Genomic DNA, 144179 nt, shown 5'->3' on the forward strand with positions numbered 1-144179 from the left:
CGAGCGTTTGGGATCCCTATCAGGTCGGATTGAGAGAGGACATAGAAGCAATTCAGAGGCGGGCTGCTAGGTTTGTTACTGGTAGGTTTGATCATCACGCGAGTGTTACGGAAATGCTTCAGGAACTCGGGTGGGAGTCTCTGGAGGAAAGAAGGCGTTCTTTTCGTGAATCGCTACCGAGGAAATTTAGAGAACCAGCATTTGAGGCTGACTGCAGTACAGTTTTACTGCCGCCAACTTATATTTCGCGGAAAGACCACAAAGATAAGATAAGAGAGATTAGGGCTCGTGCAGAGGCATATAGGCAGTCGTTTTTCCCTCGTTCTGTTTGGGAGTGGAACAGGGAGAGAAGATGCTAGTTGTGGTACGAGGTACCCTCCGCCACGCACCGTATGGTGGATTGCGGAATATGTATCTAGATGTCGATGTACTTGTTCCAGTGTGACCAACTTGCGCTCTGCAGCGTCGTCTGGCTGTCCTGACAGTAGTGGCTGAGGCGGACGTAGCAGAAGTTGCGGCGAGTCTGAGCGCCAAAGCGGAAACTCGGCACGCGTCCACCGCGGACGCTACAGAGGACGGCCCTCTGCATGACGTTATCGGGAAGTAGCCTGGAGAGGCGTTTAACAGTGTGATTGGTGAGCGACGTTGCTGCCCCCTTTACAGTTAGTGCTCGTACTCGCTCATGCAGGAAGGCTCAGCTCTCGCTACGCCACACTTTGCCACCGGCGGCCTCCGCGCTTGTCTCCAGGGAGCTCCTGGCTACCTCGCCTGCTCCCGTCAGAGCCTCCGTCTCCGCCACCGCCACTGCAAAGTAAGTCGCGCACAAGGCAGCGACGCGCGCGCTTCTTGTGATGGTCTGAGGTCATCGCGACCCAGCAGCTGCTGATAGCACAGACGGCCGGCTGAGTTTTTCCTCTGCTGTGCGTCCTTGGCTACTGTTTTTCTGCTGCTAGTGTTACGAATACTGGTAATTATAAGGCGGCGGCACAACGACTTATTTCTTTCTTTCTGCATAACAATGTGAGACGTGACTGTCATACCTTAAAACTGGGAAACTGTATTACACATTCAAAAATTTGTGTAACGTAATCTTTTAAAATAAGCATGTATTGCGAAATTTAATTTCCACCTAAAGGGCATTTTCTAAATTTTATTGTTTAATTTCGATGGCAATAAAGTTTTTTTGTGTGCAGTGAAATATTTAGATTTGTAATATTAGTTGTACAAAGTGCCCCCTCCCCCTTCCCCTAGCCCCACAGCTCGGGACAAGATTGTGACATGAAGTCTAAAACAGGGAAAGTAGATTTAAATTAATCTGCCACATGCATGAGCTGATCTACCGATTCTTTACGACACGCATTTATGAGCTCGTTAGAAATTACCCAGTTTTATGAGTTTTGTTTCACCTACTCACAGAAAATATACGTCACAAATTTTGACAGTTTGGCGGGATTTATTTTAAAAATTTTCTGAAATCCAAATGATTATAGGCCTACCACCATTGAATCATTGATAGGAAGAAATGTCCTCAACTGCATTAAACGAGGTAAGAAAACAAAATATTACACACTGATTTAAGTATCAGTTCAGTGGAACTGCATGAAAAAAAGACACACATCATAACACATTTAATGCAATATTCCCCAAGTAACGTAATTAGTTCATACTGTGTGACACTTTCTTCCAAGTTTAGTAGTATGAGAAAATACAAACTACTGACATTTAATACAATATTTTGATCAAATGTATCTTGTATATACATTGAAAAATAAACCTTTAACTTTTCTACTAAACCATTCAAAACTTTCCCTAATTTCACTAACGAGGCTTGATGTGCTGCCACGAAGTTACCCCTATAACAAAAGGCATTTGCTTTCTTCGCTCACCAGTGGTTGAACAAATGGTTCAGATGGCTTTGAGCACTATCGGACTCAACATCTGACGTCATCAGTCCCCTAAACTGAACTAACCTAAGGACATCACACACAGCCATGCCCGAAGCAGGATTCGAACCTGCGACCGTAGCGGTCGCGTGGTTGCAGACTGAAGCGCCTAGAACCGCTCGGCAAAAGTGGCTGAACAAAATTATAGTAAAATTTAACTCTTATACAGGCTCAGTCAGCTGTTCAAAGCTATCGACAGTAGAAGGAAGTTTCCGAGAAAACCGCAAACATGTTTTTCACCTATAAACTGGGCTTGTGACCAGTCAAGTGTGTTCATGTGCTTGTAGTTACCACCTCTACTGGCGGCATTATGGAAGAACACACTGTAGCAGAGCTATCTGTTGAATGTTACGGCGACCTACAGTGCATAAGAAGATATAGATTGTCAGAAAGTAGTACCTCAGTCACGAAGTTGCCCAGTTTTATGTTAAGTTTGTCGTGCTGGGTCTGGTTTCTCTGTTTAACTATAATATTTTTTTCTTATTGAAGTTCTCACCTATTTAATATACAATTAACATTTCAGTCGGTGATAGTTTTGATGCTGTCGTGGTAATCACTGATAGGTTGAAATTGTGTCGAACTGGGGCTCAAAACTCGACCAGCGTTTTTCATTTGTTTTCCGCAGAACAGCGAGTCCAGCTCCAGGACACGGTTTTAATCCGTCAGAGAGATAGTATTAATAACTTGAAGGTATGCTAAAACGTGAATAAAATTTCATTTGCGCATTATAGTACGTTGTACACATACTGCAAGCGAGAATAGAGACCATCTTGATGGTAACGAATGTCATCTTCGGTAGCGACCTGATGATGATGATGATCGTTGGTGTGTGGTCATCGATCCCTTCGAAGACAGAATAATCAAAAACAGTCGACGATGCATAGGAAACAGATTGCTGGTAATGAATAGGAGAATAACTAGCTACAGTTACGATTTACTCGATAAGGAATAGGTCTGATGATGTCGAAATTAGTCGAGGGATATCGCTGGTCGCGCTATTCAACTCCATGGCCGAGGTTGCTCACGCATCCCCATGCGGTGGTGCTCGACACAGATGTAGCCAGTTCTAAATATGGCAGGGGAAAAACTTCCACCACCAGTGTTTAGCCTGAAACAGGAGCAGGAGGGGTGGTGGTTATGCCGACTCCGTGATCACCAGTCCGAGCGCCAATGTCCTGGATAAATTCCAGACCTCCCACAATATATCACGAAATGAGGGAGTCGGTGCTGCCGAATGGGGCTTTAAGTACAGTGGATCCCTTGAGCTGCACAAGAAGCTATGCTGAAAGTGGCTAATTAATTTTTGTTGTTGTATGGTTGTTGTTGTTGTTGTTGTTGTTGTCTACAGTCCTGAGATTGGTTTGATGCAGCTCTCCATGCTACTCTATCCTGTGGAAGCTTCCTAATCTCCCAGTACTTACTGCAACCTACATCCTTCTGAATCTGCTTAGTCTATTCATCTCTTGGTCTCCCTCTACGATTTTTACCCTCCACGCTGCCCTCCAATGCTAAATTTGTGAGCCCTTGATGCCTCAGAACATGTCCTACCAACCGATCCCTTCTTCTCGTCAAGTTCTGCCACAAACTGTTGTATGGTAATGTATAGTTATATTTACTGGTATTTTGTATGTGTAGTAATGTGAAGTTAAACTCGTGATAAAGAAACAGTTAAGTTCGTATTTAAGCTAGTAATTAATCTCGTAATTCGTGAAAAGTGATCAGCAATGCAAAAGCTAATCAGAAATGCAACAACAAATTATGTACTACAATGCTCGTGACGAGAGTACAGTCTGTTCTGTTAAATTAAACTGTCCTGTTAAAAATAACACAAGCAATCTGACTGCGAGAAAAATATGAAACATAAATAATTACCAAAAATGCCCTACCTGTAAAGTATGTCACTTTTTAAATGTTTATTGTATCACACGTAAACAATAAATGGTCTACCTGTTTGCGCAATGAATAAATGCTGTGCTGCTGCTATCTCCAAACTATTGCAGCAGCTGCTGCTATGCTAGTTAAAAAATAAAACTTCAAACTACCAGCAACGCATTATGCAATGCGTGCGTGAAACTGTAGACACATCCAAAAAACTTCTTTGCTAATAAATCTCATTACTGCAGTGATTACTGTCAATTGGAATTCTGTTACTGAGAACCTTGGGAAAGCAAATTATATATGTGAAACTTGAAATAAAGAGACGAATGCTGATTGATGGAAAAACAATAAAGTAACTGTATTAACAGAACCTTACATCACTAAGATGAGATATTTTAACACTTGAAATATTAAAAATTTAATTTACATGAATAAGGAAAAACCTGAACAAAATCTCTTTACTTTCTTACAAACACGTATGCTATCCACCTTTGAAGAACAATCAGTAAATCACACATTGTTATATTATCATAAAACTCTGCAGCTCTAAATGCCTGACCAAATTAGGTATTATGCTTTGATGTCTCGAAAAATGCGCTAATATAGTACCTTTTGAGGTCTTCTGAATGAAATTACAAGATATCTCTCCATAAATGAAAAATAATATAAAAAATTATTGCTGGCACATAGCACGGCCTAAACACATCATCACAAGATGCAACTCTAATCCTCCTATCTCTCTCTCTCTCTCTCTCTCTCTCTCTCTCTCTCTCTCTCTCTCCAACACTGCAGTCCACTCACAAGCAAAGGCTCTACTAACAGTCTCTCGCAGTGCAACCGTTACAATGTGCCAGCACTGTGTTTTTCTCCCACGTATATTAGAAACATGATACCACACTACATGCACACTCAGGGTCACCCACCGCCAACACTACTACGTAAGTCTATCTCTCTCTTTCTCTCTTTGACTGCCAGGACTAGATGAGCCCCGATAATGATTTACTCGACAGGTCGCTATTATTCGAGTAATACTAGTCACTAACAGAACATCCTTATTAGACGCCCTTCCGTAATGATCCTATCAATGAGTAATGTCACAGGATACTGCTGGTTATACAGATCATACTAGAGGAACTCCCTTAACGATTCTCTCTGCGGTGGACAGGTCTGTAGATACGTACTTATTCGAGTGATATTGCCGGTAAAGTATGCCGTATGAGATGGGTTTCCATCATGATCATTGGACAGTAGCTCTGTGATTGTGGCCGCTTTGCGAGTGGACTAGTAGTGTGTGCGATGTATTACGCTAGAGCTGTGAGTACGGGCACTGCCCAGCTTGGACATAATATCTCTGTGATGTCAAAGAGAAGACAACAGAGTGGGCCGACCGACGTACTTTGTGTATCCCGCACTGTTCATCAGGGCTGTTGCATCTTCGTAAGCTATGTCTCGCAACACTGTGATGTCTAGGACTTGTCCTGTATGTCGTTTCCTAACATACTACAAAAATTTGCGCTCCGCTAGTCGAATTTGGGCTTGGAAAGACCATAAGTGAACTCGTGGCAGAATGTTCTCCATTAGCAAAGACGAATCAGAGCTATTAGTGAATCTGTATACCGTTATAGTCCGAAATCAGGAGGACGAGCATGTAGGGGAGATGGGGAAATCCCAGTCATACAGACAATGCTATCCACTTGATATCGTAATAAAAAATTCGCTCTGAATCGCTCTGGTTGGTGCTGCCAGCTACAGAACAACAGTAGGAACTAACTCAACTCTGTGAACCATTGTCTGCTGGTGCCACTTAGAAGCAAGACAATTCTTAAAGGTTTCAGCAATTTTCATATAATTGTACCTGTGTGATTTAACTGAGGTAAGTGTGAGTGTTCTTACTAGTTTTGTAGAATACTTGTCATACATAACTCTACTACATATAGGAGATCAATGTGACAGAGTAATTTGTAATCTGAACTGCAATGTTTCGACTAATTTGTAATATATACACTCCTGGAAATGGAAAATAGAACACATTGACACCGGTGTGTCAGACCCACCATACTTGCTCCGGACACTGCGAGAGGGCTGTACAAGCAATGATCACACGCACGGCACAGCGGACACACCAGGAACCGTGTTGTTGGCCGTCGAATGGCGCTAGCTGCGCAGCATTTGTGCACCGCCGCCGTCAGTGTCAGCCAGTTTGCCGTGGCATACGGAGCTCCATCGCAGTCTTTAACACTGGTAGCATGCCGCGACAGCGTGGACGTGAACCGTATGTGCAGTTTATGGACTTTGAGCGAGGGCGTATAGTGGGCATGCGGGAGGCCGGGTGGACGTACCGCCGAATTGCTCAACACGTGGGGCGTGAGGTCTCCACAGTACATCGATGTTGTCGCCAGTGGTCGGCGGAAGGTGCACGTGCCCGTCGACCTGGGACCGGACCGCAGCGACGCACGGATGCACGCCAAGACCGTAGGATCCTACGCAGTGCCGTAGGGGACCGCACCGCCACTTCCCAGCAAATTAGGGACACTGTTGCTCCTGGGGTATCGGCGAGGACCATTCGCAACCGTCTCCATGAAGCTGGGCTACGGTCCCGCACACCGTTAGGCCGTCTTCCGCTCACGCCCCAACATCGTGCAGCCCGCCTCCAGTGGTGTCGCGACAGGCGTGAATGGAGGGACGAATGGAGACGTGTCGTCTTCAGCGATGAGAGTCGCTTCTGCCTTGGTGCCAATGATGGTCGTATGCGTGTTTGGCGCCGTGCAGGTGAGCGCCACAATCAGGACTGCATACGACCGAGGCACACAGGGCCAACACCCGGCATCATGGTGTGGGGAGCGATCTCCTACACTGGCCGTACACCACTGGTGATCGTCGAGGGGACACTGAATAGTGCACGGTACATCCAAACCGTCATCGAACCCATCGTTCTACCATTCCTAGACCGGCAAGGGAACTTGCTGTTCCAACAGGACAATGCACGTCCGCATGTATCCCGTGCCACCCAACGTGCTCTAGAAGGTGTAAGTCAACTACCCTGGCCAGCAAGATCTCCGGATCTGTCCCCCATTGAGCATGTTTGGGACTGGATGAAGCGTCGTCTCACGCGGTCTGCACGTCCAGCACGAACGCTGGTCCAACTAAGGCGCCAGGTGGAAATGGCATGGCAAGCCGTTCCACAGGACTATATCCAGCATCTCTATGATCGTCTCCATGGGAGAATAGCAGCCTGCATTGCTGCGAAAGGTGGATATACACTGTACTAGTGCCGACATAGTGCATGCTCTGTTGCCTGTGTCTATGTGCCTGTGGTTCTGTCAGTGTGATCATGTGATGTATCTGACCCCAGGAATGTGTCAATAAAGTTTCCCCTTCCTGGGACAATGAATTCACGGTGTTCTTATTTCAATTTCCAGGAGTGTATAATGACTTGTAGGCGGAGATTATGGCGGCCAACATGACCAGCATTGCCCCACATAATAATAATTTTGATTTTACTCTCAATTAGGTGGCGAGAAATTGTAAAAGAATTTCCAGTAAGGCCACGTGAACACAAGAGCAGCTGCAAGATGCACTCTCCAGGAGAGGATAAAGAAGGTAATGGAGTAGGCCCCTAGAATGGGTCGCAAATTCTCTAAATCTTAGAACAGCTGCATATGAATTTTCAGAAAGGAACATAATAATTTCAACTCGGTTGTGCGTCTGGCTGTTAGAAGTTAGTGAGAGAGTTTTCTGAAGAGGAATACCACCATTTCTGTTAGGAAATTATCGTGAGCCGGATTTGAGGAAGATTTAAGGAAGAATTAAGGAAGAAATGTCCACATTCTATGATCTTCTGGGTGAAACATCCAGCAACTCAAATAACACTCAGGATGCAACAGCTTACAGCAAAAGAAACTGATCTGCAGATATATCTCTAATTTGAGGTGCTAGCAACACCCCGAGGAATAGAAAATGACAGAAACGGCAGCACTCTCTAATCCTGAGACCTCAATGAAGAAAATATTGAAAAAAAAAGGGCAAAGTAGACGCGAAAGGTAGACAAAGAGAAATAGAAGGCTTTACAGAAGAGGAAACCAGTCGTTCACAATAAAATAGTAGGTCTTAGGAAGAATATAGCTGATGCATTTCGTGATACTGCATCGGAGGCTGACACTGACAGTCTGTGCAATGACAATTCGGACGACAACATTAAAATTGGAAGGGAAAACTGTTTAGTTTGTGTAGACTATAGAAAGGAGGACGAAATATGGTACTAGTTTACAATCTGTTGTTTATGGGAACATTCAGATGAACTAGACTACTGTAAGTGTGATTTTTTTGTATAGACAACTGCAGTGTAAGTAGGAAACAGTCACTGATTCATATTTCGCCATTCTATTATTTTTGTTAGTTTCATATTCCTTAGATTCCATAGTATTTAGTATAAATATGATTGTGCACGCATTCTTCTCGATTTGAGAGTTGGTTTCTTACATTTGTATTTTTAGATGTTTGCGACCATGTAACATTTATTCCTTAAACTTAATTCTATAAAGATTTCTCTGACCGTTACTAACCCCATCTGTGCGTATTGCCGGTCAAAGCAGTATTTTAATTTGATTCACTTTGTGCACGAGAGATGATACATAACAGTGCAGAGCAGTATTTTTACTAAATTTATATATTTAAACGAATATAAACAGGCCATTTAATAAATAAGCATTCAAGATTTTGATATTCTAATTTTGACTCGTCCTTAAGTGACTGCCCCCCCCCCCCCCCCATCTCACCTCGGATCACCTTCAGCAGTAGCAACACTTGTACACAGCAGACTCATCATGTCCATCCTGTTGGGCAGTTTTTATTTGAACGGTTTACTAACCTCCCACAGACTTGCAGTACCATCATAATGAAATGTAGCTGTCTGTCAGGATTGTGTTCGCTTTCCTCTTTGGAACGTTCACTAAGAGGGTTACACTTTTTGGGTTCAGAGTTTCCGTGCTCAGTACCTGGCTTCCACTATGCCAACAGCACGGCAACTGGCTTAATAGCCTCAACCGGTGCCCCACGCGGATAAGGCTTTTGCACACGACCGTTTTAGAGCTACGTGTTTGTCATTTCCGCTGTTGTACTTGCACCCTGAGTTTATATTTAACAATATAAGTTCAAAAGCTCAGTAATTTCAACTAAAGTTTAAGGCCAGTCTGAAGAAATGAGAAAAGTGAAAAATAAGAAGCGGTGAATTGTAGCTGTGTTACAAGAAGCTCCTAGAAGCCTGTGAGCCGTCGGCTGTCCTTAACTATGCCAGTGTGATTATATTTAGGTCTACACACATTTTTATGCGATAAGATGGAACAGTAAACATAAACTCGAATTTAGTAGTGTTTCCTTATGGCTTCTTATCGTTCTGACTCATATCTTGGGTTGCGTCATCAGACTTTGGTAATTTTGCAGTTCTGGGATGGAATCTACACAGTGGAAAAAAAACTGAGTGAAGTGTATTTCCCTAAAAGGAGACGCATCGAACAACAGTGTTTTTTTTTTACCTAAAAAGATACTGTATGCCGCTGCCAGCCCGGGTCGTGTTCTCCTTGCCCTCGCAGTTAACGCTATATTTGTAACGTGTAAGTGTTTTTAATGCTTCTTATGAACATTTCAAACGTTTCTTTGCTCTTCTTCTTAGAGAAGATGTTTTGCTATTCTGCTGATGCATTCGGAATGTTATGAAACACCTTTATACCTAGCTTAGTATTTGACCCCAACAGATTTTGTTATCTGAAGTGTGGTTGCATCAACAGATCTACTATGCTCTTTCTGGTGTTTTTAGTCTGATAGCCGCCTGTCATGTCTTTCATTAATAGCAAAATGCGATTACATCTACTACCTCTCTCCTTGTTTTTGTGTTGCGCGCTACTATCCCATCTTGTACCATCATCCATAATTTCTGTTTTTCCTTCTTTATCTTTCAGCCGAAGTCTTTCTTAATAGCAAAATGCTTTTCATGTACTACCTCTCTCCCTGCTTTGGTGTTTCACGTTACTATCCCATCCCGTACCGTCAATCATAATTTCTGTATTTCCTTCTTTATCCTTCAGTTAATGTCTTTATTAACCCGATTTACCATTCTTTTGAATTCCTTCTCTAAAGCCGGCCGAAGTGGCCGAGCGGTTCTAGGCGCTACAGTCGGGAACCTTGCGACCGCTATGGTCGCAGGTTCGAATCCTTCCTCGGGCATGGCTGTGTGATGTCCTTAGGTTAGTTAGGTTTAAGTAGTTCTAAGTTCTAGGGGACTGATGACCTCAGCTGTTAAGTCCCATAGTGCTCAGAGCCATTTTTGAACCTTCTCTAAATTTTCCTTTCTTTCAATTATATTTGCTTTAAGTTCATCAAAATTCCATAGATTTGTATTTCTGCTTTCCATTTTTATTCCTGTCCTCTCTTACTCCACCATTTTGTATAAAACTGAACAATGTGATAAGTTTTGAATATCTCTACCTTACTTTTCCCATGTTAACTATTTTTCTTTCTTAATTTTTTGTTTTATTGTAATAAACTTTTGTAGTATGCACCGTAAATTACTCATTCCTCATTAAAGTTGATTACTATTTTATCTTATTCAATTTTGCGTTCCTCACCTTTCCTGTAGATCTAAAAACAACAACGGACGAATCCAATATTTTCAAGCCACCTTTGTAACTGCATACAAAAATCTTCTTTTTCCGCTGTGAAACTAACAGTTAACCATTAACTTTTAAGTTATACTTTTTATTTTTGGATATATGATTACAGCTAACAAATAAGGAATATGATTTAAGATTGGTGATACGATGACTTTAATGTTTATCTTCTTGTTTTTCTTCTCCCATTATTTACTAGAAAAGAATTATTGATGGGAACAGTTTTCCGCATTCCACATTGAATAAACTTTTGCTTCCCACATTTCCCATGGCCGAATGTAATTCTGAAAACAAGTTTGGTCTCTCATGCCTCACTTGAATCGTTATTTGCTATTCCTACCGCACGTTTATAGAAGATGACAAGAAGAGGAAGAAAGGAAAAATGTCAAGAATTGTAGATAAATGTCATTGTATATCAGCAAATCATTGTGAAGCAGCATTCGAAATCTATTGCAGTATTCTTCTCATTTATCTTTTCTATCTTTTACTTGGACTGAAATCAAAAAACTGCATGGCCAAGATTAATGTGGAGAGTTGCATCAGACAACTTTTTGGACGACATCACAACGACAAGTTGTACAGATCGACACACTTATATATCACACGTTATTAAATACAAATATGGAATATATTCTGAGAAATATTGCGTGGCATACCTTTAAATACCATGCATGTGAATCTATAGGTGTTATTGCTTCTTTTTTAAAATTATTGTGAATCTGACATAAGGGATGATATTACAATTTTTGCATGTATGGAACACTTTCAAAACAGAAGAAGCTGGTTAATCATCACCACTAATATGATGTAGAATCTGTGAGTCTGGAGACATACCATCACATTTTCGAAAGAAACTTATTACCCTAATCCTGAAGATGGCAAGGGAGATAAGTGCGAAAACTATCGCACAATCAGCTTAACAGCTTATGCATCAAAGCTGGTAATAAAAATAATAATCAGAATAATAAAAAAGAAAACTGAAGATCTGTTATATGTAACAGCAAAGGCAAAGGCATCAGAGAGGCAGTTACGACGAAAATCAAGACGCGTTCATAGGATTGTCGACGCAGAAAAGGAGTTCGACAATGTGAAATGGCGCAGGTTGTTTCAAAATCTTAAAAAAAAGAAACAGGTGTAAAGAGAAACGGGTAGTATGCAATACGTACCAAAATCAAGAGGCAGCAGTAAGAATGGATGATCAACAACGAAATACTTGGATTAAAAGGGGTTTAAGAGAGGGAAGCAGTCTCTTGCCCCCCTCCCCCCCCCCCCCCCCCCCACTCCCGTACTGCTCACTCTGATCATCGAAGAACCAATGGCAGGAATAAAAGAAAAGTTCTGGAGTGGGACTAAGATTCGAGGTGAAAGGACATCAGTTATGAAAGGAAATGTGTGTGTGGCTAGGACCTCTCCTCAGATAGACCGCTTGCCTGGTGCAAGCCTTTGTAGTTGACGCCACGTCGGCGACTTGCCTGTCGATGAGGATGAAACGATGATGTAGACAACGCAACATACAGTCCAAGAACGGAGAAACTTTCCAATCCAGCCAGGTATCGAATCCGGGCTCCTTTGCACTTCCACGGTGGCCACTCAAGTGTGGAGGTGGACATGTCAACGATACGGCTCGTTGATGTTATTGCTATGCCCAGAGAAAGTGAAAAACAAGACTAAAAGTTTATAAGGTATTGACGGGCAATATCAACAGCAGTCCAGCACATGTGACGTCACAGGGGATAAATACAGAAACCAAATCGATTTTATACTGGTAGTACAAAGATACAGGAATTCATCTGCACATTACCAGGTGTAGATATTAACAGCGACCACAACTTACTTATGGCGGAAATAGAAATAAGCATGAAAAAACTGAAGAAAGCGACCATGGTGAAGAAGCGGGATCTTGAGAAGATAAAATCCAACAAAGAACAAATTACAGACATGCTGTCACTTGAGTTTCTAAACACATTACGAGACAAAGAACCACCTGATAATGTCAATGAGTACTGGAATGTGCTGAAAGAAGGAATCAATAAAGCAGGACAGCAAAATGTAGGACATGTAAAAGGGAAAAGGGCAAAAAAACCATGGATCGCACAAGAAATGATTTCCAAGGTGGAGGAGAGAGGAAAAGAACACTGAAGATGCAAGAAAGGTGTACCGAAGGTTAAATAATGAACTGCGAAGAGAAACAGAGTGGGCTAGGAAAAAATGGCTAAAAGAGGAATGAAGAACTGGACAGGAAGGGAAGATACGGCTTACTATACAATAGAGTAAAGACTATGACATGGGATCAAAGCAGAGCAGGAAGTACTAGTATGGAAATTTTGAGTAAAGACGGAGAGCCAGTGTACAAAGATCGTGACGATGTCCTCCAGAGATAGAAAGAATATCTAAAAGAACTATAAGACACAGATCTCAAACCAGAAACTCTGGAACTTGAATCACTCAACAGTGTAAGTGATGACGAGAAAGGACCAACCAACATAATGGAAGAAGTAAAGTCTACCATAGCTGTAATGAAAAATGGCAAAGCAGTAGGTGCAGATACGATACCGAGAGAAATATTAAAATGCTTGAACCAAGATGGAATAAGAGAAATATTGAGGTTATGCAATAAAAAATATGACACTGGTGAACGACCTGAGGACTTTCTGACAACAGTAATGATTCTATTACCGAAAAAACAAGGAACGAAGAAATGCAGCGAGCACAGGACAATCAGTATCATTTCACATGCAGCCAAAATGATGTTAAGAATAATTAATAAGAGACTTGATAAAGTAATGGAGAAGAATCTTGGCGAGGAGCAGTTTGGCTTTAGAGAGAATACGGGCACCAGAGATGCAATAGGCCTCCTACGAATCTTGGGAGAAAGGTTTATTGAAAAAGGAAGAGACCTCTACATGTGCTTCATCGATCTAGAAAAGGTATTTGACAATGTGGCTTGGGAGAAACTGGCGGCTATAATGAGGGAAAAGAGAGTGGACTGGAAACCAGAAGACTTATAAACTTATTATATCTGAATCAAAAAGCCTCAGTTAAAGTGAGAGGTGAAAGTACAAACTGGATCGGACTAGGAAAAGGAGTAAGACAAGTATTATCACCTATCCTTTCCAACCTGTACTTGGAAAATATGATTGACCAATGCTCATTAGATGACAAAGGAGTAGAAATTGGAGGAAAAAGAGCAGGGTGTTTGAGGTTTGCTGATGACATGGTCCTTCTAGCTGCAGGGGAAAAAGAGTTACGGGATCTACATCTACATCTACATGACTACTCTGCAATTCACTTTTAAGTGCTTGGCAGAGGGTTCATCGAACCACAATCATACTATCTCTCTACCATTCCACTCCCGAACAGCGCGCGGGAAAAACGAACACCTAAACCTTTCTGTTCGAGCTCTGATTTCTCTTATTTTATTTTGATGATCATTTCTACCTATGCAGGTTTGGCTCAACAAAATATTTTCGCATTCGGAAGAGAAAGTTGGTGACTGAAGTTTCGTAAATAGATCTCACCGCGACGAAAAACGTCTTTGCTTTAATGACTTCCATCCCAACTCGCGTATCATATCTGCCACTGAAGCTAACGGAAAAAATTATCGAATGAAAATTAACACAAAGAAAACAAAAGTATTGGCACTAGGAGGAAATAAAGAAATAAAAATTAAGCTGAATGGACTAAAATTAGAACAGGTGCAAAATTTTAAGTACCTTGGGAGCGGGATAGATACCGACTGGAAGTGCAGCACAGAAGTTAAAACAAGGATGGCAATTGCAAAAGGGGCATTTTATAAGAAAAGGAGAATTTTCTGCAGCAACGTGGACAGAGAATGGCTCATAAAATGTTTTGTATGGCGCGTTCTTCTGTATGGCGCTGAAACATGGACTTTGAGAAAGGAAGACAGAGAAAGGCTGGAGGCTTTTGAGATGGAGACAATGTGGAGGATGGAAAGGACAAGTGGGATGGACAGAGTAAAAAATGAAGAGGTACTGAGAAGAGTGGGGAGAAAAGATAGTTACTAGATGTAATAAAAAGAAGAAAAAGAAAGTGGATTGGGTATATATTAAAAAATAATGAGGGACTGACAAAAACAGCTTTAGAAGGCTATGTAGAAGGGAAAACGAAGCGAGGAAGGAAGAGATTTCAGATACTGGATGACGTGAAGGACGGTACAACATACAGTAGCCTTCAGAAGGCTGATGATGATGATGATGTGCTACAGAAGTAAGCCGAAAATTTTGTGGACTGATAAGATAAGAAAAGAGGGGAATTTCCGTAGAATCGGCGAGGAAAGAAACATACGGAGAACAATGACAAGAGGAAATGACAGAACGATAACACATGTGTTACGGCGCCGCGGAGTAACTTCCAAGGTACCAGAAGAAGCTGTGGGTGGTAAAAATTGTAGGGGAAGGCAGAGATTGAACTGTATCCAACAAACAGCTGAGGACATTAGGTGCAATATCCACTCTGAGATAAAGATGTTGGCCAAGGTGAGGAAGTCGCGGCGGGCCGCATTAAGCCAGTCAGAAGACTGATTAACGCACCTCTCCTCTCCTCCTCCACAAAACACGGTGTATCGTCGCTGCGAATGAACAACACTGGTTTTCAACAAAGTGACAACAATAAGATTATTGAGAACTTACAAAGGACCATTTGACCTCGCCGAAATAAGAGTTATATCAAGTTCTAGGATAATCGTGGTGGGTGTTGGCCTAGGTGCAGTACGGCCTCCAAGCGGATCTTTACCAAATTCAGCACGATTCAGGTAAGATGAGCGCCATGGTATACGAGTGTTGAGCGTGCCTTGTGCCTTGTAGTAGTGTGTCGTTGACTACCTTTACATGAGGCTTTCGTAAGAAGCAGTTTGTCGTCAGCGGCGTGAGCATACGGCAGGAGAGCAGAACATACTGTCTCTCCACGTAAGTGCCACAGAAGCACTTACAGTTACGTTACTTATTTTACGAACAATACTCTACGCACTCTAATGTGGTTTGCTACTGCGTAGCTCGGTGAACAATTCAAACAACTCCAGTCATTTAATAAGCTATCAAGTGTATAATTGTACGGTAATTTTTTGGTGATGGGTACTTGACAGTCTGCTTGGTTGTACAAGTAGCAAGGATAGGAAAAGAACGCCAAGAGTCAAAAAATGGTTCAAATGGCTCTGAGCACTGTGGGACTTAACATCTGAGGTCACCAGTCCCCTAGAACTTAGAACTACTTAACTAACCCAAGGACATCACACACATCCATGCCCGAGGCAGGATTCGAACCTGCGAACGTAGCAGTCGCGCGGTTCCGGACTGAAGCGCATAGAACCGCTCGGCCACCCGGGCCGGCCACCATGAGTCAACTTACACTATTTGATCAAAAGTATCCGGACACCAGGCTGAAAATGACTTATACGTTCGTGGTGCCCTCCATCGGTAATGCTGGAATTCAATACGGTGCTGGCCCATCCTTAGCCTTAATGACAGCTACCACTCTCGCAGGCATACGATCAGGTGCTGGAAGGTTTCTTGGGGAATGGCAGCCCATTCTTCACGGAGTGCTGCACTGAGGAGAGGTCGGTCGGTGAGGCCTGGCACGAAGTCGGCGCTCCAAAACATCCCAAACGGTTCTATAGGACTCAGGTCAGGACTCTGTGCAGGCCGGTCCATTACATGGATATTATTGTCGTGCAACCACTCCACCACAGCGCGTGCATTATGAACAGGTGCTCGATCGTGTTGAAAGATGCAATCACCATCCACGAATTGCTCTTCAACAGTGTGAAGCAAGAAGGTGCTTAAAACATGAGTATAGGCCTGTGATGTAATAGTGCCACGCAATATAACAAGGGGTGCAAGCCCCCTCCACGAAATACTCGACCACACCATAACACCATCACCTTTGAATTTTATTGTTGGCACTACACCCGCTGGCAGATAACGTTCACCGCGCATTCGCCGTACCCACACCCCGCCATCGGATCGCCACATTGTATACCGTGAATCATCACTCCACACAACTTTTTTCACTATTCAGTCGTTCTATATTTACTCTCCTTACGTCGTTTGACATTTACCGGCTTGATGTGTGGCTAATGAGCAGCCGCTCGACGTTGAAATCCAACTTTTATTACCTCCCACCGAACTGTCATAGTACGTGCAGTGGATCCTGATGCAGTTTGGAATTCCTGTGTGATGGTCTGGTTAGATATCTGTCTATTACACATTACGACTCTCTTCAGCTGTCGGCGGTCTCTGTCCGTCAACAGACGAGGTCGGCCTACGCTTTTGTGCTGTACGTGTCCCTACACGCTTCCACTTCACTATCACATGGGAAACAGTGGACCTAGGGATGTTTAGGAATGTGGAAATCTCGAGTACAAACGTATGACACAAGTGACACACAATCACCTGAACACGTTCGAGGTCCGGGAGTTCCGCGGAGCGACCCATTCTGCTTTCTCACGATGTCTAATGACTACTGAGGCCGCTGATATGGAGTACCTGGCAGTAGGTGGCAACTCAATGCACCTAATACGAAAAACGTATATTTTTGGGGATGTCCGGATACTTTTGAACGCATTGTGTACCTGTCTGGCAGCTGAGCTAGTTTCCCTGTGAATGTTTCGCTTTCTGACGATACTTGTCGTATCAGCGGAAATATTATTTGGAGAAGGAAACACAGTCGCTTTTAAGTTATTGCTTAAATTCATTGTCATACTCGAGAATAGCCCTTTCTGTTATTTCTTTTTAGTGTGTTGTCATGCATCTACTTCCACATTTCAGATTTACAAAAATTGTCAACGTTTCACTTTAACGTTTGTGTACCTGCATTATTCTAGTGGTTTCGCGTTGTTTTTATCATATCAGTTAACTGAGGGCTGTGTGTACGCTTACACTCACACACTCACACACACACACACACATACACCCGCGCGCCGCAAATGTGTGTGTGTGTGTGTGTTTGTACGTGTGTCTGGCCCAATGGTTGTTTCTCGAGAACCACACGCGAAGCACACTACATTACAAGAACAGCTCTGACAAAAACTAAGTTAGAAATAATGGGCTAAAGACTCAGGGTGCTGCAGAAAGCTAAACAATCTTTTATGACTTCAAACTTCACATACCAAAAAGTCTTACGTAAGTAGATAAAATGTAGCAGTACCCTAAAATAAAACAAAAATAATGAATGATCATGTAAAGAGATCATCGGTCAAAACGAAATTTTTGGGTGTGATATAACACGTAATAGAAAGTAGAAAAAAAAGTAGGAGAGACTAATTACGATATCTATTGCGTGTTAAGTCTATCATAGTGCTAAAGATCACATAAAACTTTAAACAAGCGAAGAGAGGAGCGATACGCATTTGTTAGTCGAAATGGTGGTCTCCTCATTGCTTATTCGGAGAGCACAAGTGATATATTGCCTGACGGCAACGGAGAGGAAGCGAGCAGTATAGCGTCATGCCGGCGTATCAGATGTTGTTTACATCCGGCAAGGCCGCGAACTGTGTCGAGATACACGGCATATATTGAATTCTCTCCTTCAGTTAGTAGTGTCTGTAGCAACGGCCCCTCAAACGGAAGACATCCAACCGTTTATATCCCATCAAGTTGATTAAAAAGTGAACATGCGTGTAGACATGGGTAGAGAAGTAGTGTGGAACACACCAAGTTGAACAAATGACTGTGAATACGAAGACTCATGTCATAGTGTGAAGCAACAACAAATAAACTCTAGGGGTTATACAATAACTTAATAATAAAATCCGTCTACTGCCTTATCAATAGCGTTTATACTAAGTCAGTGTACATTTCGAACCACAGCTTCATCATACGAGCTCCAGTTGGCACCGAACAATACAATGCCCACACAACAGAAAAGTTTGTGAGGAACAAATTAAATACAGCCAACCAGTTACAGAATAAACCATTCATTTCTGCGACTGTATGGTTGTATTTCACTTTATCCTGATTAGCGACATCCAGTCATGTTCAAGATTTAAACATAAATAAATAAATAAAAATGCATGTCTGTGGGACTTACAGTACCTCTTAATTGTAATTTGCCAGGCTGTGGCGTAAATATACAGGATGGAGAAAAATATGTATCGATTTTTCCTAACACTTATAGTATTGGTATAACTGAGGATTTTGCTGATTGTTGTACAGTATCTTATCAAAATAAACGTTAGTACGAGGTGTGTCCTTTTGCCTTTATGAGGACTTGAACGCTGCTGTGAACATTTTCAGTGACATGTCTAAATGTCTTAAGAGCCGAAACCTGAGAAGAAACTTATCCCAAAGATGTTCCATTGCGTTCAGATACGGACTCTGTGCAGGACAGTCCATTTCAGGAATATTATTATCCATAAACCATCCGTAAACCATTGACTGACAGATGTTGCTTTATGACAGGATACGCTTACATGCTGATTCAATCATCGTTTCCAAACTGTTCCTCTATTTTATGCAGTACACAATACTGCAAAAATGTTTTCATATCCTTCTACATTCAGCGTTTTCTTGAGCGCAAAAAGGAAACCACACCCCAATTACGACAAACACAAACCCAGCAAGGTGACGCAGTGGTTAGCACACTAGACTGGCAATCGGGACGACGACGGTTCAATTCCGAGTCCGGCCATCCTGATTTAGGTTTTCCTTGATTTCTCTAAATCACTCCAGGCAAATGCCGGGATGGTTCCTTTGAAAGGGCACGGCCGACTTCCTGCCCCGTCCTTCCCAAATCCAATGAGACCGATGGCCTCGCTGTTTGGTTCCCTCGACCAAAACAGCCCAACGAAAAACACGCCCATAATGCAACACTACCTCCTTTGTACTTCACTGTTGGCAGTATATATGATGGCAGGTATTGTTTTCCTGGCGCTCGTCAAATACATACTCTTCCTTCGGCTTGTCACAGGTATAGCGCGATTCATAACTCCTAATTACGCTTTTCTACACTCATGCTCTTAAATTAAGGATAATGCTGATACATGGTAAAACAACGCTCTGGTGGGCGGTTTTCGGGTTTAAATCACCTCGGGTTATGAGCGTGCGGTGCATCTGACCTGCGGTCGTCGCACGGTGGCGTTGACAGCAGTCCACATATGCAGAGGTGTTTTGCTGCGCCGGCCGGGGTGGCCGAACGGTTCTAGGCGCTACAGCCTGACACCACGCAACCGCTACGGTCACAGGTTCGAATCTTGCCTCGGGCGTGGATGTGTGTGATGTCCTTAAGTTATTTAGGTTTAAGTAGTTCTAAGTTTTAGGGGACTAATGACCTCAGAAGTTAAGTGCCATAGTGCTCAGAGCCATTTGAACCATTTTTTTTGTTTTGGTGCATGTCAGAGTACGGTGCAGCGAGTAAGTGTGCAGTCGTTTTCAGACGTGCTAATGGTGACAGTGTGTTGAAAACGGCTCAAGGAGCACATATTGAAGACGTTATGAGGGGTAGAATACTAGGGCGACTGGAGGGTGGTCAAACACAGGAGGTCGTAGCACGGGCCCTCCGTGTTCCACAAAGTGTGATATCAAGATTATGGCAACGATTCTAGCAGATAGGAAACGTGTCCAGGTACTACAGTACCGGACGTCCACAGTGTACAACACCACAAGAAGAGCGATATCTCACCATCAGTGCCCGCAGACGGCCACGGAGTACTGCAGATAGCCTTCCTCGGGACCTTACCGCAGCCACTGGGACAGTTGTCTCCAGACACATCGTCTTCAGATGACTGAACAGACATGGTTTATCCGCCCAGAGGCCTGCAAAGTGCATTTCACTGACCCCTGGTCACAGGAGAGCCCGTAAAGCCTGGTGTCAAGAACACAGTACAGGGACATTGGAACAGTGGTCCCAGGTTATGATCACTGACGAGTCCTGGTATAGTCTGAACAGTGATTCTCGCCGGGTTTTCATCTGGCGTGAACCAAGGAACCAGATATCAACTCCTTAATGTCCCTGAAAGGGACCTGTATGGAGGTCGTAGTTTGATGATGTGGGGTGGGATTATGATTGGTTCACGTTCACTCCTGCATGTTTTTGACGGAGGAACTGTAACAGGTCAGGTGTGTCGGGACTTGATTTTGCACCAGTATATCGCCTTTTCAGGGGTGCAGTGGGTCCCACCTTCCTCCTGATGGATGATAACGCACGGCTCCACCGAGCTGCCGTCATGGAGGAGTACCTTGAAACAGAAGATATCAAGCGAATGGCCTGCCTGTTCTCCAGACCTAAAACCCATCGAGCAGGTTTGGGATGCTCTTGGTCGACGTATTGCTGCACGTCTTCAAACCCCTAAGACACTTCAGGAACTCCGACATGCACTGGTGCAACAATGGGAGGCTATACCCCAGCAGCTGCTCGACCACCTGATCCAGAGTATGCCAACCCGTTGTGCGGCCTGTGGACGTGTGCATGGTGATCATATCCCATGTTGCTGTTGGGATACATGCGCAGGAAACAGTGGCGTTTTGTAGCACATGTGTTTCGGGACGGTTTTCTAAACTTATCACCAATACCGTGGACTTACAGATCTGTGCCGTGTGTGTTCCACATGTGCCTATGCTACTAGCGCCAGTTTTGTGTAGTGTCACGTTGTGTGGCACCACATTCTGCAATTATCCTTAATTTATGAGAATGAGTGTAGTTATCCTCTGTCCAGCGGCGCCCCTGTTTGCACCATGTCAAGTGTCGCATACCACTGACTGCAGAAGTGCGCATTGTTGTAACGTGCTAGGCATAATCATTTGGCTAACTTGATTGCTGGCAGCTCTCTGGAACCCTTGCACTTGCAATACTAGACGGTGCCTATCCCCTAGTATGTGAGACGTGCCTGTCTTGCTACAGCTGTGGTTGTTTCTCCACTTTTTCGCTTTACATTCGCATCACCAACAGTCGACTTGCGTAGCTTTAGAAGGATTTAAATGTCGTGAGGGATTTGTTACTGAAGTGACATGCAATGACTTGTCCACTTCGGAGTTACTGAACTCTTGCGACCGTGAGATACTTCTGGTATTGCTTCTCTAATGATAACACGGCACTCCCCGTCTCCTTTTATACTAGCGCGTCCGCCTCTCATCTAGTGGTCGAATCTGCATTACATTTGGGTGTCCAGATACGTTTGATCAGGTAGAGTACATGACATGACAATCAAGTGATTTCCACACGTCGTTTACTCCATTATGTGAAGATACCTTGTTTTCAAAGGTGACGATACACGCATGAAACAAAATCGCAAATTGCTTAGATATTGCAGTGGAACAAATAATAAATAGCGTACATGTTATACAGTTTAATATTTAAACAAATATTTCCTTACATATTCGATGAAGAAAGTGATAATGTCGTCGATTCTTCTCAGTGAGGACCGAGCGAGGTGGCGCAGTGGTTAGCACACTGGACTCACATTCGGGAGGACGACGGTTCAATCCCACGTCCGGCCATCCTGATTTAGGTTCTCTGTAATTTCCCTAAATCGCTTTAGGCAAATGCCGGAATGGTTCCTTTGACAGGGCACGGCCGACTTCCTTCCCCATCCTTCCCTAATCCTATGAGACCGATAACCTCGCTGTTTGGTCTCTTCCCCCAAATCAACCCAACCCAATCTTCTCAGTGCTTGAAACTAAACATGAAAACTACTATTACGGATCGCAAAAAATATAACGTGAATTATCCATCACAAATTGCGAAAGCCACAACGAAGATTCATTCCATGCTCGAACAAGTGTACTAAAAGAGACTGAACGCAAATTGTGTTTACGAGGTCTGAAACACTTTCGGAATCGTGAGGAAATAGTGAAGATGTGCCACGTTGGGATCGACAGTCAACAGATATAAGAACGTACAGCATCGAGCAAGTGAGAAAGATGATAAGATAAAATCATCGACTATCCAAGAGACTGATAAAGAAAGGGTTGGAAAATGTGATAGCAATGTCCGATTTGTATTCCACAAATTAGCAAACGATCGGTACGCAATACGAGTGAAAATTGATAATGATGTAATTGATACTGAGATCCATCTTTTCTGCAAATCATCACTTCAGACAAGAGATGAACAAGGTAGGCAATATCAAAAGGGTCCGAAAAGTGTTCGGTATTTCCTTACAACGAAATCTAAACTGCAGAGAGATTATTCGATATTGTAACAGACACCATTGGATTTGAGAGCCGTAACAGAGACGAGTTGTTAGTGTAGAGCTGTAAAGGTGGTCAGTGGCAGCAGAGGGTGGTTCCGGGCCCGCTTCACTTCGACTACCAGGTAGGAGATGCAGTGACAGAGCTGATGCCGCCAGATTGATTCAGAGCCTGACAATTAGTGGAATAGTGTTCACTGGCTTCCTCGAATCTGTAAAAGAGTGGCCTCCAAATGTCCACGATCCAAAGAAAGCGATAACGTGATACAATGGGAATTAGAGCTAGAAAGTACTTCAGCTACCCGTGCCGGACACCTCTACGACGCTGCTTTTAAACTGGCCGTCGTTGTAAACGACAGCTAAGTGGGTCTCCTGCACGACAAAACCCGACCGCATCCTGGCACCTGTGGGCTTGGCTTCTTGGCTAAGTGCCATTTCTGGAACGTTGACCATGACCCCCATGTATGGTAACGGCAGACTTCTTTCGGTTCTCCTAAAAAAAGGAAGCATGGAAAGAACACATGTTTGAAACACAAAATGGTTCAAATGGCTCTGAGCACTATGGGATTTAACATCAGTGGTCATCAGTCCCCTAGAACTTAGAACTACTTAAACCTAACTAACCTAAGGACATCACACACATCCATGCCCGAGGCAGGATTCGAACCTGCGACCGTAGCGGTCATGCGGTTCCAAACTGAAGCGCTTAGAACCGCGCGGCCACACCGGCCGGCTTTGAAACACATTGCACCTCCAAAGAATCGAGCGAAGTGGCGCAGTGGTTGGCACTAGTCTCGTGTGTGGGAGGACGGCATTTAAAATCCCATGTAGCCAGCTTGACCCTGGTTTTCCGTTCTTTCTCTAAATCGATAAAGACAAATATTGGAATGGTTCCTTAGAATATGACACGGATGACCTCCTTCCCTGTCCGTCATCAGTCCAAGTTTGTGCTGTATCTGTAATGATCTCATCGTCGACTGATGTTACTCCCTAATCCACATTCTTTCACATCCAGTCATGTATTACGTCGATGCCTCGATCGACTACACAAGAAGGCCTTCGCTGACACTTTTATAAACGTTAAGGAAGCGTGTTGTTGCAAGTGGAATTAATCATTTTAAGATATTATAACACTCCAACAGCGTATTTACGTAGCTTATGAATTCAAATACCAAATTTGGTTTACTACTTATTATGCCCCAACAGAACAGATAGTCCTGTCACGGAAAAGCCACGTATAACACTTCTGTCTGCTACTACTGTACCATAACCTTAAAGCTGGAAACAGGTTTTGAAATAAATCTATTTTGTTTTAGCAATTATGGTATAAAGCAACAGAGCAGTGTTACCCTCTGAGAGGAATTTTGTTATGTTGACCGTGTTGTTCCTAACGGAGGTGGCTTATCGGAAATGAAAGTAAGAATTACGTAAATATATAAACAGTGACAAACAAAATATTGCCTATCTGCACTGTTTAACGGATAACGAAGCCGGTCGCCAGCCTAACTAGGCAAGAGAATGATTAACATTCTTGTTCAAGAAATAGTTATTAGTAACTTTAATGCATAAACACACCCTATACTTTGTCACACGCGAGTGCAGTGAACTCTGACACATACATATGTTTACGATAAGATTGGAACTAACAGTTAGAGCAGCACAAACTATTTGCAAATTTATAACAGGTACAGAAAAACACTATCACTTTCAGGGCTTACACAAACTGAGTGGTCTTTATAACACTACCATTAACATTCCCTCTAGGATCATAAATTGGACATAGGTTTAGGTTAAGTCTCTCCCAGTTAAATACTTTACTATTTAAAATGAAAGTTAGTTGAAATTCACTGACAGGTAACTTATCGCTGTCTTTCTAATAAATAGATTATGGTTTTCATAAATAGAGATCTTTCTGTTGTTTGTTACCTAGGATTAGCACACTAGACAAACTGTGGATGCTGTTATACTGTTAATATGCACTTGTAATACACAAGAGAGACAAACACTTAGTAATCATGAACATATAATTTCTTACTATGCAGTTTTCCACTTTTACTACCGTGAGACATAAAATTAACATTTATGTAAGATACTGACTCACTTTCTGCGATTAACAACAGGCAGTAATGTGATCATTTACTAAGCAAAACTTTATAAGTCTCAGTCTTGAGAAATTTTAATTTGAAGTTGGCAACAACACATTAATAAGCAGTTATACTAGGAAAATTATTTCAGCAAGCATCATTAACATTAACTCACTCTATTGCCACATTAACATTACCTTTCTCTTTACCATGTTCAAGAGGCATTAATTAGAAAACTGGGTTTTAATGTACTTTCAGTAAGAACACTCGGTAATCACTTTAGTTCAAACGGAGAGGACCCTGAGAGGTGTTATGATGAGGAGAAAAATCAAGGTAGGTACATAAATTCAGATATAAATTACCTTGTATTTCAGCACATGAGCACATCCATTAAGCTGACCCTTCACTGTACATCATTATAGTATTACGTTGCAATGATTGCGCAATGTGGTGGCAACTGCATGTTGGTAGGTGGAATTGCAGGCAGAATTGCTGGACTCGGTCATTTCTTGGTGACGATGATAGATACAAATTCCAGAATATTTCCAGCTATTTATCCATCCATCCGAGGCCTTGGAAAGAAGCAGGAAAAGCCTCTCTCGGAATCTGCACAATATGCATCTTTTACATGGCAGTGTACGGACTCGTAGCTCATCCCCGACTGCTGGCTCGTCCCCGACTGACTATCAGTTCCACCTTTTCCACCTAGGCCAACCACAATTTGCGCGCGCTACACAGTTCCGTTCCCGAGGGGAACCACTACACCTTTTACATACAAACTAACTAAGAACCCTAAGTGAGGATCAGCAGTTTACATAACAGTAACCAAATACACTAAATAAAACAGTACATTTGCACATATTGACATTTCTAAAAAAAATTATTCACACAGAAATTACAATTACATACAGTAAGTTTCGTTCCCTCCAATGGGACAAAGAATTTAAATGAAAGATATGCTGCACAGCATAGAACCAAACCATGACATCAAAGTTTGTATAAAGAAAGCAGTATACAATTTTATGTTGTCGATTCAATCACACACATTTACAGAAGCTCAGCGATGTAACATTAAAGGAAACAAAAGCGAAATAAATCAGAACAACATTAGAGCTATGGTGTTACAATATCACCGACAGAATTTTTCAAATTTGAACTGCGTGTAAAATACTTTCCTCATGAAGCAAACTACTAATTTAATGTAATAATTTTAGAAAGAAATTTGTAACTTCCTGGCAGATCAAAATTATGCATCGGACTGGGGCTCGAAACTGGGACCTTTCCTTCCACAGGCTAGTGCTCTACCTATTCAACTATCCAAGTACGACTCACGACCCGCCCTTCCAGCTATAAGGCCAAAGTATTAAATCCCTCACAGCTGTTAGGCAAAGTATTAAATAAGGGTGAGTAGTGACTGGATAGCCCGGTCGGTGGAGCACTTGCTCGCAAAGGCAGAGGCCCAGGTTCGAATCCCGGTCCGCCACATAGTTTTCATCTTCCAAGAAGTTTCTAATCAGCGCACACACTGCTGCATAGCAAAAATCAATTCTGGAAAGAAATTTGTTTTGACAGGACGCTTTTGGTCTGGGCAAAAAGCTTGATATGAATTTCTGGAATCTGTAAAACATCATTCAACACTTAACTACATGCTTCTTCTATACAAATCTTTCCTAAGTTTATTTGTACAGAACATAAAAGAGTTCTTGTTTTGTAAATAAAACTGATTTTTCCTGCTGCTAGTTAATTTATTTATCCCACACGCGTTTCCTTTCTTCTGTTCTAAGGCATCATTAGTGGGACCTACAATGATACAGTTTTGTTAGTTTTAGATTATTAAACAGTTCACGTCGCCATTTTTTTGTAACAATGTAATTACTTACGATTTTCTGATCTGTGTTTCCTCACGTCTGGTCTGGAGGTCGCACTACCACTTTTATTACTGCCATATAATCACAATTTTGTGTTCTGGCCTTCCTCACACTGTTCACCATGTTTCTAACTCTTTTTTGAGGTGTACTATTGTCCTTTTGTCACTTGGTACAGCTATTTCGCCGGACACTGCTTTTAACACGTAAATATTGCGACTCCATTACGTGTTTCCTCTTCTTTGGCACGTTTACTTATTTGTTGCCAACCTAACGAAGTATATGATCGAGACTAACTTCTGTTCGTGAAGTGTATATAGTGTGTGTGTGTGTGTGTGTGTGTGTATGTGAGAGAGAGATGCGATATAAAATTCATTTTGAGTCTGGGACAAAGCTACTGATGTTTAAAAAACCTTATCTAGATGGCACAAAAACTGGCCGGCGGAAATCGCAGTCAGAGTTAAAGTCCGGTACAGCAGTGATATGAATCAAACTCAGTATGCCACAATTTTTTATTTTCTTCAGGGACATCGATATGAGGAAATGTTACTCCAAAAATTACAGGAAACCGATCTTGTCAGTATTCCAGGTCTGTTCCGAGAAGGCCTAAAATATTTCCTACAGATAAAATATGGTGGTATGGAAGTCTGGCTATAAACCAAAGAGAGTCGCTTTATGAACTCCCTCTGTGTGATTGTATTGGTATTACACGTAACAGACTGATAGTCTACAAGCGCAGACATTCATTCTATAATTACCAGTGACAGTACACGAGGGACGACAAATGCCTCTACCTCATCGTTTTCAGACAGTTCATATTATTCACGCACCATGCCTCATCGTCAACAGGCTATTCGTGGCTGCGTCATTTCTCCTGCAGAGGAAGGGCATCGCACGCCGGGTCCTGAGTGCACAGCCTGAGGATGGGTAAAACGTTATCGAGATACTAGAGTATCCAGCAGGCGTGTGAGAACTAGACTTTGGCGCATAATAACATCTTTCCACCATTAAGACCTTGTCAACGCATCACGGCAAAATCCGTTTTTAAACGTGGTGCAACTGAAACAAACTGGCAGAAAGCGACATTTTCCGACGGCTCAGTGCCGGCCGGTGTGGCCGTGCGGTTCTAGGTGCTTCAGTACGGAACCGCGTGACCGCTACGGTCGCAGGTTCGAATCGTGCCTCGGGCATGGATGTGTGTGATGTCCTTAGGTTAGTTAGGTTTAAGTAGTTCTAGGGGACTGATGACCTCAGATGTTAAGTCCCATAGTGCTCAGAGCCATTTGAACCATTTCGACGACTCACAAGGGAACATCCCCATCGCACCCCCCTCAGATTTAGTTATAAGTTGGCACAGTGGATAGGCCTTGAAAAACTGAACACGCTAACCACGGTACCACGGCGCTCTTCGCCTCACATTCCCCTTAATGTTGCCTATCTTACGCATGGACGACCCAGTTTGTATATTTTGCTTATTTTTTCATAGTTCCACACAACTTCTTCCTGTTTTCTCGATTGATCTGTATTCAGTTTTTCAAGGCCTATCCACTGTGCCAACTTATAACTAAATCTGAGGGGGGTGCGATGGGGATGTTCCCTTGTCAGTATTGTCCTCAGCGAATGATGGTCCCGTACGGGTATACAGACCGAGAGGTGGCTGTTTCGACCCCGAACACATCCAAGAGGCATCTCGCAGAGGCCGTATATCTGTGGCAGGGACTGATATGTTTCTGTGGAGTTGGAGTGGTTCTTGACTCCATATCACGAATTTAACTGCCCTTACTGGATTTGCAATGCTACAAATGACTCGGCGCAGTTTTCTTCCCTATCTTTAGAGGTACGTCCTTAGGTTAAGTGTGAAACAGTTGTTAATCCTTCTACCACACACCCACCCACCCACCCACCTACCCACACACAAACACACACACACACACACACACACACACACACACACACACACACACACACACACAGAGTTACAAATGTTATTTACTTTTATGAGCATATATGTACACCCGGACGTGACTGGCACCGTCATAACATGACGGGTAATTTAAATTTCAGATATTTTTTTGTGCTGTTAGTCGTATATCCTGTAACGACCTCTTCAGCTTGTGTGTTGCTTGATTAAGAGCTTGCCAAATCCGTTACACAAATTTGCTAAGAGGTTGACATTTGGGTTCTGCAAAGTTGTTTATAAAGTATGCGGATCATGATACAGCAACCACATCTTGACAATTGCTCCCATTACAAGATGAATAAATCTTATACAGTTGTCGACTATACTATACTTTTCGTAACTTCCTTTGCAGTACCTTAACGTACTGAAAACAAGTCACAGTCCTCTTCATCAGAAGCTGTCACGACTCCCCTTATCACCTCGGCACCATCTCCCGGCTTCACTCTTCCTCGTATTTACATATATTTGTACACAACGTAAAGAAAGAAAACTCAGAGTTCAACGTGCCGTCGATGGCATGATCATTAGAGTTAGACAGCCGAATCTATTGTCTAAGTTGCATGTGTCTCTTTTCTCATGATAACTATTTATGTTTGCACCCGAGTTACAAATTTGTTTCTCTGCTTATATCAGCAAAATTTACAACACTTTTCCATAAGCCTTTCTGGGCTACAGAGCAACTCATTCTGTAAAATAGAGTAATATTTCCCTTCAGTTTCATTACTTTCGTCATGAACTTCATGTCTGCAATCTACACGCGAGGTTCTGTGAGTACCAGGGCCTTTTGTACATGCTTCCTGCCTTAACCTTATTATGGTGTATGTAGAAAAATATTTAATGACATGTTACAAGCGAATTTTATCTTGTTGCAGGAACTATGGTGGTGATGTTGAAGAGATGCTGTTGCCAGGGGTGTTCTCTCAAGACAGGTGCAATCATCATCGGTGTGTCTGGCATTGTACGTAACTTTGCGTTATTACATTTCTTGCACCGTTAACTAACTGATATTGGCTGCCAGGCTATTGGCCTTCACATCTTTTCTTTACCATGTTGAAGTTCATAGGGAGGTCCTCACAATGAGTGTGATCAGGAAGCCGAAATATTTTCGGTATTGCCCAAAGTGACAGCCAAAGACAGCTAGAATATGTTTATAGTACGATATCGCATCCACGTTCTGAGGAAGGCCGCTGAAACACGACCGAAACGTCGGTTGTATTTTACCATTGGAAGATTTTCATAAGATGGAGGCCAACATATCCTGAAGAATTTTAATTAAACTGTTATTGGTGGCAGAGATATACGAGCTTATAACAGTGTATATACTCTCAAATAACTTCCGGAATTCAGCCAAGTAACACTTTCAGCGACCGCCGATATTTCGGCGGGAGAACACCCCGCCATTTTCAAGGTAAACTGCAACGGACAGGTGGCGTACATGCAAATTTAATACCTCGGTTCTCGGACTGAAGCAGGAAAGATAACACACACACACACTGAACACTAGTGCCACCAAAGATGACCAAAGTCAGAGCTATCGATAGTGTGACTATGAATTCGCAGGTGAGGTAGCATTGACTCTGTCGCTCTGTTTTTTGACAGGGGAGAGAGCCGGATTCCAAACAGAGTTTAAACAAAAACCTCCATCCCTGTTAACGAGGTTGCTCGCTAATTTAATCTCAACTGCCTCTCTAATAACACTGTCCCAATAGCTGGACGTGCATGCCAATATCTCGGTGTTATTATACAACATGGGGTGGCCAGTATCCAAGCAATGTCCGGCAATAGCAGATCTATTTGGCTGCTGTAATCGTGTGTGCCGTTTATGCTCAGTACATCGGTCCTCCATGGTCCTGATACTTTGACCAATATATGCCATGCCGCAGCTACAAGGAATACGATATACACCCGCCTTACGCAGTCCAAGATCATCCTTAACGGAACTCAAAAGTGCTCTAATTTTAGATGGAGGTCGGAAAACGCATTTCGCATCGTAATTACGTAAAATACGACCGATCTTGTTGGACGTGTTTCCTACGAAGGCAAAAGGGCAGTTGACTCAGAATAATCATCAATCACCCGATGTACAGTTGGTCGATAGCGCAACGCACGTTCAATCTGTCTATCACTATAACCATTTTGACCAAATGTAACTTCAAGATGGGACAGTTCAGCTGGCAAAGTCTCAGCGTCAGAAACGACATGTGCCCTGTGTACCAAGGTACGAAGTACCCCTTCACGCTGAGCCGGATGGTGACAACTATTAGCCTGTAAGTACAAATCGGTGTGAGTACGTTTCCTGTAGACTGCATGTCCCAATGATCCATTATCCTTCCTCCTAACCAACACGTCAAGAAAGGGAAGGCAACCATCCTCTTCCACCTCCATCGTAAAACGAATGTTCGAGTGGATCGAGTTCAGATGTTCTAGAAAGACATTCAAATTCTCCCTACCATGAGGCCAAACAACGAAGGTATCGTCAACGTATCTAAAGAAACAGGCGGGTTTCAAAGGCGCCGACTCCAATGCACGTTCCTCGATCACAGGAGACAACGGACTACCCATCGCAACTCCATCTGTCTGCTCGTAATACTGGTCATTAAATAAAAAGTAAGTGGATGTCAACACATGCCGAAAGAGGTTAGTTAATTCAGCACCAAACCTGACCTCAATTAACCGCAACGAATCAGACAGAGGAACACGAGTGAAGAGAGAGACCACATCGAAACTTACTAAAATATCTGAGTCATTCAACCTCAGTCCCTCTAAACGACGTAAAAAATCAGCTGAGTTCCTGATATGATGTTCACACCGACCTACTTGTGGACTCAACAGAGAAGCAAGGTGTTTGGCTACACGATATGTCGGAGCGTCGATGTTACTCACTATAGGACGAAAAGGAACCCCTTCCTTGTGAACCTTCGGACGGCCATATAACCTAGGGGGAACGGCATTATAGGTGTTAAGGCTCCTGATAGTGTCCTGCGACAAACCACTTTGCTTCAGGAGGCTGTTGGTCTTTCTCTCAACACTTCTTGTGGGGTCAGCATCGATTCTGCGATACGCTGAATCAGATAGTAAATGTTGCATCTTTTGTACATAGGGAGGCAGTTGAGATTAAATTAGCGAGCAATCTCGTTAACAGAGATGGAGGTTTCTGTTTAAACTCTGTTTGGATTCCGGCTCTCTCCCCTGTCAAAAAACAGGGACAGAGTCAATGCTACCTCACCTGCGAATTCATAGTCTCACTATCGATAGCTCTGACTTTGGTCATCTTTGGTGGCATTAGTGTTCAGTGTGTGTGTGTTATCTTTCCTGCTTCAGTCCGAGAACCGAGGTATTAAATTTGCATGTACGCCACCTGTCCGTTGCAGTTTGCCTTGAAAATGGCGGTAGCTGAAAGTGTTACCTGGCTGAATTCCCGGAAGTTCTTTGAGAGTTGTATACGCCAGGAGAAACTCAGGTCTCACAGCGTATATACTAGTTAACAGCCGGCCGATGTGGCCGAGCGGTTCTAGGCGCTTCAGTATGGATCCGCGCGACCGCTGCGGTCGCTGGTTCGAGTCCTGCCTCGGGCATGGATGTGTGTGATGTCCTTAGGTTAGTTAGGTTTAAGTAGTTCTAAGTTCTAGGGGACTGATGACCTCAGATGTTAAGTCCCATAGTGCTCAGAGCCATTTGAACCATTTGAACTCCACGTTTAACGACAGGAGGCACCCTTAATACTATTATAGTTACTTCTATCCTACCTTCTTACAATAAACATAATCGTTTGGTATTTATAGTCCAAGTTAGAGCAGCGGCGATTTCCATATGATGATTAAGTTTGCTGTTATTGAAAAGAGTCAGCTGGTACTAAATTTTGCGTCTCATGCAGTATTTGTTGCTTTTGGACTAGAATACATTAGTACACACAACTGCAGCTTGCAAGAGTACTTGGAACTGTTGATTCGACGTAGCCCTAATGATTATGATATCACGCTGAGGCACGCAACGTGCGCCACATTAGGGTGAGCTTTTGTCTATAATGAGTCCAGAAACAAAAATGGAGTTTCTGACTAAGGAGAGAGGGGCAGAGGAAAAGGGGAAGGGGGAAAAGGAGGGGGAGGAACCTGGAAATGCTATACACTACCCTGCAGAAGCTGAAAATCTGCTATAGGAAAATATGCGAGCAGTTTCTGCAGATCGTCACATAAATGGAATACCACACCGTGGCCGTGATGTGACACGAAGCTAGTATTCATTTTTGATGCTCTATAGCTGAGTGGTCAGCTTAGGTGGCTGCCATGCAGAGGACCCAGGTTCGATTCCCGGCATTGCCAAGGGTTTTTTTCTTGGCGAGAGGACTTGTAGGTTGTGTATTCAGACTTGTGATGCCAAGAGAGGAGGAGCTACGGCTCCACGGTCTGGAAAGTCTGTAAAACGGCCGGTAGAGCGGTGTGCTGACCACGCACCCGTCCATGCCGCATCCGCAAGATGCTGCAAGGCAGAGGACGACATGGCGGCTGGCCGACGTCCCATGGGCCTTCACGGCCTGACGGTGAGCTCATTTATACAATACTTGGTCGTGAAATGTTGGAAACGCTGCATGAGAAGACTTTAGATATATGATCGGGGAGACGTAGAAAACACCGGTAAATCACCTTCTGGGCGGACCTGAGAATTGTCTGACGAACTCTGGGCAGGTCCAGCAGTTCATACTCTGTCTGAAAGAGTAGTTGTCTCAAAAACGGTCCTCCGACCCCTTGCCCTCCCAGAAATAGTAAACAAAAAATCATAAAAAGGAAACTTTTTACTGACAAAAACCACAATAAAATTCAAAATCATTCTTAAGATATTATTTGTTTAATTATATGCTATTCATTACAAAAAAATCACTTGCACCACGCAAAAAGTGAGCTCCCCTTTGAGTGGCGTGAAATAAATATATTTAACAAATCGACTACATCTATTTTATTGGTAATGCCACAGCAAACATGCAAAATATCGATATGACTGAGTCGATCTCGCAACATTGCCGATCTGAAATAAGTTCAAAATCGACCCAAAAAAAAAAAATCTTAGTTCGTTAGAATATGATGATCAAGGAATCGAAATAAACAAATGAACAAAGCTCTGAACTCAGGAGGTGGTCGTCTTGTCCATTCACATTTTTTTAAAAACTCCACAACTGTCGTAAAGTATTGTGCCTACTCATTTTGTCTCTTCAGAAGTTGTAACACACGTCTCTGTTGCTTATCAGTCTCTCTCCCCATCAAATACCTTTTCTGTAACATTTTACAATTTCATCAAGTTCTGTTGGTTGTTAAAGAATAGATCTTTCCAGAGATTTAAGGTTCTTTGATGAACCAACTCCTGGGTGACGCAGTCAGCTGCTCGTAAACTTCAAAATACGATTTTCTGAAAAATTCTTGAAGTTTTAATTCTTTCTATTTATTACGTTTATTTTTCAGACCCAGTAGCATATTTCTTACTTTATAACTAATTTTCATACTCCGGGACCGTCGTCAGATATATGTAGGTGCGTCGGGAACCAGTCGTATCTTTATCGGAACTACACAGCCGAATTTTGATGCGCCAAGAGACGAGTAACCGGAGCTTAAACACTGTTGGACGAAAAATAATTTCACTCATTCTTTTTACATTGCAAAACTGGTAAGCAATGTGTCAGCTTATAAGCGCTTAATAGTCCAAAAAACGGCTGTTACTGCTCCTCTACGGTAAGCGCTCACAATAAGCACGCGATTTCCGTGAAATTAAAAAAAAATGCAAAAAGAACTTAATGCGCTTCTCTGCGACACTTCCCTTCTTTCCTTTTTTTAGGTCAGTTATTTCGAATATATATTTTCATAAATGTGAAAGTCAAGGACAGTCTACTAGAAGAGGTCAGTGAATATGTCTACCTTAGCCAGATTATAAATATGAAGGGAGACATAAGGCCAGAAATCTATCGACGCATCAAGCTTGGCTGGCAAGCATTTGGGAAGAATTCAAAAGTATTCAGATCAAAAATGCCAGTAAATATGAAGAAAGCAGTATTTGATCAATGCATTCTTCCTGTGATAACGTATGGCTGCGAGACATGGACACTGAACTCATTCACAAAAGAGAAACTTAGGACAGCACAGAGAGCCATGGAGAGATCAATACTGGGCTATACAAGAAAGGACAGGAAAAGGGCAGATGACATCCGGTCTGTGACGAAGGTTAATGACATCTTAGAGAGAGTAGGTTCCTTGAAATGGCAGTGGGCTGGCCACGTCGCAAGAAGAAAAGACAACAGATGGACGAAGCTAGTACTGGAGTGGAGTCCGAGAGAGCACCGGAGGCCTAGAGGAAGACCATCAGACAGATGGGACAAAGACATCAAGAAGATCGCTGGTAACACCTGGCAGAGAACTGCCCAAGACCGTTCCACTTGGAGAAGACTTCTGAAAGCCTACCTGAATCCACGACTCGAAGAGGCCACATCATCTAATAATTGAATTGGCTGATGATGATGATGATGATGATGATGAAATGTGATCGAGCAGAACGTTTGCTGTGCTGCAGTCCTATTCAGAACGGCTGCTGTATGTACTTCACGATGATTACCAGCGGTCTTACAGTTTGAGCTGATGTTCCCTTTGGGACCGCAGCGTTCCCAAAAGCGCAGCAGCAGCTACGCCAGTACATTGTGTTAGGAACGCCATCACACGCTCTTGATGCACCTACCACAATTTGGAGTGGCTTCATTAGCGCTTAGGAGAGTATCTCTCCTGAAAGTAGGAGAGAACTCGCGCTGAGACGTAAATGCGTCACTGTAACTGCAGTTAGCGCAGCTGCTCCGCGAAGGTTCTCTTAGTATACACGTATTCCCTGAAATCTAGAGTGGGTATTTTACCCGTTCTGAATTGTTTGAGTGGGTACACCTACCCTCTATATCCTTAATAATCACCCGCCCTGACTGTAAGTGGGGCATCTCATCCACAAGATTGGCTGAAACCTCCCCGTGTCTATCTGCACAACTGCCAAATTTCTCTTTGGCGAGGGATTGTCTCTGTGAAGTCTCCGCCGGCCGAGGTGGCCGAGCGGTTCTAGGTGCTTCAGTCCGGAACCGCGCGACTGCTACGGTCGCAGGTTCGAATCCTGCCTCGGACATGGATGTGTGTGATGTCCTTAGGTTAGTTAGGTTTCAGTAGTTCTAAGTTCCAGGGGACTGATGACCTCCGATGTTAAGTCCCACAGCGCTCAGAGCCATTTGAACCACTTTTTTGTGAAGTCTCCATCGTGGCTGACGATGCCGCATCATCGAGCATGGCCATGCGATTTGTGTGATAAGGCAAGCGACATGTGATATGACGTCGAAAGTACGAAGTTAACTATGGTACTCTTTGTAGGTAAGGTGCAGCATGGCGTTTCACTGCAGAGATTTATTAAGCAAATGAAGCAACTTTTCGATGGCTCGCTCCATTATCAAGAAGATAACGCTTGGACTCTCACATCAACCAAATCAAAGATATGCCTGCAACCCAAAAATCCAATTCCTGATCTATCTCACAGGACAAGGGGCAATAATAAAGTTTTAAATATCACAACCAAAAATTAAAGTTTCGTAATATCTATGAGCCCATTGGTAAAGTGGATTATCGTGCTGTAATTAATTTCCTGCATTTAAAGGGAAACTACGCTACGAGAATCCATGCTGAGCTGTTGGAGGCATACGGCAGCGAATGCACCATTATATGACAAAATGAAGACGCGCACTTCTACAACCACGGTCTCCGGCAAGTCATCTATCATTGTGAAAAATGTGTCGTATCTGTACGGCTGTCAGGATGCTAAAGAAGCCATATGGATTGGTGTGAAACAGCTGAAACATTTACGTTGCTGCCTCGCTTCGATGAGCTCTTTGAAAGAGTGCGAGAAGTCGCTGAAATCAAATGGTGACGACTTTTGTCACATGCAAAATGTCGTGCAAGATGCTCAAAACTGATCCATGAATGGTTTCCAACATTGTTTCGGTTGTGAGACTTCGGCGTTCGAGTGCCAATGTTTCCAAGTCTTTTGCGGCTTCCGAATTTCCTCAGAGAGATGTTGTGGCTTTTCGTTCTGCGCCATCCAGGTTTTTTTGACTACCAAGCAGGCGTCTGTGCCACGTAACCACTGAGTCAATGATGGTGTATTGTTGCCATACATTTTCTCCAAATCAGCATGGATAGTTGCAGCGCTGTTCCTCTCCAAATGTGGAAAATTAAAATCACCGCACGGCAGTCCCTCTCTATCAAGCCGGCCGCTGTGGCCGTGCGGTTCTAAGCGCTTCAGATTGGAACCGCGTGACCGCTACGGTCGCAGGTTCGAATCCTGCCTCGGGCATGGATGTGTGTGATGTCCTTAGGTTAGTTAGGTTTAAGTAGTTCTAAGTTCTAGGGGACTAACGACCTCAGAAGTTAGGTCCCATAGTGCTCAGAGCCATTTGAACCATTTTGAACCTCTCTATCAACGACTTGCGACATTTTCTTTTGGCTCCGCTGTTGGTGTGAAACGGTTGTGTGCGTAATGATTTCTGTGTGTACTTGCAAAAAAACAAAAATTAATTACGTAACTTTATGTTTTGGAGGTGATAATTAAAACTAAATATGCTAGTCACATAACAATAATGTCATTTTCTCTTTATTTCTTTCCAAATGTACTTCTTTTGTGATGACATCTACTATCGCCCATCTCTAATTACTACATTTATAGATTGCTAAATACTCTTACCTATCAATCAGCATTAAAATAAGGTAAAAAAGTTCTAGAACCTTGTTCCTTTTTCTTCGTTTGTACGTTAATAAAAGTGATGTACGGGGGTAATCCTGAAAGTAATGTCTCTTATTTTTTATGAGTACGTAGACCTGTTTATTTCTATAATGGTTTACATCAGTTTACAGCTTGAACATTTAGCTATTTTTCGACATAATCACCATTTCTGTCGATGCATTTTTGTAGACGCTGTGGCAGTTTTTGTATGCCCATGTCATACCAGCTCGCTGCCATGCTATTCAGTTATGAACCCCTTCTTTCACCTTGTCGTCGGAGCTGAATCGCTTTCCGGCCAAATGTTCTTTTAACTTAGGGAACAAGTGATAGTCACTGGGCGCCAAGTCAGGACTATAGGGAGGGTGGGTGTTTTTAAGTTCCACTGAAACTGCTGCAGGAGAGCAACGGTTTGCCGAGTGATGTGTGGGCTAGCGTTGTCATGGAGAATGTGTACGCCCTTGCTCAACATTCCCTTTCACCGGTTCTGTATTGCCCGTTTGAGTTTTTTCAGAGTCTCACAGTACCTGTCAGCGTTAATTGTGGTCCCAGTGGGCATAAAGTCGACCAACAATAACCCCTTTCCGATCCCAAAAAACGGTTGTCATCACTTTACCGGCAGACTGTGTTTGTTTGAATTTCCGCGGCTTTGGCGAAGAACGATGCCGCCACTGGCGTGAATGTTGTTTGGTCTCAGATGTCCAGGTTTCGTCACCCGTGGCAATTGAGTCCAGAAAATAGTCCTACTCAGCTGCAAGGCGGTGAAGAAATGCGCGGGAAGCATCAACTCGTTGCCGCACGTGGTCCTCAGCCAGCATGCGGGTCACCCATCTTGCACACACATTCCGGTAGTTCAACGTTTCCGTTAAAATTCTGTGAGCGGTGCTACGGGAAACCTCAGGAACCAACGAGCAGAGATCATCCAGGGTGATCCGCCGATCTTCACGCATGCTTTGCTCAACCTTCAACACTGTCTCCTCAGGAATTGACGGTCTCCCGCTCCTTTGCTCGTCGTGAATTTCTGTCCGACCAGCTGCAAACTCTCTACACCACTTACGAACATATTTGACATCCATGCACGACTCACCATACACTTCCGTCAATTGGCGATGGATTTCAATCAGCGCAGTGCCCTTTGCGTTTAAAAACCGAATAACTGTGAGCAATTCCCTCTTGGCGGTAACATCCAACGGGAGCTCCATTCTCAACGGCTGCCAAGCCAAGACTGAGCGCCTCAGCGCGGCGTGCGCATATTTACACAAAGCGCGTGAAGCACTCTTCATAACAGTGTGACCAACTGCCACACAAACGGAGTTCTGTACTTATAAAAAATATAGGAGATCTTACTTTTGGGACTGCCCTCGTATTTCTTTTCCTGAAAGTCTGTTTCTAATTCTTCCAGCAATTGGAGCTTTCTTCCTATCTTTCCCATGTTCAAGATTTCTGCCATCTATTCCTTCTACAGCGTGGCCTTGGCCTGTTTTGTGCACGTGGCAGCTACTTCTAATTTGTATTTCCTAACCCTGAAAGCGTCTTTACGTTCCTTGTATCTGATCGAAAATGGGCTCCCCGTGGGTCCCACATACCTTGTATCGCAGAATGGGACGTATTTTATATACTCTCGACTTTTGAAATTTTCTTTAATCGCTACCGACAACAAGCCTGAGGCAATGTCTTACTAAAGTATTAGTCTGAAACGACTCTATGATGTCATGAGGCTTAAAAGTGTTTACTGACTTTTGCTAGACGACATAGTGACCACCATCATTTTTTCTCCAGAAAAGTATCAACCTCCTAACGACGCTAGGATTGCCTCTCAAAATGCGTTGTTATATTGCGCGAAGTATATTTTTTAAATGTACTGAATGGTACTACTTATTATGTTTAGATTATAGCAATCCTACCTCACATCCACACAATTGGAAAATATTAACTTGTTACTCAGTTGGACCAGATGAGAGTGTATTCTCAGTCCAGAGACTTTGTAGGCATAGCTGGAATTAAACTGGATGCGATAGACAACAATTTGTTTTCAGAAAATCATTTTTTCCTCTCCTTCAGTAGCTGTCATTATGGTAATGCAAATCCACGAGTCTCAATTTGAGGTTCTTACACTTCCATTATCACCTACGCGAGACTTGGGCTTTTTGCCTGATCTGTCTCTTCGTAATTCCTCTCTCCATCTCTTCCTAGATCTTCCCGAATGGTCGTCATTCTTTTGGTACGTACTGGATTCTTGTTCTCGTACTTTCCAGACCCCTATTTTGGGCAAAACCAATCTGATTCAGTCTCCATCACTTACGTTATATTCCTAGTCATTGTTACGAAGGCTTCTTGCTAATCAGTATCCCCCATTTTGATCCATGTGTTCTTTCCGACAACTTCTGCATATCTGTGATATTCTTATTCTATGCAATTTTTTAAAAATGTTACTGGGTGAACGAAAAGGATATTGTGAGATCTTAGCTTCTCCTGGCCTATACATTGTTCAAATAACTTACGGGAAAGTAGCCGGCTGGTGTCGTCCCCAACCACCGATACTTCGCCAGCAGCACGCCCTGCCATTTTCGAGACAAAACTGCAGTAAGTAAACGCCGTGCAAGCTCAATTAAAACCTCGGTTTTCAGATAAACTCCATAAAGAGAAGACACACACACACACACACACACACACGCACACACACACACACACACACACACACACACACACATTGTAAACACTAGCGCTGTCACAAATCAACGATGATAACTTCGGAAGTTATCGATAGTGAAACTACCGGCCCAGAAAGTAATACACCGCATTTTTTTCCTTCGACCTTTATTGAACATAATGAGGACTACACACACGAAAGAGTGGTTTTTTATCTAGACACCCTATTTTTTCACGTAATCTCAATCCCGTTCTATGACCTTCCTCCAGTGCGAAACAAGGGCATGTATGCCTTGTCGGTACCAATCCTTTTGAATATCCAAGAGTGCGGATAAATGTATCCACACTTCCTCTGCTGATTGACAGATGCAACGCCAAATTCAGAGTCGAAATGCGTCTGTCCTCACGAATTACATCAGCTCGCTGCAACATGTCAGGTGTGGCAGCCGTGGATGGTCTCCACGACCGCTGCAATTCGTGGAGCTCCGCCGAACCGCCTTCTGATGACCTCACCCTCTGTGCCCAGCGACTGACTGTACTTCTGTCAACAGCAGATGCTCCATAGACTTTGCACAAGCGTTTGCGAATATTCCCACAGTTTCTTTCTCTGAAGTGAGAAATTCGATTGCAGCACATTGCTTGTAACGTACATCACCTACAGACGCCATTTTGAAACTGACCTGCAGCTACGCTATCTGTTGGAAGTGAGGTGAACTTGGAGAGCTCACTTAGGAGACTTCAAATAATACGTACGTAACGTTTCACATTCGTAGCATTGTTTTCGGATGAGAAAAAAAAATGCGGTGCATTACTTTCTAGGCAACCCTCGTAATAACCGACGGGTAAGGTAATATGAACTCTGTCCCTCTGTTTTTTTGTCAAGTGAGAGAGCAGGATTCCATGCAGAACTTAAACAAAAACCGTCATCTCTGTTTCCAAGGTTACTAGCTAATTTAATTTCAACAGATTCGTTAGTGACACCATCCCAATAGCTGGAAGTGTACGCAAAAATTTCTGTGTGGTATTTCATAGGATAGCTGGCGCCAAGACAGTGTTCTACAATGGCGGATTTGCCCAGCTGTTGTAAGCGTTTGTGCCTCTTATAAACTCAGTCATATATTGCACAGACTATCAGAGCAGTGGAGGATCGGTATACAAGATGGAAGTTACGTAAAAATATACAACGGTATTCTTCAAAACTGAAACAAACAGTAGGTTCAAAATGGCTCTGAGCACTATGGGACTTAACTTCTGAGGTCATCAGTCCCCTAGAACTTAGAACTACTTAAACCTAACTAACCTAAGGACAGCACACACATCCATGCCCGAGGCAGGATTCGAACCTGCGACCGTAGCGGTTGCGCGGTTCCAGACTGTATCGCCTAGAACCGCTCGGCCACCCCGGACGGCTACAGTAGGCAAGGAGAGCAGAATTATCGACTAAATTCCTGTCTTCATACATACAACTGTTGGTTTATCACTACAAACAATATCTACTGAAAATGAAGGTCCATGAACCACGGACCTTGCCATTGGTGGGGAGGCTTGTATGCGTCAGCGATACAGATAACCGTACCGTAGGTGCAACCACTACGGAGAGGTATCTGTCGAGAGGCCAGACAAACGTGTGATTCCTGAAGAGGGGCAGCAGCCTTTTCAGTAGTTGTATGTGCAAGTCTGGATGACTGACTGAGCTGGCCTTGTAACACTAACCACAACGGCCTTGCTGTGTTGGTATTGCGAACGGCTGAAAGCAAGGGGAAACTGCAACCGTAATGTTTACCGAGGGCGTACGGCTTTAATGTATGATTAAATGAAGATGGCCTCCTCTTAGGTAAAATATTCCGGAGGTAAAATAGTCCCCCATTCGGATCTCCGGGCGGGGACTACTCAGGAGGACGTCGTTATCAGGAGAAAGAAAACTGGCGCTCTACGGATCGGAGCGTGGAATATCAGATCCCTTATCGGGCAGGTAGGGTAGAAAATTTAAAAAGGGAAATGCATAGGTTGAAGTTAGATATAGTGGGAATTAGTGAAGTTCGGTGGCAGGAGGAGTAAGACTTCTGGTCAGGTGAATACAGGGTTAAAAACACAAAATCAAATAGGGGTAATGCAGGAGTAGGTTTAATAATGAATAAAAAACAGGAGTGCGGGTAAGCTACTACAAACAGCATAGTGAACACATTATAGTGGCCAAGATAGACACGAAGCCCACACCTACCACAGTAGTACAAGTTTATATCCCAACTAGCTCCTCAGATGACGAAGAGAGTCATGAAATGTATGATCAGCTAAAGGAAATTATTCAGATATTGAAGGGAGACGAAAATTTAATAGTCATAGGTGACAAGAATTCGATAGTAGGAAAAATAAGAGAAGGAAACGTAGCTAGGTGAATATGGAATTGGGGTAAGAAATGAAAGAGGAAGCCGCCTGGTAGAGTTTTGCACAGAGCAGAACTTAATCATAGCTAACACTTGGTTCCAGATACATGAATGTACGTTGTATACATGATAGAGGCCTGGAGATACTGGAAGGTTTCAGATAGATTATATTATGGTAAGACAGAGATTTAGGAACCAGGTTTTAAATTGTAAGACATTTCCAGGGGCAGATGTGGACTCTGACCACAATCTATTGGTTATGAACTGTAGATTAAAACTGAAGAAACTGCAAAAAGGTGGGAATTTAAGGACCTGGATAAACTGAAAGAACCAGAGGTTGTACAGAGTTTCAGGGAGAGCATAAGGGAACAAATGACAGGAATGGGGGAAAGAAGTACAGTAGAAGAACAATGGGTAGCTTTGAGGGATGAAATAGTGAAGGCAGCAAAGGATCAAGTAGATAAAAAGACGAGGGCTAGCAGAAATCCTTGGGTAACAGAAGATATATTGGATTTAATTGATGGAAGGAGAAAATGTAAAAATGCAGTAAATGAAGCAGGCAGAAAGGAATACAAACATCTCAAAAATGAGATCGACAGGAGGTGCAAAATGGCTAAGCGTGGATGGCTAGAGGCCAAATGTCAGGATGTAGAGGCATATCTCACTAGGTGTAAGATGATACTGCCTACAGGAAAATTAAAGAGACCTTTGGAGAAAAGAGAACCACTTATATGAATATTAAGAGCTCAGATGGAAACCCAGAAATAAGCAAAGAAGGGAAAGCAGAAATGTGGAAGGAGTATATAGAGGGTCTATACAAGGGCGATGTACTTGAGGACAATATTATGGAAATGGAAGAGGATGTAGATGAAGATGAAATGGGAGATATGATACTGCGTGAAGAGTTTGACAGCGCACTGAAAGGCCTAATCGAAACAAGGCCCCGGGAGTAGATAGCATACCATTAGAACTTCAGACAGCCTTGGGAGAGTCAGCCCTGACAAAACTCCACCATCTGGTGAGCAAGATGTATGAGACAGGCGAAATACTCTCAGACCTCAAGAAGAATATGATAATTGCAATCCCAAAGAAAGCAGGTGTTGAGAGACGTGAAAATTACCGAACTGTCAGTTTAATAAGTCAGCGCCACAAAATTCTAACGCGAATTCTTTACATACGAATGGAAAGAGTGGGAGAAGCCGACCTCGGGGAAGATCAGTTTGTATTCCGTAAAAATGTTAGAACACGTGAGGCAGTACTGTCCCTACGACTTATCTTAGATATCAGACTAAGGAAAAGAGAGGATGTAAAATGTAGACTGGCAATGGCAAGGAAATCGTTTCTGAAGAAGAGAAATTTGTTAACATCGAGTATAGATTTAAGTGTCAGGAAGTCGTTCCTGAAAGAATTTGTATGGAGTGCAGCCATGCATGGAAGTGAAACATGAGGATAAATAGTTTGGATAAGAAGAGAATAGAAGCTTTCGAGATGTGGTGCTACAGAAGAATGCTGAAGATTAGATGGGTAGATCACATAACTAATGAGAAGTTATTGAACAGAATTGGGCAGAAGAGAAACTTGCAGCTCAACTTGGCTACAAGAAGGGATCGGTTAATAGGATACGTTCTGAAGCGTCCAGGGATCACCAATTTAGTATTGGAGGGCAGCGTGGAGGGTAAAAATCGTAGAGGGAGACCAAGGGATGAATACACTAAGCAGATTCAGAAGGATGTAGGTTGCAGTAGGTACTGGGAGATGAAGAGGCTTGCATAGGATAGCATGGAGGGCTGCATCAAATCAGTCTCTAGACTGAAGACCAGAACAACAACAGAAAATTTTGTTAAGTGATATGGCTATAGAGAGGGCTAATTATGATAACGAGACTTTCGAAAGTTTCGATATGATGGAACAAGCAGTTATAGGTGATGGGTATCACTCATATTATGTAAAAGATACTACCAAGTGTAGTGTGACGATATAACATTTTTATTTAAGTAACTGTACGACACCCAAGCTGGAACAAAGTCGTGAGGACTTTGTATCAACATTCATGGCTGTGTGTGAGAGAACTGACCCGTGATTGCTGACATAGTGCCTAGTTGCGAAGACAACAGGAGACGAGCTAAGCTTTGAAATCATTCCTACCATTCCATAGCCGGTTTTCCTGTTCCTAACCTCAAAACACGGCTTGGTGGTGGAGGGAGGGGGATTATTCCCAGTTTTGTTAATATAATGGAAATATGGTTCAAATGGCTCTGAGCACTATGCGACTTAACTTCTGAGGTCATCAGTCGCCTAGAACTTAGAACTAATTAAACCTAAGGACATCACACACATCCATGCCCGAGGCAGGATTCGAACCTGCGACCGTAGCGGTCACGCGGTTCCAGACTGAAGCGCCTTTAACCGCAAGGCCACACCGGCCGGCATAATGGAAATAATTTCTGTTTCGAGAGAATAAATAAAAGTAAGCTCAATGGATCAAGTACATTAAAGTCAATGGAAAATATCATGAGAAATATGATTTTACCTTTAATTTTGTACCAACCTCGTTATCTTATCCTCGTAATTCTCCAATTATGAAATGAAATTATGTGTGATGGACATTTGAGATGTTAATTATGTTATTCTTTTGTCTTTATCCGACATTGTGAAGTAATCGTTGACGACGTTGAACTGATAATACTTCCGTTTCTTTTCAGGTGTACGGCATTGCAATGATAATCGAATACCTCTATGGTAAGTCTAATTTTGATTCAAAAGCGCATCAGTTTACAGCAAAGAATATTTAAGACGATAGTAGTTTTTGAATGCTTTCATTAATTACAAAATTAATTTGTGGGAAAACAGTGTCTTTTAATTTATTAGTTCTCGGGACGTGCTCACACAGCCAACTGAACGCAGGAAATGTTATATTACAGATTACAGTTTTCTCTGACAATTCAAAGTAGACATTAGTGTAAGCCGTACCCTGGTACGAAGTTACATTGCTTTACAAAGGACTAACAGCGACATAAAACAAGTTTTACAATCACAGTATACTGAAGCGAGTGAACAAGACGAAAATGTAACAATGGATACACAGAGGTAGTATGTTATAAAACTCCTTATGGGAACAAAATAAGAAAAGATAAAATGCCATTGGTACGCTTTTGAGATATTCTCAATTCAATCCATGTTGATGACTATTTATCTAAACTAACAGTAAAATGTTCTTTTGTAAGTCCTGCAATAATTGTATTAAAAACTGCGAATAGAGAACTGAATATTTGTGTAGGTGTGTGAGTACCATCTAGACAGATTAGGAGTATAGTTTACAAGAACCTGGTTTGGGCACTACAGCCATTCGATTAGTTACACCAGTATTCAGGCAAATGCATATAGGAGGTACATAATACGTACATTTAGAGCTTGAGCGTTCCATATTCTGCTGCATACCACGTGGGAAGATGGTCAGTTAGTTGAGCTTTAGATTTCCCCTGGCAGTCTGATTGCTAAGAGCATTAGATTAGCAGCCCAGGGAGCTATTTCGGGGTGTTGGCACTGTTGACGAACACGTACTGCAGTTCATACTTTGCTATATTGTTGGATGCTAACCCTATGTGAAGGCTGCTTGGAAGATGATGTCCAGGGAGCCGGAGATTGCTTGCAAATACGTTAATATGTGTGTGTGTGTGTGTGTGTGTGTGTGTATGTGTGCGTGCGTGTGTGTATCTTCTTCCTCTCCGCAAAGATGTAGAGGGGTGGCGCTTAGGTTAAGTCGATAATGGTATTTCTTGAACTTCCAATGATTAAATTTCAGCCGTGCTATAATTGTCGTGAAGCTACTTGATGTGTGCTCTTGTATTCACCTAAAGTAGTAGTTTTACAATATACTATAGCTTCTTTGTCATAATTATTGATTTACTAATGTTCATAAGATTACGTCTTTCATCAGAACAAGGCATGTTTGGCTCTAGACAAACAATTACTTAATATTTCGCACGTTCTATTATGAAAACTTTTCTTTATTATTGTTATTATTATTATTGCTGTATACAAATACTTTTCTTTTCCAGTTATGCCATCGACATACTCGGAGTTGAAGTACAAGTGGAGCTTTGGTAAGCAAGAGACGAAATGCCCTTCACATTCCGTGGAAAAACTGATGAACTTTCTTTTGTGGAAAACATACATGGTTCCATGTAATGTTTCTGCATCTTGATAAAATCTGAATGTATATCTTAAACTATCAGAAGTAGAAAGGTCATCCTTAGATATAATAATACTGTAAAGCAAAGAGGTTTTAGATGGTTCAGAGTGAATATACTTTTGCTGTTTTTAATAAACTGTAAACAATATCATGTTACCTTGCTTGCCACACTATATATATATATATATATATATATATATATATATATATATATATATATATATATATATATAGGGTGAGTCACCTAACATTATCGCTGGATATATTTCGTAAACCACATCAAATACTGACGAATCGATTCCACAGACCGAACGTGAGGAGAGGGGCTAGTGTAATTGGTTAATACAAACCATAAAAAATGCACGGAAGTATGTTTTTTAACACAAACCTACGTTTTTTTAAATGCAACCCCGTTAGTTTTGTTAGCACATCTGAACATATAAACAAAAACGTAATCAGTGCCGTTTGTTGCATAGTAAAATGTTAATTGCATCCGGAGATATTGTAACCTAAAGTTGACGCTTGAGTACCACTCCTCCGCTGTTCGATCATGTGTATCGGAGAGCACCGAATTACGTAGGGATCCAAAGGGAACGGTGATGGTCCTTAGGTACAGAAGAGACTGGAACAACACATTGCGTCCACATGCTAACACCTTTTTATTGGTCTTTTTCACTGATGCACATGTACATTACCATGAGGGGTGAGGTACACGTACACACGTGGTTTCCGTTTTCAATTACGGAGTGGAATAGAGTGTGTCCCGACATGTCATGCCAATAGATGTTCAATGTGGTGGCCATCATTTGCTGCACACAGTTGCAATCTCTGGCGTAATGAATGTCGTACACGCCGCAGTATATCTGGTGTAATGTCGCCGCAGGCTGCCACAATACGTTGTCCCATATCCTCTGGGGTTGTAGGCACATCACGGTACACATTCTCCTTTAACGTACCCCACAGAAAGAAGTCCAGAGGTGTAAGACCAGGAGAATGGGCTGGCCAATTTATGCGTCCTCCACGTCCTACGAAACGCCCGTCGAACATCCTGTCAAGGGTCAGCCTAGTGCTAATTGCGGAATGTGCAGGTGCACCATCATGCTGATATCTCATACGTCGACGCGTTTCCAGTGGGACATTTTCGAGCAACGTTGGCAGATCATTCTGTAGAAACGCGATGAATGTTGCAGCTGTTTGGGCCCCTGCAATGAAGTGAGGACCAATGAGGTGGTCGCCAATGATTCCGCACCATACATTTACAGTCCACGGTCGCTGTCGCTCTACCTGTCTGAGCCAGCGAGGATTGTCCACGGACCAGTAATGCATGTTCCGTAGATTCACTGCCCCGTGGTTTGTGAAACCCGCTTCATCGGTAAACAGGTAGAGCTGCAACGCATTCTCTGTTAATGTCCATTGACAGAATTGCACTCGATGATTAAAGTCATCACCATGTAATTGCTGATGTAGCGACAAAAAAATGGGTCTGAGCACTATGGGACTTAACTTCTGAGGTCATCAGCCCCTAGAACGTAGAACTACTTAAACCTAACTAACCTAAGGACATCACACACATCCATGCCCGAGGCAGGATTCGAACCTGCGACCGTAGCGGTCACGCAGTTCCAGACTGTAGCGCCTAGAACCGCTCGGTCACCCCGGCCGGCGATGTAGCGACACATGAAACGGGTGAAAACGGTGACGATGCAGTATGCGCATGACACTACTTTGACTCAGTCCACCGGCTCTCGCAATGTCCCGTGTACTCACGTGTGGGTTCATGGCAACAGCAGCTAACACACCAACTGCACCCGCTTCTCCTGTGACGGGCCTGTTACGGACCCGTTTGCGTGCTACGACCGTACCTGTTGCAAACAGTTGGCGGTAGATGTTTTGCAATGTGCGGCACGTTGGATGCTCTCTGTCCGGGTACCGTTCTGCATACACCCTGCAGGCTTCATCTGCATTTCGTCGACACTCACCATAGACGGGTATCATCTCCGCCTTTTCAGAGTTCGAATACACCATGGTCACAGTTCCTACAACACTACACCATGACAGACGTCTGGTAACACGGTGTACTACAGTTGGTCTGCGTGCGGAGACGAATGCAGAATAACAATAGCAGCAAGCGCTACATGCGGACACTGCGACAGCTAGACCAAACCACAACAGTGCACTACAGCCACACTGGTAAACACGGTCCTCATCGTAAACATGTCCCTGCAGATGCTGCTCGCCGACCGTGGCCCGTGTTTGTTACAACACGCAACTGAACGTCGGAGGTTTCAAGCGTCAACTTTAGGTTACAATATCTCCGGATGTAATTAACATTTTACAATGCAACAAATGGCACTGATTACGTATTTGTTTATATGTTCAGATGTGCTAACAAAACTAACGTGGTTCCATTTAAAAAACGTAGGTTTGTGTTGAAAAACATACTTCCGTGCTTTTTTTAATGGTTTGTATTAACCAATTACACTAGCCCCTCTCCTCACGTTCGGTCTGTGGAATCGATTCGTCAGTATTTGATGTGGTTTACGAAATATATCCAGCGGTAATGTTAGGTGACTCACCCTATATATATATATATATATATATATATATATATATATATATATATATATATATATATATATATATAGTGGCAAGCAAGGTAACATGATATTGTTTACAGTTTATTAAAAACAGCAAAAGTGTATTCACTCTGAACCATCTAAAACCTCTTTGCTTTACAGTATTATTACACCTAATGATAAGAAGACATGTGGACCAGGCGAGGTTCGAACCTCACTAACACGTTTTTTTTAAATTTATATTTCTTTTACCACTAGTCACATTATTTAATTTATATGCCATTTGAGGAGGTAATATAACAAAAAAAAAAAAAAAAACCACGTGCATTTTCATGAAGTTGTAGTGAACTTCATATGTCGTTTGACTATTTACTATTTTTAATTTTCAACGTGGGCGCTGCAGTCTGGAACCGCGAGACCGCTGCGGTCGCAGGTTCGAATCCTGCCTCGGGCATGGATGTGTGTGATGTCCTTAGGTTAGTTAGGTTTAACTAGTTCTAAGTTCTAGGGGGCTAATGACCTCAGAAGTTGAGTCCCATAGTGCTCAGAGCCATTTGAACCATTTGACAGGGGCAGGCTAGGAAAACACAAGTCGGAACTCGAAATATAATGATGCGACTGATATTATTCACAATCAGCAGTACAGGCTTCAAGACTCTGCAACTAAAAGTCTAAGAAGCCGACCTTGCCTGGGGTACTGGACAGGTCACAGGTGGCGCATAGTGAATCTTCCATCAGATATGGTGGACAGCTGCAAATACAGAATAAGCTTTCCCGGAGCAAGGCAAAATAAAACCAAATCCACTTTGGGTCTCTCTTATAGCAAGCGGCAAAGAGGTCAGCGTCTGTTCACCAGTGGTGGGGCTCTTATTCATATTCTGGAAATAAACCTTCCGGTCGTAACAATCTGAGTTCATTCGATGAGTCTGCTCAGCTCCACCTGATTCCGGGTACAATCATCACGGAGAATTTTGATAATCACAATATTACCCCAGGTGGTCAATCCACTGGCGCAACCGCTCTTTCGGATTCTGGGGCGGCCAGGTTAAATGGCTCTGAGCGCTATGGGGCTTAACTTCTGAGGTCATCAGGCCCCTAGAACTTAGAACTACTTAAACCTAACTAACCGTAGCGGTCGCGCGGTTCAAGACTGTAGCTCCTAGAACCGCTCAGCCACTCCGGCCGGCGGCCAGGTTAAAATGCAATGTTATTCAATAGAGGAAGTCGGAATCCTCTGGCTAACTTAAAATCAAAACAAATACTTTTTTTGTGCAGCACTTAACATACACTTTTGCAACCAAATAAACTTCATATCTTGGGAGATACATTAAAAGATCAGATGATTCAGATTTTGGCACTTCAAGAAACATGAGTGACGGAGAATAACACCATGGATTTCGGCAAATTATCGTCTTTTTAAAAGCAAAACTGAAATAATACACCACATCTGCGAGTTTCTTTTGCAGTCTATAAAAATATTTTAAATTCAATAACGAAGGTAAAACCTTTTAATAATAGACTAACGACAATTTCTCTTAAATGCGCAAATAGAGCAAACACTTTAATTAATGCTCATATGCCAGTCAATGAGAATAACGGCAAAAAACCTCAAGAAGTTAATGAAGCTTGGGATACGTTAGAAGGCATCATCTCGAAAATTCTCTCAAACCATGTTGAAATTTTAATGGGTGATTTTAATACTCAGTTAGGTAAAGAGAAAAAAATGTAAGAAAACGGTGGGTAGATTTCCTGTGCGAAAATGGACAAACCAAAATGGCCAAAGACTTGTTGAAGCGCGCAAAAATTTTAACCTTAAAATCATGTCAATGCATTTTAAAAAGAACCCTTCTTAACAAAAAACTTGGTGGCACCCAATACGTTTATCAGGGAATTTCAAATCGATCATGTAGCGATTTTATACTCTATCTACAACGAAATTTTAAACGTCCAAGTTAGGAAAAGGCCTAATACTGATTCTGGCCATTATCTAACACGAATAAAAGTAAAACTTCAACCTCAAAAACTCTTCAAAACAAAAAATTTTATCCCAAAATTTGACACTGCTAAAATAACCCCAACTCTAACAAGCGAACTAGACAAAAAACAATCCAACAATTGCCAAACCCTAAAAGAAACGTTAATCAAAACAGCACAAAATTTAATTCCGCTTCGAAAGAAACAAAAGCATCCTTGGTGGAACACGGATTGTGAAACAGCAGTTAAGTCTAGGCATGAGGCATTTAAAAGTTCTAATAGTAACAAAACTGAAAATACATAGTGCCCAAATTTTAGAAATCGAAAAAGACTTCCAAAAGAACAATACAAGAAACTTTTATAAAACATTCAAAACAAAAGTAAGAGTTTACCAATCTCAAAGGGTTTGCTTCAATAATGCAAATGGCAACTGGGCTCTACAACCAGGAAAATTGTAAGGTATTTGCTAATTATTTTGAAAAACCGTTAAAATGTCAAGAACCAGCGAATAAATTTCAACCACAGCAAACTAATAACACCAGCCGTAACTCTAAAGAACCTGATGGAATCGAAATAACTAAAGAAATTAAGGGACTTAAAAATTTTAAAGCATCCGGAGAAGACGGTATAATTGCATAACTACTAAAATAAGCTGGCCCTAACACTATGAAAGAGATAACTCAACTAATATGACATAGTTGGGAACTGAAAAAATACCTGAGGACTGGAAAACTGCCATAATTCATCCATTGCATAAAAAAGAGGATAGAACCGATGTTAATAATTACGGGGGAATCTCTCTTCTCCCAGTCACATAAAAAATTCTCTCGCTATGTCTACTTTATCGAGCCCAGGAACAGTTAGAACCTAAAGTTGGTGAATACCAAGCAGGCTTTAGACAAAACAGATCCTGTCCGGAACAAATTCTTTATTTAAAACTAATCGTTAGGCACCAAAGAATTTCTAGTAACAATATTGCTTGTACATTTGTGGATTTTAGAAACGCCTACGACTCAGTTGATCATGAATCTCTTTTCTAAATTTTAAAGGAAGAAGGGCTCGATAAAAAAAACTCGAACAGTGATTAAGGAAACTTTCAGAGGCACTGGCTCTAAAGTTAAATTCACAGGTGAAATTTCTGAACCATTTGATATAAAGTCTTGTGCTCTCCACAATACTGTTTAACTGTGTTTTGGAAAAAGTAATTGCAGAATGGTGAGAGCAAAATTCTATTCAAAATATTGATCAATCAATCAAGTCAGGTGGAACTAATATTAGAGTAGATTGTCTCGCCTTTGCAGTCTATCTGGCAATTTTAACTAGGGTATTATCACAGCTCAAAACAAATAGAAATTTTTAAAGAAGTAGTGGAAAAAATAGGACTACAAATATCATTTGAAAAATGAAATATATGACATGCAACAAAGAAGTACCAAAATTTTTGAGCACGAAATATGGAAAAATAAAAAGGGTTTCTCAGTTTAAATACTTTGGGGGAAATCGTACAAGAAAACGCCCTGGAAAAAGATGCAAAAGGAGTTCGTTGTCAATAACTGGAAACTGCATTCAGATTGACACAAAATATTTATAATAAAAAACACTTTCTAAATTCAGTAAACATAGGCATTGCAGCACTGTAATCAAACCTGAAGATCTTTATGGAACTGAAAAGTTAATTGTAAATAGAAAGAGGGATATTCAAGAAATTCAGAAGAAAGAAAGAAAGATTACTAGGAAAATATTAGGCCCCAAAATTACTGATGGAGGAACTTATAGCATTAGATGTAATATGGAAATAGAAGAAAACACAGACATACATGGTGACATGAGAAAACAAAGATATAAATTTTATGGGCACATAAAAGGAATGACGCCCACTAGGTTGAAAAAGCAAATAGTGGAATTGTACAAAAACAGAAGCCATGCCAAAACTGAGCCACTTAAATGGATCACTGCGATTAAGGAGGATCTTAAAGTAGCCGACATAACTCAGGCAGATGTTATAGATAGAATAACATTCACGCCAAAGATATTTGACTGGAAAGCTGGTGAGAGGGAAATCAGAAAACGAACTGGAACACCGCGGGCTGATGACAGAAAGAGATATCATTCTCAAAGTATGAAACAAATTTGGACACAAAGGAAGGCCAATAATCACAAATGACATTGATTGATGGTACCTCGTGTGGTCCCATTGAGTCCATACGTGAATAACAATGAAAATAATACAGTAAGTCATAATGAGTCAGACCATAAGGGTAATGATGTACAATTTACTCGTCGGATGTGCTCTCGACATCACACGTTGCGGGATGGTATTTATCATACAGACAAGGAAAACATCAATTGAAACCGCAACTACCGCATAGAATAATGCAGTTTTCCCACATTTACAGGTATTGTCCAGAGTTTCTAAAGGAAAGCACACCTCATTGGCATTTTGAAAAATTTCTTTTTCTTCTGATAGCTTGGATGCAAACCATGAGTAATCCAAGATTTTGTCAGATGTAAGTGCAGACAGTTGTGATGTACGATGGAATGGATTTTAATAGCATATTCACGAGAAGCCATATCTCGTTCGTCGTCAATCAGAAATGAACAGTTCTGAAGGTTTTCGACAATTTTTTTTACTTGTCGATAGAAATAAACGCTGCATGGTTGGCAAATCAGAGTACATTTTGGTGTATGACTAACTGTGCAAGTTGGGAAACCTGCGTCATCGGTAAAGATGTCATCGTATAAATGAGGATGCGTTTCTTCGTTTACTAATCGACCGCTAGATACGTGTTTTTTATACTAATTATATTTAATTTAAAAAAAGAAGTCAAATATCACGAAATTCACTTAAACTTCACGCAAATACACTTGTTTTTAATTATATTACCTCAAAAATGTCATGTAAATTAATTAATATGGTCAGTAATAAAAAAAACGTAGATTAATAATTAAGTTTGATCGGGAGTCGAACTGCCGCCTCACACGCGTTCGTCTTACGTAGCTCGAACACTAAAGCACTTCGTTTTCATTTTGTTCGTTATTGTTCGTTGGATTTGGTCGTGGCGGACTACACATGACACCTGTTGAAGTTTATCCCTTCACTCTTGTTTTATTTGCAGAGAGCAGTCACTCATGTGACGGAGCACACCCAGCTACCATGCCGACCGACGTGATCACCACATGAACTCTAAATCTGTGATCCCAACGTCGTGGTCCGTCCTTGCAGATATTGAAGTAACTACTTTCATTTAAAAAACGGAACGGTATACTTTTTATAACTGCATTCGATAGCTCTTGAAAAGACAAGAACAATGATACAGCGTCTGTTAATGTTGACGTTGAAACCTGTCGTACAAAAATTCGAGAACATTGTAGAATGTGAAACTTCCTGGCACACAGTTTCAATCTGCCAGGAAGTTTCATATCAGCGCACACTCCGCTGCAGAGTGAAAACCTCATTCTGGATTGTAGAATGTGACAGCTCGGTGGCCGGAAACTGCATTTGCTGTGCAAATATTGCCAAGTAGGTGTCTCGGACCACGCTGCGTAGTAGTATGCCGTAAGGTAGGCTCAAAATGATTCAAATGGCTCTGAGCACTATGGGAATTAACATCTGAGGTCATCAGTCCCCTAGAACGTAGAACTACGTAAACATTACTAACCTAAGGACGTCACACACATCCATGCCCGAGGCAGGATTCGAACCTGCGACTGTAGCGGTCACGCGGCTCCAGACTGAAGTGCCTATAAACGATCGGTCACACCGGCCGGCCGGTAAGGTAGACCTGCCCTACGAGAATAAAACTCTATTTCTACTACCTGGATGCAGATTCATTTACGAGTGTTGTGTATGGAAATACGGCATACGCTAGAACCTAGGGTATCACGAAGGGCTTCGGAAAACTATTAACATTTGTGTATTCTCCCAGGTTTACGTGGGCTTAAACAGATAAACCAACCGGTTATTCGTCAAAAATAAGGGATCTTATACGCTGCAAAAAAGCAACTAAATATCTAAATTTCAGAAGGAAGATCTATATATTTTCCTGTACGTGGCTCTGTGCTTCTTTGTTGACATTGCAGTGCAACTTCGTACACACGCAAATGAAATAAACAATTAACAAAAAATGATTTCATAACCAGGCAAATCACATAACATAAGTTTTGTCGTAAAAAAAAAAATTAAAAAAAACTTTATCCTTAATTTAACCATGTGTTCAAACTGTTGACCATGGACTGAAAGACACATTTACAGTCTTCTTTAGAAATAATGATAAACAGATGCAATTACAGTGGATGATATGGTAGAGCAAACACAGGCGCTTCGAGTTGGGTCTTCGTCATAGACAATATCTTTGAGTGGTCCCCAAAAAAGAAATCAAGAGGAGTCAAATGGGGCGGTGTGTCAGGCCATTTGACAATAGAATTTCGTGCTATCAAACGTCCAGGAAAGTTCTCATTCAGTATTTGCGTTGCAACACGGGATGAGTGAGCTGCACATTCATCGTGTTGCAGCCACATACACTCTCGAACATCCAGTGGCGCCTCTTCTAGAAGAACTGGCAGGGTGCTCGTCAGAAAGTGTGCGTACGAAGTCAATTTAGAAGGCCTGAGTTCAAGTAAGGTCCTAAAATGTAATTTCCAATGAGGCCGCACCACATGTTTTCGCCGCACGACCGTTAATGTTGCACCTGAAAAAGCCTTTGTGGATTCTCGGCTGCCCAGTAGTGCAGGTTATGCAAATTTACATTAGCGTGGTTAGTAAACGTTGCTTCATCGATAAAGAGCACACGCTGGAAAGACGTAGGGTCGTCTTTCAGTTGATGAAGTGAAAACCTACAAAATTCGGTACGAGATTCGAAATCACAGTCTTCGAGTGCCTGATGTAGTGACAGATGTTAGGGATGGAAATTCTGTGGATGCAGGATGCGAATGACACTCGTTTGGTTGATTCCAGATTCCTTGGCAACATTTCTCGTACTATTGTGCGGTGGGACTCGAACCTGTGACCTTAGTGTTTCGGGGGCAAGTGCTGTACCAACTTAGCTATCCAAGCATGATTCACGGCCCCACGCCTCTTCTCCCTCACAGCTTTATTTCCGCTGGTAGCTGATCTCCTACCTTTCAGGAGAGCTAGTTGTGCGAAGTATGGGGAACTTCCGCGAAGTTTGGACGTTAGGTCGTATTTGTTTTCGTTCCGTTCCAACATCTGACGAAAACTGAGGACAATATGGAGAATGTTATGACCCAGTAAAAAGAATATTTCGTAACACTGATACAGCTTAGAGCGACGTGCAACTTTAAAGTGGCATTCTTGCTGTTCCTACAGAATAATACTGAAAGGTAGACACGACAATGTTTCAGCAAACCTACAGAATGAAGCACAACATAAATCATGACTAATGAGATCTCTATTTGTTCATATCAGAGTTAGAAAATTTAAAAAAGTCTTGAATGATGGATTCCTTACTTTCTAGTAGTTTAAACATAGATATCAAAAAAGTTATTAATTGTAGAGCGACCTGCATTTGTATATAAGATGTGTAACGTAGCATGGCAACGTGGAACGGTATGCGCCATTAAAGCAAAATTCTCAGTTAGGTGCCAAAGAAAATGACAAACAGAGGCTATATTGTTTCCCAATAACATACCAAATGGAATCAACAAATAAATTTATAATATGAAACAACATAACATGGAATGTGAATTGTAAGAATAAGGGGGAAATTTTTCAATTACTAAGACCTCTTCTTACATACAAAACTATTCGTAGTTTTGGCTTAATAAGCCGTTTTCAACTGATTACCCAGAAGAAGGTGCGATACGCTTAAAAATGGCAGCCAGTTTACACGACGTGCTTGGTGTTGTTGTTGTTGTGGTCTTCAGTCCTGAGACTGGTTTGATGCTACATCCTTCTGAATCTGCTTAGTGTATTCATCTCTTGGTCTTCCTCTACGATTTTTACGCTCCACGCTGCCCTCCAGTACTAAATTGGTGATCCCTTGATGCCTCAGAACATATGCTACCAACCGATCCCTTCTTCTACTCAAGTTGTGCCACAAACTCCTCTTCTCCCCAATCCTTTTCAGTACCTACTAATTAGTTATGTGATCTTCCCATCTAATCTTCAGCATTCTTCTGTAGCAGCACATTTCGAAAGCTTCTATTCTGTTCTTGTCTAAACTATTTATCGTCCATGTTTCACTTCCATACATGGCTACACTCCATACAAACACTTTCAGAAACTACTTCCTGACACTTAAATCAATACTCGATGTTAACAAATTTCTCTTCTTCAGAAATGCTTTCCTTGCCATTGCCAGTCTACATTTTATATCCTCTCTACTTCGACCGTCATCAGTTATTTTGCTCCCCAAATAGCAAAACTCCTTCACTACTTTAAGTGTCTCATTTCCTAATCTAATTCCCTCATCATCACCCCACTTAATTCGACTACATTCCATAATCCTCGTTATGATTTTATTGATGTTCATCTTATATCCTCCTTTCAAGACACTGTCCATTCCATTCAACTGCTCTTCCAAGTCCTTTGACCGCCTCTGACAGAATTACAATGTCATCGGCGAACCTTAAAGTTTTTATTTCTTCTCCATGGATTTTAATGCCTACTCCGAACTTTTCTTTTGTTTCCTATATTGCTTGCTCAATATACAGATTGAATAGCATCGGGGAGAGGCTACAACCCTGACTCACTCCCTACCCAACCACTACTTCCCTTTCATGTCCCTCGACTCTTATAACTGCCATCTGCTTTCTATACAAATTGTAAATAGCCTTTCGCTCCCTGTATTTTACCCCTGCCACCTTCAGAATTTGAAAGAGAGTATTCCAGTCAACATTGTCAAAAGCTTTCTCTAAGTCTACAAATGCTAGAAACATAGGTTCACCTTCCCTTAATCTTTCTTCTAAGATAAGTCGTGGGGTCAGTATTGCCTCACGTGTTCCAACATTTCTACGGAATCCAAACTGATCTTCTCCGAGGTCGGCTTCTACCAGTTTTTCCATTCGTCTGTAAAGAATTCGCGTTAGTATTTTGCAGCTGTGACTTATTGAACTGATAGTTCGGTAATTTTCACATCTGCCAACACCTGCTTTCTTAGGGATTGGAATTATTATATTCTTCTTGAAGTCTGAGGGTATTTCGCGTCTCATACATCTTGCTCACCAGATGGTAGAGTTTTGTCAGGACTGGCTCTCCCAAGGCCGTCAGTAGTTCTAATGGAATGTTGTCTATTCCCGGGGCCTTGTTTCGACTCAGGTCTTTCAGCGCTCTGTCAAACTCTTCACGCAGTACCGTATCTCCCATTTCATCTTCATCTACAACCTCTTCCATTTCCATTGTATTGCCCTCAAGAACATCGCCCTTGTATAGACCCTCTATATACTCCTTCCACCTTTCTGATTTTCCCTCTTTGCTTAGAACTGGGTTTCTATCTGAGCTCTTGATATTCATGCAAGTGGTTCTCTTTTCTCCAAAGGACTCTTTAATTTTCCTGTTAGCAGTATCTATCTTACCCCTCGTGAGATAAGCCTCTACATCCTTACATTTGTCCTCTAGCCATCCCTGCTTAGCCATTTTGCACTTTCTGTCGATCTCATTTTTGAGACGTTTGTATTCCTTTTTGCCAGCCTCACTTACTGCATTTTTGTATTTTCTCCTTTCATCAATTAAATTATCTCTTCTGTTACCCAAGGATTTCTACTAGCCCTCGTCTTTTTACCTACTTGATCGTCTGCTGTCTTCACTATCTCATACCTCAAAGCTACCCATTCTTCTTCTACTGTATTTGTTTCCCCCATTCCTGTCAATTGTTCCCTTACGCTCTTCCTGGAACTCTCTACAACCTCTGGTTCTTTCAGTTTATCCAGGTCCCATCTCCTTAAATTCCCACCTTTTTGCAGTTTCTTCAGTTTTAATCTACAGTTCATAACCAATAGATTGTGGTCAGAGTCCACATCTGCCCCTGGAAATGTCTTACAATTTAAAATATGGTTCCCAAACCTCTGTCTTACCATTATATAATCTATCTGATACCTTTTAGTATCTCCAGGGTTCTTCCATGTATACAACCTTCTTTCATGATTCCTGAACAAGTGTTCTGCTCTGTGCAAAATTCTACCAGGCGTCTTCCTCTTTCATTTCTTAGCCCTAATCCATATTCACCTACTACGTTTCCTTCTCTTCCTTTTCCTACTGTCGAATTCCAGGCACCCATGACTATTAAATTTTCGTCTCCCTTCACTACCTGAATAATTTCTTTTATCTCATCATACATTTCATCAATTTTTTCATCATCCGCAGAGCTAGTTGGCATATAAACTTGTACTACTGTAGGAGGCGTGGGTTTCGTGTCTATCTTGGCCACAATAATGCGTTCACTATGCTGTTTGTAGTAGCTTACCCGCACTCCTATTTTTTTATTCATTATTAAACCTACTCCTGCATTACTTCTATTTGATTTTGTATTTATAACCCTGTATTCACCTGACCAGAAGTCTTGCTCCTCCTGCCACCGAACTTCACCAATTGCCACTATATCTAACTTTAACCTATCCATTCCCCTTTTTAAATTTTCTAACCTACCTGCCCGATTAAGGGATCTGACATTCCACGCTCCGATCCGTAGAACGCCAGTTTTCTTTTTCCTGATAACGACGTCCTCTTGAGTAGTCCCCTCGCGGAGATCCGAATGGGGGACTATTTTACCTCCGGAATATTTTACCCAAGAGGATGTCATCATCATTTAATCATACAGTAAAGCTGCGTGCCCTCGGGAAAAATTACGGCTTTAGTTTCCCCTTGCTTTCAGCCGTTCGCAGTACCACAGCAGCAAGGCCGTTTTGGTTAGCGTTACAAGGCCAGATCAGTCAATCATCCAGACTGTTGCCCCTGCAAATACTGAAAAGGCTGCTGCCCCTCTTCAGGAACCACACGTTTGTCTGGCCTCTCAACAGATACCCCTCCGTTGTGGTTTCACCTACGGTACGGCTATCTGTATCGTTGAGGCACGCAAGCCTCCCCACCGACGGCAAGGGCCATGGTTCATAGGGGGAGAACGATGTGCTAGCGTTATTAATGGTCTACAAATCGTTTTGTTTGTAAACAGTTACGAATTGTAGCATATTGTGAGAATATACACTGCTAGAAAAAAAATCGTACACACTTTTAGAGGTTTTCAGTTCACTCAAGATTTATTGTTGCAACAATGCTTATGGAGTACAACAAATGATTACATTTATAGATCATCAGCTCAAGAGGTTCTGAGGTATCAGATATCGACCCATGCTGAAACACCCATATTAGTACGTGTTGTAGCCTCCACGGGCCCCAATGCAGGCGCAGACTCTGGCATCCAGTCGATCGTGCAGACGGCGAATACTGTCCTGGGATACGTTATGCCACTCGTGTTCGATCCGTTCACGTAGTTCGGTAAGAGCTGTTGACAAGTCGCACGGGTCACTTCTTTTTCCATCACACACCACAAGCGCTCGATTTGAGAGAAGTCGGGAGATCATGCCTTCCAGGAAATTTGCTGCACATCTTGCAGAACACGTTGAGTATCACGGAGAGTGTATGGACGAGCATTATCCTGTTAGAATAACACATCACCTTCCTATTGTTAGTTGGACAAAAGAACGGGTCTAACAACATTCTGCACGTACCGAGTGCTGGTCAGCGTACCCTCAAAAAACACCAAAGGTGAACGAGAGCTGTAGCTTATCTCAACCCAGACCATGAGGCGTGGGATGGGAGGGGTGTGTCTTGGACGAATGGGCTCTCTGGGGGCAGCGCTCACCAGGTCTACGTCGTACGCGCAAACTACTATCACTCTCATTATGGCACAACCCGCTTCCATCGCTGAAGACCACGGCGCGGCATTCCATCTTCCAAGTGATCATCAAATGGCACCCGTCGAGGGGTGTAAGTCGATGCAGTGGCGTGAATGAAAGATGGGCTAGAGGTGTGCGTGCCCGTAGTCCCACAGCTAATGAGCAGCTTGCAGCAGTTCGTGTTGACACATTTGGGCTCACATGCCCTCTTATCTGTGCTGTGGTACCTATGCAACATGCCAGTGCTCCCCTTTCAAGATGACGATTTTGGTAGACGCATATGTAGCATTGATGTTCAGAATCTCATCTGAGAGTGTGGAAATGTTTACGTGACCACTGATACTAAAATTTTTATCACTGACGCAGCATGTAGAACTTGTGTGGCAGTGCTCCGAAAGGAGCACCCCGCCACCCCAAAGGCCACAATTTGACCTATTTCAAACTCGATCACATGGCTGTAGGAAGCACGAATAAGTCTCCCTGGCATGGCTGCCTGCTTGCTTCACACGTTTGTACCACACTGAGCCTTCCGGCTGTGTGTATTCCCTATTAAAGGGTAGACACAGATGGCGCTCTGGTTACTATGCCACTCCACTATCTGTTCACGGACGACTTTGAAACCATTATCAGTACATCTACTACCCCTAAAGTGGCATATGTCGACATCCATGAAAATCGACATCGTCTTTCCAAGTGTATTAATTTTTTGGTTCCGGCATTGTATATTCAGCATACTCTTTACCAACAATGTACACTCATAAATTAAGGATAATGCTGATACATTGTGAAACAACGCTCTGGTGGGCGGTTTTCGGGTTTAAATCACTTCAGGGTATGACCTGCGGTCTTCGCACGGTGGCGTTGGCAGCAGCCCACATACGCAGAGGTGTGTTGGTACATGTTAGAGTACGGTGCAGCGAATAAGTGTGCAGACGTTTTCGGACGTGCTAATGGTGTCTGTGTGTTGAAAATGGCTCAAAGAACACATATTGATGACGTTACGAGGGGTAGAATACTGGGGCGACTGAAGGCTGGTAAAACACAGCAGGTCGTAGCACGGGCCCTCCGTGTGCCACAAAGTGTGATCTCAAGATTATGGCAACGATTCCAGCAGATAGGAAATGTGTCCAGGCGCTACAGTACGGGACGTCCACAGTGTACACCACCACAAGAAGACCGATATCTCACCACAGTGCCCTCAGACGGCCACAGAGTACTGCAGGTAGTTTTGCTCGGGGCCTCACTGCAGCCATTGGAACAGTTGTCTCCACATAGTCTACAGACGACTGAACAGACATGGTTTATTCGTCCGCAGACCTTCAATGTGCATTCCACTGACCCCTGGTCACTGGAGAGCCCTTAAAACCTGGTGTCAAGAACACAGTACATGGTTATTGGAACAGTGGTCCCACGTTATGTTCACAGACGAGTCCAGGTATGGTCTGAACAGTGATTCTCGCCGGGTTTTTTCATCTGGCGTGAACCAGGAATCAGGCACCAACCCCTTAATGTCCTTGAAAGGGACCTGTATGGAGGTCGTGGTTTGATGGTGTGGGGTGATATTATGATTGGTGCACGTACACCCCTGCGTGTCTTTGACAGAGGAAGTATAACAGAAGAGGTGTATCGGGACGTCATTTTGCACCAGTATATCCGCCTTTTCAGGGGTGCAGCGGGTCCCATCTTCCTCTTGAAGAATGATAACGCAGGGCTCCACCGAGCTGCCATCGTGGAGGAGTACCTTGAAACAAAAGATATCAGGCGAATGGAGTGGCCTGCCTGTTCTCCAGACCTAAACCCCATCGAGCACGTCTGGGATGCTCTCGGTCGACGTATCGCTGCACGTCTTCAAACCCCTATGACACTTCAGGAGCTCCGACAGTCACTGGTGCAAGAATGGGAGGCTATACCCCAGCAGCTGCTGATCCAGAGTATGTAACCCGTTGTACGGCCTGTGTAAATGTGCATGTTGATCATATCCCATATTGACGTCTGGGTACATGCGCAGGAAACAGTGGCGTTTTGTAGCAAATGTGTTTAGGGACGGTTTTTTCAACTTAACACCAATACTGTGGACTTAGTGTCGTGTGTGTTCCCTATGTGCCCATTCTATTAGCGCCAGTTTTGTGTAGTGCCACGTTGTGAGGCACCACATTCTGCAATTATCCTTAATTTACGAGCATGAGTGTAGTTTGTAAACTATTAAACACGGTAGCACGTCGTGTGTATTCGTTGCTGCAATATTTTCATTCATGTGACACCTAGGTATGTGTTAACACCAGAAAATGGCTTCTTAAGCCGAAACAAGTTCTGTAATGAAGAAGAGGTCTTAATGAACACGCGGCCAAAGTGCAAAAATGTCGCCTTCATTCCAGAAAAAAGAAAATATACATTTCAAGCACGAGATTCCCTGGGTGAGGATTGGATGTGACACGTGACCAGCAATTGGAATTACTTGGTGAGTCGCCAGCGTGTACGTTTGTTCTGTTGCAGACGTGCAGTTGATGTCGTACATCACCCTGTGCCTGGGCCTGCTCACACTGCTGATCAACTGTATCCTGATAGTGGGCGTCTGTACGGTAAGCAGTTTCGCGTTACTGGAACGGTGATCACCCACTTTCAGTACTTCTCTCATGACACACTTTTCCTCAACTACATTTTCATATCAGCATCTTAATTGCTGAGACTTCAGCCAATGACAAGAAACTGTTTTTTTTTTTTTTATTTTTTTTTTTTTTTTTTTAAGAATGTTACACAAGCGAACTGAACATTACAATTGCGAACCATAATTATAAAACATTTTACAAATATCACCGCACTGCGCAGTTAATGAAAAATATGAATTGTGTCGGAAGTAGGCGTAGATGTCACAGAGGCCGCCCGAGAGTTCTCCTGGCCTCACGGTGGCATGTGTTGTTAAGGGAAAAACAGTACACCAGTTCTAGATCGACTCCTGATTATGCCATCGCCTGCTGGTTCAGGCATAGTGGTACTCATGAAAGTGAACGATTTGTGAATTGACAGCGTGCTGGTGGAATTAAAAAAGCAAATTAGCCTTGCTAGTGCGGAAAGTCTTGCTGTATCGGACACAGTGGATGTCGGAGGCAGATTCTGGCTATGGGGAGCACCAAGTTGTACAGCAGAGTATCGATTATCCACAACAACAGTAGACGCCGGTTATTTGGATATCCTACTTTTCGGATAATAGTTAGTGAAGAAGTGTTCATAGGAATGTAAAACAAAGACACACAGATTTAGAAGCAAAACTGCACATACATATTTTGCATCACGCATCTCACAAATACGTCGTAATACAGAAAACTGATTACCTTACCTATTCTGGGAAGTCAAAGTAGCTATTAAAATAGGTCTTCATTTTAGGAAAATAAGTCCAAAATACTTGCTTTAAAGTTCAGACTTTCCGCTAAAAATCGTAAAGAATTTATAGAGAATTGTAAAACATCATATTCTTCCTCTTATAACAATTTCATATTCGTTTCGAATGGTTCAAATGGCACTGAGCATTATGTTGCTTGACGTCTGAGGTCATCAGTCCCCTAGAACTTAGAACTACTTAAACTTAACGAACCTAAGGACATCACACACATCCATGCCCGAGACAGGAATCGAGCCTGCGACCGTAGCGGTCGCGCGGCTCCAGACAAGCGTCTAGAACCGCTCGGCCACAACGGCCGGCTAATATTCGTTTCGAGGTAGTGAAGTATTTCTCACTGGATGGTCCTTCTTCAGCACAGTCGTTGTCCTTGCAGTGAAAATTGACTCACCGTCCGTCAGTACTAAAATGATTAGTCCATCAGCATCTCATCCGAGGCAGTTTCAGCCAGTTCTGATACGAATTTTCTGTCTGGTAGCTTTTCAAGGTGCACTGTTATACTCATACGCTATGTGCAGCGTCTAGATCTCGGTTTTCTGTCGTATCCAAAATTTTTGCTGGCAGGCTTCCATGTTCACTGAAAAGTGCACACACAAATTTTGCAATACCATTCTTGTCCTCCCTAATGTCAAATATTGTTGCTCTGGTAACGCGATATGGAAGAGCTAAGCTTAACCACTAGCACCTTTTTTTCAACTGGCCCATTATTTCTAGTGTACCGGAAACACTAAGAACAAGGTGTCTACATTGACTATTCATTGCGACCGGTGCAAGAACAGCATGATTTTCTGACGTGAAAACAGAACTGCGACAATGACAGTTGGCAAGGAGGACGAAACCGCTGAACTGGCCCACCCAGCGACAGCAGGGCTTTTACGTGGCACACACGCAAATTTCAACTTTCGGACTGGAAGTCTTTCGGTTAATTATTGTTTCATTTGGTCAGTATTCGGATAAATGACACTCTGTTGTACTCAGTAAGTGCTTACAAAATGAAATTTTGTTGGCGTTATGATTGGCTTTCGATGTTACATTGGTGTTCACTTTTACAGAATAACCCGGGCTAATGCTTTCATTTTTTTTTTTTTTTTTTTTTTTTTTTTTTTTTTTTTTTTTTTTTTTTTAAGACTGATACTGGCCAGGGAAGTCTGCACTCCTACAGTTCATATCTTTCACCTGGTTTTCAACCTTATTATCTAAGAGTTCTGTGTTTCTAGCTCAACTGGTTCTGTACTTGTTTGTGACATTTTTGTGTGGTTTCTGATACACCTTCATTGCGTACGATGACTACGCAAGAACTGCCTACAACTCGTAGAAGGCATTTTGGTGAGATACGATATATATCTCTCTGTTTTACTATCACAGATGCATGGTATGAAGTCTGTGTGTCTTGGGTGGACTCTGTGACCTCCTTTCTTTGGTCGTATCCTCCACCACATTGTGTCAGGTGAGATGCTAGTATTTGAAAAAATGCAATTATTCGTACTTATGTAATTAGTGTTACAGTACTAACAAATAGTGATAACAGCAAAAACCTTTTCGAAATATTTACGAATTTACAGTACGCCGGAATAGCTTGGGTCAGCAACTTCTGTTACTCAGTAGAACTAACAACCAGTAAGTTGCAAATTCCTACTTTTTATGCATTCGATGACTAGTTTCGGGCCAAGACTCATTTTCAAATCATCATAACAAAGTCGAAAATGGCATTTCTGAAGGTGTCAAAAGCGTGCAACGAACATTTACGAGGGGTGTTTGAAAAGTCCGTGCAAAAATAAAAGCTACTTACGTGTTTGGGGTAAACCTTTTTATTTTTAGACATAGTCTCCTTTCAGACTCATACACTTCGTCCATCGCTGTTCTAATTTGTTGATCCCTTCCGAATAATAAGAATTGCCCAAGTCTGCAAAATAGCTATCAGTTGCTGCAATCACCTCCTCGTTTGAATAAAATCTTTGTCCCGCCAGCCATTTCTTCAAATTGGGGAACAAATAGTAGTCCGAGGGAACGAAGTCTGGAGAACAGGGGGCATGTGAAACGAGTTGGAATCCTGTTTCCATTAATTTTGCGCCCACAACTGCTGAGGTATGTGCTGGTGCACTGTCGTGACGGAAAAGAACTTTTTTGCGGTCCAATAGCCGGCGTTTTTCTTGCAGCTCGGTTTTCAAATGGTCCAATAACGATGAATAATATGTACCTGTAATAGTGTTACTCTTTTCCAGACAGTCGATGAGGATTATTCCTTGCGAATCTCGAGAGACAGTCGCCATAACCTTTCCGACCGAAGGAATGATCTTCGCCTTTTTTGGTGCAGGTTCTACCTTGGTAACCCATTGTTTAGATTGTTCTTTGGTCTCAGGAGTATAGTAATGTATCCATGTTTCATCCACCGTGACGAAACGACACTTAAAGTTGTGTGGATTCTTCCTGAACAGCTGCAAACCATCCTTGCAACACTTAACACGATTCAGGTTTTGGTAAAGCGTAAGCAATCGCGGAACCCATCTTGCGTGTAGCTTTGTCATGTCCAAATGTTTATGCAAAATATTATGCACCCATTCATTCGAGATGCCCACAGCACTAGCAATCTCACGCACCTTAACTCTTGTGTCATTCATCACCATATCATGGATTTTACCAATGATTTCTGGAGTCATAACCTCCACAGGGCGTCCAGAACGTTCAGCATCACTTGTGCCCATATGGCCACTCCGAAAATTTTGAAATACTTATAAACTGTTCTAATCGAAGGTGCAGAGTCACCGTAATGTTTATCAAGCTTCTCTTTAGTCTGCTGAGGCGTTTTTCCTTTCCTTAAATAACGTTTAATCACCACACAAAATTCTTTTTAGTCCATTTTTTGACAATCACTCGACGTCCTTGATCCACACGAATGCCAAGCACAAAGAAATAGACCAATATGGTTGAAACTTGGTGCGCGTTCTTTCCAAAGATGCTACCAACTAAACACGACCTCGATATGCGCCGGTGGTGCCGTCTTTCGGACTTTGCACGGACTTTTCAAACGCCCCTCGTATAGTGCATACAGATAACTAATCATCGAGTGAATAAAAGGTGAAAATTTGCATCTTGGACTGGTTTATCGTACTACTTTTCAAAATAAAGTTAGTTTTGTGAGCGAAACACAATTGAACGATTCGGTTTTAATCTCCTCCCCCCTCGCACTCCCCCCTCCCCACGCAGAGAAATCAATTTAATCTCTCAGGGGGTAATTCCAAAATGTTCAAATGTGCGTGAAATCTTATGGGACTTAACTGCTTAGGTCACCAGTCCCTAAGCTTACATACTACTTAACCTAAATTATCCTAAGGACAAACACACACACACCCACACACACACACACACACACACACACACACACATACACCCATACCCGAGGGAGGACTCGAACCTCCGCCGGGACCAGCCGCACAGTTCATGACTGCAGCGCCTCAGACCGCTCGGCTAATCCCGCGCGGCAGGGGTAATTCCATCCAGCTTGGGAACCACTGCTGTAGTACAATGCAAGTCACTTCTTGATGTGTAACACGTATCCCATCACCCAGACCCTCTTACTTTTCAATATTCTCCATTTGTTCTTCGCCGATTCTGCAGACCTCCCCTGTTCATTCAAGATGTTATCAGTCCACCTAATATGAACGTTGTTCTGTGTCATCACATCTCAAAAGTTTCGGCTCCCTTCTTTTCCGGTTTTTCCACAATCAGTATTTAATACCATGCAAAAATCTGCTCCAAACGTACATTCTCACAAATTTCTACTTCAAATTAATGCCTCTGTTTAATACTAGTAAACTTCTTTTGACTAGGAATGCCCTCTGTGATTGTACTAATCTGTTTTCATGTCGTCCATGCTCAGTCCGTCATGTGTCACTTTCCTTCCAGGATAGCAGTATTCGTGGTCAATAAGTTCGGTATTAACGTCATTTCTCCTATTCCTGATTACTTTTGTCTTTTTTCGGTTTACTCTCAGTCCAAATTCTGTACTTGTTACACTGTTCATTTTATTAAACAGTTCCTGTAATTCTCCTCCGCTTTGCCTGAGGGTAGTAAGGTCCTGAGATAATCTTATAACTGATGTTGTTTCACTCTGAATTATAATCCCACTCCAGAATCTTACTTTCCGCCACTGCTTCTTCGATGCATAGCTTTAACAGTAAGAACGAGAAACTGCATTCCCGTCTTACAAGCTTTTTAATCAGATTGCTTCGTTTTTGGTCTTCCTTTCGTATTATACTCCAGACTCCTCTTGGTTCTTGTACATATGCGTACTACCCGTCATTCCCTATAGCTTGTTCCAGTTTTTCTCAGAATTTCGAAGATCTCACAGGATTTTACATAGTCGAACGCTTTGCCGACAAATCCTATGATAAGTCTTGATTTTTGAGTGTTATAAGGAGCAATATTTATTTGGCAGTATAGATCTGCATTTAAGGGATTTGTTATCATAATTTCTGCGCGGAGTGGCCGTGCGGTTTAAAGCGCTATGTCATGGATTGTGCGGCTCCTCCCGCCGGAGGTTTGAGTACTCCCTCGGGCATTGGTGTGAGTGTGTGTGTGTTTGTGTTGTTGTACTTGTTAGCTTAAGTTACTTTAAATAGTGTCTAGTTCTAGGGACCGATGACCTCAGCAGTTTTGTCTCTTAGGAATTCAACATGTTTGAACGATTTTACACTACTGGCCATTAAAATTACTACAACAAGAAGAAATGCAGATGATAAACGGGCATTCATTGGACACAGATATTATACTAGAACTGACATGTGATTACATTTTTACGTAATATGGGTGCATACATCCTCTGAAATCAGTACCCACAACAACCACCTCTGTCGGTAATAACGACCTTGATACGCCTGGGCGTTGAGTCAAACAGAGCTTGGATGGCGTGTACAGGTACAGCTGCCCATGCAGCTTCAACACGATACCACAGTTCATCAAGAGTAGTGACTGGCGTATTGTGACGAGCCAGTTGCTCGGCCACCATTGATCAGACGTTTTCAATTGGTGAGAGATCTGGAGAATGTGCTGACCAGGGCAGCAGTCGAACATTTTCTGTATCCAGAAAGGCCCGTACAGGATCTGCAACATGCAGTCGTGCATTATCTTGCTGAAATGTAGGGTTTCGCAGGGATCGAATGAAGGGTAGAGCCACGGGTCGTAACACATCTGAAATGTAACGTCCACTGTTCAAAGTGCCGTCAGTGTGAACAAGAGGTGACCGATGCGTGTAACCAATGGCAAACCATACCATCACGCCGGGTGATACGCCAGTGTGTCGATGAAAAATACACGCTTCCAATGTGCGTTCACCGTGATGTCGCCAAACACAGATGCGACCATCATGATGCTATAAACAGAACCTGGATTCATCCGAAAAAATGACGTTTTGCCATTCGTGCACCCAGGTTTGTCGTTGAGTGCACCATCGCAAGCGCCCCTGTCTGTGACGCAGCGTCAAGGGTAACCGCAACCATGGTCTCCGAGCTGATAGTCCATGCCACTGCAAACGTCGTCGAACTGTTCGTGCAGATGTTTTTTGTCTTGCAAACGTCCCCATCTGTTGGCTCAGGGATCAAGACGTGGCAGCACGAACTGTTACAGCCATACGGATAAGTTGTCTGTCATCTAGACTGCTAGTGATACGAGGCCGTTGGGATCCAGCACAGCGTTCCGTATTACCCTCCTGAACCCACCGATTCCATATTCTGCTAACAGTCTTTGGATCGCCACCAACGCGAGCAGCAATGTCGCGATACGATAAACCGCAATCGCGATAGGCTGCAATCCGACCTTTATCAAAGTCGGAAATGTGATGGTACGCATTTCTCCTCCTTACACGAGGCATCACAACAACGTTTCACCAGGAAACGCCGGTCAGCTGCTGTTATTGTATGAGAAATCGGTTGGAAACTTTCCTCATGTCAGCACGTTGTAGGTGTCGCCACCGGTGCCAACCTTGTGTGAATGCTCTGAAAAGCTAATCATTTGCCTATCACAGCATCTTCTTCCTGTCGGTTAAATTTCGCGTCTGTAGCACGTTATCTTCGTGGTGTAGCAATTTTAATGGCCAGCAGTGTATTATCATGATTATCATATGTATTTGCATTGACTGACAAGCGAAGTGGATGTTACGAATTCTTTCAATCCTTTGCCGGCCGTGGTGGCCGAGCGGTTCTAGGCGCTACAGCCTGGAACCGAGCTACCGCTACGGTCGCAGGTTCGAATCCTGCCTCGGGCATGGAAGTGCGTAGTGTCCTTAGGTTAGTTAGGTTTAAGTAGCTCTAAGTTTTAGGGGACTGATGACCTCAGAAGTTAAGTCGCATAGTGCTCAGAGCCATTTGAACCTTTTAATCCTTTGGTATTCGGTGGGACGTTGTTAGAAATTTAATTTGAAAAATTTAATCCGAACCAGCAGAAAAAGACACTTCTGAGTTGTGTTTGTCTGGTATATCTCTAGAACGGCCTTAATCAGGTGTCTACAAAGATACCCAGCTTTTTAAAAGATAGTATGAACCTAACGTTGTTTCAAGACAGTTTACGCGGTGCTTTTACAAATTTAGTGGTAAAATTCTTGTTAGTAGAAATGCTTCTGTAAGGTATGACTATTTAAAAATTAATGCTTTCAGCATCTTTAAAAATTTAAGGAGAACTCGAAGCTCACGCTGTATGCTCAAATGCTGTTTCAGGAATCCAAGGGTCCTTTGCTGGCATGGACGATTTTCACAGCCGTAGTAACAGTACTGGGAATGGCCCTTTGTCCCTTGACTGTGGAAATATACTTCTGGGACAATAATGTCAACCTAGCCATCATCATACTGTGCAGCGGTTTCACAAATGTAGGTGGGTGCCAATGTCATATACATTTTAATCCTTTCCAATTCTCTATTCAGTCACATAATTCTTAATTTGGCTTTACAAAACCACGGTAATCGAGTGGTGCGCGGATATGTAAACTCGTCTCAGTACATCGAAGGTAATATGAATTTAAAATTTCTGATCACACATCGACGGCCATGATTTCGTAATAATGCGTTTTTATTGTTAATGCAGCTTACCTCTGCGTATTTCTCAAAGAGATAGTTGTCTTAGTTTCAGAATTTTCGTAATGATTGAGATTAAGAAAGCATGTGTGGAACTGTTTGGGGGCATAGCCGCGTTGACGATTTTGTTTTGCATGCAGTTTTAAAACGGCAGAGCCATTCTTATTGAAATGGTCCGAGCTGTAATCTCGATCTCAAACTGTGACGCACTGTTGATGTTGCTCTCTTTCACCTGTAACTGAGCCCGATTCCTGCTACCCGGTAATCCAACCCCCCCCCCCCCCCCTCCACCACCACACCCACAAGGAAACAAGGACCTACTTGATCTTTGATCTCAGGTGAATACCTGTCTGCAATGTTTCCCGTCACCTTTATTTTGAGAGTCCTTCATTAAGCCGATTCATAACCTTGGAGTCGGCATCAATTGTGCAAAAAACGCTCGGCGCCGTAAAATGGGAAGCGCAGTGTGCTGGCCTGAAGACTGGGAAGTGTTCCAGACCTGCATCGGATATGTGCAGCATATAAATCACTGATGGTTCGGTGCACCAGCTAGCCGGAGTCTAATTTCTTGCCAGTTTTCCACTCTCGTTTATGCCAATGCTGGGGTGGTACCCCCTCTCCACCTCAAAAATAGAATACACAAACAGTTAAAATACACAGAACCAAGTTTTTGCGATTCACTACATATTGGTGCATAAAACTCACTTCCCCCTTAGGTTAAATGACGACTGTATCGAGAGTAAGGGTACTTGGCTACAAATTTAAAATAAAACAAATTTGCCAAATTATGACAAAAAGAGACCCCGGGCAACGGATAAACATTAGGAAAGAGAGGATGCACAGAGACAGAAATATAGCATTAATGTTTTATTGAAATGTTTTAATTGCAGATGTTAATACTGAGATTGGCCAGTTTCAAATGATAAGCAGCCAACATCACAACTAATGAAAAGAAGAGACAGAATGGAAAGAGATAAAAAAAAATGTAAAAAATAAAAAACTGCAACAAAATCCAGTAGGTTTGTCGCAATTGACATGTCACAGTAATGGTCTCAGAAATTACAAACTAATCTTCTTGCTTTTGCGTCACGCTTAAAACGGCGGAATAAACTATATCAGTAGAAATTCGCAATAGAATAGGAAGAGAAATCGAAAAGAACCAAATAAAATACAGGAAGAAGATTTCAATATTGCACAAAGTCCCGGAAAACAGGATTAATGGGCTGATGAAAAATGGGTGACACGGTATTTAATCTTTCTACAATTGTAGTTAACAGTGATGCTTACCATACAAAGGGCTTCAGTACAGAATTACCCCACACTTCAAGGCAGAGAAATTTAAGGAACTGCTAGATGAAATGAAAGTAAATGTTGAAATAGCTAAAATAAATGGGTTCATTGGGACAGACAGATATTACATCAAAATACAGTCAACAAAAAAGTAATAATCTGCAGATCAAAATGGCTCTGAGCACTACGGGACTTAACATCTGAGGTCATCAGTCCACAAGAACTTAGAACTACTTAAACCTAACTAACCTAAGGACATCACACACATTCATGCCAGAGGCAGGATTCGAAACTGCGACTGTAGCGGTCGCGCGGTTCCAGACTGAAGCGCCTAGAGCCGCTCGGCCACACCGCCTGGCATCAGCAGATCCTTAATGATCCAGAGTACTGGAGTCTGGTGATCTCTCTGGTGGATGGTGGAGGAGCTATTTTTCAGGTATCAAAAAAGATAGTTCAAATGGCTCTAGCACTATGTGACTTAACATCTGAGGTCATCAGTCCCCTAGAACTTAGAACTACTTAAACCTAACTAACCTAAGGACATCACACACATTCATGCCAGAGGCAGGATTCGAAACTACGACTGTAGCGGTCGCGCGGTTCCAGACTGAAGCGCCTAGAACCGCTCGGCCACACCGGCTGGCATCAGCAGATCCTTAATGATCCAGAGTACTGGAGTCTGGTGATCTCTCCGGTGGATGGTGGAGGAGCTATTTTTCAGGTATCAAAAAAGATAGTTCAAATGGCTCTAGCACTATGTGACTTAACATCTGAGGTCATCAGTCCCCTAGAACTTAGAATTACTTAAACCTAACTAACCTAAGGACATCACACTCATCCATGCCCGATGCAGTGCAGGATTCGAACCTGCGACCGTAGCGGTCACGCGGATCCAGACTGTAGCGCCTAGAACCGCTCGGCCACACTGGCTGGCTTTTTCAGGTATCACTGCATTTACTATTCTACAGAAGCGAAGCGCAGTACTTAAAAAAAAAAAATGCCTCGCAATACAACCACTAGAACCACCCCAAAGGGTGACATACGTGTATACACTTTAAAACAAAAACTTTAGAGCAAATTCAAAGGAACAATACAACACCCTGCACTGACAGGACGTTGTGACCACACAACACATCACACAGCCGTCTCAACATTCCACAGTCCAAGTTTCAGTTTTTTAAAAACACAACGTACCAGCCACGCGACAACGTGACAGACCACCAGTACCTCCCCATTTTGGGTTACATCAATAGCAACAACCAGATACCGATGATCCAGAATCGCCAACCCTTGCGATTAATGAGATTTTTGCCGCCAACGTTGCCAGCCGAAGCAATTCTTACATTTCACAACGACTTCCTCACACACGACAAGACAAGGAGCATCAAACAAACCATCTCTAGAATGGTGGCAGGTACCTTGGAACCATCGTTTCCATCACTTTTCTACGGTAGACATGCTTTCGTAGTTCTCCTTAGCAATAAGAAGATAATAAAGCACAGCTGTTGTCGGAGTCAGTCCTTGCAATAACTCACAACGGCCGCACCACAAAACAGGACAAAGAAATAAACACATCGCACACAGTTCAAGAATAACGCTAACAATTCGCAGTCGGTACCGGCTCTTTAATACTATAGAGAACAATGTCAAGAAGCTAAGGAACCAACACTCTCGTATTCAGCTGCCATTGCAACACCACACAGCTTCTTATGGTGGGCGTGGTCTATCGGCATTGTCTTTTTAAAATAGAAATAAACCTTACAATGACCCTATTCACCACTTAACCAAACACGACTGGCAACGTTGAAGAAAGACAACGGGATCGATCTGCCGAGCCTAACCACAGATCTTTGCTACTCTCTCCAGTATCTTGACTGAATCCAACTAATAATCAAAACGATGAACAGCAACTTCGAACTAAACCACTACGGACGCATTTCAACATTTTCGCAGAGCTTAAAGCCAACCGATACGCTCGCTGTCGGCAGCACAACTATGCCTTGTCTCTGGGACTGCAAACACTGGCAGTCAAGAAAGGAGCTCCAGGCCTGCCTTGCACTTCTACTTGCTGTCACCTTTGACGCCCCTACCGCCACCGCACCGTCACTCGCTCACCTAGGTTTAATCAACCGTCCGTGGAATACAGAGGAACTGTGGTAGAAACATAATGGCGCCAAATATAAACTGCGACAGGAGGAAGATAAGTGACACAGCACAAAATCAGTAAATATCCTCCTCCTCTTCTTTTTCCTCCTCCTGTTTCCTGTCCAAGGAGTGGTGAGTGTATGCCAGTTTTGAAATCAAAGGAATGTAACAGAAATATTGTCACCATATCTTCATTGGCCTCCTACCAGCTCTAACCCTCCCTCCCTCTTCCCCCCCCCCTAATTTCCACCTGGCCTCCCTCTCTCCTCCCCACCTTCCTTTCTCCCCCCTCCTCTCCTTTGTCTCCCTCTTCCTCCCCTTCTCCTCCCCAGGCTTCCAACCCCTACCCTCTCCCCTCCCCACTCCCTTCTTTCTCCCACTTGCATCTTCCCACCCCCTCCTTCCCCCTGCCTTTGCCCACCACTCAGTGGCAGCCCCCCTCTCCACTTCATTGGTGTGTTGGTGTCCTCCTTCGCCAATGATCGTCGCCACAGTGGTTCAGTGCGCCAACAATAAACAGTGTTTTTCGGTGTCCTATGTTTGTGTCTCCAACTGATTGTCTACTTTTGTTTTAACTGTTGAACTCATTTGTGTGTACCATGCTCACAGTCGAACGACTTCATTTCTATCATGTTACGTTTTGTCATCATGTTTTTCCCTACATATTTTTTCCATTGTCTTCTATTGTATCTAATGTTGTACCATTTGGCTGAAGAGCGGCGTATGTAGGCCACTGCTGGCCCACCTCATATGAGGAATAAAAGTACAATAAAGGAAAAAAAAATTCATTGGCTAGGCTGCATAGTGGCATATTAAGCTGCTGCCAGCCCGATTGGGGGGGGGGATAGAAATTCAATACAGAAAAAGAAAAACTTAATTGGCCTTCATCTACAGGGTGATTATACGAGGGTTCACTGAAAAGTGATGCTTCCACCTTTCTAACTCTTCAGCAGTTGGCAGCATTGGTATGCGGCAGGTACTGGCTTGTTCCGTAGTCTCTTCCCTATAGCTCCAGTTGGCGCAAAGCCTTAGCACTGAACAGTTGTGTTGTTACATTGTAAAGTATGGAACCTGGACCAGACTGTCGGTCAATGCGATTTAAGAAACTTGGAGTTGTTGGACGAGTCGTTGGGCGAGTAAGTTTAGAGATGTTGAGGTGGGAACATCTGACCTCACAAAGAGCTGGACTTCCTGTGACAGCAACCACCGAGTTTCAAAAGCAAAATGTTGACACATTGATTAAGGACGATCGTCGTATCACTCAGAGAGAAATTGCAAGCACAATCAGCATTTCACAAAAACATGTCGGTCACATTATTGCTTTGCTTGGCTATCAGAAGATCTGTGCACGACAGGTGCCCTGGATGCTGACTCCTGAAATGAAAGCACACAGACTTGAAATTTGCCAGGAACTCCTCTCGCATTACGAGAATGAAGGCCCATATTCGACAATTCTGTGTATTGACTTGCCCTGTCAGATGGAAGTGGGCTTTGTCTTTCCACAAAATCTTCCACAGCCAATTATTGTCCACTTCCATGCGAAATTCTAAAGCAAAGGTCTCTCTTGCTGGCAGGTCAACAGAAAGAAACTTGTGCACATGGGTTATTTTGAATGGATAACAAAGAAGCATGTTTCGTAGGATTTTACGCACCATGCTCATGGGTATGTCCAATCTACGGGTAATTCTCCATGCACTACACCTCTGCACACCACCACTCGTCTCCTCCTGCATTACTATGGCCACTGCTTCCACTGACGTCGAATCAATTCGTCTCCTCCCTCCACCAGGCTGCACACCAAAAGAACCCATCTTTTCGAATTTCCGAATCACTTTCTCCAGACCCCCAGCAGTCATCAGACCAACGCCTTTTTTCAAACCCTTCAGTGTCCGGAACTTCTGCAGAGTGAAGTGTGCACAGTCATTATTTTCATAATACAGCTTTACAAGCAGAGCGAGTCCTGCATTGAGACAGTCATGACGAATATACTTGTAAGGATATGATGACCTGCAGCTGTCTAGAAAGAAATTAGAATTATGGTAATACGTTCAGCTGCTGACAGGGGTTGATATATATAAATGGGGACAGGTGAAAAATCTGCGCCCTGACTGGGACTCGAACCCGGGATCACCTGCTTACATGGCAGACGCTCTGTCCATCTGAGCCACAGAGGGCACAGAGGATAGTGCGACTGCAGGGACTATCTTGCGCATGCCTCCCGTGAGATGCACATTCTCACCTTATATATCTCTTCAGCCAAGAGTCATAAGCAGACAGGAAGACATTTAAAACAACATAAAGAGGAGAACCCTGGCGGAATATAGAAACAATAAAGTCTGAAACATAAGAAAAGAAAGCATGCAAAGTGGTGACTGTAAAATGGAGGTAAAAATCTAAAAAAGTATTTTACACAAAAAATACACACTGAATTAAAATGCACCAGGCAAAGTAGGGCAGGAGCATAAAAAGTCGCAGGGCGATTGAAACATCCATGTGACGGATGGTGTAACATGGAACAATCATAGACGATAAACAGGCCGAGCACACAATTAGAATCACATCACTAGATGACGCAGTATAACGGCACCAAAACACAACGCAACACTAATGCAGCACACTGATGATGAATAAAAACCTGCGAGGATCTGCTGGGGGAGGGGACAAGGGAGAAGGGAAAAGGAGGAGAAGAGGAGGGGAGAGGAAGGGGATGAGGTGGAGGCGTGTGAAGGAGTGCCGGGGAGGGAAGAGACAGGAAAGGAAAACAGCGGAGGAGGGGGTGCAGGGACTGAGGGAGGGAAGGAGGAAAATCTGCTCTGGGGAAAGGAGGGGGGAGGAGAAAGGAGCCCTGGGGCGGGGGGGGGGGGGAGGACAAGGCCAGGTTATAGTTGGAAGGAAGCGTAGATGTTACAGAGAAGTTCAACATCTGGGAGGGGGAGGTGCTGGAAATAGCCCTGATGAAAGATATGGAGGGTGTGGAGGTAGAGAGAGGGAGGGATACAGCGATAGAGGCAGCAAAAGCCGTGTATCAGGCGTGTTTTACCAATTTCAATGGTCCATGCACATGACAGGTGTTTTCATTTACTATTCTGACACATATAGCGCCATCTATTGATCAATTTTTACACTTCTTTCCTTCTACCATACGTTTTTCCCCTTCTCCGATAATATTCCGTTGCAATTTGACGTCATTCTGACAAGTGGTATTATTTCTAATCGTCTTGAAAGTTTAATTTTAATTATAATCACACTGTATATCCCGTCTTCCAATTTCCTTAAAATATAATGCTTGCCATGGCAGATGCTCAGGTGGTATCCGTTCGATGTGGCCATAGCGTTTTTGGGTAGCGCCCAGTATCCTTTACCAGTGTCGTTTTCATGTCTCATTGCTGTCTTATGTCTTTACTTAGCGCTCTGTTTTATAATGTCCGCGAAGTGACCCCAGAAAACGTAACTCAGCTCCTCCAATTCTTTGTTCTCTCCTTTTCTTTAAATCAATTTCTCACAAACAAACACAAGAGCAGACCTAGCCACCCTTTGTGCCATGTTAGTGTTATGTCATTCTTTATAGTTCTACCAAGGTAGCTCATTAAACAACGATTTCTAGCGTTATATTTCAGTATATTTTATACCATATCTAGGTTATTTTTGTATCGATTCCGATATATTTAAACGAATTTACCTTTTCAGTTATCTTATTGTTTAGGACTGGTATTGTGCTTCTTACATTTTTCCTTTCCTTTTCTATTACTTTTGTTTTATTTGCAGCTACAGACAGTTGATAAATATCTAATACATTATTCACTTGAAGCACATTTTATTGTAAAGCACTTTCAATGTCTGCTGGAAGAACTGATCGTCCATAGTGTTAAGGAATTAACACTGTAAACAGAAGTGGTGAATGCTGTTTAAGACACTGTCTCTCTGTAGAGGATAGTAATCCCTAAGAAAAATGCACGACCATGAATATACATGCAATCCCTCGATACAAGGGGAAAAAGACTGAAAATTCATACACTGTCTTAAAACTATGCAATGAAATTCGGAAACAGCAGTAATATCATGAAATCGGAACAATTTACCTTCTACCATTTACGCAATAACTTGACGGACGGTCTCCTACAAGAATGTCAGCCTACATAGGATCAGAAATAAACTCAACACGGCATGTAATATTCCGCAGCAGATGTGTCTGTAAAGTCTGCTAATTTCACTCCAAATCATCTTCACTTCGAAATGGCAAAAGCTGACGTCCCGTCCGAAGGAACAAATGTTCAAACGACAAAGGCTAGTCCCTCGAAACGACCGAAACACAATGGTACCTACACATAATAAACAGTGCATGAGCAAGAGAACTTCTCGGAGACATGTCTCTGAGATGCAGAACTAGCAAATGTAGCTCATTAGATCGTAAGGCGTTTTCTTATTGACTTATGACCATCGCCATGTCACCATCCATTGATATAAATAATAAAATTCTTCCACATATTATTCTAAACTATTAATTAATTGCTCCAGTGAAACTATGGAAACTTGGATGGCCAGACGCAGATTTGACTCACTATCCATCCGAATGATATCCAGTGTCTTTACCGCTTGGCCACCCTGGTCAGTACGGGCATGTTTAGTGATCAGCTGAGTGGGTGATTTACATTGATGTGCGATGGATTTCCACACCGCCAAACCAACAATGGGGCAAATAATTTGTTCGTTTTGCTGATTTGCAGATTTATTGATCACGAGCCACGTCTGCCAACTACCACTCTCATTATAATGATTTCTGTGTCCTGGATATTTCTTTTTGCAATTTATTAATTTATAGCTTCGTCTTTCTTCACGTCACCTATTCTACTTCTACTTTGCACAACAAAATTAAAGAACCACTATTTCGAAACCACATAATTGTCTTCCATTACAGCACGTGAGCTTGTAATTTGGCCTAATGGTGCCTACAAGATTCCTTTGAAATAGTGAAAAACTATAGCGCTCTGCGACGTCACCCTCGAGCTTGGCAACGCTTCGAACGGAAGATGTCGACAAAGGCGAAAAATAGGCCACTGCTGGAAAGTTCATGTGCGCTGTACGGTCGTTTATTGATGTCATACTGGCACCAGATTTCAACATAATTCTACCCAAAACAACGACGATAAAGTCATCACAGCCGCTCTTCCCCACGTTCCACCCCCTCTTTTGACGTCTCTGCGATGGAGTTCAGAACAACGACACCAAACGTTGAAATCATGGTCCCGGCGGAGGTTCGAGTCCTCCCTCTGGCATGGGTGTGTGTGTTTGTCCTTAGGATAATTTAGGTTAAGTAGTGTGTAAGCTTAGGGACTGATGACCTTAGCAGTTAAGTCCCATAAGATTTCACACACATTTGAACATTTTTTTTGAAATCACGCGGTTTTCTTATGAGTGGCCGAGGAAAACATTTGAGACAATCGCCGCTTCGAGTCGATACGAAAAGGCCTCAGGGGATGGCATAAAGTGCCACAATGAAACTGCCCCTTCCTTGGGGCGTTGATTCCCACACATTTCGCGGTCGAAAACGACAGTTCACAATGCGATGAGCAACGGGAAGATGTTATTGGTGTCCTTCGCCACTGCTGACACCCTCGGGCATTTCATCCCTTCTCTTAGGACATTGTGGGGCTGCATCCCCATTGAATGTGATCACACCCTCTCGGAGTGCAGCGTGACCGCAATTTTTACTATCCTGCACAGGTTGGATTACAGGGACCGTTCAAAACATGTGGACGTTATCCAAAGCATCAAAGGGCAGTTATACTTTATCAGCCCTCCCATTTTCCGGCCTCCTATGGCGCTATCACGTGGGAGTTCAACGTTATCATGTGCGTGAACGAAACGACAAAGGGTTCCTCTATGAGCCCCCAGTTGAGCAACACCCTCGGTGGCCCTATTCACCTTTTTTGAGCATGTTGGGAATGTACGTTTAGAAATTTCGACATTAAATCAGCTTGACAGCTACTCTAATGCCTGAGGGTTAGGCAAAACCTTCGACAACCCCTTGGTGCGGTTCACCTGCCCTCAGGGTCAAGAGCAGTCGCCATGCTGATTCGGTGCCGATATTTCTAAATGTACATTTCTGACGTGCTCAACAAAGTTGCGTGGGTGGCACAGAGGATGTCGTCGAACCGGGATGGTCTTAGAGGGACCCTTTTCCGTTTTATTTATACACATGTTAATGTTGCACTCTCACTTGATCACGCCCTAACAGTGCGGAAAACAGGAGCACCATTTCCTACTTCGGATCACGTTAAAATTTCATCGGACGGTTTTGAACGATCCGTAGTGGTTCCAACCTGTACACGAGAGCAAAAACTGCAGTCGCGCTACACACCAAGTGGGTGCGATCACGTCCAATGGGGATGCAGCCCCACAATATCCTTACAGAAGGGCTGATCTCTAAGAAATTTTCCTATTGATTCTGAGCGGCGATGTGTCTGAAATATTTTTCACGGACACCCATATGAAAACTGCACTGTTTCAGTGCTAGGTGTCGTGGTTATGACTTTCGTCGCAAAGACTTCAAAGAAAATGTGGGTAAGAGGGGCTGTGACGACCTTATCATTGCGTCACGCGTCCACGTTGGCATTGGGCAGAATTGTGGTGAAATTTGGTGCCAATGTGACATCATTAACCCATCTTACGGCTCATATGAGCTTTTGAACTGCGGTCTTTTTTTCGTATGTGACGACACCTTGTTGTCTGATGCGTCGTCGAACCCGAGAGTCACGTCGCAGGGGCCATATTTTCGCACCGCTATAGAGGAAGATTGCAGGCACCTTTGAGCCAAATTTCAAACTTCTGTGTCGAAATGGGAGCCAATTACTGGATTTCGAAAAAGTGATCCTGTAATTGTGTTGTGCAGTGTACTTCAGTACTACAGCTGATCTGCTAATGTTCAACAGCGGTATTATTATTCGAAATGAAGAAAGTAAAGTTGCCTGTAAATTATTTTCACTTTTCATCTATATTTTGGTCTTAGACTCTCCGTCCATGATCGGACTATTATCTGAAACAAAATAAAAATCCTGTTCTTATGAAGTGAAAGCAATTTATATTCCATCAACAGCAAAGTATTTTCTTTGTGATAAGCAGATTCGGCAGTGCGTGGATATTTTCAGATCAGTTCAGAGTTACAAGGTAACTCGTCACAGATGTAAAGCGCCAAAGGTAAATGCTCCGTCTCTGCAACGTCTTCGGTGGGCATGGCGTGTGTGAAAGATATTACGAAGTGAAAGTTGCGTAGTTCTGTAGCAACTGCATGACGATGGGAGAGAACATTCCTCTTTACATGATGCTACCGCTTAATCAGCATTCCGTCCTTCTATTCTTCACCATACCGTGGCAGGAATTCGACTGACCGATAAAGAATATGTGTTGCGAAGTAACTCCCATCGGTGTACCTGGACCTTACTTTTCGACACTTCCGCAATAATCTAGTCATGAATCTGCGGATACTGCAGCAATTTACGATTAATCCTGTTCCGTTCGAGATCAGATTTCCAACCAAAAATACCGCTACTTCAATATGCCCGTACTGTCCTTGCCAAGTTTAACCGCACACCATCACGGCTTCATTTATTATAAGACCAACCTTTTGCTGCTTTCCATAATATTCACGTTTAACGTCTCAAGATTTTATCGTAACGACTATTGTGACGGAGATCCTCTACAGACGTACGGTTTATGATCTCGGGCTTTGACTATCAGAGATGCATGCTGATTTTCGTACGTGGTACATAATGAATTGGTTGGAATCGACCATAAAAGTAACTGGAGCAAATAATGTATGTTGTGTCATTGAGTTAGTTACGTGTTTCTCTCATTAAAATCCTAACATAATGTTGGATACCTGATATAGTCTTGTGCTCTAGACATACCATCCCAGAAATGAATATTTAGTAGTAATCTTTCGGAGAGAAAAACTTTGTTTGCTGCCTAGACTAGTGTGCAGAGTGTTATTTTACACTAGTGCTTCCCAAACTGGTAGTATTGACCCCTGAGGGGTAGTTAAATTATCTGAGAGGTAAAAACAAAGTGTTTTAATTGTATTTCCGTCACTAAACTAATTTTTTAAAGATCATTACTATTAACACTATTTTGTCAGAACTGTAAGCAATATTGATTACGTAAATTGCCAATAATTCGTTTTGTTTTCAAATGCTAACATTAACATGGGAGTAATTTGGTGGAATTTAAGCTTGTTAGCGATTATATGAACATTAGATTGCTCACATTGTTCACCTGTTACAAGCATACTTTGTACTTCGGACTACGCATGTATTAAAGCAAACCTGAGACATATACATCATATATGCTTAAATATCTCATGAAAATTCTCGCAGTAGTCCAGAAATCACGTTGCTATTCACTTCACGACGATAACTGAAATAGCTGGCAGTTCAACTTGACAGTAACTACGCATTGGGTACTATATTGCTGTATAGAATACACAGTATTGTTATGTATTATTATTATTATTATTATTATTTATTATTTGTTATTATTATTATTATTATTATTATTATTAGTAGTAGTAGTAGTAGTAGTAGTAACAGTCATCAGACACAAAGTATTGGCAGCGTGACGTGTTTCAATTTCTGCCAGTTTAGTAATAAGGAGTCCGGTAATCAAGTGATTTATAGACAGTAAGTGTAGCATCTATTTTAATTTTGTTGATTTTAAATGGGAGAGCACAGTATGGGTAGGAGCAATTGTCACCAGAGAGAGAAATGATGTATGTTTTGTCCCCCGAATGAAATTTCCACCCTGCAGCGGAGTGTGCGCCGATATGAAACTTCCTGGCAGATTAAAACTGTGTGTCGCACCGAGACGTGACTCGGGTTTGGAAGGTAGGAGACGAGGTACTGGCGGAATTAAAGCTGTGAGCCTGCACGGTAGCTCAGCGTGTTCGGTCAGAGGGTTAGCTGCCCTCTGTAATTAAAAAAAAAAAAAAAGAAAAGACTGGGTGAATGGATCAATAACGAACTTCAACGGGCGTCAGGGGACGTCCGTCACGAACAAAATGAGATTTAAAAAAAAAAAAAATATGGTGGAGCACTTGCCCGCGAAAGGCAAACGTCCCGAGTTCGAGTCTCGGTCCGGCCCACAGTTTTAATCTGTCAGGAAGTTTCAAGTATGTTTTGTCTTCCCTCAATATGGACAGTATTTTCTGAGAAGGAGTTACGGGTATCACCCGCAAAGCATTGAGAATTTCTGGAAATAAGCTGTTAGAAATCACCCGCAATGCATTGAGAATTGCTACAAATAATCACTACCAATTGTGTCATTGATCCATTAACTCATGGTTTAATAAAACGCCTACAAAAACAAAACATAATTCATCTTTCGTCATTTTGAAAATAAAAGTATTCAAAGAAAATCCGTTTTCTTTCCAAAGGGTAATTAATCGCTGATGTTGATGACTGAGAGAGACGGGTGGGGTACTTGCTGATATCAGATTTCACTCAGGGGTAATGGTCACACAAAGACCGGGAATCACTGTCTTACGTCCTCAGCACTAAAGGTTCGTCCACCTCCTTTCTCAATTTGGATGTTAGCTGATTCAGATAAATTTCAGATGCACCTAGAAACTTTTATTGTGGAGAGTTATGTTGTGTATAAATCCAAAATCTCAGTTGTTTGAATTTAAATGTTTCTGGGATGAGGTAATATTTCCTATAATATTGCTTCTGTATTTACTTACCACACTTTTTATACTTGGTACTTTTTGAAAGAGACAGTATCAAACAACATCTTTATTGGTCATGATACAAAAAGATGTTTTGGTAAATAGTGAAGGGAAGAAATTAATTGCTTTTACAGGTGATAGAACTTGAAGACTATCACCAAACTTTCATTTTAACGATAGTATTTTATAATGTACTTTGTATTTCTTTTTCAGCTCTCAATATATACTACCTATTGGTGGTGTACAGCTTCTACCGCACGATTGGAAATTCGTCAGTGGATGATGTCGAAATTGTATGACCGTGGAATTTCTTATCCATTATTGCAACAAACCATAGGTTGATATCACTGCGTAACACGGTACATTTTTAACAAGCACGATCTACTAGAAACATCGAATATTGTTAACGCTAGTAAAATAATTTCATTCAGACATATGGAAACTACGAGTAACAGACAAAACATATTCGGTCACAGACTGCTTCGACGTCCTTCAACCACGCCCTATCGAAAGCCCCTTGCGCTGTTCCATTTAGCCTCTGTTATCATGTGATCCCAAAAGTGAAGTATAACTAAGCCTTCTTCTAAACCTCACTTTTAGTTTTCTTGCTTTCCAGTCAGTTAACTTTTATATCTAGCTTGTTAGGATAAGTGTACATATTTACTTTATTATAAGAATATCACGTAAGTAATAAGAGAACGTTAATAGCAAACTCGATTTGTAAGCTACAGCAAATAAAGTGAGACGTAAAGGTAATTTCTTATGACATGTTGTGCTTCCCTTTTTATGCGTATGTTGTAGTGACCTCGTTATGTCTATACTGTGTATGATTATTGAAGAAATCATATTCTTTAATATTTTTGTTGTTGTGAGGCAATTGAAATATCTGCAGCAATAAAAAGAGCTGTAAATGTCTGTTTTGTTGCGACAGTGTTGCTAGATTTATTGCACGTAACCATCTCCTAAATTTCAGTTCCATCTGCAGAGAAAGTAACATCAGTTTCGTGTCATCGATTGTCGTCACCTGGGTAAAAATGTTTTTGTCCTGGTGTTGAACAGAAATTATTATGTCCATTTGACTGAAGAAATGTAGGTGTGATTTAAACAGAAAATTTCAATATATATCAGTTGGGTTTAGGAAACTGGAACATTTTCAAGAGGAATAATAAGTATTTTAAGCGTTACCTACTCAGTATTCACAATTCATTGATTATGTAGCAGCAGTTGAAAATTGCTCTTCACGTACAAATGAAGTATTCATATCTACATATGTAGAACAGTTGAGCTGCAAATGAGAAAACAGAAACAAAACGAAGGTGTAATACTAAATTAAAACGATATTTAACTTACCAGATAATTCTCTATGAAAATCCAGGCAGAAACAGGAGACACATTTTTAAATTTGGTACGCATATCATCAGCAAAGAGTGATAAGATAAATACCAAAAGTATCTGCTGATTTTATTCAGAGCTCTTTTGGACAGCACTGCGTCCTTGATGTTGAAAATTTTAAATGGTTTTAATAACATTAGATCTTTATCAGGCGCTTTGACATCTGCACTACATACAAGTGCCATAGTTTAACATTGATCGTAACTACGAACATTGAAGCAGCTTTTAAACTATTCTCATTTTGATGCATGGTTTTAATTTCGGTGTCAGTAAGAACATATTGGACAGTAAATTTCTCTTGCTAACCAGCTTGCATGATGCAGTCCACCGGGAGAACTTATTTTTAATCTCTTTTCAGCATCTCCTTCAAGAAATGTAAAAACAGTTCTGTGGATTCATGGCAAACACTTGTCAGTAAAACTTCATGTACTTCATTACTATAAAATTCGACTATGTATTCAGTTTCCGAAACATTAATTTTTTTCCGTATACTTATTGCCACAATGAATGGTTTAGCAAGGATATTTTACTACGTTTCTCTCAACTATTTGTATGCAAAGTTAATTCATCAATGTAATAATGGTAAGTAAAACAGATTTCTATGAATTTTTTGGAAATGGGTAAACATCTACCATTAAGGCGACCAGTGTTCGCACCGATTGCGAAGTTGAAAATAATTTTAACATTGTATTTTAGTCATCCCTTTGAAAATGTAGTTCAAACAGCTTGTGCTTGCTCTTTACCGGAAGAATTCTCTAATTTTTGACGGTCATAGAGCTTCTCTTTGTACCCAAGGGAAGCCACAACTGGAAGCTTTTCTTCGTTTGATTCCTTAAAATTTAATGCGGACAACAATTTGCCACCCATTGAACAGTCATAATGGTAGGAACATAATTACCAAATGCCTATTTAACAGTTTTAGCATGTTTCTTTTTTACTTTCATCTGGATTTGATGAATAAATAATTTACTGATAGAATGATCATCAGTAGTTTTACTGCATCCTGCAGGATATAAAGGGGCCATAACACTCAGTCAACATCTGTCTATAGTTTTGGAGCCATAAAATCCGTTGAACCTTGTTTCGTAGCACCCTGACGTCAAGTAGGAAGTTACGACAGGAACTAATAAGTCATCAAACGATGAATTGTATGTTGCAGCTGAAGAGGCTTACGGTTGCATGTGACTGTTCTTTTATTGTTTCTGTCCTTCTGTACTTCTCGTCCTCCTCCTCTTAGAACAATCTATTTTTCCTTATTATGTACCTGTTTGACAGTTCGTAAACCATTAACGTTGTGAATTTAACGTCGGTTCACTGATACAGTTATCATAACTTTCGCTTTGACTGAAAGTGTCCAGTACATGGGAAAGTACATTACATTTGGAGTAAGAATGCGATTTGCCTGAATGAAGTTTAACAGACGACATAAAATCTGGAGTACGTCGTTTCGTAGCACCCTGACACCGGCAGAATATGTCAGGACTTTGCAATCTGAAGTATCATGCTTTCTAAGGCACACTGACTTTCGTTGATTAGTGTTTACAGCCTTATAAAGACTGCCGCCAGAAATCAGTTATACCCTATGAAGCATGTTCTGGAAGAAGATGTAGCCGAAACCCATCCATATGAGCACACTAATCGTTTCCTTGATATCGATAGTGTTGAATTAGTTAAGAGACTCATGGGTATTGTCTGTCGTGAGGAACCAGTTGCAGCAACGGTGTGCTTAAGGATACTAGTACCTATATGTACCCATGATTTACAATCTACTGCCCGGTGAATAAGGTATTGGCCTTTATTCCGTTCCACAGAATGTGCAAGAATTTCACGTTCACATTCGTGGATGTACTACGTTAAATCCTGTTCCTGGACCGCAAAAATTTTTTTCGAATGACCACAGAAATGGAATACATCATCTTCAGAGATCAGTCGATTGGTATTAAACATGATGATCTTGGTGACCAACTGACAGGGATTTCTCTTCCAATACATCTTTCACAAAGATAGTCTTGAAAAGTATTATTAAAGTGGGCTGGTGCACCGTCGTGATAACAGCCCTTCAGTGACGTCTGTGTAAATTTCTGGAAGCTACTTACGCAAGATCTACAGTCCTTGAGAAATAAAAAACGCACAAATTCTTTTTAAGGTTCAATAACAAGTACACTGTTCTGTTCTATTGACTTTTTTATTTCAAACTAGTTTTCGGCTTATTAGGCCACCTTCAGGAAACAAGTGACTAGCGACTGAAAGGGACTCTAGCTGTTAGGTAACCATATATCCTGTAATACTATAAGACTGTGTATTTTAATTATTGTGTGTGGTGCTGTTCATTGCCTAAAGTTTAGTTTACAATGTCAAAAAAAAAAAAAAACATTTTGTTGAATATAAATATAGAGTGCTCAGTTTAACGGTTTCTCAGCCAATGTCAAGACCTCACAAAAGCTGCAATATTGTGTCGCTTAATTATTTATTATACTTAATATTGTCCATGGTGTAAGTTGCAATTTCAAAGTTAAGAAACAAGTTTGCTGCTCAACACTCTACATAAGTAGAATGTATCTTTGCTTATAACGTTTGATTACCTAATAACTAGTGTCCTTTTCAGACGTTAGTCAGTTGTTTCCTGAAGATGACCTAATAAGACGAAAACGAAACTGAAATAAACAAAAATCAGTAGAACAAAAACGGCGTACTTGTTATTCAGTCTGAAATATGGAGGAACTGTTCTGCCAAGAAGTAACGGAAGAATTCAGATATAAAATCATAATTTCTTGTATGAAGTTGTTTGCTATCAAGTACTTTCCCTAACTACAGCGCATAACAGGATATATCGATAAATACGTATATGTTTGGTTTGCGAAACGCCTGACACCGTAAATTCAGCTGATTACTCTGTAAACGAACATTCTGTGCGCAGAGGCAGTAACTTCAAGAGTACGTCTACGGCGCGTGTTATGACGCAATAAATGTCGCAGAAAGCAGGGCCTCTAGTACTCTCGTAATTGCAACCAGGCGTTTTCATATTAGCCTTACCATGAAATACGATGCGACGGTAATGAAAATGCCCGTCGCTGTAATTAACGGGGCAACCTTTCACTGTAGTTGCAGCTGTTTGATTGATTTAGCGCGTGGGTGGGAATACTCAAATACCAGATGTGTTGTAGAGTAGAAAGTCGATAGAATTTAATCAGAGAAAAATACAAGTGATGTTTTTTCCTATGTTGTAACGAGAGTAGGTTCGTACTGTAGCTTATTACAAAGCAGTTGCTCGTTAGGTAACGATTCCTAACTGCTCTATCGTGTAACAGTAACGCTTAGCGTTCTATTTTCTAAATTTGCGCCCACATCTTTACGCAACAAGCCGCCATACGCTGTGTGGCGGAGGGTACTTCGTGTACCGCTGCCACTGGAAAAGGAAAAGGGAGAATCTTTTCCTTTTCCAGTTGTAACATTACGAGTCAAGATAGCTGTAGCTGAACTTGAATAGCGTAAAGTTATCGTTAAAAACGCACGCCGCGCGATTTGTTACGATTTGGTCGGTCATAATAATAGTAACATGCTTTTGAATACAATTAAAATATAACTGCAATACCTGTTTAGTGTTATTGGAAATAATATGTAGTAAATTAATGAGTAAGGTAGCCGGTAGAGGTAAAATTGGTATATTAAGGTGTTTTGCTTTATATCGACTAAGCCGATGATACGGCGTCTTTTTTTTCCATTTACTCTTAGAAAAAAAAAAAACAAGTAAAGAAGTGCTAATTGTGCGTTGTGAAAAATATAGGGGCGGATTTTAAATAGCTACAGTGTATAATCAGACTAACAAATGGACATTCAGTTACGCGAAATAGCGGATAGTGAAGTGTGGTCATTAAACTGAGTACATCTACAGGGCGGTCAATTCCGGGATAAGTCTATTCGCATCTCACGAGGGACGCGGTATTGAGACCGTTTTTTTTAAATTATATCGCGGAGAGCGGGCTTCAATTTATAAAAAGGAGAAAAGCTGTATCATTATCATTGACTGTTGGTGTCAAGCAACCAAAACTGTTCATCAAAGGATTTCGGTGAATGAGTGGTGAATGCGAAATGAAACTGTGAACGAAGTTATGTTAAATAAAGCAGAAGAGACAAGACAGTTTGGTCGTATCTGTTATTATTTAATAAACTGTAACATTTCTTCTCGTTGAACGAAGCCTTTATAGACGATCGTTATGACAATTTGCTTTGAAGGGATCTCGTTACGAGTTAAGTTTTGGGGACCTGGTACAGAGGGGATAGTTCGTAGATCCTAACTACTGCAACGATTCTGGAATCAGGTGCTACCGTGACCGTTGTGTGTTGTCAATGGCTTAAAGTCATCATATCTCATGCTCTAAGATCGCCGCGCCTTTCCTCTTGGTGTAACGGTGTCTCACGGTAACAACGACAACGCCGACGGCGAAGGAAGATACGGCAGACAGGAGCAAAGTATTCGTGGGAAGAATGATTGCTGCAGAACCTCGGTGTTGCCTCAGATTTCTCTGATTTTATCTTCATGGTCTTTCCTCGTATATCAGTAGGAGGAAGCACTACATTGGGTGACTCTTCCAGGAAGGCACTCTATCGAAATTTTAACATCAGACCATTCCTTGATGCAGAGCACCTCTGTTGCAGCGTCTGCCGCTGTGTTTGGCTGAGCGTCTCGAAGACGCCTTTGCATTTACTAAATGAAAACCTGTAACGGAATGTGCTGCTTTTTTTATCTTCTCTATTTCCACTATCAACTGTAATTGGTGTGGGTCCCAACTGGTCAGCAGTATTCAGGTATTAGCCGAACAATTGTTTTGTAAGGTACTGTCTTTGTTAATGGACTACATTTTCTGAGGATTGTTACAATGATTCTCAGTCTGACTCCTCTCTAATCCACGATTAATTTTGTATGGTCGTTCTACTTCAAAAGACTCCGAACCCGTGCCCCTAGATTTGCTTTGGAAGTCGCTGTAGCGAGGCTTAACGCCTCCACTGTCAGTAACTAACATCACATTAGTACTTCAGATATGCATAACACACATGGGACAATTTTCTAGAAGACGGACGGCCATGCTCCTACTAGCCACCAGGAGATGGCCTAAGGGCTGCTAGGGGCTGCAGGTCGCGCAGACCTTTTCCCCTCTGAAAGGCATACTACTGAAAATCGGCCCGACTCTCTCCTATCACCGAGTGGTGTTTAGGGCAGCAGCCAGGTCAAACTAGACCAGTTCGCTCCGATTACACAAGGATTGAATCATCAGTCAGGATGCTCCAGTGAGAGCGCCTACGCGACGCCGCTGCCATTTACGTCTGACTCCACAACCACGGGAGCCACCACTGTAGACTTATGGTGTTCTTGGCCTCCTCGCTGAAGAAGACGTTGTTGTATGCGCATGGATGTGAAAAATGAGCTGCTAAATAGAAAACCTTCAGTTGTATTTTATTTTGCACAGTGCTACTAGATTCGGTCACAGAGCATTTACAAGATTAACAGACATAAATGGCAGGTAAGGTTGCACTATGATGTGAACGATTAAAAGCTGCTGTTGCAGGCCAACCATAGCGAATAAAATTGTCAGAAATATAAAAATTGTGCAGAGCAGCTATCACCAAAAGGCTTATTCAGGTCGAAAGTCAAAAATGTGTGTGTCTAGTGCACATAGGTTCAGTGACAATCTAACTGGCCATCAGCCGCCTGAAGTACATTGTTCTATTTCAAGCGTGGACTTATGTTTTGTTTCAGTCCACGTTGAAGTAGATGCACTATTAATCTTTAATAAATAAACATGTTCAATCAGTGCTACGTTGGTACTTTTTGAGTGCTTCCAGTGATCGTTATGCAAACATGTAAGCTTACAATAAAAGGGCCTACATTTGTTTATGTTGAGGGTCGATTCGTACTCCCTACAACATCGATCCTCTGCATTTACCTAAAATTTACTAGTACTGCTACTTCTCTGTACATAACAGTACGACCCACGAAAAGTCTCATGGAAACTACGACTTTACCTACGAATACTATGTAAGTTCTGTACCTTGTGAAAATTAATCATCCTACAACATTCCCTTGGGGCACGCGCGAGGTCCTAAGAATTCCCTGCGTTCAGAATGACATGCTGTGTTCTGTTTGCTAGAAACTCTTCGGTCCAGTCACACAGTTGGTCTGATACTCCGTTAGCTCGTGTTTTGTTCATTAAGTTTCAGTGCGGAACTGTACTGGGCGCCTTCATCCACTGCTTTCTAGGTCTCCTGGACGAACAATGTAAGCGGGGCTTCACACGATGATGGTATTCGGATCCCATGTTGATTCCCACAGAGACGATTTTCGGCCTCCACAAATGTCAAATACGCTATCACAAAAAAGCATACGCCAGAATTCTACAACAGATCGACGTCAGAGATATAGGTGCATAGTTATGTGCCTCTGTTCGACGGCGGCTCTTGAGAACGGGAATGGCGTGTGCTTTTTTACAGTCATTAGCAACGCTTCTCTACCCTAGTGACCTATGGCACATTGCTGCTAAAAGAGGAGAAAGTTTTTTCTCATACTCTATGCGGAATCGAACTGTTAGCCCGGCGGGTCCAGTAGCTTTTCCTATGTTTCGCAGTTTCAGTTGATTTTCTATCCCTTGGTCAGTTATTTCGATATCTGTCATTTTGGCGTTTGTGCGAAGATTTAGAGGAGGAACTAGAGTGAGATCCTCCTCTGTGAACAGTTTTAGAAAAATATATTTAGTTTTCACCCCTTTCTGTCATCTTCTCAATGTCATTATGATCACTTGCTGTCTGGATAGAAGGCTCCGATTCGTTTACTGATATAACATATTACTAATACTTAGAATATTTTGTCAAGACGGTAGATAGAATTTAACTTCAGAAATCGCTGAACGCTTCACGCATAACTCTGATTACGCTAATATTGGCTTCGTTTCGTTTTTGTTTGTCTGTGAGACTTTGTCAATGCTTAAATTTGGAGTAAAGACCTCTTTGCTTTCATAGTAGATTTCTGACGCGATTGTCGAGCCTCGGTGGGTCTTTTCCGTCACTCACAATTTTGCTCTGCAGATACTTGTGTAAAGCGTGTTGGACAATGCTCTTGAACTTTGTCCATTGATGCTCAATAGTGTCAGCCTTGGAGATGAAAGTTTCGTGCTGACATGTCAGGTAATCTGTTGTCTCTTGTCGTTCTTGCTAAACAGAAATATCTTTCTACTTTTATTTGTATTCCTATTTACAGCAGCATCCAGTGATGCTGTAACTGTTCTACGCTGAGGCTAAGGTTCATCGCAGCAGGTCTAAGATTTTATCTTCACCATTCTATTCTACGATTACCGCTCAAGATCACTTTGAGGAAAAACACATCGAACAATTTCAGTCGATTATCTGTACCTAGTATCCGTCCTAATCACTTGAGTATCCCAGTCTATAGCTAGTAAGTTAAAATATCCATCCAAAATTAAAACATCACCAGGAAATCTACGCGAAATTATCTTAAAGTTAACACTCAGATATTCCACCATTACTGCTGTTTAGCTTATATAGCACTGGATGACAATGTCTGTTTCTCTGACTACACACTTGTCTCTCACGATATCACATATTAAAATAAATGATAAAAAAGTTATTATCGACTATAAAATAGGGGCGTGCATGCCATAGTCATTAGCGAATGTTATCATTGATGTTCATTCACCTTGAATTTTAGTTCCACTCCTGAACCTTTGTTTTATTTCCGTAGTTGCTTCTCGATATATCGACTGATCTGTAGCGGCGAATGACTACATCCCTTACTTTCTCCCTTTTTAATCCTAGCACTTCAATCATCGTCTCTCACTCGTATTGTTTCATCTTGGCTCTTGTACATATTGTATATTACCCATCTTTCCCTCTGGCTTTCCCCTACTTTTCTCAGAATTTAGAACCGGTTGCACCATTTTACACTGTCGTACGCTTTACTGAGATCGACAAATCCTATGAAAGCGCCTTGATTTTTTTTCAGTCTTGCTTCCATTATCAACCGCAAAGTCAGATTGCCTCTCTGGTGTTGTTCCTTCCCTAAATCCAAACTGATCGTCATCGAAGACATACTCAATTTTCTTTTCCATTCTTCTCTATATTATTCTTGTCAGCAGTTTGTATGCATGAGCTGTTAAGCTGATTGTGCGATAATTCTCGCACTTGTCGGGTCTTGCAGCCTTCAGAATTGTGTGAATGATGTTTTTTGCTAGCGTCACATGGTATATCGCTAGACTCATACATTTTACACACCAACGTTAATAGAAGTTTAGCTAGCATTTTCCCCGGTGATTTTAAAAATAGTGATGGATTTTTATTTATGCCTCCTGCCTTATTCAGTCTTAAGTCTTCCAAAGCGCTTTTAAATCCTGGTTCTAATACTGGATCCTCTACCTCTTCCCTATCGACTGCTGTTTCTTCTTCCATCACATCAGATGGGTCCTCACGCTCATAGAAACCTTCAGTGTACTGTTTCCACCCTATCTGCACTCTTCTTTACATTTGTCGGTGGAATTCCCATTGCTCTCCTAATGTTACCACCCTTGCTTTTAATTTCATCGAAGGTTGTTTTGACTTTTCAATGTGTTGAGTCAATCCTTCCAACAATAATATCTTTTTCGATTTCTTCGCATTTTTCCTGTAGCCATTTCGCTTTAACTTCGCAACACTTCCTGTTTATTTCATTCCTAAGTGACTTGTATTTTCGTATTATGGAATTTCCCTGAACATTTTTGTACTTCTTACTTTCATCGATCAGCTGAAGTATTTCTTCTGTTGCCCTTGATTTCTTCGCAGTTTGCTTCGTTGTACTTATGTTTTTCTTTCCAACTTCTGTGATTTCCCTTTTTAGAGACGTCCATTCGTCTTCAATTGAGCTGCCTACAGAGATATTTCTAATCAGAGTATCTACAGCCTCAGAGAACTCCAAGCATATTTCTTCATTGCCTAGTGCTTCCGTATCCCACCTCTTTGGCACTAATTTTTCCCGACTAGTTTCTTGAACTACAGCCTATTCTTTATCACTGCTAAATTATTGTCTGAGTCTGTCTGCTCCTGGGTACGCTTTACAACACAGCATCTGATTTCGGACATGATTTAATCTGACTGAAACCTTCCTGTATTTCCAGTTCTTTTCCAAGGATACCGCCTCCTCCTGCGATTCTCGAACAGAATATTCGCTATTACCATCTGAAATTTATTGCAGAACTCAATTAATCATTCTCTTCTCTCATTCCTACCATCAAGCCCATACTCTCCCGTAACTCTCCCTTATACTCTTTCCCTTTCAACTGCATTCCAATATCCCATGACTATTGGATTTTCATCTCCCTTTACATACTGTGTTATTCGTTTAGTATCCTCATATACTTTCTCTATCTCTTGATCTTCGACTTGCAATGTCGGCATGTATACCTGAACTCCCACTGCCGGTGTTGGTCTTCTGTCGATTCTGATGCGAATAAACCTACCACGGAACTATTCACAGTAACTCACTCTCTCCCCTTCTTACCTGTTCATAACGAATCCTACTCCTATTATACCGTTTTCTGCTACCCCATACTCATCTGACCACAAATCTCTGTGTTCATTCAGTTTCACCTCACTGACCACTATATGTAAATTGAGATTTGACATATCCATTTTCAAATTTTCTAGTTCCCCTGCTACGTTCAAGCTTCTGACATTCCACGCCCCAAATCGTAGAAAGTTACGCTTTCGTTGGTTATCCCGTTTGCTCTCGTGAACACAGCCCCGTTGGTAGTTCACTCCCGGAGATCCGAATGGGTGACTAGTCCGGAAGCTGCAGCGTATGGAGAGATCATCATGACAGTTTTTGAGTTATAGGCCATATGTCGTGTGGATACACGTTATCTGTCTTTAATGCAGTGGTTTAATTTGCCTTTTGCATTCTCATCTCCTTGATCATTGCTGGTTCTTCTGCCTTTAGGGGCAGTTTCCAAACCCAAGGGCATGAGAGTGCCCTGAACCTCTGTCCGCTCCTTCGTCCTCTTTGACAAGACTGTTGGCAGAATGAGGATGACTTCTTATCCAAAAAGTCTTTGTCCACCAATTCTGGTGATTTTACTCAAAATTGAGCCAGTGGCTTTTTTTTTCCATGGAGCTGCCCACGTGTCGAATTTCGGCGTAGTTTTCTGGGATAAGGCTCTGCTCACACCAGCTGCTTGCAACACTGCATCACTGAATGAACAAAAAGTGCTTGAGTAATCAGTAGGTTAAAGATGTACTATTGCGAGTAGTTACAAACCTACAGAACTTGTAGAGGGGAGTGAGTACATAATACACTCCTGGAAATTGAAATAAGAACACCGTGAATTCATTGTCCCAGGAAGGGGAAACTTTATTGACACATTCCTGGGGTCAGATACATCACATGATCACACTGACAGAACCACAGGCACGTAGACACAGGCAACAGAGCTTGCACAATGTCAGCACTAGCACAGTGTATATCCACCTTTAGCAGCAATGCAGGCTGCTATTCTCCCATGGAGACGATCGTAGAGATGCTGGATGTAGTCCTGTGGAACGGCTTGCCATGCCATTTCCACCTGGCGCCTCAGTTGGACCAGCGTTCGTGCTGGACGTGCAGACCGCGTGAGATGACGCTTCATCCAGTCCCAAACATGCTCAATGGGGGACAGATCCGGAGATCTTGCTGGCCAGGGTAGTTGACTTACACCTTCTAGAGCACGTTGGGTGGCACGGGATACATGCGGACGTGCATTGTCCTGTTGGAACAGCAAGTTCCCTTGCCGGTCTAGGAATGGTAGAACGATGGGTTCGATGACGGTTTGGATGTACCGTGCACTATTCAGTGTCCCCTCGACGATCACCAGTGGTGTACGGCCAGTGTAGGAGATCGCTCCCCACACCATGATGCCGGGTGTTGGCCCTGTGTGCCTCGGTCGTATGCAGTCCTGATTGTGGCGCTCACCTGCACGGCGCCAAACACGCATACGACCATCATTGGCACCAAGGCAGAAGCGACTCTCATCGCTGAAGACGACACGTCTCCATTCGTCCCTCCATTCACGCCTGTCGCGACACCACTGGAGGCGGGCTGCACGATGTTGGGGCGTGAGCGGAAGACGGCCTAATGGTGTGCGGGACCGTAGCCCAGCTTCATGGAGACGGTTGCGAATGGTCCTCGCCGATACCCCAGGAGCAACAGTGTCCCTAATTTGCTGGGAAGTGGCGGTGCGGTCCCCTACGGCACTGCGTAGGATCCTACGGTCTTGGCGTGCATCCGTGCGTCGCTGCGGTCCAGTGCCAGGTCGACGGGCACGTGCACCTTCCGCCGACCACTGGCGACAACATCGATGTACTGTGGAGACCTCACGCCCCACGTGTTGAGCAATTCGGCGGTACGTCAACCCGGCCTCCCGCATGCCCACTATACGCCCTCGCTCAAAGTCCGTCAACTGCACATACGGTTCACGTCCACGCTGTCGCGGCATGCTACGAGTGTTAAAGACTGCGATGGAGCTCCGTATGCCACGGCAAACTGGCTGACACTGACGGCGGCGGTGCACAAATGCTGCGCAGCTAGCGCCATTCGACGGCCAACACCGCGGTTCCTGGTGTGTCCGCTGTACCGTGCGTGTGATCATTGCTTGTACAGCCCTCTCGCAGTGTCCGGAGCAAGCATGGTGGGTCTGACACACCGGTGTCAATGTGTTCTTTTTTCCATTTCCAGGAGTGTATTTTGAGTAGGCACCGCTTTTGTGCTACAGCCGGTAGTGATGCGGAGTGTCGTTTGATATCCATCCTACCTCTCCGACCTTGTTCGATTCTCATTCACGTATCTGTAAGTGTTAGGGCAACATGGTTGAGTACATATTTGCAGAACACACCACCGTGAACCTTCCGAATGGGGAAGCTCAGGGTAACGGAAGAGCTGCTTGTCGGCTTTATCAAGATCGTTCTCCACAACGTCAGACTTCATCGCATATCCTTTTCGCCAGTATTCCATAACGGCTTCCAGAAAGGGCACGTTCACGGTCAGCAGGAGTGACTTCGGTGCTCGAAGGAGACGCCGCACACCCGAATTTGGAGAGACCATACGGCAACACAGTGCAGAGAACCCGTCTATGAGTGCACGAGCAATTTATTTAGCTATTAATGAGTGGAATTGTCAGCCAAGTAATGTTCTAGGTCACGCCTAATCAATTATTTGGAAAAGCGGTTACCAATATGTTTGCAAAAGATCGTAGCATGGAATGGGTTCCACCTCAAAAGGTTATCTACTCACTCCCCTCTAAAAGTCCAGAAAGTTGGAATTTCTGAACATCCTGTATATTTTTCACACCTACACTTTTTATGGTTGCACACTGTCTCATGATATTGACAGCTGGAATGATGTGACATTAGGGTACTCTGCAAAATGGCACTGTTTTTATACACCAACCTCCCAGATGAATAGCTCCAAATACTTCCCAGTAGTTCTGAACCTCCCTCTTGGGTAACAAGTGGTGGGAAGCGGATTACTCACAATTTCTAGTGTTATGTCAATTTTTGCCGAATCAGCAGTTTGTTACAGTTTCACTGTAACATGAGGGACCATAACATGGAAGGCTATTTCTTATAATTTTGCTGTAACGCGGACAGTTTGTTACAATTTCATAGTAACATGGAGGGCCGTTTGTTATAATTGTGCCATAATGTAGACAATTCGTTACAATTTTGCTGTGACGTGGTTGACAATTTGCTGCAGTTTTGTTGTAACATGCGTCAGTTTGTTACAATATTGCTTTAACATGCAGGGCAATTTGTTACAGTTTTGCTGTAACATGGACAATTTGTTACAATTTCGCTGTAACACGGAGCGTCATTTGTTAAAATATCACTGCACAAGGGAAGAGGGGGATTTGTTACAGTTTTGCTATAACATGGAAACGAGTTACAATTTCTTTTGTTGCTTATCTGTAAGTGCATGTAAGAAGGAACATATTGTTATATATTGTTATGTTGCCTTTTCTTTGTAAAGGCAACATGGACAACTATAGAAAGAAGGCGAACAGAGGTCCAACACCAAGAGGTAAAAAAAGTGGTAAAAAAGTAAATGCTGGTTCATCTCTAAGGAAGGCTACTAATGAATAAGGAATAAATTTTGTGACACTAAAATTATCCTGTCGAAAAATGAAAACAGGTTCTGTTGGGAATGGTATTTATAGGCACACATAATTCTATAGGTAAGGAAACATAATTTTATGTAAAGTAGATGTGTGAATATTTTAAACTGAATTAATTTTCAAGTATCCACAAGAAACACAGTCAATCAATATGGAAAATGCAATATTCATTTAGTCTTACCATCACGTAATGGTTATATTACAGTATTCTCAGTTGCAGTTCCTAATCCAACTTCCTGTAATGTTGGATACAAAAAATCTTGGCAGCGTTTGTCAGAGGGGAAGATGGGATTCTAGAAACAGCACGTCAACGTCCCATCAAATTCATTTTTCATCCGCCACATAGACTGAGACAGATATTCTGAACATATGAAATTACAATGATATCCAGACGATTAGCTACTTACACGCGTCGATAAATATAAAAGGGGACAGTTGAAAATGTTTGCCCCGACCGGGACGCGGACCCGGGATCTCCTGCTTACATGGCAGACGTTCTATCCGACTGAGCCAACGAGGACACAGAGGTTAGTGCGACTGCAGGGACTCATCTCTGGTACGCTCCCCTTGAGACCCACATTTCCAACTTACTGTCCGCACACTACATTTGTAGTGTTCCTGCCCACTATACTCTTTACTCGCGGCAGTCAGTCTACCGATTCCCTTAAGAGTTCGAGCAATGTGAGTGCATCCTCACTGAAGAAAATCATTGGCCAGTAAGCCTTATCTATATGAATATGGTATCTGCTCTTTCGACATGTCCGAAGGAGCAGATACCGTCTTCATATGTTCTGAACATAGGTACACCGTGGAGGAGATGTCAAAGTCAAAGGAAGCAATGTATTGCAACTTCAGCGGTGTCAAGTGAGAGCTCAGTGGAGGATAGGGAGGAGCCTTGTTGCGATTTCAGTTGAAAGCTGGATGGTCGTGTGTCTGTTACAAAGAAGCCAGTTGGTGACCTTCACAAAACCTATTTGCGTCCTAGACCTACACCTGGAGCTATGTTCTGGCGTGCTATTTCGTATGACAACAGGAACACTCTCGTGGTTATCCTATGCAAAACTGCGTGTCAGTCAGATGATTCGACCTGTTGTGCTTACTTTTACGAACAGAATTACGGATATGGAAAGCGAGGTGGAGCACAGAGCGTTCATGGATTTGGAGGGCTTTATAGAATTTAGGAGGGTAGAAATCCAGGCTACACTGGAGTACCAAAGAACATACAGCAGGATACTGCTCGCACATCTACCTCTGGTGCAACCCAGCATGCTCTACAGACTGTCGATACGTTGACTTGGCCTGCTTGATCACCAGAACTGTCTCCAGTAGAGCACGTATTGGACTTCATGGCACGATACCTCGATCATCATTCACAAACAGCATTAACCGTCCCTGTATTGAGAGAACAAGTGCAAGTGGCTTGGAACTCTATCCCACAAACTGACATCCAGCACCTGTAAAACACAAAGGATGCATGTTTGCGTGCTTGTAGTCAACATTCTGGTGATTACACCAGTTATTAATGTACCAGCATTTCACATTTGGAATGGCTTAAATCGCTCTTACATTAACCAGTAATCTTGCAGCGTTAATCAGTTGAATCTGTTACCTAGACAAATGTATCCATGACACTTCATTACTCTACATTAAATATTTTCTGGTGTTGCTTTTTTTCTGTCAGTATATAGCAGGCCCAGGTCACACAAAATGTATAACTGCTTTCGATCCCTTAGGAAGTCATCATCAGGTATGCTACATGATAGAAAGTAATAGTGAGGAGATGCATTTTCCTGCCTTGTTAAGATGTAGTATGAAGAATTACTGTACATCACATACAAATCACTTGATTTTTTTTATAGAACCATGATTATGTTTTCGTAAGGTTGTTTGGATAGCCGGTGAAAATAACATCCGTCGCTATGTAATTTGAGTTGGTCCAAAAGCAACAGACCACGAGAATGAATGATCATGTCGCTAAGAATGGTGTAAAGAAGTTTTTATTGACGTGAAGAAAGAAACTTTAGAAGAGTGATGCGTCATTTCACATGTCAGCTTGCGTGTACGAATTGAGTTTTATTCTCTAAAATGTGGGCTGGTAGCGGCACAATTCGCTGCTCTTGAGCGGAGAGGCTGCATAAAACAACACAGGAGAACGGCACTTACATAAAATATGGCGATAAAAGATGAACTTTACTCCTGATTATGGGGAAACAATAGGTGTTAAAATATACCAGAGAAGGGGAAGTTTCATGAGGCACGTTTACATAAAATCCACATACAAATCAAATGACACTTGACGAAGACATAGCACATAAACACTGACAGCGAAAAGAGCACAATTATAAATGGCGTTCATGGTAACGAGAGCCACACAGGACAATGACACTGAACACACACTGCATTGATGTTACATACTTGATGAGCACAAAAACAGCAAAAGTAACTGAAGTAACTGGATTTAAATTGGAAGGACATTCCAAGGGAGGGGAGGTCAGAGGAGGGAGAGAAAAAAGAAGAGAGATCGACAGAGGAGGGGGGCAGGAAGGGGCGGAAGGGGGGGGGAGCCTGTAGCACACAAAGTGGCAGGAGACAGGGAGGGTGGGGAAGGGAGCACCCCAGGAGGAAGTGCAAGGACTGCAAAAGGGGGGTAGGAGGGTGGAGACAGCAGAGGAAGAGGCAAAGGAGTGTGAGAATGGTTCAAATGGCTCTGAGCACTATGGGACTTAACAGCTGTGGTCATCAGTCCCCTAGAACTTAGAACTACTTAAACCTAACTAACCTAAGGACATCACACACATCCATGCCCGAGGCAGGATTCGAACCTGCGACCGTAGCAATCGTGCGGTTCCGGACTGCGCGCCTAGAACCGCGAGACCACCGCGGCCGGCAGGAGTGTGAGCCCAAGGAAGGAGTGGAGGGGAAGAGGAAGGTCAGAATTGGAAGGAAGGGTAAATATCGAGATGAACCACATGTATCCAGGATGGGGAACATCAGAAGTTCCAATGGGAGAGGAGATGGAGGGTGTGGAGATGGAGACAAAGTGGGAAACATCACTAAAGGCGCAGCAGCAGGTGAAGAGTGGAGAGGAAAGGAGACACCAGGGGGTGAGGGGGATCAAGGTGGCCATTGGTGTAGAGGATATCGATGTGTTCAAGGAAAACGAAGAGTTGTGTGAAGGGGGTGAAGTCATAGTGGACCCTCATGTGGGACGGGAGATGAATATGGAAAATGAGACGGAGCACACGGTGTTCAAGGATTTGGAGGACTTTATAGAATTTAGGAATGCAGAAATCCAGATAAGGTGTATAGGACGACCATAAACGGTGAGGTAAAAATTGTGGAGCCAGAAGGAGCGGCTGGTATTACCTATGATGATTGCCTGGGTTTTGGAAGGGTTGATGCGAAGGAGCAGTGCACCTATTTTTTTTCCATTATCGTGATTTAATTCCCCTGCTCCATATGGGCAGGGGAGGCCTGGCAGCAGCACAATCGGCCGCTCTTCAGCCGAGTGGTACAGTTAATTAAATTTCAATTCCCCAACAGGGCAGGTTGGCAGCAGCATATGGGGCTGTTCTTCAGCCAAAAGACTCTAATGATACAATAGAAGACATTTAAAATTACAAAGGAGAAAATATGGCGGCCAAAAATATAAAAAGGGGGGAACATAATGGATGAGAACAGACACAAGGGGGGCGACTCTAAAATGGAGAGACTGGGTGTTGTGTGATGTCCGTAGGATAGTTAGGTTTAAGTAGTTCTAAGTTCTAGGGGACTGATGACCATAGATGTTAAGTCCCATAGTGCTCAGAGCCATTTGAACCATTTTTCTAAAATGGAGAAAAAAACCTCAAAAAGTATTGAGCACAAAAAACCAAACACTGGGACAATTAAAAGAACACAAGGCAAAGTATGGCTTCAGCATAAAGTATCGATGGGCAGCGTAGCACATAATAATCACTGACAGTAACACTATGTACAAGTCCAGTACACAATTAAAATCACAGCTCTCGTCACACAGGAGAACAGCACCAAACACAACAGTGACGTAGCACACTGATGATGATGAGCAAACAGAGGATCTGGCAGGTGCATGGAGATGAGGGAGAAGGGAAGAAGGGAGGGAGAGGAGGAGAGGTGGGAGACAGGTGCGCCAAAGAGGGCCAGAGAGGGAAGGATGTGGGAGAGGAAGAGTTGAGGATGGGGTGCAGGGACTCGGGGGGGGTGGGGGAAGAGAGGAAAATTCACTCTGCTAGAAGGAGGGGAAAGGAAAAGGGGGGCTCTGGGGGCGGGGAGTACAAAGCCAGGTTACATTTGGAAGGAAGGGTATATGTCATGGTGAAGTTCATCATCTGGGAGGGGGAAGGTGCTGGAAATTGCCCTGATGAAGGAGATGGAGGGTGTGGAAGTGGAGAGAGGGAGTGATACAGTGATAGAGGTGCAGCAAAGGGCGGGGGGATGGAGAGGAGGGACGAAACCAGGGGATGAGGGGGATCAAGTCTGTAAACAATGTAAAGGATGCAGAGATGTTGGAGGGAAAGGAGGAGGTGAGGGACGGGGATGAGGTTGTACAGGAGCTGTGTGGGGGAAGGAATGCGGATATAGAAAGCAAGGTGGAGGACATGGCGTTTGAGGATTTGGAGGGCCTTTTAAAAGTGGGCGGGGGGGGGGGGGGGCAGGATGCGGAGATCCAGGCAATGTTGTCATAACAGAGGATAGGACGGATGATGGATTTGTAGGTGTGGAGGATGGTGGAAGGATGCAATCCCCATGTCTGGTCAGACAGGAGTTTCAGGAGGCGGGAATGGGCTTTCTGCTGGATGGTCAGGAGGTGAGGGGTCCAGGTGAGGTGACGGTCGAAGGTGAGGCCAAGGTATCTCAGGGTGGGGGTGAGCTAGATGGGACAACCATAAAGGGTGAGGTAGAAATCATGGAGACGGAAGGAGCAGATGGTGTGGCCTTTGATGATTGCCTAGGTTTTGTTGATTAAGGTGTTGATGGATACAATGGGAGAGGATTGATTCAAAGACCTTACTGAAGATGGAGGTGAGGCAAATGGGACGATAGGAAGAGGCGACGGAAGGGGGTTTGTTGGGTTTGAGGAATAAGAGGACATGTGAAGTCTTCCACAGGTTGGGGTAGAAGCTGGTAGAGAGGATGGCATTATAAAGATGGGCAAGGACAGTCAGGAAGGACAAGGGGCTTTCTCTAAGGTGGCGGTAGGTGACACAGTCATGACTAGAGGCTGAGTTGTTTTTGAACCAGAGGGTAAGTATAATGTCTTGTGCTGTGATTGGAGTGTTGAGGTCAGAGGGGGGCAACTGCCCCAAGTACTGGAGAATAGGAGCAAGTGAAGCGAGCGAGGTATCGGTCTGTTCCATGACGGTTGGGAAAAGAGAATAATGAAAGTGGGGATCATCAGGGATGGAGAAGACCTCGGAAAGGTGGGAAGCGGTTGTCCTTACTGAGGTTGTCAGGAAGTGGGCAGTCGTTATGGAGAAGGGGGTAGTGGGGTGCGGAATGGGAACCAGTAGGGTACCCATGGTCTAGTGGTAGCGTCTTTGATTCATAATCAAAACGTCTTCAGTCCCAGGTTCGATCCCCGCCACTGCCTAAATTTTGATAAATAATCACCATTGGCGGCCAAAGACTTCCGACATAAGAAGTCAGCCTCATTCTGCCAACGGCCTTGTCAAAGAGGGTGGAGGAGCGGATAGAGGTTCAGGGCACTCTCTTGTCCTAGGGGTGGGAAATTGCCCCTAAAGGCCAAAGAATCAGCAATGATCAACGACATGAGGATGCAGAAGGCAATGGAAACCACTGCATTAAAGACACGTAACGTGTATCCACAGGACATGAGGCCTGTAATTGAAGAAGTGTCATGATGATCTCTCCATTGGCAAAAGATTCCGGAATAGTCCCCCATTCGGATCTCCGGGAGGGGACTGCCAAGGGGGAGGTTACCATGAGAAAAAGATTGAATAATCAACGAAAGGATAACATTCTACGAGTCGGGGCGTGGAATGTCAGAAGCTTGAACGTGGTAGGGAAACTAGAAAATCTGAAAATGGAAATGCAAATGCTGTATCTAGATATAGTAGGGGTCAGTGAAGTGAAGTGGAAGGAAGACAAGGATTTCTGGTCAGACGAGTATCGGGTAATATCAACAGCAGCAGAAAATGGTATAACAGGTGTAGGATTCGTTATGAATAGAAAGGCAGGTCAGAGGGTGTGTTACTGTGAATAGTTCAGTGACCGGGTTGTTCTAATCAGAATCGACAGCAGACCAACACCAACAACGATAGTTCAGGTATACATGCCGACGTCGCCAGCTGAAAATGAACAGATAGAGAAAGTGTATGAGGATATTGAAAGGGTAATGCAATATGTAAAGGGGGACGAAAATCCAATAGTCATGGGCGACTGGAATGCAGTTGTAGGGGAAGGAGTAGAAGAAAAGGTTACAGGAGAATATGGGCTTGGGACTAGGAATGAAAGAGGAGAATGACTAATTGAGTTCTGTAACACGTTTCAGCTAGTAATAGCGAATACCCTGTTCAAGAATCACAAGAGGAGGAGGTATACTTGGAAAAGGCCGGGAGATACGGGAAGATTTCAATTAGATTATATCATGGTCAGATAGAGATTCCGAAATCAGATATTCGATTGTAAGGCGTACCCAGGAGCAGATATAGACTCAGATCACAATACAGTAGTGATGAAGAGTAGGCTGAAGTTCAAGGCATTAGTCAGGAAGAATCAAGTACCCAGGATGTACCCAGGAGCAGATATAGACTCAGATCACAATATAGTAGTGATGAAGAGTAGGCTGAAGTTCAAGGCATTAGTCAGGAAGAATCAATACGCAAAGAAGTGGGATGCGGAAGTACTAAGGAATGACGAGATTCGTTTGAAGTTCTCTAACGATATAGATACAGCAATAACGAATAGCGCAGTAGGTAGTACAGTTGAAGAGGAATGGACATCTCTAAAAAGGGCCATCACAGAAGTTGGGAAGGAAAACATAGGTACAAAGAAGGTAGCTGCGAAGAAACCATGGGTAACAGGAGAAATACTTCAGTTGATTGATGAAAGGAGGAAGTACAAACATGTTCCGGGAAAATCGGGAATACAGAAATACAAGTCGCTGAGGAATGAAATAAATAGGAAGTGCAGGCAAGATGTGATAGAAGAAGAAACAGGAGTAGATTTAGAAGAGATAGGGGATCCAGTATTAGAATCGGAATTTAAAAGAGCTTTGGAGGACTTACGGTCAATTAAGGCAGAAGGGATAGATAACATTCCATCAGAATTTCTAAAATCATTGGGGGAACTGCCAACAAAACGACGATTCACGTTGGTGTGTAGAATATATGAGTCTGGCGATATGCCATCTGACTTTCGGAAAAGCATCATCCACACAATTCCGAAGACGGTAAGAGCTGACAAGTGCGAGAATTATCGCACAGTCAGCTTAACAGCTCATGCATCGAAGCTGCTTACAAAAATAATATACAGAAGAATGGAAAAGAAAATTGAGAATGCGCTAGGTGACGATCAGTTTGGCTTTAGGAAAAGTAAAGGGACGAGAGAGGCAATTCTGACGTTACGGCTAATAATGGAAGCAAGGCTAAAGAAAAATCAAGACACTTTCATAGGATTTGTCGACATGGAAAAAGCGTTCGACAATATAAAATGGTGCAAGCTGTTTGAGATTCTGAAAAAAGTAGGGGTAAGCTATAGGGAGAGACGGGTCATATACAATATGTACAAAACCAAGAGGGAATAATAAGAGTGGACGATCAAGAACGAAGTGCTCGTATTAAGAAGTGTGTAGGACAAGGCTGTAGCTTTTCGCCCCTACTCTTCAATCTGTACATCGAGGAAGCAATGATGGAAATAAAAGAAAGGTACAGGAGTGGAATTAAAATACAAGGTGAAAGGATATCAATGATACGATTCGCTGATGACATTGCTATCCTGAGTGAAAGTGAAGAAGAATTAAATGATCTGCTGAACGGAATGAACAGTCTAATGAGTATACAGTATGGTTTGAGAGTAAATCGGAGAAAGACGAAGGTAATGAGAAGTAGTAGAAATGAGAACAGCGAGAAACTTAGCATCAGGATTGATGGTCACGAAGTCAATGAAGTTAAGGAATCCTGCTACCTAGGCAGTAAAATAACCAATGACGGACGGAGGAAGGAGGACATCAAAAGCAGACTCGCTATGGAAAAAAAAGGCATTTCTGGCCGAGAGAAGTCTACTAATATCAAATACCGGCCTTAATTTGAGGAAGAAATTTCTGAGGATGTACGTCTGGAGTACAGCATTGTATGGTAGTGAAACATGGACTGTGGGAAAACCGGAACAGAAGAGAATCGAAGCATTTGAGATGTGGTGCTATAGACGAATGTTGAAAATTAGGTGGACTGATAAGGTAAGGGATGAGGAGGTTGTACGCAGAATCGGAGAGGAAAGGAATATGATAACACTGATAAGGAGAAGGGACAGGATGATAGGACATCTGCTAAGACATGAGGGAATGACTTCCATGGTACTAGAGGGAGCTGTAGAGGGCAAAAACTGTAGAGGAAGATTGGAATACGTCAAGCAAATAATTGAGGACGTAGGTTGCAAGTGCTACTCTGAGATGAAGAGGTTAGCACAGGAAAGGAATTCGTGGTGGGCCGCATCAAACCAGTCAGTAGACTGATGACAAAAAAAAAAAAAAAAAAAAAAAAATAGAAGGTGGCTCCAGGTACATGTATTTGCCGGTAGCGTTGGAGTGTATCCCTGTCATGAGTGCGCAGGAAGGAGCGATAGAGGAGGCGGGATTGACGGAGGGGGAGGACAGCCCACGGAGGGAGAGTGGAACGATGGGGGTGGATGTTTCTAGTAGGAGCACGGGTCTCCACGGCGTCAGTAATTACCATCTGAAGGAAGGATGAGGCGTGGATGATGTTGTCAGGATGGTGATACGTAAGAGGGTGGGTTTCGACCTTGGTGGCGATGGGTTCCTGGTAGGCTTCCCAGTTGGCCTGACGGTAGTTGTGGACGACCTTGGAACGGGGTGCAGCGTGGGAAGCCAGAGGGGGGTGGTGAGCAGACATGACGGTGAGAAGGACAGGGAGGTGGTCGCTACCTGTGGGATCGAGGATGCTGACGGCAGTACTCGCAAGGAGGCTGGCGGAGCGGTGACATCGGGGGTGGTGTCGCTTTCGGGACAGGTGTCCTGGGAAGGGGAACAAGGTCACCTTGGATCGTGGAGAGGAACTGATGCCATTGCCGATGTGTGGCAGGGGAGCGGCTATGGATATTGATGTCTGCACCAATCACATAGGCAGAGAAGGTGAGGTCAATGTGGGAGATCAATTCATAAGAAAGAGGAGCAGTGGAGCGGATATGGATGGTGGCGCAGGTAATGGTGAGGGAGGGGAAAGTGCTGCGATAAATCCATACTCCCTAAACACAGGAGTCATATTCCGACAGCATTGGGGAATGAAACATACTTACACCTATTTACGAGTCGCAATTCACAATCTAGCCAACACAAACGTGGAAAATACATCGTACGATTTTTTGTAATTCTCATTATCTTACTTGATCACGAAGTCTCAAGAAAAGAAAAGAGAAGAAAGAAAAAAAAGAACCTGGCTAGTCACATCCAGTCTAGTCCAGCGCCATCTACTGAGTGTATTGTGTCCCTGAAGAGCTGACAGTCTGAAACCTTTCTTTATACCTGTCGGTCGCAACAGGTTAAGTCGCAGCTTCCACTCGATCGAGCCCTCATGACCGCGCCTACTGGTCCCTAGTGTTGCTAACGCCTAGCATGCTATGAGACAAGCAGGCACGGCTTGGGTGTAGAGTTCTAACTGCTATCCACCCCCACCCCCCTCCCCCCATAGGCAACCTAGTTTAAAAATCCATTTTACCGGATCCGAGACGGGGGGTTAGTGGCCATAAACTTCGAATTTGTCAAGCGAAAATAGATTCCTCCCTTTTATGCGCGTTATATTCGAAGAGAGAAGAAATCAGAGCCTGCATGCGTTTCCACATCGCTAAAGTATTGTTGATAGTGTGAAAATCCTGTACAACAGTGTGGCGTATGCACATTTCTTCTAAGTATCCTCTCATCCGGTAAAAGATCTATTTTTATCAGCTTAATATCTGTTACGTCTTGCATCACACGGCTAGAATATTAGACTCACTTTTTGGCTCATAATGGAGAGCTAAGAGCATGCAGTGCCTCTGTCACATGATGCCTCGTCACTTTCTACCTCCCTTAAGATGTCTAAAAGCCTTGTCATCGCCGAAGTCTCTTAAGGTAGCGGCACAGTTGAGCTGTAAACATCAAGTTGTTACGTCGGTGCTATTTGTTACGTTATATATAAAAGAAATTATATATATACATATATATTATATATTTTTATTTTTAATTTATCAGCATGAATTTCTCTTTTGTTAGAGCATGATTCTTTCTCTCAGGGATATTGTCTTTTCTTATCACTTTTACTTACGTGCTTAAGTAAATACGAGACGGGTTCTTGAAGGTTCGCTGTTATTCATGTACCAACTTTAGATTTTGAACGTGGTGACTAAAATATAGTTGCTGTTAACTGAATTGAATGTAATTTTGTAAACCCAGTAGCTACAAACGTCGTACATCGAGAGCCAATTAGCCGACAAATACAAGCTAGAGCAAATCAGTGTCGATGCGTACTCCAGCAGCAGCAGCAGTCATTTTAGTATCTCTCACACCTCGAACTGAATTGTAGTGCCACAGCTTCTAGGTGACATACAGAAGGAATTTACGGGCACTCGCCTTCTACACTGTCATTTCTTAGTGGGTGAACTGCACCCACCCTCCCCACACCACAACCATTAAAAATTCATGCAAATGAATTTGAGCCTGACATCATTTCTGCTTTAGCTCACCGACTTATCAGTTCATAGAGTTTGGGTTGCTTCCCTTAAGATTCCAACAAATGAATCAGAAACCGACATATGCAATATACTTCAGCTCGCTCCAGATGTTTATTGCTAGGTATTTTACTGTAGTTAACGCTCCCGATAACAGTGTATTGGATGTATAGTCCTATTAACGTGGAATACATTTCGTTCCGTTCAGGTCACATGCCAAACTCACCATAGATCTTAACGCCTGCTTGGAGAGAAGAAACATTCTACATAATACAAAACAAATACGCCGCAAGCCGTTGTACAGTGTTTGAAGGAGGTAATATCGCTCTAGGATTATCGATTTCCCACTCATCCCATTTTCACGTTGTGACTGAGTAAAAAAATGGTTGTCTCTGTACTTCATAAATACCACTAACCGGCCTTGTGTTTCCGGGAGAAATAAGTCGTTTTTCCCCTAAATGTTTTTTCCGTTACATATTGAGATGGAGTCCGCCATCCTACACGGCCGGTCCCAGCACATCCACACGATACTTTTGTTTCGTGGATGAGCACCATAACACGAACAGATGTGGGCTCACATGATTGGTGGGCAGCGACTATGTAGTTTTGAGCTGTCGAATCCATGATACTGTTCACCGATACTTAACCACAAATGTCGGTTCTAAATTTCTCAATAGTGTTCCTCAAAAAGAGCATCGCCTTCGCTCCAGGAGTTCTCATTTGAGTTTTTGAAGCATCCTCCCACTAATTTGATGGGGCCCAATAGGTACACTTCTACAAGACTGTATTGTGCTGGAAACTCAGATCTGAGGGCTCATACACGTTTGGGACGGGATGGTTAGCAGACAGGTATTTTGCCATTGTTCGCTAGGTCAGTCTTTCTGGCATATCTTGAAATCGAAACCCAGAATGTTTCTGTTTGCTTGTGGGCGGAGGTGATGTTTAACATTCTGGTATTTTCCCCAGGGACGTTTAAGTGCATAGTCCCTCTGAGAAGGATAGGACATTTTCTACGAGCCTGGAATCATTTGCAGCTGTCTGGCATGGTGAGTGGTGGGTTGTCGGTCGGGAGCAGTAAAGTCCTGACGTGCAGTGGAGGTTTGCGATCCGGTTTGCATACCACCGGTGGTGATGGCAGGCACAGGGGCAGAGGAATTCTAGGGGTGGCGGCAGTGGCAGCAGTTTGCATGCGACCCAGTGGTGGTGGTGGGGATGGAGGTGGAGGAATTCCGCGTGTGGAGAGGAGAGTGAGGCATCCTACTACCCCCACAGATAAATGGGTCCCAGCAGGCTTAGTAGCAGGAGCAGTAACATCCTACCGCCCCCACAGGCCGTCAGGTCTCAGCAGGATTAGTGGCAGGAGCAGTATACCAGAATTGTAATTGGCTTACTTCCACCAGCATGACAAGGAGGTATCTGACGATGGTTTCCAGCCATTTTCGTATTGGAGGAGGTGACTACCTAGCCTATGGGAAACCCCTAGAGATGTCATAGAAGCGTCTGTAATGGTTGCCAGGTGACTGTGTTGTATCCATGGACCAAACCAACCAACCAACCAACTCTCGCACGCGCGCCCTGACCGTGACATCGCTGGCCATAGTTCCTGTCGCGGCCGTCGGCGTCTCAGGGCGTTACCGCAGACGGAAGAGGTCGCGCCATGGCTGAGCTCGGGTCCGCAGCGCCCTCTGCCTTTTGCATGTAAGGAGGAGCGCTGGCCCCGAGACGGACAGTCTATTTTCGGTTGTCTATTGGTAGCCTTTCGTGGAGTTTATAGCGGAGCCATTGCAATGTGATATTTTCTATTGTATTCGACTAGCTTCAGTACACGGATTACTCTTGGATATTACTTGAACTTGTATTGCTGGTGCACGTTTCGTCAGAAATAAAGATAAATTATCTCTTCATTCTAGCTGGCGCAATTCTTGTCATTAATTATTTTTCGGCCAATAGACATAGCTACATCCTGGTCACTACCTACGCTTTATACAATTTGTGGTCGCTGCCCCAAAAGTACCTCCGAGGACCTTGGATTTGGGAGCCGTCACAAAAGACTGTAATCCGAATGCAGGAGAAAAGTTATCACCACACATAGAGACTCTCGCGATGATTTTAGTTAATTAGAAAATCAATTTGATGTCAATGACATGTTTTTGGACTGGTGGAAGCGAGGGCGAAAGTCCCACAGATTTGATTCGTGACTTGGGGCGGCGTTTCTTCGTTGCCTCAATATACTTTAACGAAATTTCAAGCACTCAACTACACAAGGAAAGATGCCCATCGTAAAAAAAATCTATATAGCCGAATTTATGATATGATATGTAGTATTAATTCCTATGTGCTGCTATTTAGCAACCTTAATATACTTGGTAGATGTTGAGGGTTTTGACCACCTCAAGAGGGTTTGAAAGTGAGGAGGTATTCTATGACATAGAGTATGCTCTTAGCACTTCGCCTTTAGCCAAAAATGAGTCTAATATTCTAGTTATGTGATGCAAGACGCAACAGATATTAAGTTGATTAGAATAGATTTTTTTTTACTGGATGAGAGAATACTTAGAGGAAATTCAGAATATGTTGTGCAGAATTTTCACACTAAGAAAATTTGTTTAACGATGCGTAAATTCATGTATTCCCCGATTTCTTCTGTCTTCGGAAATGATGTGCATAAAAGGAATGAATCTACATTTTGCGTGACAAAATTGAGGTGTATGTACACAAACATGCTCATTCATAATGGGTAATGTGGATTTTTTAAACTTAGGGGTGGAATTGCGGTTAGAATACATACAAGCCACGCCGGCTTGTCTTGCAGTGAGCTAGCAGTCAGTGACGCTGGCCAGTGGTAGGCGTGGTTGTGCTGGCATACGCTGGCGCCAGCACACCATGCAGCATAGTTACGAGATTATCGATAGGGGCTAACGACAAGACTCGCTGGAAACTCGCCGACAACCCCCTTTCATCCGCCAATATTTAGGATCGCTGCCACGGACCGAAGAGCCAGATAACTAGTGAATGTTAGCCAGGTAGTTCGAGTCTGTACGCCATGCAGCTCCACTGTGTCACCGAGACGGCACCGCAGACTTAGCCTCTACAACACAGACAGGCAGCACATAGTAACCTTATAGTGAACGTAGAGGACTTTTGCTTCAACAGCATTAGGGCTACGTGGACTATACAGAAGACAGTTTGTACCAGAGCACATAGAAACTTAAATAAGATAGCTCTTTCTTTATGAATAAAGAACCCAATTATTAATTGCACGCAGTTTGTGTTATAGAACGAGGATACCGGCAACAAACCAACATCCTCTCCTTGTTTCCCATGGTATAGCACTACAGAGACAACGAGACGACATAAAAGTGGCTCAATCGATCAGGTACTGCGGCTTAGTCTGTTGCGAGCAGTAGGTACAAAGAATGGTTCTGGATGGTTGGCTCTTCATGTACACAATACAACTGGTAGATGGCGCTGGAATACACTGGAGGTCACTGGCCAGTTTTTTAGTCTTGAGATGTCGTGTTCAAGCGAGCTAATGAAGATAACACTCACAATAAATAAATAAATAAACCGTACGATGTATTTCCCTTGTTTCTGCTGGCTAGGCTGCGACTTGTAACACGTAAATAGGTGTAATTGTGTTTCGTTCCCCAATGCTGTTCATGTATGACTCTTTTATACAGATATCATGGATTTATAGCATAACTTTCCTAGGTCTTCTCCGTCCCTGATGATCCGCACTTTGATTATTCTATTTTCCCCACCGTCATGGAACGCGCTGATACCTTGATCGCTCCACTTGCTCCTGGTCTCCAGTACTTGGGGCAGTTGTCCCCCTCTGACATTAACACTCCAATCACAGCACAAGACATTACACTTATCCTCTGGTCCAAATGCAACACGGCCCCTGGTCACGACTGTATCACCTACTGCCACCTTAGAGAAAGCCCCTTCTCCTTCCTGTTTCTCATTTTCACTCTCTATAACGTCATCCTCTCTACCGGCTTCTACCCCGACCTGTGGAAGACTTCCCGCGCCCTCTTATTCCTAAAACCCCCTTCCGCTACCTCTTCCTATCCTCCCATCTGCCTCACCTCCGTCTTCAGCAAGGTCTTCGAATCTATCCTCTCCTTCTTATCCATCAGCACCTTAATCAACACCACCTCCTCCCCCTTACCCAGTGTGGCTTCCGACCCTCCTTCTCTGCCAAAGACCAACTACTTAACCTCATCCACCTTTTCTCCCTCCAGCTTAACTCCCGTCACTCCACCATTTTTGTTTCCCTCGACCTCCAAAATGCCTATGACCACGTATGGCATCCTGATCTCCTCTTTAAACTCCAAACATACGCCCTGCCTGTCAATTTTGTCTGTTGGTCGCTTCCTTCCTCTGAAGCCATCATCCCTATGTCACCCTCCTCAACACCAACTCCTGTATCTTTTATCCTACTGCTGGCATCGCCAAGGGCTCCGTCCTCTCCACCCTCCTCTATCTTCTTTACACCACCAATGTGCCCAAGCCACCCCCACCTGTCCACCTTCTCCTATATGCTGATCACATTGCCTTCCTGACTCTCTATTGTACCGTTCAGTGGTCCAAATGCACCCTCGAAACTCACCTTGACCAGTTCACCACTTGGTGTAACCAGTGATTCCTTTGTCTCAACACCTCCAAAACCCAGGCGATCATCGTAGGCCACACCACCCACTCCTTCCATCTCTATGATTTCTACCTCACGATTTATGCTCGTCCCATCCAGCTCACCCCCACACTGAGATACCTTGACCTCATCCTCGACCATCACCTCACCTGGACCCCTCACCACCTCACCATCCAGCAGGAAGCCCATTCCCGCCACCTGAAACTCCTGTCTGGCCGGAGGTGGAGATTGCATCCTTCCACTATCCACCACACCTAGAAATCCCTTATCCATCCTGACCTCTGTTATGTCACCATTGCCTGGATCTCCACACCCACCCACTTTTATAAGGCCCTCCAAATTCTCAAACGGCATGTGCTGCGCCTTGCCTTCTGTATCCGCCTTCCTTCCCAAATGGTTCAAATGGCTCTGAGCACTACGAGACTTAACATCTGAGGTCATCAGTCCCCTAGAACTTAGAACTACTTAAACCTAAGTAACCTAAGGACATCACGCACATCCATGCCCGAGGCAGGATTCGAACCTGCGACCGTAGCGGTCGTGCGGTTCTAGACTGAAGTGCCTAGAACCGCTTGGCCACACTGGCCAGCCCTTCCTTCCCCCACATGGTTCCTGTATGACCTCATCCCCTTCCGCCACCTCCTCCTATCCCTCCAACATCTCTGCATCCTTTACACTGTTTGCAGACTTCATCCACCCCACCCCCTGGTTTCCTCCTTCTTCGCCACTCTCTCAGTGTATCCATCCCTCTCTCCACCTCCACACCCTCCATCTCCTTCATCAGGTCAATTTGCAGCATCTTCCCCTCCAAGATGTTGAACTTCACCATGACATCTACCCTTCCTTCCAACTGTAACCTTGTCTTGTACCCTCCCCTCCTTCTCCTGGAGAGGATTTTCCTCCTTCCCCCTCCCCTGAGTCCCTGTACCCCCTCCTAAACTGTGTCCCTCCCACGTCCTTACCTCCCCAGCTCTCTTCGATGCACCCCGCCATTCTACCCCCTCTCCACCCCCCTCCATTTCTTCTCTTCTCCCTCATCTCCATGGCTGTGGCAGATCCTGTGTTTGCTCATCGTCATCAGTGTGCTACGTCAGTGTTGTGTTTGATGCTGTTCTCCTGTGCATCTAGAGCTGTGATTTTAATTGTGTGCTGGACTTGTACATAGCGTTACTGTCAGTGATCGTTACGTGTTACGCCGCCCATCACTACTTTTATGCTCAAGCCTTGTGTTCTTTTAATTGTCCCAGTGCGAGATTTTTCGTGTGCAATACTTTTTTAAGGTTTTTATCTCCATTTTACAGACGCCCCATTTTTGTATGTTCTCTTCCATTATGTTCCTCCTTTTTGTATTTATGTACACCATATTTTCTTCATTGTTATTTTAAATGTCTTCCATTGTATAATTAATGTCTTTCCGCTGAAGAGCAGCCTACATGCTACTGCCGGCCCGCCCCAGATGGGGAATTGAATTACAACAAATAAAAAAAAATTATAGCATAACAGCGTCAGGCAGGTTGGGGCCCTGACAATGTTTACTTGCAAGTACGTGCACGTCATTTGTTTCGATGACAAGTGTTGTTCAGCGCTGTTTAATCGTCGTCTCTGAGTCAACAGTGGTTTGTCATTTGCCTTCTAAGGCAGTGGTGTTGTTTTTGAGTAAGTGTCTCTGTTGTAATGAGCATTTATAGGCGACAGGCGTTAGCGTATCTGATCTGTTAGCGGCGTGACTACGTCATTCGGGCCGAGGTAAACCGTGAATATGGTCAAGTCCAGGAATCAGCAGCTAGACGACTCTTCGCCGCCCCTTCACGCGGCAATATGACACCGACCGCTCAACGGCCGTCCTGGTAAAGTGTCGGAAGCGCCGACACTAACACCACCCAACAGGCTAAGAGCCGAGCACGTAGCGCCTCCCGTCATGAGTCCTCGATAAGCACTGACAATGATACCGATTCACATGGCCCTGTCCACAGGCTCGCGTGAGAGGCCGGCCTTCCTCTGCGTCGTCCAATGACTCCCATGGCCTCCTGGTGATAGACCTCTCACCCAGTGATGGTCAAGAAATGTGAGCCCTCAGCATTTATGCAACCTACCTCCATGTTGACGTTCTGTCAGCTGCTATTTCGACTATACCATTTCGTCGGCCCACGGGCCTTCTGGAGATTGTGACCCTGTCGGTTCCCCCTGTGGTCTAAAATCTAAGTGGTCTTCTGCTCACGCCCATCGCAGCGGCCTTGATTCGGTTTCAGATGCCCCACACCTGCAGCTCGAGCATCAGCACCTGTAGGTGCCATTGACCAGACTTGGGTCCCCCTTCCGACCTCACTTCTCAGAATCCACCGCCACCACCACCAAAGGAGTAGAAGATCCCTCTTATCGTTGTTTACAATTCCACAAACTACATTAAATTGAATACTGAACTGCAACGCCTTGTTGCAGGCCAGTTGCGAGCAGTTTACCAGAAAGAGAATGATGAGTACCTGCTTGACACAAACGGCGATTATCTCCAACTCCTCAATGTAGTGAAATCATAGGCTGTGGACTTCTAAACTGATCAGGCTTCCGGTAATGGAAGAACAAAAATCATCATCAAGGACCTTCCCTGCAATGTTACAGAAACAAACGTCAGCGATAATTACTCCGTCTCAAGTTCCTGGGCCCTTTGGTCCACCAATACAACAAGAGGGACGCCGAGACCCAGAAATTAATCCCTATGCCCACCCATGTTGTCTCATTAGGAGAGATGACATCAAATGCATCTACCAACACACGTATCTCCTGATTATATGAAGGCGCAATGGCCCCTCCATCTGTCGTGGGTGTCAACGTTTGTGACACACTGGTAATCACTGCTCATTGCCATTTCAGTGTGTCAAGTGTGCTGGCTCACATGCGTCAGAGGACTGCAAACTCCAAGCCTCAGAAAAAACCCAATGTGCCTGCTGTTTGGGCACCTCTTATGATCTCCACCATCTGACTTCCTGGGTGGGTTGCCCTGTACACCAGAACGCTATGATGTCTTCCCAGCCTCCAGTAAGGAAACGAAGGAGGAATTCATCACAACCACCATCGTGGGACTGCACCCATTTCCCCATCTTGTGGGTTAACCCGACGTCCATCTCACCACTGATGCTCAGGCGCCTGAGGCATTTGTGACACAGGAGCCCCACCTGGCTGCATCCCCTATGACCACATTCACTGCTACAGCTGAGTCTCCTCCTGCTCATCTATCTTCTGTGATGAATCCCAATGCCCACGAAACTGAAAGACTGTCTGGAGTCTCCTCATGCCCACCTGTTGAAGCGCCACAGCCCTCAATTGTGCACCTTCTTCACCAGTCACCACGCCCACCCATACCCACCATAAGGTCAAGCAGCCCACCCAGTATATTCCCCCAGTTTTGGATACAGATGATTCTTTCTGGAATGACATGAGAGAGATCCTCCACGTCATCTCTCTGTTCACGCAGCCCCAAATCAGGGCTGTCACTCGTGAAACATTTGAAAAGGTCTATTGGTCAGAGGATAAGCTCACCAAGGTCGTCTGACTTGTTAGTGGGCTCAGCCAGACTTTGTTATAAAGGCAAATTGCCCACAGCACAACCATCAGCCCTCTCGGGATCTAATTGTCCGTATTTTTAATGCTACTGGCATTAAATGTGTGAAGACTGAATTGAGCACCTTCCTCTGTGACCACCATATGGACATTTTACTTGTCTCAGAAACCCACCAGAAACCCACCGACGATATTCGCCTCCACAACGTGGTGTTGCTATTACATTGACAGACTCCATCACTGACGTGGGGGCATGGCAGTGTTCCTATATAAGACACTCGTCCATAATCGCGAGGTTCTCCAACCACTAGAACATACAGAGGCTACGGTGGTCACTGTTTCTACCTGCCTGGGTTTTATTACTTTTGCTGCAGCGTATTTGAGCCGAGCCATAACCGAATACTTCTTGCAATGGACCTCTGTACCTTGACATCATTTGATAAATTCATTTTTGGGGCAAATCTGAGTGCTAAGCATTCAGTTGGCATTCTCGCATTGCTAATCCCAAGGGCAGCCTCCTCTTTGACCTGGATGATCTTCTGGCGCTGTTGGTCTATGGCCCACTCACTCCCACCCATATACCTGTCTGCTCCGACTGTCTGTCGGATGTTCTGGATGAGCTCATTTTCAAGAACATTGTGGTACAGTTTTCGTTGTAAACACTCCACGAACTGGCTTCTGACCACGATCCTATGCTCCTGCACCTTTCCGATGTCACTCTGTCTTTAGAATTCCGTTCTACCTTGACCATCATGGATTAGAACAAATTTTCCAAGACTCTCAACAACATCACTTGGCAACACCTCGATCTGACAACGCCTTCCAATCTGTTTAGTGCTGTTGATTACCTAACTACGAAAATCCAGAAGACGATGAAGGTATCTACTTCCATTGTACCAAGGGCTTTAACCCCACTGGATGACTTTCCTTCCCTATTGCGCGAACTGAAAATTCAGAAGAACTGCTACTGTAGACAGTGGAAACAGTTTCACAATTCTTAGGATAAGCATCACACGAAGTGTCTCCAATGTGAATTCTGCCACTGCCTCGCCAATTGGAAAGCAGAGCAATGGGAGGACAGGATGTCCTTTCTTCTCCAATACAGAATGGGCTGTTGACTGAGCGTCATGGCACTCCACAGTGAAGACCAACCATGCCATCGGCACAATGGATGGCTTAACTTATTATACTCTCCATGTGGTAGAAACTCTGGCCGATGCGTTTGAGGTCCAGAACCAGTTGTTCATCCAGCACCTTACGCCTGATGAACTCCGAGATGAATGTGATATTTTGGTGGGCATTGCCGCTTTCGGACAAAGACCACCTCTGACTGCCTCTCGCCTTACATCCCTGGCGGAAGTCTAACGGAGCTTCCGGTGGAAACGTGGGCAGTCAGCTCCAGATTTGGATGGCATCTTAATGAACACCTCCACAGGCCAAACTGATTGTAACCCCCAAGCTCTTGAAGTATCCTACAGTCCCTAATAATAACAGACACATTAGCCTCCACTGATCTTCCATTGCATTTCCAAGCCTCTGGCAGCGTCTGGAGGCCAGAACAATTCGGATTCGTTTCCCACCTGTCAGCCAAACTCCAAGTTTTTAGGATCACAGAACATGTCAGCAAGGGCTTTGACTCCACCATGTCGACGCAAGTGGTTTTCCTTTACCTGCAAAACGCGTATGGCAAGATTTGGCAGGACTACCTTATGTACAAAACGCTGACACAGATGACCATACCCAACATCATTGTCAAGATCGTGGTTACTCAGCAAGGAAAACGCTGAAGCTTACGTCACATCTCGATTGGTACCCCTCAAGGCCCTTTGTTCCCTCTCATCCTCTTTAACATTTATGCTAATGATATGCTAGTCATCCGACGCTGCCAACAAGCGCAATACGTCGATGATAAGGCACTCTGTGAGACCAGCTGCAACACGGACCAGCTTATTGCTTGTCTCCAGAGGCAGGTGGGCGCGACAGTGACCTGGTGTCATTCAAAGACGATTACCCTCAATGCTGCCAAAACTACGGCTGTCTACTTCAACAAACTGTGCCCAATCCTCCACCACATCAATACTGCATGCGTCCAGGTCCCATGGTCCCCTGGTACCAAATATCTAGATGTGTGGGTGGATAAAAGGCTGCTCTTCCATCGACATGTAGACTACGTCACCGAAAAAGGACAGAAGCTGATAAAAGCATTTTACACAATGTTCAACAGCAGGGAAATGAACCTTGAAACCAAGCTCTGACTGTAACGGATGGTTGTCCACTCGTCCTTCACCTATTGCTGCACTGTTTAGGCCACAATTAGTGCCTCCCGGATGCAGACCCTCCAGTGCCTCCAGAATAAGGTGCTTTGGTGGAGTCTGCATGTTCCTCCCCTCACGGGGGTAGCTATCCTCCATGTGGAAACAAACATGGTGACTCTGAAGACGTCCATTCGAGAGAAGGCAAGCTATCCCTATGAAAAAGTGGGTGTCCTGTGCAACACAGTCGCTAGCTTACAGAATTCGCATCACAACTCCTTGGCACTGCCACCGCCACCTTGTTCCTCTAACCATCTGTGAGGAATCAAATTCAGACAACGGCTAAAGATAGCCCTGTTGTGGCCACTAATGAAGTGTCAGTGTTGATACGACCACTGGATGTGTGTCGACCACCATACCGCCTCTAATGTCAGTACCTAGTGTAGTTGTGCTACTTATTGCCTGCACCTTGAGCTGCCACCGCCAGAGTTTGATATGGGACTTTGGAATGACGTCATTGTAAGTTATAACAATTTTACCTCTCCGCCAAGACAGTAAGACTGAGACCCACCGGTGACGCTGCACTTCAACGTACCACAAAAAAAGCAGCACAGGATCATTGTTACGACTCGAGGTTTTTGATTGTATTGAAGTGTTCTTAATGAAGCGTACATCGTTAGTCAGTTATAGTATTTTTCGTGTGCTCGCGGACGTATTTACGGAAGTATCTGTGCAATTTTTCACGGAGGCGTCGACGGGAGTGTGAAGGCGACTGCAGGCTGCGGGTTCCCCATCTGATGACGACATGGCTCACGCCTAGGACATCGCATTGGACACTACGTTGAGTGACACTGTACCGCAACTATACTAAGACACGGTGAAACAAAGCCTGAAGGCTAGGTCTGTATCGGACACAAAGGCTAATGATTGGGAGTGCTGGTCGGGCACTGGAACGAGCTGCACAAGCTACCCTTGTCACAACAAACAGATATGAAGCCCTCCCTGAAGCGTCGGTGCTCGAGCCTACGGCTGCCGACCCGCCACACGCACCTCCTTCCGTGCCAAAGGCGCCGTAGGCACCACCCGTAGTGATTTACAACTGTGAGAACCGTGTTAAGCTGTGCCGAGACCTTAAGGAATAGATATATTGTGTTTTACGAGCTGTACACAGGAAGATGACGTAAAATTCTACGTTGACACCCTCGAGAATTACCAGAAGAAGATGTTCAAATTTTGCAAGAATCAATAGTTACCATTTCACACATAGCAGGAAGTCACCAGCAGGTCTACGAAGGTGGTGGTAAAAGATTTTCCACCTTCGATTACTGTGGAGGAAGTGCACGAAGACCTACAAGAGCAAGGCTTTACCATAAAGGATGTACACCAGTTCAGGCATAAGAGGCAGGGAAAGCTCCGCCCATTGCCGGTGTACGCTGTGACACTACCAAAGGGGGATAAACCTGATACCATCTATGAAGTTCGCTATGTGCTATCAACAAAAATGCAGGTGGAGGATTACCGCTCTCGCAATGAACCGTCCTAGTGTAAACGTTGTCAGCGTTGGACACACATGTTTTATTATTGTTGGCTACCGGCAAGCTATGCACCCCAGTACTGAATGCACATTGTCTCCAGGTTCACCTCCTAAGTGCGTGGGTTGCCACGGCCCGCATGCAGCTTCTTGGAAGGGTTGTAGCGAATTTCAGAAAGCTTTCAAGAAGTTCTTCACATCAACCTCTCGTCATGCATAATCACAGAGGGAACGTCCAACTGTTCGCGTTGGTGAGAAACTTGTAATGGTTGACATGGGTAGCCTGGCTGCTCAAAAAGCCCCCCTCAACTACCACAGGACTAGGTGTGGACTGCAACTACAACATGGTAAGGATGAGCATTTGCTTCAACAGTGCAGGGTCTACTGTGTGACACTGGTCGTTCAACATAGAGGATGTCTCGGACAAAGAGCGGTTGCTGTGCTTAAGGAGGTGACAACTCAAATTTCTTAGCAGCGCAGCTCATAGCACAAGATTTACATCATATCTTAGCACCAAACAGTAAGACGTTTATTGGTGGCGACTGGAATGCGAAGCATCCTACCTGGAATTCCCGTAACACCAACCCTAGGGGACTGGTGCTGCACCACGTGGAACAGTACTTTGTCCTGGAGGTCTTGAGACCTTTTGAGCCGACTCACACTCCCTCCCCCAGCCATCAACGTACAGATATCTTTGACGTTGTTATCACCCAAGGACTTGGGATTGACCCCCGTCTTTTTACCATCGATGAGTTATCGTCGAAACATGACCCTGTTCTGGTGTCTCTACCACTTACGAATCACCCACCGAACCAGCGAGTGCACCAGAAAAATAACTGGCCCCAGTTCGAGAGGTACTTAAATGACAAAATCGTGCCTACACTGGAGGTTCAGACGATGACCCAAATCGATTGCGCCATCGATTACTTAATGCGGAAGCTCCAGAAGGCCCGCAAACTGTCGTCTGTAACGGCTCTTGAGCACTTCCAGACCTACTTCCCGTTGCTTCCGTACTTGAAGAACTACGGCTACAGAAGAACTTGTACCTGAAGTTACGGCAACGGTGTCGCAACCCAGCTTACCACCGATGGTGCATCGCCCGGGAAGGCAGCTTCGACGGCGATTATTTGATTGGCGAGTAGAAACGTAGGATGACAAGATGTCCTCCTTCCTCTTACAAACCAGAAAAGAATGGCGGTTAGTGAAAAATTTGAGGGCTGACTCGATGCCCAAACGATCGCTTTAGATTCCTCAGGAATTAACAGAAGACTCACTCACAAAAGTGGAAACATTCGCGATGCCGTTTCAGCGACAAATGACACTTCTAGGGAGCCCGTGAACAGAGCTCAGAGAGACCACGAGTATGCGACCATACAACTCGTCTATCGGATCATCACTGCTCCTGACCAGTTCCGTCCCCGTCTAATTACACCTAGCAACGTTAGAACCATACTCAGGAAGCTAAATGGGAACAAAGCACCTGGTGTTGACAAGATCAGCAAGTTATACCTTAAGAACTTTCCACGTAAACCATTGGTTCACTTGACAAGTATTTTCAATGGCTGTTCTCTTGACAAAGTACTTCCCCATTGCGTGGAAGATCGCCAAGGTAGTTCCTGTTCCCAAACCACAGAAGGAAGTTACCCTGGCCACAAATTACCGCCCCATTAATGTTCTTAGTGGTTCGAGCCAAATCTTCGTGCCAGCCACTATACCCGCATTCTTGACTTGCACGCGCCTCTCCATATGGATATGATGTTAGTAGCAGTTCGCAAACGGACGATGACCTTGCACAACAAAATAGACACTTTGCGTTACTCGGTGTATCAAATAAGAGGTCTGGGCAGGACAATACCCTTCCCATGGCATCGGTATAAGATACCACGTTCCTTGGTTCTATGCCATCCTAACCCATTTCACTGGCGGTATCTTATGGAGCGATATACAGGCCCCAAGAAGTTGACCCCAAACATTCATTCGTAATAAGGTGAACCCAAGCACCGAATTCCTTCCACCATGAAGTCTGGATTGTTGTCGACGATGACACTTAGATTTAAAGCGTGCCAAAAATAAATAAATAAATAAATAAGAAAAAATAAAAAAATATCAGCACTGGGACAGTGGATCACTATTGTAATATTGTTACCCACCCTTATGTTCCTCCTAGCAGCTGTTCACTTGTAGATCGGCAGGAGGCTACTTCCCTGCACTCCAGTGACAGTGTGCTCTCTTATTATTGCCATCCATTTCTCCCACATAGAACTAATAACGAAAATACCCTCTCTACATCTAGCAGTCTTGGGCCACTTAAGTGCCACGTAAGTGCTGTTGACCAATTGAAACACTGACAAAGAACGATGCACTTTCGGTCTCTCTCACAAATGCTGCAAGCGTATTTTCCAGAACGAAATGGATGACGGCCTCTGGCTTGCGGAAATCTGTAGAGGGTGGAACAAACACATTCTATCTTCCAGAAAGGAATGGTGAACACCTGGGGGATTTAAATGCCGCCAACCACCTGAAACATCGACGAAAGGACGGTGCGTTCTCGACTATTTTTAGGTGGGGGAAGGGAGGTTTCTGTTCCCAGCGCCCTTTGGTGGGGGTAATGTGATGTAGGCTAGTCAGTCTCCAAATGTGAAGATGAGCATTGCCATAAGACAAAATTTTAGGAAACATTTTATAACACGATAACACCCCAAAATGAAACCATCCTATTTCCTTGTACACCAACGGCTCAACACAGACAGAGCAATTTTTTCGACTAATTTTCAGGTGGAGGAGGGGTGTGGTGAAGCCCTAGCTTCCACAAGCTGATTAAATAAAGAATATGAAATTTGAATTTTAAAAATAAACAATATATCCTGCGTTTTCCCCCAAAATTTTGAGGATGATCCGAATTTTAACCCCAGAAATAACGAAATGAATAACATTTTCCAATAAACACCCAAAATAAAGTGAAAACCATCCTGTGTCCTTACAGTCAAACAGCTCAGCACAGACTGACGTTTCCCCCTCCAGTTTCCAAGTGGGAAGGAGAGAGAGGATGGTAAGTGTGAGAAGGGAATATAAGTGTAGAAGGAGAAGTGGAGGAGGGGGAAAAACACATAATGTCATGAGTGTGATGTTGACACATCTACACCAGGGGGCAGGGGTGAGGGAAGAGTCCGCCATCTCCAATAATGTACCGGTAGCGGTTCTTATTGCATGTTTCTGTTACCGACATACACAAGTATTGAATCCATTGAATTCTGCGCAGTCTTCTTCCGAAATATAGGCATGAGATAACCGGTAATCCAGTTGCTGTGTTCTGCAAAAATATATATTTTCCATTTCCAGTATCTGTTGGCAAAACCCCGTTCTTACAGCTTCAGTTGTGGCATCGGAGGTTTCTTATTGCCACAATATATCTAAACTTCGACATCAGGAATAACAGGAATTTGAAGCTCTTCCTTTGTTGTACGAGGAATAATTTTTCTGACATTGTAACGGTATTATTCATAGTGGAAGTTTGGCTTGCATAAAGTGCCATGCAGTGAGTTGATGGTAGACCGTCTAGTGACAAAAACCATCAGCCGAAATTTTCTGCTGCTGCCTTTATGAAAGCTTCATTATTACTAGCGAAGTATCCTCGGACATTCACCGTAGCCGCGGAAATGGCCGCTGATGATCTGAAAGAGTGAAATTCGTCATAAGAACAGCACACTAGAAAGTCATATACTTTCCCAATCAGTTCTTTCAGTAGCAAAATGAAACCACCTGCAACCTATAATGTGGTCAGCTAATGTACTGTGTTGCCTGTAATCATACTTGCGGCCATGACAACAGGCGAGGCGCCACGAAGCCACTTCTCACTCATTTCGTTGCATTTATCAAGTATAGTCTGTTTGAAAGCCTTTTTACCTTGATCACTGTTGTGTACATAGTTTCACGTAGTCAGCGCGTACACAACTTTCCCAATAGAGCGCGCCCCGCTAAGCACAACAGCGCAGGCGCAGCGCTCGTCCGTCTCCGCTCTACGAGATGGTGCTGCCATAAAGACGGACCAAATTCGGCTTGCGCCGAACCGCGTATTAATATGTAACGCAGCCAATGAGATTGCTGCTAACGTAGAACCTTTTCTCCTCGCGGATCACACTCGCGCAGTGATACATGAACGCGCGAGGTATTATAACGAATGTACAGACCTCCGATTAGTCATCCTGCATTAGTCAAGTTTCAGTCTGCGCCTAGTAAGATTATCATATTCCTGTACATAGCCATGAAGATAAATGTATAGACACTTTTGTCAAGTATTAGAGATACGTAAGAATAAGATTAACGTACCAAGACCAAAGGAACTTCAGATTTTCAATTGTAAATAGCATCCAGAACCAAGTTATTTCTATGCTTTTTATTATTTTAATAAATGTGTGCGAAACTTAATCAAGTTCTGTTTAAAGCTGGTCACCGTCAATCTGCTACTCTAAGCGTGCAAGTGGCATTTCTATCGCCTGACCTAACGGCAGAAGATAAACACGCCACGATAAGACCACGAGACATATTGCTGACACTCGCCCACTTCATTAGAGCGACAAGTCAAATAATCTGATGGTGTGTGTACCGAAGGTCTTACAGTACGCACACCACAATCACGATCAACTGTCCTGCATCAGTTAACCCCACCCATGGGGATTTATGCTGATTCTTTCCATCAAGCACTGCATACCACAGATTATACAATGCTGAAGAGATCCCAAGCCGGAAGTTTGGAACGGCTACGTTTCTCATGTGTTTCACTCCCAGATTATCTCACAGTTTTGTGTTTTCTACAAACTCTGTGATACGCTTTTTCCACGTATACATTGACAAATGGTTCAAGTGGCTCTGAGCACTATGGGACATAACTTCTGAGGTCATCAGTACCCTAGAACTTAGAACTACTTAAACCTAACTAACCTAAGGACATCACACACATCCATACCCGAGTCAGGATTCGAACCTGCGACCGTAGCAGTCGCGCGGTTCCAGGCTGTAGCGCCTAGAACCGCTCGGCCACTTCGGCCGGCGTGTACATTGACACACAACCCTTATGACAAAGAATTGTCATATTTGAATCAGCCTGCAATTACTCATGGAGGCCAGTATGTACTGCTCCGTCCCCCCCCCCCCTCTTCAACCCCCAGCCACCCTCCCCCACCCACTCGTCTTACTTGCAGTGACGATCGACTGAATTCTCTTGGCGGTTGTAGTAACCAACAGTTCTCATTCTCTGAGTGGCACAGGGTTTCCGGAATGTTTTTGTAATAGCACTTAGACATCTTCACAATTCTTCACAATCTCCAATGTGAAAAAAAACGAAAGGAATTACTTAAGTGACTTGAGGAAATCATCATATTTCTATTGTAAGCAAAAGTGAAAGTCTTTAAAAAATACGTTAATGGTATCCTACTGTCTAGCTACAATTGCCCAGCAGTGTCATAGTTGCACCCCCACCCCCCCCGCATCCGCCCCCCTCCCCAGACTGTTTACTTGCATACGTGTTGAGCAGATTCAGTGATAAAACTCTGGGTGTAACTCATTTCCACTTCATTGGTTACTACCACCAGACTACATGAAAGAAAGGCGCTAGAAGTCCTCTGCGTTAATATTGAGCGACGCTGCCTCTACAGCTGTCCGTAAGTGCGGAAGTGTTGCCGATTCAGGATATTGTGCACGAACTAACCTCTCGACTATGGCCATTAAATGTTCGATGGGATTCATGTCGAGAGATCTGGGTTACCAAATCTTTCGCTCGAATTCTTCTGAATGTTCTTGAAACCAGTTGCGAACAACTGTTGCCGGGCGACATGGAGCATCGTCATTCATAAAAATACCATCGTTGTTTGGGAACACAAAGCCCATGAATGGATGCAAATGGTCTCCAAGTAGTCAAACATAACTATTTCCAGTCAACGATCGCTTCAGTTGGCTCAGAGGAGCCACTCCATTGCACGTAAACACAGCCCATACCATGCCACCAACATGTCTTGGCCACATTCGAATCTTATCATCAGCTCTTACTAACTGTAATCGGGGCTCATCCGACCAGGCCTCAGTTTTACAGTCGTCTGGGGTCAAACCGATACGGTCACGAGCCCAGGAGATGCACTGCAAGCGACGTCGTGCTGTTAGCAAAGGAACACGTCGGTCGTATTCTGTCATAGACCATTAATGACAAATCTCGCTGGACTGCCATAAAAAAATACTTTCAACGGGCGTCCAGCATTGATTTGTGCCGTTATTTCACGCAGTGTTGCTTGTCTGTTAGCACTGACAACTCTACGCAAACACTTCTGCTCTCGGTCGTTAAGTGATGGCCGTAAGCCACTGCGTTGTCTGTGGTAAGAGGCATTGCCTGAAATTTGGTATTCTGGGCTGGGGATGGTGGTTATCGCTTACACAACTGGATTTTGGTTATACCAGAATGAGATTTTCACTCTGCAGCGGAGTGTGCGCTGATATGAAACTTCCTGGCAGATTAAAACTGTGTGCCCGACCGAGACTCGAGGAGAGCTTCTGTAAAGTTTGGAAGGTAGGAGACGAGATACTGGCAGAAGTAAAGCTGTGAGTACCAGGCGTGAGTCGTGCTTCGGTTGCTCAGATGTTAGAGCACTTGCCCGCGAAAGGCAAAGGTCCCGAGTTCGAGTCTCGGTCGGGCACACAGTTTTAATCTGCCAGGAAGTTTTGGTTATACCAGTTTTTTTCCATGTAGTTTAAACTGACTGCTAAAACTTCTAAGAAACAGGTTTCATAAATAACCGATTTTCAGTTTTTATTCCTTTAATAAACGTAGAAATCGAATAAAGATTGAAAAATTTTGCCTCTTTCCATTTCAAGATACGTGGAATCAAAACATTAAATTAAATTGGCAAATAAAAGGAAATTTAGTTCGTCCAATGTTCGCTGCTTTTCTTGAAAAGTTGTAAGTGCCTGAATACTACAAAAATGGTTGAATACTACAAAAATCACCAATATGCTCCCACTGTTTTTAACTTTTTGAAACTCTGCTAAAAATCATATTGCAATCGGGTTCGTAACACTGAACATTACAGATAGGCAGTGCTAAAGGGCAAAAACTGAGGTTTAAGAACTTCCATTCGTGTTAATTTGTTTCTTTTCAAGGACTGCGAGCAGATAAAGGCGTGTGGCGGGGCACAGGCACCAGATCAGCTACTTTCTGTTATCAGTATATACTATAAATGAATTGTTTATAAATTTTTAATTTATTACAGTTACCGTAATTTCCTTACTCTTTCATTATTTCATAGAAACTGCAGACAAATCTTTAATCTTTTGAAGCAATTGAAGCATTGTACAGTACTTAATTGCTATGTAGCTTCGTAAAAATACTTCCAGACTAGGGTTGGTGCCATTCTGCAATACAACGTACGTCCGGCGACGACAGCGAGAAACTACCGTATGGCCAAGTGGATCCATCTCTTGCACCCTGCAAGTACAAGCGCACCTCAGGTCACGACACAGGCCTATAGGGACATTATTGAAGAGAAGACATTTTAACATGGAAGCTGCTTTTTATTTACCGGCTGACTAATTTTGGACTTTGCCCATTTTCACTAGCGATCTTTTACATGGAACTACACTTGATGTGATTAGGTGTATAGAATGTGGATAGTAAAGATATCAGTGATTAAATGATTCTGTGGTAACTATGGTAATTACAGTACTTACGCTTTTGTATTTTAGGTATGGTTGGTGTGGACAGTTCTGTTTATGCCATCACACGTTAATGTATCTCACATCCTGCATTGAAAGATCTCACAGATTAGTTCCACCTTACAGTATTACGTTACAGTAAGGAGGAATATATATATATATATATACTTTTCATAATTGTGGTACCTTTGTTATCCAACATGACGTGAGACATATGACAACAGTATTGTATACTACACGGAAAATTTGTTCTTATTGGATTACACTGAGTATCGCGCTGTCTTATTTATCGTACGAGGGTGAGTTAAATGAAGACCTTAAATCTGTAACAACAAATCGAAATTTTGCGCCGTTATCCTGTAAGTTCCTAAGCGTGCTACAAACAGAGTGCAGAATGGCCTGTACGTGACAGCATAGTGCAGATGCACACATACCGTCGCAGTATCAGTATAAAGATAGCCGCTCCACTTTCGACTTGCACCAGTCAACAACAGCGTTCTGTAATTAGGTTTCTGCGTAGTGAAGGTGTGACACCTACTGAAATTTATCAATGAATAAAGGTTCAGTCGGTGATGCATGTTTGTCACAGCAGCAAGTCTACGAATGGAGTAGGAAGTTCGCAAATGGTGTGACTTCAGTGGAAGATGCTCCTCGTCCAGGTCAGGCACAACGAGTTGTGACTCCACAGAACATTGCAGCAGTTGAAGACATAGTGAAGGAAAACCGCCGAGTGACACTGAATGACACTGCAGCATGTTTACAGATTAGTCATGGGTCAGCTCACGACATTGTCCATGATGTGCTCCAGTTTCACACAGTGTCTGCAAGATGGGTACCACGGCAGCTGACTCCTGAAATGGGAGAACGACGTGTTGATGCTTCCTTGCAACTGGGGACGAGATCTGGGTTCACTTCCACCAACTGGAAACGAAGAGAGCAAGCAAGGAATGGCGCTAGTCCTCATCACCAAAACCAAAGACGCATCGAACAGAACTATCAGCAGGGAAGGTTATGCTCTTTTGGGACGAAATAGGCGTCATTTTGGAGCATTACATGCCTAGAGGGACCACTGCCACCAGTGCATCATACACAGATGTCCTAAAAAATCATCTGCGGCCTGCAATCAAATCAAAGCGACGTGGATTGCTGTGAGCAGGTGTCCTTTTGCAAAATGACAATGCAAGGTCCCACACTGCCCGTACAACAGTTGCAACAATCACAGACCTGCATTTTGAGCGTCTTCCTCATCCACCATATTCACCAGACCATGCCCTAAGTGATTTCCATATGTTTGGACCACTCAAAGACGCAATGGGAGGAAAGAAGTTCTGTTCTGATGAAGAGGTACGCCACGCGGTGCAGGAGTGGTTGCGCGGACTACCAAAAGAATTTTTTTCTAAGGGAATTGATGCACTTTGTAAGCGCTGGAGGGCTTGCATTGAGCGTGGGGGAGATTATTTTGAAAAGTGATACAGTTTTGTACCACTTCTGCACATTAAATAATATTTAAAAAATATTTAAGGTTTTCATTTGACACACCCTCGTAAGAATTTTATTGTGAGGTCTTATATAATCCCTGATATTTTCAGTACATGGCGATTGTATTAATATCACTGACTACATCCAGGGTGACAAAGTTTTCCCATCCCATATAGTTGTTCAATAAATTTTCGTTCCCCTTCAGTATTACTTAGGAGGAAGCGCATTATCTCATTCGTATTTCAATGGAATCCGTATACATTACAACAGCATCACAATATATAACGATATTGTAACAGTATAACAATATTATCGTATGTGGAGTTCATTGGAAAAGCACTAATCACAATACATCAAACGAATGCTAATTTTACGAATAAGAATTACTACTTTTTTTAAAAAGGGTTATTAAAAAATGAAAAATTTTAGCTCTACTGCTATGCCCAACTGATATTTCGGTTTTTATTCGGTTATCAGTAAAAAATAAAAATATTTGTTATTACCGAGACCAAAGAAATACCGAAAAATACCGGTTAATCAGAAATAGAATACTGATCGGTTTTTCCCATCTCTACTCTCGGCTTAATCTTGATACTGTGGATCTCAGAATATCGAATTTCCTAACGATTTACGAAATAGAATGTCCCATGCGTCTAGCTTCAGCAACCAGTCCACGTTCAAAGTCTGTTAACACCTTTCGTGCGGCCATTATGACGTCGGACACCTTTTCACATGAGTCACCTGAATACAAATGACAGCTTCGTCAATGCACTGCCCTTTTATACATTGTATGCGCGATACAACTGCCATCTGTATATGTGCATATCGCTACCTCATGATGGTTGTCGCTTCAGTGTATGTTAGTCCCACCACGTGGCTTCAAACGGGGAATGTCAAAATTATTTTGCCCCTCCATCTGGTGAACCTCTAGACAATATCTCGGTAATGTCTGCGAATGTGGGAAAATTGATTTATTAGTATTAACAGAGTGATTAAGACTGACGGCTTGTTAATTATTAATCGGCCTGTCTTTTTTATCAATCACTCGGAATTTTATTAGGAGTTAGAATCTGTGATCGGAATTAAAGGATTAATTTTATTTCTCTCTCTACCTTGTGGTAGGGACTGGTCTGGACAAACGCTGTTTCTTCGCGACGTGCGTTATGTGCTCAACAAAATCACTGCGTCACAATTTCAACGAAATCCGTATAGAAATGCAAAACACGAAATGTAATGGATATGCCGTTACTAATCAATATTGGTGCCGGAGGAGTAAGACATATTTCAAACAATGTAGGCACTGCTTTTCTAACGTGACTGCATTCTGGGGCATTTCATTGATCATCACAGTTCGCGGCACGTATTTCATTTCACTAAATTCTTATTCAGTTGGTTTGTACAGTACGCCTACGGCTGTGTGCATCCGCAGTTTTCCGCTAAATCCATTTCCTCTGTGGTGGTTTCCCAAATACCAAGTGAGAGAACCTCTCGTTATAGCGCTCAGATCTAATGGAAGCAAACATCATTAATGTGAAACAACGGAGTAAGATGGTCTAATGGGTGAAGGCAACTGCCTTTGCAAAGTATAAGATCAGGGTAAAAGTGCCGGCCTAAGGCAAATTTCCGTTTTTCACGACAGATTCATTACTCTAGAGTATTCTGGAAACAGTCGAATTCTGTAGAGGTGACGCATTGCGTTGAAGTTTGTAACGTTATTTTTTAATTTTTCTTAGTAACTCCCCCAAATTCAATAACGCAAGAGAGTTTCATTTTGTCGACTTGGTACGACGAAAAGTATAGGCAGAGCCAATAAAAGGTTCAGAGAGGTCTAAGAACAATGCTTTTATAAGTAGTAGTAAATAAAGAAAATCTCTGTATTTTTTTGTAGATAAAAAAAAGGAATGATGTCTATTTGATCTTATTATTTTGTTGGATCTCACCTAGATTAAACGTGAGCTATGTGTAACGTTCTGTTAATTAATAATCCATATCAGCATTGAAGTGTCATGATAATGATCAAAAATTACGTTTCAAAATATATTAACGAGAAAGTAAATTGAATAATGTTAAATGTGGCTGCCATTAAAACGGAATCGCTTATTTTCACATTAAAAATTGTAAGCATCATTTGGTTCCAGTTTATTCCCTACAATTTTTAAAATTGAACCTGTAGAATTAAGAGACGAAATCCGAGTATTGCACTAAATGAGATTTTCATATAGTGAATAGCGTTTAATAATCACACGGGGTCGCGCAGTTATTAAACGGATCGATTCCATATAAATAATGAGCCTAGCTGATTTTCTAATTTCTTAAAAGATGAATAATATATATTCAGTTTAATGTTATAGATAGATGTAATTTGGGTCTTGCATTACTGTGTTTTCAAAAACTTTTGTGTCTTTTTCATATCTTGCAACTGAATGGAGAGAGAGATTATACGGAAAACGAAACTATTGACCGAATCCATTGAGAAGATAACATGAAAATTTTTCAAATTTATTTGAAATAAAAGAAAAAATTGCAAAACAACACCCTCTTGTTTGTGGCACTAGCAACGAAAGGTACGGCTCTTACATTTCTGTCACTTATCTTCGCGTGTTTCATGTGACAGGACATGATATGTGATTAAATGTACCCAAAATTAGCGTATAATATTTTTCATACATTTTTTATATACGAAGGATTTAGGAATTTTCAGTTGAGAGTACGGTCGACAAGATGGCCGAAATATAGTGCAGAACTTTCATTAGCATTATTAGATTATTTTATTGTAGGTCATGCGTTACTGCTTATTTCAGTGAAATAACACAACTGACTTTAGCGTAGTAGCTAATATTTTAGCAAGTTTCAAAACTATCCCAGAATTATTTTAATTAATTAAATGTGGGGAAAGTCGGAAGGCCTAAAGACAGGTCTTCCGCTGAGGATAGCGACGTGGAGTCGGAAGCTGACGAACAAGAAATACCACGCACCTCAATCGAAAAGGTGGGGTGTGTGACATACGAAACTGAACAGCTTTCAGAATCAACAGAAGCGACAACTTCATGAAACCCATTACCTGGACCGTTTGCTGATCTTCGTAAGACTTTTGGAAAGATATTAAACTCGAATTGGGAACATATGAACACGAATTTGGACTTGTAGCATCTGAAGTACATAATAAAGGAACTGTACAGTTGCGTTTGGATAAAAATACGAACACTGAATGTATAGCATCTGAAATGCGTACTAAAGTAACTGCACAGATAAGTTCAAATATGAATACGAATTTTGAACGTGTAGCATTTGAACTAGAAACAAGAATTAATTTTCAGTTAAAAGAAAACTGCGGGCCGGAGTGACCGTGCGGTTCTAGGCGCTGCATTCTGGAACCGAGCGACCGCTACGGTCGCAGGTTCGAATCCTGCTGCGGGCATGGATGTGTGTGATGTCCTTAGGTTAGTTAGGTTTAATTAGTTCTAAGTTCTAGGCGGCTGATGACCTCAGAAGTTAAGTCCCATACTGCTCAGAGCCATTTGAACCAAAAGAAAACTTTTAGAGTATGAGGACGGAAATTTTCGAACTTAACGAAAGCGTATAAAGATTTGCTGGAACTGTGAGTTACCTGTCTCAGTCAAGTTAATCAGATAAAAGCAGACCACGCAACTTTAGAAGGAACCGTTCAGCAGCTCACTGGACAAGTACGGGAGATTACTCTTGAACAAGAAGAACAAATGCAGGAAACGTTTAAGGAAAAGAGCAATAATAACACACTAGATTACGTTAGCTGGTTAAAAAAAGGGACGACCAGTTTAGAGAGTGCTTACAGAAAGAATTACTAGTAATAGTACAGCAAACTACTAACGAGACTCTGTCAGGACGGACAGAATCTAACGAAGTGAACGGCACTAAATCGTCACAATGGGATGATGACATGACTAAAGAAGTAAATTAAATTAAAAGGCAACTTACTCTGGTAAAATAAGTTTGTCAAGATGCAACGCCTATTGCTGTTCGAACGTACATTGTTCCGCCGCGAGGTGCGGATGTAAACAGGTGTGACACAGAAAATGTCAGACCGGTAGGAAGTCACTTATCTAGTGACATGAGGCCGCTGGTAGACTGTACCCTACACTTAACTAGGAGAGTCTTATGAAATACAGGCTATTTCAGATATTCATCCCCGAAAGCAAATCCCTCACCCAGTTATTTTCATCAAAAGTTTTCGTGGCGTGATGTCAAAAACGTGGAGGGATGATCAAATTGTCCATTTTGTGTATACATACATTCAAGGAGGTGGCGCCTTGTTGGCCAGTGAAACAGCAGATAGTTATAAAACTTACGCATAATGCAAGAGGACGTTCCTAAAGAAATATTAATTTACTAAAATTCAGGGGCGCCTTCGAAGAGAAGCATATAACCCTCAGCCTCATAATTGTGCTCAAGACAACCTCTGGAGGCAGTTTGAGAAATACTGGGTTGAATGCATGTCACAAGAGGTGATATGACTGTTAAAATCTAAATTCCGTGTACTTATCAAGGAAAAGCTGATACATGTACCCGACACTAACGCAGTTATTTTCATGTCAATCCTTAATTCCATTGACCTCTTACATGGAGAGACTAAGTTAAATAACGGCAACGGTAGTAGTGTATCTGTTACGAACGATGATATTCATTGTTGTTGTTGTTGTTGTCGTCTTCGGTCCGAAGAGTGGTCTGACGCAGCCCTCCATGCAACACTATCTTGTTCGAGCCTCTTCGCCTCCGAATAACTACTGCAAGCTACATCCTTCTGAATCTGCTTACTGCATTCATCTCTTGGTCCCCCTCAACAATTTTTACCCACCACACTTCCCTTTAGTACTAAATTGGTGATCCCCTGATGTCCTAGAATGTGTCATAACAACCGATACTTTCTTTTAGTCAAGCTGTTCCACCAATTCGTTGTCTGCCCATTTTATTGAGAACCTCCTCATTAGTTACATGATCTACCTTCCTAATCTTCAGGATTCTTCTGCAGCACTACATTTCAAAATCTTCTATTCTTTCTTTTCTAAACTCTTTATCATCCATGTTTCATTTCCATACATGGATACATTCCGGACGAATACTTTCAGAAAATACTTCCAAACACTTAAGTCTATATTCGAAATCAACAAATGTCTATTCTTCAGGAACGCTTTTTTTGCCATTGCCAGACTGCATTTTATATCCTCTCTACTTCGACCATCATCAGTTGTTTTGCTGCCCAAATTGCGAAACACTCCTAGTACTTTAAGTGTCTCATTTCTTAATTTAATTCAGTCAGAATCATCTGATTTAATTCTGCTATATTCCATTATCTTTGTTTTGCTTTTGTTGACATTAATATTACATCCTCCTACTAAGACACCGTCCATCCAATTCAACTGCTCTTCCAAGCTCTTTGCTGTCTCTGACAGAGTCACAATGTTGTCAGCAAGCCTAAAAGTTTTAACTTCTTCTCCCTGAACTTTAATTTCTGCTCAGAATTTTTCTTTGGATTCCTTTACTGCTTGCTCACTGTACAGATTGAATAACATCGGCGATAGGCTATAGCTCATTTCACTTCCTTCTCAACTATTGCTTGCCTTTCCTGTCCCTCGACTTTTTAGCTGCCGTCTGGTTTCTGTACAAGCTGCAAATAGCACTTTACTCCGTGTATTTTACCCATGCTACCTTCAGAATTTCAAGGAGAGTGTTCCAATCAACGCTGTCAAAAACTTCCTTTAAGTCTACAAATGCTATAAACATAGGTTTGCCTTTCCGTATCCTATCTTCTAAGGTAACTCGTAGAATCAGTACTGCCTTGCGTGTTCCTACGTATCTCCAGAATCCAATCCTATCTTCCTCAAGGTCGGCTTCTACCGGTTTTTCCATTCTTCTGCCAGGAATTCGTCTTAGTATTTTGCAACCATGATTCATTAAACTCATAGTTCGGTAATACATCTTCCAGTAACTGATTTCTTTGGAATTGGAATTGTTCTATTCTTCTTGAAGTATGATGGTATTTCACCTGTCTCATACATCTTACACACTAGATGGAAGAATTTTATCATTGGCTGGCTCACCCAAGGCTATCAATAGTTCTGATAGAATGTCATCTAGTCACGAGGTCTTGTTTCGACTTAGGTCTTTCAGTGTTCTATCAAATTCTTCTCACGTTATTATATCTCCCATCTCATATTCATATACGTCCTCTCCCACTTATGTAACATTTCATTGAGGTTCATCTCCCTTTTGCAGACCCTCCATATACCCTTCCGTCTTTCAAGTATCCCTATGATAATTATAACAGGAACGGCAATGGAAGAAATTATGGCGCGTCAACGACGGGTCAAAATGGTACAAATTAGCTGTCAGTTGATGGTGTAAAATCGCCAAACTCAAGTATCGGCGAAATGATGCGAGGTATACTCCTGCGTATTTTCAAGTCGGGAATATCGGAAATAATTCGCAGCCTCACTGGAATAATAGTCGGCCTAGTAACTAGCATGCAAACACTGCAAATAATATCCAGTCAACTGGTAAAACAAACCAGCGCTCCTGCATCTGAAAATGTGGCAGCACAAAACTAGCGACAATACCTGTCTGTAAGACTATCTGAAGTCATAGATGAGAATCGACCTGGTACCTCAGGTTCGTCTGACTAAGTACGATATGGCCGCGACTGAAATAGGGAGTACGTCGAGCAAGGATTGATAATCGACACAGGGGAAGCCATGAATGTAACGTCTCTCGAATTGCCTAAGAAGATTTGTGAATTATTTACACCTCGTACCCCACCTCCCCCTGTTAAGAAACTTAGAACATCGGGTGCTATTTGTGCTAAATCAAAGAATATCCACATGGAAGTTGATACAGCAAATGGAGCGGTAATAAGCACCTTTCTTGTCGTATAAAGTTTATTAGTGAGCTGCATTTGAGGAATAGGATTCCTAAAGGAAAAAACTCATTTCTCTAACTATCTTGTGTTAAATGTTCGTTTCATGTACACGGGAAAGAGTTAGGATTACCCTTCATAAAAAGTAAAGCAGGGCACAGTAAGTTTGGACAAGGTGTTAGTATTAGGTTTGTGGGTGTAGAGGTATTGGTATATGGACAGAAGCTTCACCTTTTTCTCAGAGGACATAAATTTAAAAAATACAATAATGTGCAGGCCTGTAAAGCTCACATTACAGAAAGAACAGCAGAATCTATGTATCTAGATAATCGTCGACATGAAAAAGCCGGTTTTCTCAAAGGTTATGAATACAAAATGGAATTGATCCCACGAGAGACGTATTTCCACTCAACCTACTCCATTCCGTGGGCACTACGAGACAGTTGCTAAAGAGATAACATGTATGCTATGTTTTTATTTTTGTATGATCAGTTACGTAAGTCTTTTGATTTTTATATATGGGTGTTATTATCAAACAAATGTCAAATCACAGTAATGCTACAGGTCATAGTAATGCTGAAGAAGTAATTTCAAAAAGGAGAAAGTTTGTATTTGTACATAGTGAAATGGATGTCACTTATTAGATTTCTATGCAGAAGCATCTCTTTTGTATGAGTCAAAGTAACAAGAATCTTTGGAAACACTAAGAGTCAATGCTCTGTATCTTTTAAGGAAGTCATGTAAATATAAACTGCTTCTAACTCATTTCATTGTTAGTGTTCTATGTAAATGATACAGGAATGGCATGAGTCGTTTGTATATAATTATAGGTGTACGTAGTAGTAATAAGTCAGTCTTCATTTCATGTTAAAATAACATTTTACTTTTTCAGCTGAAATGAAATGAAGATTACATCATCAGCTCTGTAATATGGTAATAGCTATTCACCCTGCTTCAGAGACAATGGAAACAAATTGCATCGCCAGTGTTGTAGAAAATCTTGCAAACCCTTTGCGGCAGGGCGGGGTCGGTCGGCTGTGTTGTTGTTAAAGCTATCGTTCAGTCCATCTACCTCGATAGGATTCTTGCCGATGTCCCTTCACTCTGTAGTAACAGATACGTGCTAGGCAGTGTAAAGCAGCGTTGATGAAACCACTACCTAACACCTACCATACAGAGGCCGCGTAGCTCTGGTTTAAAGTCGGTTCCTGAAAGTTCATGATTAAAAAATCGGACGTTCGGGATATTCAGTCTACTTGCAGAAAAGCTTTTAAAATTAGATTAACTCTGTTTTTTATTTATATTGAAACACATGAAATAGCTATCAAGTCCGTATTTAATATGGTGAAACGTTATCATTGAAAGTTCACTGTCTGTATAACAAAAATTCACTCGAAAAGCAGCCAGAATTTTAGCAAGTCCGACCCGACTAATTTTCGCGTTCTACCAGTCACAGACCCACAACTATTCGCGAGTTAAACATTCGGCCGTTACAGTGGTCTTCTTCGTAAGAAGTGCTCGCCAAAATATTCCGTACAGAGCACAAAACACGCCACGTGGAGTTGTTACTACGACCAGAAAGTTCACACTCTCATACCTGTCAAAATATTTAACTTAGAAACACCAAACTGTCATTAAAGTGTTCGCAACGAAATGTTCAAATGTGTGTGAAATCTTATGGGACTTAACTGCTAAGGTTATCAGTCCCTAAGCTTACACACTATTTAACCTAAATTATCCTCAGGACAAACACACACGCCCATGCCCGAGGGAGGACTCGAACCTCCGCAGCGACCAGCCGCACAGTCCATGACTGAAGCGCCTTAGAACGCTCGGCTGGTCCAGCGCGGCTGTTCGTAACTCCAGTCGCTTCAGTCACGATATGTTCGGACCGAAATTAGCTCACTATTTCCTCACCTTATAGAGTATTTTTAAGGAGCGATCTAACATCGTGTTATCCGTAGGCCGGCTGGCAAGCGGCTCTCTCAAGGTAGTCTCCTTTCTGGCCACTCCTCTATTCGTTCGGGAACAGCTTAATGCGGGTTGGCTGTTGATCTAAACGACCAATCAGGACGTTCCTTCCTGATCATTCTCTCGGCAAATCTTGCCTTATCCAATCGCTAATTTGAGAGTAATTAATTTAGCAACACAATTTTTTGTTATGTTTAATCAACATAAGCAAAGTGCGAAACATTCTTCAAATTGCTAAATGAACTTATTCCGCCTCTAAGTTCCATTCTGGCTGCTTTTATAAAAAGCATGCTCACACAGACATACGTCACCTGAATCGTGGTTGCAACATAACTTTCCCACGTTTCGTTTGTGCAAGGTTTTACGTAAAATGAAATACTAAATTTTAACGTATGTTCCACATACACTCTCTCAATCATTCTCATGCACTCACACAACAAAATATAATCAAATAATTTTGACCGATTTTTGTATTACGTAACGTAAAGTGGCTAAAATTTTAAAAAGAAAATTCTAATTAATTGATTTTTATGCACTAACAACTTTGTAATGGCTTCAAATGATAATGAAAGTCAATCTGTTATTGTTCCTATCTTGGTTTTTAAAAAACAAGCGCAGGTTTTAGGGCTTTTAGGTAATTCTATTTATCTTCGGAACTATAATAAATAAAAATCTGACAGCACAATTCCATTAATAACGAAAAGCTGCGTATCAAATTAGAACAAAATCGGATAATAATTAATATGGATTATTTAGATTCGCAGAGGATATGAATCTTCGTATCGACTGAACGTTACGCTATGCAGTTCTCACGGCAGCTGTGCTATGAGCAAAGCGGAAAGAAAAAAAAAAAAAAGAAAAAAACATAGCCATCCTGAAGCCACCATACTAGACGACTGTATGCCTTACTGCAACGGATGTTATCTCGTAATAACGTGCTGCGTTACACCTTTCTCTAATGTTAACGCTGTAATCGAAGTGAAGGAAATTCGTACACAGTATTGGAGCGGCATGTTTGGAGCGGACAATAATGTCAAGGGATGTATGATCTCGTCAAACTAAATCCTAATAAGAAAAGGAAGGTGAGTGAAATAAAAAGATATGAATCTGCTATTTAGCATCTCGCAGAAGCAACGGTTATCACTTCTATCTGTTTCATCCTCACTGACCGTACTGTTGACATCAACTTTTGATGAATGTCAAGAAAATGATTTATTTTAAGTGAGGTGCACCTGTGCTCTTTCATTGTATTGAGAATGTAAGTTAGTGCTTATAACATAAAGCCTGTCACGAACATTTTGTTCACGGCTATTGCATTGTTCTCTGTAATAAGTATATCGTTAATGTTATAATCGAATGGGCGTTCTTCATCCGAAAACGACAGGGTGAATTATTTATGCTACTGAAATACCGCACAACAGTCCATCTGTAAGCCATTTTGGGATACAGATATGGCTTATGTATCATAAGAGATAAATGGAAATTAATAAAGCTTGCGTGTCAGTTATCTCAGTGCGTGTCCTAACATGATGTCACATTGTGATACGTACAGATTTGCAATCAATTATGTCGCGTGTCTGACGCGACGCAACGACGCCTGCTGTCTGCAGTGTTGTTCAGATCACTGAGTAAGCAACTGCTGTTTATTATACTAGTGCGAGTTCATGAGACGTCAGTTCAGTAATTCCGACTCGCCAGTGCGAACTTATCCTGTAACGACTCTCTGTTTTGAAAGTGCAACGTCGACATGTTTGTACTGCGGCATTAGACCATTGCAGTTGTGAAATGTGTGGTTACATTTAATCTTTGAGAAAGCAGTCGTGTTACGTAAAGTGTTGATTTACTTGCTACAGATCACTTGATTACACTTTATTGCCGAGGTAATGTCCAGATTAACTAATGTAGTGATTTACTTGGTGGATATCAGTACTACAAATTGATATAACCTCTTCTGGCAACAAGCCTAAAACATTTACTAGCATACTCGTAAATTTTACACAGTGGACAAGTCACTTTGGACGGCAAGACCTCCTGAACAGACGTTGCAGCTAGTTCCTTGGTGTGAGCAACAGGGAAGGTCGCACAACTTTTACTAAGAGTATATCTAGGAAAGTACTTACCAATTCATGTCAAATATCAGATTTATAATGTACGTGACCTCGCATCGTGGACTTATTTTGTAATTCTTTCCGTTCAAGTCGAACAGCGACTGCAGAAATTAAGTCTTTTGTTCCTCTTCTTATAGCCAGAAAAAGCAATAGAACGCTCTTTTGTGCTTAATAACAGTAATCGATGTTCCTGGCGAACGTGCTGCTTTTTTTCCACTTGACGTGAATTTGCAAACTGGTGATGTTTTATATACATAGAGAATATCAGCATCGCTGTAATCTTAATTCCATGTTACACGCCGGCCGCGGTGGCCGTGCGGTTCTAGGCGCTCCAGTCCGGAGCCGCGCTGCTGCTACGGTCGCAGGTTCGAATCCTGCCTCGGGCATGGGTGTGTGTGATGTCCTTAGGTTAGTTAGGTTTAAGTAGTTCTAAGTTCTAGGGGACTAATGACCACAGCAGTTGAGTCCCATAGTGCTCAGAGCCATTTGAACCATTTGTTACACGGTAGCTTCCTTCATATGTAAATAGGAGAGAAAGAGAAAGGACTATCTTCAATAAGCAGAGGGACAGAATAGTCGTCGATGTTCGAAAGAAGCTTCAGTATAATTACTGCTTTACTTAGCTGCTATTTCTAGCCTACTGCATTCATACTGTTTAGTAAGAATTTTGGCAGCAGTTTGCTGCAGACGAATGATGATAAGTGTGGCTTCGGTATCCACAGTTCGCTATGAAGTTTGTGTATTCCGGTATAACTGAGCTTTACAAGGGTTCATATCATTGTACTTTGCTCATTCTGCTGACGTACATTGTCTGTCTTCGTGAGATTGAGGGCTATGGACGAAAGCGTTTCGTTACCTGATACTATAAAGGGACAACAAATGCGGAGCAACAAACTTACAAGTCAGATTTAACGCTAACAATCTTAAATCAGTTTATTCAGGAGATTTTAATTCCAAAGGAAGGTAACGCTGTATACATCTTGTCGGGAGCTTGGAGGCGAGATGAGGGTCAGCGCTTTCTAGGAGATGTGTTTAGAGCGTGCAGCGACCGCGTAAATGTAGGAGATTTCACTGTGCCCGTTTTGCTGGTTCAGGAAAATCATGACAATTATAGTGCATCTTTTGTCAATGGATTACTTAGTAATGAAGTAATCATTCGGTCAAGGGACTGGAATGTGGTAATCTTCTCTGAAGTCGAAGATATTTTGAAGTACGTCAGCAACGATCGCCGTAGAATTACCGCGTCCCGTGTAATAAGTGGTTTAATACTGGCAGTCTATTCGTCAGCAAATAACAGTAGCTCTGGAGAGGAGTTGTTCCGATGGTTCCATGAAGACGGATTTGAAAATTTAACTGTCATATTTCTACACAAGTACGAATAGGAACGCCCCAGAATGGAAAGAAGGGGTATGGGAAATATGATTTCGTAAGACGTACTGTCGAGAGGGGGAATGAAAACAGCACTGGAGGTGCAGCACGTAGTAGTTGTCACCGCAGCTGAGCCTCAGGACGGCTTACTGAGGGTCGCCGCCACGATGACGCTTCCAGCTGGCGGCTTCTTGAGGAAGACCGCCGTGGGAGACAGGGTAGCGGGCGAGCCGGCCGGACACGACAGCGCGATCCTGCTGGAGCTGGCGCCGTTCCTCGGGCTGCGCGCCCGGTTCCCGGAGGACCCGTTCGCGACGCACGTCGGGATGCGCCTGCCGAACGGCTCCTTCACGGGCGACTTGGCGGACCTTGAGTCCGGGCGCGCCCGCGTGTCTGCCCACGTGCGGCTCTTCTCCCCAGAGGAGGTGGCGCCGCTGGAGACTCTGTACCCGCACGCGGGCTGCGACGGGGACCTGCTGGTGCGGCGGTCGCAGGCGGTGCCGGCGGAGCGCCTGCTGCTGCTGCCGCTGCAACCCGCCGTCTGGCTGGCGCTCGCCGCCACGCTCCTCGCCTGCGCAGCCTTCCGCTTGCTGGTAAGTGCTCCGCGCCAACCTGTTAGTAACGACACTTTCTATGAAGCAGCGTCCGT

The 144179-nt window shown here is 43.0% G+C and overlaps 1 protein-coding gene across 1 annotated transcript; it reads left to right on the plus strand.

The window, feature by feature from the left end:
• Nucleotides 1-652: 652 nt before the first annotated feature.
• LOC124798739 lies at nucleotides 653-85383 on the plus strand. Its single transcript, XM_047262270.1, has 7 exons — nucleotides 653-811; nucleotides 29404-29489; nucleotides 45042-45078; nucleotides 46398-46442; nucleotides 63424-63509; nucleotides 71032-71181; nucleotides 84749-85383. The coding sequence occupies exons 2-7, from the start codon at nucleotides 29409-29411 to the stop codon at nucleotides 84875-84877; spliced, it is 528 nt and encodes a 175-aa protein (XP_047118226.1). The 5' UTR covers nucleotides 653-811; nucleotides 29404-29408; the 3' UTR covers nucleotides 84878-85383.
• The last annotated feature ends 58796 nt before the right edge of the window (nucleotides 85384-144179 follow it).

Source organism: Schistocerca piceifrons, chromosome 1, assembly GCF_021461385.2.
Source record: "Schistocerca piceifrons isolate TAMUIC-IGC-003096 chromosome 1, iqSchPice1.1, whole genome shotgun sequence".
NCBI lineage: Eukaryota > Metazoa > Arthropoda > Insecta > Orthoptera > Acrididae > Schistocerca > Schistocerca piceifrons.

Coding starts and splice junctions, on each gene's coding strand:
- LOC124798739 (XM_047262270.1), top strand. CDS start 29,409: ATGGTGGTGATGTTGAAGAGATGCTGTTGCCAGGGGTGTTCTCTCAAG. Junction 29,490..45,041: donor TCATCGGTGTGTCTGGCATT/GTACGTAACTTT, acceptor GTTTCTTTTCAG/GTGTACGGCATTGCAATGAT. Junction 71,182..84,748: donor TGTGCAGCGGTTTCACAAAT/GTAGGTGGGTGC, acceptor TTTCTTTTTCAG/CTCTCAATATATACTACCTA.